General features: G+C 37.9%; 1 long non-coding RNA gene across 1 annotated transcript; it reads right to left on the bottom strand.

The window, feature by feature from the left end:
• Positions 1-67,378: 67,378 nt before the first annotated feature.
• Positions 67,379-141,297, bottom strand: LOC147911992 (uncharacterized). The gene is made up of 4 exons (XR_015550461.1): positions 141,067-141,297; positions 136,267-136,370; positions 124,986-125,096; positions 67,379-67,435 (listed from the first exon to the last, which is right to left on the bottom strand). It is a non-coding gene; the product is annotated as an uncharacterized LOC147911992 (long non-coding RNA).
• Between the last annotated feature and the right edge of the window lie 2,882 nt (positions 141,298-144,179).

Genomic DNA, 144,179 nt, shown 5'->3' with positions numbered 1-144,179 from the left:
CTTGAGCTGTAACAGTGATTGTTCAGCCTTCATCATCTTTTACAATTATCTCTTTTCCTTAAGATCTGAGCATGACATTTTGTTTTTTAAAAGTTACTGGGTGCAGTGAGTAATTTTGTCCTCTGGAAATATCTATTGAGATGCTGCTTGAAATCATTTTATGACAGATTTTTAAAAGGAGTACTTAAAAATGTTAAGTTCCTTCCTTCTTTTCCTCCTTCCTCCTTCTTCCTCTTCTCCCTTTCTCTCTCTCCCTCCCTCTCCCTCCCCCTTTTCTAGTCCAAACATTTATTGAGCACCTACCAGGTGCCAGAGTTAAAAGGTTATAAAGTCTGACAAGATCCCACATCTCATAGAGCTTTATATTATAAAGCACGTGAGTGAGTGGAGTGTGTGTGTGTGTGTGTGTGTGTGTGTGTGTGGTAGAGTGTTTACAGAAATAAACAAGCAAATCAAGAATAAACAAAAATATCCATTTTAAATACTTATGATGAAGAGAAAATAGGGTGATATGATAGAAAGAAATTAGTGGGTGTATTCCTTAGGTTGGGTGAACAGAAAAGGTCTTTCCATAAGGTGTTAAGCTGGGACAAGAAAGGCCTAGCCATGCAAAGATCTTGTGGGAGAGAATTGCAAGCAAAGAAAATAGTTAATGCAAAGCTTCTGAGGTGAGTGAACTTGGTGGGTTTGAGGAAGAGAAGTGACGGCATTATGACTGACTGTGGTGGGGGAAGGGAAGGGAGTACGGGGACAAGATTATAGATATGGGCAAGGGCTAAATCATATGGGGCCTTGTAAGCCATACTAAAGAGTTGCTAATTTATTCTTAATACAGTGGATAGCAATTAGATGGTTTTAAGCAGAAAAATGACAATGATCTGATTCATTATTATAAAAAAGGTTACGGGGTAGTATATATAGATGTACTTATTATATTAATCTTTTTTGTTTTATGTTATGAAATATTTCACATTTTAAAGATAATTCTTGTTACTGTGTGCAAAATTAATTGTTAGAGGGCAATAATGGAGGTAGGGGGATGAGATAGGAGGCCATTGTATAATTTCAGGTGATAGATAAAGGTGGCTATAACTAGGGTAGTAGCAGGTGTGAGGGAGAGAAGTAGACAAATTCAGGATGTGTTCTGAAGGTTGAGTTTATAAATCTGGCTGATGGATTGAATATGGAGCATGAGAGAAAAAATAGGAATCAAAGATCTGTTTTGCTTGAGAAATTGGTTTAGAAGGTGCTTCCATTTACTGAGATGGGGAAAACTGGGAGAACACAGGTTTTGGTAGTGTTAGGGTGATCAAAAATTCTCTTATGTCCATCTTAAGCATGAGATTCCTATCAGATTTTCCAGTGGAGTTGTCAGGATTGGATATAATAGGCAGAAGATGGGGGTCTGGGATCATCAGCTTATCAATGGTTTTTAAGGCCATGGATGGGGTGAGATCATCCAGCTAGAGTTCAGACAGAGAAGAGAAAGGGATCCAGGAGTGAGCCATAGAACACTCCAATATAGAAGTCAAAGAGAAGAGGAGAAACCAGCAGAGGAGATTGGCCAGTAAGATAGAAGGATAATCAAGAGAGTGTGAAGCTGAGAAAACCAAGAGAAGAAAATATTTCAAGTTGGAGGGAATAGTCAACTTTGTCTAAAGCAGCAGTTTCTAAACATTTTTGTGCCATAACACCTTTTGTAGGATGTTAAGGTCTATGGAACACTTCTCAGGAAAACATTTTTAAGTGCACAAAATAAAACACATAGGATTACAGAGGGAACCAATTATGTTGAAGTAGAGTTGTCAAAATATTAAAAAACAAACTTAATAGTAATATATGTCTTTTTAAACATATTCTATAACTAGATCTAGTGGTGAGTTAATAACTATTGTAATCTCTAGGTAGTGATGTGCAGAGACGATATTTTGAGATACGTGCAACATCTTCAATGTAATGTGTAAGATGTAACATGAAAATGTAATAAGATGTAATACAAAAATATCTGTGATTTTGTGACAAAGTCACAGGTACAGCTAAATATTACTGTGGTTTGTTGACTATGTTTAAAACTCAAGGAAATGCTGGGGCCGGCCCCATGGCTTAGCGGTTAAGTGCGCGCGCTCCGCTACTGGTGGCTCGGGTTCGGATCCCGGGCATGCACCGATGCACTGCTTGTCCGGCCATGCTGAGGCGGCGTCCCACATACAGCAACTAGCAGGATGTGCAACTACGACATACAACTATCTACTGGGGCTTTGGGGAGAAAAAGGGGGAAAAAAAAAGGAGGAGGATTAGCAATAGATATTAGCTCAGGGCCGGTCTTCCTCAGCAAAAAGAGGAGGACTGGCATCAATGTTAGCTCAGGGCTGATCTTACTCACAAAAAAAAAAACCTCAAGGAAATGCTAAGTTTGTTAGTGATTAGTCAAAATAAAAACATATTTTTTCCATGCAAGTTCACAGGCTCTCTGATTTCAAAACCACTTGTCTAAAGTTAAAAGATAAATCTTCAGAAATAGCACTCAGTGGTGTGGCTTCTTCTAAATAGTGATTTATTTTGCTATACTTGTTTAATCTCGAGCAAAACCCTGAGGCTTGTCAATGTTCTATCGCACTGTTAGAAAAATGACATTAAAAGGGCATAGGAGCAATGACAGAGGAAGTGGGTGGAGGGGGGAGGGGAATGCTGAATATTCTTTTCTCTAGTTACTTATGTTGAAGAGCATTAATATTCATAAAGATGTCTAATATTAAAACAGATTTGGAATTGAATTCATTAGGGCAGAAAATGTTTAAGTCTGCCTCTACTCCCATTATTTGATATTCAGAATACTTTAAAGGGAAGAAGGATAGACATTTGTATAAAGGTTCTTCCTTTGTTCTTTTGTTCTTTCTATTGCCTCCTTCAAGGTTCTAGAATACCTATTATATTGCTCTCTCCTTCTAATTACATACTGATATACAAAATATAGGTAACTTGGGGTCTTTAAAATACGATGCCCAATTTATGAGTGTACTGTTAATTTTGGAATGTCAAAGGTAGGTGCTCAAAAAATATTTGTCAACTGCTGCATAGAAATGATTTACTCACTCCCCAACTCTACCGTGTACTTCGTCACTAATGTAGTGTTCTAAAAGTCTGAACATTTACACCTGTATCCAACATATCACCAATTCCATGATGAACGGTCCGTCCTATTCATTTTTCGTGTGTTATACTATACTGCAGTTGTTGGCAAACTATGGCTTGTGGCCTGTTTTTGTACAGCCAGCAAGCTAAGAGCACTTTTTACATTTTTAAAGCATTGTAAAGACAAAACAAAACAAACAAACAAACAAACCAAGAAGAATATGCAACTGAGACCTTATGTGGCCTGTGAAATCTAAACTATTTACTAGTTGGCCCTTTATAAAAAAAGTTTGCTGATCCTTGCATAGTAGCTCAAGTGTATGTGCGTACACACGTATGCCTAGGAAACTTTCTCAGCCCCCTTCATTAGATAATAGATTTTGTCCCCTTGACAACTGGCGTGGACAAGTGATCAGACTTGGCCAATCCTAGTATGTCATTGTCCTAACAACTATGATTGGTGTAAGAGGTAAGCATGTGAAACCAGCAGGGGCCATCGGGGTCCTTCCCATAGAATTGATATGTACATGTTGGGAAAAGGCTCCTCTTTTTGCTAGGGTTGCTAAGCTGCGATGGGATAAGCCTGGTTATGCTGGTAGACATCATGGAACAGCTTCTGCAATAGGAGGGAATGGAGCCAATGTGCAGAGGGAAGTGGGCCTGATAGGCGGAGAGTAAGAGGGCACAGACCAAGGCGTTTGAGCCCTGATGCTTGAGGCCAGATCTACTCCTCTCCCTCCGCATTATCTGAGTCAGCCATTTCCCTTTGTTGTTTAAGCTCATTTGAGTTGCAGTTCTACCACTTGTAAGCAAAATACCTCTTTGTAATTCAAATACTTCGCAGCTCTTCCAGAAGTTCAACAAGAAACCCAACTTTTTCTTTCTTGCTTAATTGGAAAGCTGCAATAATAATGTATACAGCTACCAATTACTAAGCACTCTCAATGTTCTAAGAACAGGGCTGGTTGTTTTACAACATTATGACGTAGTATTATTAGTGCCACGTTACAGAGGAGGGAACTAAACTCCGAGAGTTTAAGTAATTTGATTAAGATTGCACAGTTAAGTAGGTGTCAAAGCTGACATACCAGCCCCATTCTTCGTGACTCCAAAGTTCAGGTAAATTTTATTGTGGTCATGGGATTTAAGTGATCTGACGAAATAGGACCTTGCCATGCTCTTCCCTCTGAACATAGCAGGACAACAGTCAATATCTATTTCCTCCTTGACATCTTAGAGTTTAAATGGAGTGACATTATTTTCTCACTGCATATAAATATAAAAATTTTAAATACATGTTAACAACTTGACCATTATTGCTTTGGGGACTCAAAACATCATAAGGAAGTATAAAATGTACTGTGCTCCATTATTTGGCTGAGAAATACATGCTTTTGAAAATGTAGGGATGATTTCTAACTAGCTGTCTTAGCTCAGATTCTCTAGAGCCTGTGGCAAGGATTAAATACTGATACTTTATTGGGGAGGTACAAACCCAGGAAGTGAGAGTGAGGACAAAGGAGGTAGGGCAGGGAGGAAGTGAAGCAAGGTGATGTGCGACAGTGTTTCACATTGAGTCACAGAGACAAAGCAGATCGCTTGGCAGATGTGTCCACTAAGTCAGGATGTCTATGGATGTCTGTGCACAGGCTATGTGGATAAATTGTGCCTCCAAATATTCATGGGGGGGAGGATAGAGAGAGAATTTATGTGCCATGCCCCCTCCCATCTCCTGTTTCCCATTGGTTAGAGTTTGTCCCAAAGAGAGGGAACTCCCCTACACTTCTAGGTTGTATCATCCTGAGCCTTTGGTATCCAAGAAGATGCTCCATCCCATGCACTGTGGAGTGGTATTCCATCCTAATTCAGTGAAGGATGAGTCACATACACCAGGCAAGTGGCTGGTCACCTGGCTTAATGGCAGAAGCCAAGGCAATGCATCCAGCATTCCTGAGTCAAGTAACTGATTGATCCCAGATGGCAGAACCATACAGGCCTGAGGGGAGTTGATGGGCCACAGAAGTGGCTGAAGCATAGCAAGCATCTGTGGACCCAGGTGGCAATAGTACAGAGAGATTGTAAGTATACCCCAAAATGTGATGTCATATAATCATTGAATAACTACCGTAAATCATATATCATCAAGTTGTAATATATTATGTGAAAAGATCATGAACTTCTTAAGGAAATGAGTGCTAGCTCACTTTGCATATGCAATAAGATAAGCAACTCAAATTCGGTCTTGATCAGATATTAAAGATTTTTTTCTTCAATTCCAACAGAAATGATTTATCTAAGTCTGAACGTTTACTAAAGCTTAATTTATGTTGATGTACTGGACTGGTATTTTTTTCAATTTTAATGTAGTGAACTGTTACGAATTAGATCTTCCACCATGGAAACAGCAGCTTCCAATTCTTGAAGACAGTCAATAAATGGTTATTTAAGTAGTGGTTCATCTATCAGTATAGATTGGATTCAGGGAATGTTTATGTATAGTCATCTCTCCACTGCTAACATGGTTGACAATTACAGAACTCTCTATTTTCCATCTCTGGCTTCTCACAAGGACACCCATAAGACATCCACAGTGTCACATTGGCTTGGCTCTTTGTATCTGTAAAGTCGAAAAAGTCATTGACTGTTTCAAATAACAAAAGTATATTCTCCCTCACAGTCTCAGAGGTGAAATCTGAAAAGTGAAACATTTACAAAGGCACAATTTGATCTTTCACATGAAGGAGTGTAAAGTTGATAATACAGCCGGGAATGCACTCTTATTGTTTTTATTTGCCCCTTCCGGAGTGTTCTTCCAGCTCAGCTGTTGTGGGCATCCCAGATGCTCCCTGAGCAGGGAATTTAAATGACTCCACAACAGATTGTTTTCAGACTGAATTGTGAGTAACAACTCTTGGGAATTTTAGTTCATAGCAAATAAATGGTATTTCTTTAGGGTCAAGAAAAAAATCACCACGTTCACTTTTTAGAATATTTTCATGTCTCTTATAAATCAAAGTTGGACCAAAATGGTTTAGGATTATTTTCTGAGAAAACATGTTTTTGTGGACTCTTGGTCTATAGTCTTGATGATCCCTGTGGAGTCTGACATTTATAGCAGTATTTTGCCCACTGAAAAAGCAGCCAGTGTCTGGTCTCTTGATGACTGAAAACTCACAGCCGTTTGTCTGTCCTTAAAGACTGTTGGGGTGGGGCAAGGTGAGCAGAAGGCAATGAGATGTAGTATGTATCCCTATCTTAAAATCAATCTAGCTAGGTCTCCCTTCAAAAATCTCTTTTAGATTTTTTTAAAAGGTTGCGCTCTAAAGTAATGCTAACAGTCTTCTTCACAAAGCACTGTCATTGCCTCCTCCTACCATAAACCCTCATTTAGTGAACCCAAATGCTGGGAACTGCTTTGGCCTGGACTTATAAGATAAAGAGGCCAATGCCAGGAAACCAATTGAAGTCGGGGATTTAGTTAATAAAACAACTTCCAGGGGATGGTCCCAGCTCAGATCCATTAAGGCTGATTGTTCACGTGCTTTTTCACCTCTCCATCTCCATCTGAAGTATAGTCACCATCACTATACAGCCTTCAGTTGATAAAGAGTAACTCAGACTTACTAAGGTGAAAAAGGAGGAAAATAAGTTTTAAAAGTTAAACTGCAAATGGTGAAATAAAGTGGATTTTCGGATAAATCTTTAATTGTTTTCTGCAGACACTCTACTCCCAGAGCGTTTTAGTTAATCAAAGTCTTATTAGTATTAATAACCATATGCTTTGTTTGTGATATTCTACTTGTTAAAATTTTCCACTATCACGGACGAGGTCAACCTTCTGATTGGCAAAACATTACCAATATTCCTTCGTGGCAGAGTGTTGACGTTCAGCCTCCTAGAAGCTCTCGTCAAAACACATTACCCTGCTTTTAAGCCCCAAATTATGGCCAGTACTGCCATTAGTGAAGGAATGATGATGTTATTACTTACATTCTAAAGGAAAAAATATACAAAAAATGGGAGAAAACAAAAGACATTGCTTATTTTTATTTGTTTATTTATTTTTTGGAGCACAAAATGAAGGAAGAATGAATTACCAGATAGTTCTTGCCTTTGCTGTGGCAATTTTGCCCCACCGTTTGGTATTAACATTCACGAAGAGATATCTATAATTCTCTGGAGCCCAGGAACAATATCCCTTCTCATTCAGGTAATCCATCACTGTGAAGGGTGGGCAGATAATAGGAATGTATGTTTCATTTATCGCTCGCTGCCAGTAGGGGGAATGACAGTCATATTGAAACTCTTTAATATCTTGCTTGACATGTAGGAGTGGGTTGATTATTTGCCCAGATTCCCATTCTGCCCAGGGCGTGGTCAGCATCCATCTTTTCTGAGATGGAGAGCACAAGAATGGGAGTGCCCATTTGAGCTGTCTTGAGTTGGAGCCAAAACAAATCTGTCTAGATCTGTGGTTATCAAGTGATGTATGTAAATGAGGTGGAAGGGTGAATAGATAGGGACCTAGGTTGTATATTAGTGTCTCTGACATGGGGAATGTTGTATATTTTGCAAAATCACCACCACCACCAGAGGTGGAAAATACTAATCAAGTTTGAGTAGGTATTGTTACTGGAAAAAAATAGTTTTCTTCATTGAAGTTCTAGTAGTAACAAAACATGGGACATTCAGGAGTATCCCCCTTCTCCCCACAACACAACTGATATGCTATATTGCAGACTAGAGAGATTGTGTTTTCATTCAACGACATGCCCAGAGTTCTAGTATTTCATACATTGTAGGAGTTGGGAAATTATACCCTGAATGATTAAAGTTAGAAATGTAATTACAGGGTCTCTGAATTATTGTAGATCTTGTCACATGATGAAACTTGAGAAAGTGGTCTCTCCTTACCACTTCTTTTTATTTGCCTCTTTTCTCTCCCACTCATTTCTTGATATTCTCTGACTACAGTGTCATCACACCATTGGAAACTAGCTTTAACCATGTGGTTGTAGAAGAAATCCTTGGCAGTTAAGGAAGTGGAGGCTCAGTGAGGTGAAGTGGCCTTTCCAAGGTGACTCAGTTAATAAGCGTCCGAACTGGGATTCAACCTTAGTTCTGTTTACCTTCTAGGCACCATGATTTTTCTGCTTCCCTATACTGCTGCCAGAGGATATTTATATGATTTATACTAAAAAAAGTCGTCATCTATGAATTAATTAAGGTGTTTAGTAAACATGTATTGAAGAGCTGTTTGTCTTATTCTAAGCACTGAGGATAAGATGAATAAGATATGGTTTTCCTGAGGTTTGGAAAACCACCTTCTAGCTAGGGCATCATCACCAATGACTAAAACACACAGTAATATCATAAAGAGTTATAGGACCACTGAGGATGGAGCCTCTATCTCTTCCTGTGGAGGCTTCACAGAGTTGGTGACCTTTAAAATTGGCCTTGAAAAATATGTAGAAATTTGTGGTGAAATGAGTCTTTGCATTTAACTATCTGGTGTGACCGTGGGCAAGCCAATTAAATTTTCTGATTCTTAGTTCCCTCTCTCTCAAGATTGTTATGAAGATGAAATGGGATTTGGAAGTACTTTGAAAACTTTCAGATGCTATTCTAAGAAGTATTTTCAAAAACTATGGCTTATTAGGATAGGAGGTGAGGCCTGACCCATTAGAAAAAAAGGATGCAGAAACTTTCTAGAAAAACACCAGGCTTTGATGTTATTATTTGGAAAATTCATAGTCCCCAGTGCAGCTGATATGGGTAATTGCCAATTTTCTATTACATATAGATAGGCCTCTATGTGTTTGTTTATTGTTGTTATTATCTACTACATAGAGACAGAGATTGGATTGGTGGTTACCAGAAGGGAAGGGGGGAGGGAGGAGGGCGAAAGGGATAATTCGACACATGTGTGTGGTGATGGGTTGTAATTAGTATTTGGGTGGTGAACATGATGTAATCTATGCAGAAATAGAAGTATAATGATGTACGCCTGAAATTTATACAATGTTATAAACCAATGTTACTGCAATAAACAAAAAATTAAAAAAATAAAAATAAAAAAATAAAAACGTATAGATAGGCCTCTAAGTCACACTCAGATAATTTCTGTGAAAATCACCCAGCAATCAGGGATGGACATCTATACTAACACGGAGTGGTTAAGGGCACACCTTATGAATAATTTCAGGCATCAGCTATAGGGAAAGGGCTTTGCTTTGGGCCTAACTCATAGAATGTACATTTTTCAGGGTAAACTCAAATATGCCGTTTTCACCTTCTCTTGATCACCCAGGATAATTGATAGGTAGTAATAAAAGAGCAGAAAAGTGTCCCTGGGCCACATGAGTCAAGGATGTCATGGCCGAGAGAATGTTTTAATAATGGAAAAATGCAAAGATGATGGGAGCTGAAGTGGGCTGTTTTGTAATCTCCATGTAATAGAACATAATAATTTAAAAGCTAACCTTTCATAAATCATGGGCAGTGTCCAAACTTATCCTTTTCATGTTTGATAAATCAAATAATAAAGGAAAATACTGTATCAGGTTATATAAGTGTGTGTGTGTGTGTGTGTGTGTGTGTGTGTGTGTTTAGTTCACTTAGTTATTTATAGTATAGAAACATGTGCCTTTCTTCCAGAGGACTTCTTTTTATGTGTAAGCCTTGCATAATGTTAGCTTGTTTATGGTGAAGGACAAGCCCTGTGTCAGTTAGCTATTGCTGCATAACAAACCACTCCAAAACTTAGTGGCTTAAAACAACAGCTATTTATTACCGTTCATGAATCTACAGGTTGGCTGAATGACTTTTCTGAACTAAGCTGCGCTTCTGTGGGACTTAGTTATGCTTCTGTGGTCAGCTGTGTGCCAGCTCCGAAAAAGTTGAGGTTATTTTGATGTCTACAAGGGAGATTAAAAGAGATATATATGCTAGGGTTGTATTTTTTCCATTTTGGGGAGGAGCCAATTTCACTTTATATAAATCAGATGATATAATGAGCGTGGTTAAATTTCTTATTAAAAGAAGGTACAAAAGCAGGCATTTTCTTTGCTTACATACCCCATCAGTGGACTGGATCACAGCCTATGTAGACTATTTTGAGAAGCTTCATCCTGACAAACACCGTTATGAGATTGCCACACTGATCTACTTTTAGGTTAAGTATCGCTTTTGTTATTGTTATTGTTTGGTCTCCTGTAGAAGGCAGTGCCTTTGAGAGAGCTTGAAAACTTCAGTGATTGTCAGTCATCAATGCTTTAGGGTATGTGCACCCTGGGAAACCTGGTGGGGAAAGGGGGGCACTGAAAGGTTAAGGGGCCACAAAAAAGGAAGGTAAAGATGAAATTCAATATGATCTCATGGTTTTGCCCTAGGACAGACCCTTAATAGGCCCAATCTACTCCTGCCAGCCAGCCTTAGACTAGTCCTGTTATAGAATTCAAGTTAAGAGGGTAGTTAGGATGTTTAATGAGACAAATTGGATGGATGTGATGGAGACTGGTGGAGAAAACATCATAGGTAGCAGGATCCTGGAGGAAAGCAAACACTGGTTAATGCCACAGCTAGAGCACTGTGCTCTGGGAACATTTGCAATTCTATTTCCTTTCCTCTTCCTTTGAAAGGGAATTGTACATTTAATGGGATAGGCTTGAGTATTATAGAGAAAAAAGGAAATGGCTGCTTCTTATAACCTCCTACCAAATCCCTCTGATTGTAATTTAGTTTCATAATTATATTAAATCAGGTTGTAATCCCTTAAAAACTCAGCACCCTTTACCTACTAATAGTGCAATCAGTCTAAATGCCATTTATAGTTAGTCTAGAGCAGAAAACAATATTTAAAACCAATTTTCAGTCTCAATTCATGAAAAAAACCCATCACTCTATCTTATTTAGAATAGACTCATTCGAGTAGATCCAGGCACAATATAAACAAGTGATGGAAAATCCCTAGGAGGTTTTGGCTCATACATTCTGATCAGACATGCTCTGGAAAACACAGACATTCTCAGAAAACTGCAGTCTGCTGAAAATGCCAGGAGACTTCAGGAGACTGGACTCTTCATTAGGACTTGGTATCTTTCATTGTTTTTGCACAGGGAATGGGTCAGCACATTTTATCTGATCGTCTGTATGTCCAACTCTTTTTTTTCTGATCCTGTTTCAAATTGATAAGATCTGAGGGCATAAGAGAAGATAAGAGCATGGGACCAAGGAATGTGGATGTTGCGAAGTGATCCAAATCGTGACCCATGAGAGCTAACTTTTGGTGAGTTGAAAAGGGAGGCTAGGCAGTTTCCTTGGAAGTTAGGCAGTATGTGAATGACAGCTCAGCGTGATAGAGTGGAGTAGTGGAATTCGTAGAGGCTTTGATGCTAGATGGATGTGTTTGAATTTGGCTCTACTATTACAAGCTGTGTGACCTTAGGCAAACTACTTAACCATTCTGAGCTTCAGTTCCCTCATCAGTAAAATGGAGGAAAACATATCTATCTGCAAAGGTTGCCAGGATAGTTAGCTTAGATAATATTACTAAGCATCTGAGACACAGTATTCCTCCTTCTTTTCCTCCATCCCTCCCTTTCTTTCTCTATTTCTTTCATTCAACAAATATTTATAGAGGACTGTACCAGATGCTGTCAGTGCTCTGTCCATATTCCCTTGGATCCCTTTACAATTTTTGTGCACGTGACTCCTGGCCTGTTTTTACTCCCAGAAGCCAGCTTCTGTGTCTATTTATCAAAGGGTTGCCCTTAAGCAGCCAGAGCCTTCTTTGCCTGAAGAACCCAAAGGGCCTGGGAATTTACATCCCCTTGTGGGCATCCCCTAACCAATAATTGATCAGTGGGAAGAAATAATTGCTCTAGTCATCATGCCCCCTAAAAGGGACAACTGAGGTGTGACCTAGATTATCTCCAGAAGTCCCTTGTGGGATTGAGACAAAGTCACCATCCTTGGGAGTTAATGTCACATCTTTGCTTGGTCTCCTTCCCTTCCTACCCCAATTTCCCTAGTCCTCTACAAATTTCCTGGGAATACTTCCTAATAAACCATTTTCACATAAATTGTTATTTCGGGGTTTGCTTTTGGGAAACAGCCCAAGTCGTGCACCTTCCCTTAACTCCATACTGGGCACTAGGAATGCAGCCATGAAAAAGTCAGACATAGTCTTGCTCTCATGGAGCACTTTCATGTACTCCACAATAAAGACTGAATTTTAGATCTTCTGTACAATTCTACACTTCCTCTATAGGGGAAAGAATATAGGCTTGAGAGTTAGAACTTCTGAATCTGTGTCCTGACTTGTTCACGTATTAGCTGTAAAATCTTGGGTAGCTGCATTTGACTTACTGAGTCACTTTTTCCATTCACAATGAATTTACCAATGCCTGCCCTGCCAAACTCACAGGGTTGTTGTAGGGCTGACTAGAGTAGAATATGTACAAGTCTCTAGGCACATAACTCAAAACTTAGTCATTACCTGGAGATACTACGTGAACAATCAACAAGCAAGGCCTTTGAAAAATGAAAGTACCTCATGTCATTTTGTAGAACATGTTACATATTTTATAAGGCACTGCTTTAAAAATTTACTTATGTTTTTATCCCTGCTGAATTAAACAAGCATGATTTGATAGGGTCAGTACAACGTCATAAGCTTGGTGTGGTTAAAATGAAGATCAAGCTGACACATAAAACAGGCAATGCTACAGGTGACAGCAAAATCTAAACACACCTCTTGGAGTTCTGCTAAGTGTAGTGTGGACAAAGAACAGAGTAATGAAGCAAGTCCCTTGAAGAAGCCCTGCCTCTGACATGCCCCCCGCCTTCCACCCAGGGCCGAGGCACTAATAGTTGCCTCATATAACTCCATCTTCTGCTGAACAGTTGCCAATCCTCTTGTCTCCTCTGATCCTGCAGAAAGATTTTCTCTGATGTACTCCATCTTGGTATTAGAGGACCACAGTGAACACTTTTGTAGGAATCCCTGTGCCTTCATGTTATTGCTTCTGGAAGCTAAAGCCTTGAGATGCCTGGGTCAGGTTTTCCAGTTAATTATGTCCACAGACGATTTTTTTTCTTTTTGTGAGGAAGATCAGCCCTGTGCTAGCATCCGATGCCAATCCTCCTCTTTTTTTCTGAGGAAGACTGGCCCTGGGCTAACATCTGTGCCCATCTTCCTCTACTTTATGTGGGATGCCACCACAGCACGGTTTGACAAGCGGTGTGTCGGTGCGCTCCCGGGATCCGAACCTGCGAACCCTGGGCCGCTGCAGCAGAGCGCTCGCACTCAACCGCTGTGCCACCGGGCCGGCCCCAACCCACAGACGATATTGATGGTAAAACCCAAAGCGGTTTAAGCTAAAATGGGACATTCCCTGGAGGGATACAGGACTGTGTCTAAGACCCGAAGGGCAAGACATGCATTCACGCCTCACTAGGGACTGGAAACAGGACCTGGAAAGTCAACATAAGGCAGCTCCCACCCACCTGTACTCATTTCTTTCTTTGGGACCACATAGTTCTTATATCTGCTAAGATCTGTTATTGGCTTCATATTTCTCTCACTCTTCAAGTTAATTCTTCTGCTATACTTATATATGGCACGTTATAGCTGCCTCTAAATGGTGGTCTCAATCAAGTTTACATCAGCTTACAAAATGACTGCCTACAGTTAGTTGTCCCGACCTTTCTATGTCCCAATACCAAACGGTGAAGGACAATTTTTTTCTGCCAATCTGGACTCTAACTTGGTTTCCCTGAGTCCTGTCCCCTTTTGGTCCAGTCAGCTGGGGTCAGTGAGTGGTGAGAGCATAGCACTGACATGGCTTCAGAGTCTCATCTCTCAGGGAGAGAAGGATTGTTAAAGAAGTGGAGCTCAGGGTGGGCACACATTCTAAACCATATTTACTACGGTGATTCAGATGTCTTCCTGGGGTTGCTTGCTATGTTTCTATCACCCACGTCTATCACCCACGTCTATTTAGCTCTCAGGAAAAAAAAAATCACAAACCAAGCAGCCAAAGACAAGTCTGACAGAACCATCTGGACTCTACGAAATTTGACATCATTCTGGCTTGTCTTAAACCCATCTTTCTTTTCAAACCTACAGTCTTTTGACAGTTTGTTCCCAAGCAAGAAGGACTATATTTATATAGGAAAGGGTACTATTTAGGCCTTTTACTAATATAGAATCTGCGATTATTCTGGCATATTTTCAAAGGGATTTAAAAAAATTTATTCCATTAGCTTGTTGGAAAGGGTTATTTTCCCATGAATTCTGCTGGAGCATCCATTTCAGTGAAGAGTAAACAAGCCCACATTGCTGTCGAGTATTTCATCAGCACTGAAATTGGACTTCATTAAAGCTAAAATGGGACTTTAATTTTTACAGTCCGATTCATGTTTTACGGCCAAAGTGAAATAAGATAAAAAGGAGAAAAGAGAGAGAGAGGCTTTTCTGGCTCCAACAGATGTTTCTAGTTTGTGTTTCCTCCTAAAGCCCTCTGGGAGGAAACCCTATTTCTTTCAACTAAGTGGCACTTGCTAGAAGCCACAGGAAGTTATTGTTCAGGACCAGAATGCTTCCTCTTCAAAAGAAGAATCCAATCTGAGAAGACATCAAAATTCTTTTTTTTTTTAATTTTTATTTATTTATTTTTTCCCCCAAAGCCCCAGTAGATAGTTGTATGTTATAGCTGCACATCCTTCTAGTTGCTGTATGTGGGACGCGGCCTCAGCATGGCCGGAGAAGCGGTGCGTCGGTGCACGCCCGGGGATCAAACCCGGCCGCCAGCAGCGGAGCGCGCACTTAACTGCTAAGCCACGGGGCCGGCCCAACACCCAAATTCTTTTATCCTCATAGAAGGAAATCTATAGACCTGGAATCCAGCAGATTTGGTCATTGCAAAGAGCTTGGAAACTTTCAGGTGGGCTGAGATACGATTGGGCTGTGGGAAAGACCACTGAATCAGACACCCACACAGCTCAGTTCTGGAGTGGAGAGACTTCCTTACTCTAAACATATACCAAGGCTTTAAGGTATAGTATCTCCCACCTCAGGCAAAGCTCAAACATGGTGGAAGTTCTTCTTTGTGGCTTCAAAAGGAACGTTCAACTCTGATTATTTTGTCCTAGGCATGGGGACTCTTGCTCTTATTCTCACAGGGGCAGACCTGTGGAGACCAGAGATGAACACAAAATTTTGTGCAACATGTGTCAGAACTAGGCTTTTCCTGCTATAGCTTGCATGGAAGCTGTCATGCTTGTCAGCGAGCTGTTTGAGTAGTGGGCTGGGTCTTTTCCATTAGCCATTCCAGGTCTACTTTCTGTTCTTTTTCCAACCTTCTCTGTCCCAGCAGGCTGACTATTATGGAATGCCTCTATGGGCTCCCTTGCCCTTTGGCTTCTAGTTGGTTTTGGCCAATGAAAGACCCTAGTAAGAGCTACGTTAGCAGGAAGACAATGAGATCAAGGTTTTCATTCCTCCATCTCCCTCCCTGCCCAGTAATTGTGGGTTGGCTTCCTCTGCTGAAGGCTACAACTCCTGTCAGGCGGCCTGTGCCCTTGCCTTTCCAGGCTTAAGAGTGGCAATGGCTCCCTGCTGTGCTATCCCCAGTGTACTGAATTATCTATTGTTAGATTCCCTTAAATAGTCCTTTGTTAAACTCACCCGCATTTGAGTGTGCCTTTCTCTTTCCTGCCAGGATCCTGACTCATAACAAGTAGGGACAGCCCTCACATTCTCTCGTGGGTTCCTCTGCCTAGATCTATTAACCCGCTTCATGGTTAGACTGAAAAAAAAAGTCAAACAATTTTCAGGGAAATTTTGAAGGATGTTCTGCAATAAATATCCTCTACCCCCCACTTCTCTTGTAATTTCTTTATTAGGAGATGAAATCTTTCATTCTATTTAGAGATAAGGTTTTAATTTAAAAGATGCCTGGAAGAGGCATCACATTCAGTAGTTTAAGAATAATTGAGAGGATTAGAGCTAGGTTCTCGACATTGAGAACACAAAGATTGTCTCTGATCTCAAGAAGTTTATAGTATAGGCCAATAACTGACACTAAATTCTTTCTTGACAGTATGTCTTGCTAGAGAAATAGGAAGGCTCTGGGCTTTTGATGACAAAGACAAGCTTAGAGAGAGTAGAATGTGGGGGCAGCTTATAGTTCCAAAGACAGATAAGCTAATTATCTCTCTCACTCTTTTTGTCCCTCCTTTCTTCTAGTATCTTTGGATTCTTTTTAGAACTTGAAGGATCCTCGATGATCTATGTATTCTATATTCCTCCTTAACGGATTGGAAAACTGAGGGCTTCAGAGATTAAGTGGTTTACCCAAGTCATACAACTGGACCCTTCATGAAATTTCATAGCACAACTATTGAAGAATTGGGCTGTGGCTGTGAAGGAAGGGCCAAGAATGTCTGATGATGAAGAGGGAACTGGGCCAGAAAGGCATACATGGGTACTTCTCTGGGTGAGTCAGTGTATAGAGAGGATTTTATGTGAATCTTATTTATGATAAATGATAAGGTAGAGGAAAACAAAGCACTCATGTTTAGTGTCTTGAACAGTATATACTATGTCTTTTTGGAATTGGAAAAATTTTAACATAGGGCTATAAGAATTTAGTTGTTACAGTTTTCCCAGAGCAGTCTTACTGACATGTAAGTGACAGAACTGATATTTCAGATCCTTGCCATGTAGCTCAGCTATGTAGATGTATACAAATTGAATTTTGGTATCTAGCTCCCTTTGGCCACATTGATATGGGCCTCATCAATGAAATATCTTTACAGCAGGCTCTCAACTGCAATTATCCCTTTACTTCTCTATCTAACCTCAATATTCATATTATTGGGGAAAGCTTTGGAGAGACAAGCGAGAAGCCAGCAGCCTTGAGATGGGACTCCCAGTGAAAGCCAAAAGCATGCAAAAGGAACATTCCTACAGTGATGCAACCCCACAGTGGGTGGACAGAAGGTTGGGAGTCAGGCCAGATGAGAGGATGTCTTGGATTAAGGCCACAATGATAAGGGAAGAATGAGGCATGACTTCCAAGTGGTGTGTTTATTGCTTTTAATTTTGGTTAGAGAGATGTCTGTCCAAGAGAGGTGAATTTTAGGAGAAGAAGCCCCATATTATGTATTTTAGTGAGCATTTTGCAGTGTTAAGATCACAACAATCCAGTTGATGAATTTATACCACACATGTTTCTAGATACACACACATATATGTTATTGCTATAGAGTTTTGCCAAACAATTACAAGATACACAGTTTATATGAAATTGTTTAGGTTATAGAACTTATAGGAGCATGACAATTGCTGTCTGAGCTTCCTCCCACTCTTTGGGAGGCTGCTTTGCTGATGACAAAGCAGTAAAACCTCACTGCCTATACCCCAGCCCCCCAGGAGATGTTTTGGGATGGGGTGACCATGGAGGGTGACTTGGAGAAGGATCAGGCAGCTGGGCATTGATTTGACTGGGACATTTTTAGAGGGCACCCACCCTGCAACTTATCAAGGGTTTATGATCCTGTGTAATGAATCATGTACCTACTAGCAGGCAGGACGTCTGGGTTTTCCATGATTTATATAGAAAACCATTAATACTTCCAGGTTGCAACCTACCCCAGCACTTGGCCCACTCCCACAAGGACCCCAGATTGGGAGACAGACCTACACATCCTCCTCCCACCCTGATCTCCCAGCCTTGAGAGATTCTGCCCAAAGGCCCACAACACAACCATTCTGTGCATTCATCACCAGGTGCTGTGACATCCTTAGAAATGCATGATTTTCAACTTTTAAGGCCGTCTCCTTAAATGGGCTCTTAATCTTCATAGTCCTTGGATTGTGACAAGCTTTCAAAGGAAGAAATCCCCAAACCAATGGCTTGAGCATTCTGACTTTTTGAAAGGAGTCCTTAGTTGCAGCCATTAGTTCCCTAGCAGGGAACTGGCAGGCAGCCATCACACCCAGCCCCACGTTCACAGCAAAACGTAGGTTGTCAAGGGGGGACACTCGGGAAACATTGTTCTATGGAGGGCCTGGGATTGCTCTGTGCGTTGTAAAGCCTGATAGAACCTGTAAAATGGACTATGAATGGGTCTGATTCTTGCCTTAAAAAAGTCTTGAGAAACAGATGCTAATGGAGGCATTTATTTCTGAGTAATTTCACAGTCATTGCCATAATTTTCTTCTCTGCTATTACCATTTCATGGCTTTTCTCAGTCCCCACCTTTGGTCAAGTGATTCAATGGTTCCCTGCTACTTGCTGGAAACAAAAATACAATTCTAGAGGCAGTGTCTTTTTCTCCTAATTGACTGGAGGCATCCTTTTCATTGGGTTGGATTTTCTAACTTTTCTTTGTTCTCATTTGTCGCCCCAACTCTGTTGACTCTGTCTCCTAAATTAATCTCTCTGTCCATGTGGATTAGTCTTTCATTGCTAATTCCTCTCCCTACACAACCTCATCTGTTTGAATTTCCTAGTGTCAGTCATTGCTTAGGGAACAGAAGAAATGGAAATGGCCTCTTATGTCTATTTCATTCTCTTCTCTTGTAAGATTATTCTACCAAGGGGGCCTTTTGAGAAGGGGCTTTGGCCTATTCAAAGGCACACAGTATTCACAGACATGTACAAAGTCTGTCCCCGATATTTAATCTTTGAAATTATTCTTTGCATTCAACTCTAGCCAGTGATCTGGAGATTTCTTAGGCCACTTAAAATGAGGCCAGCTCATCCTTGGAATCTGGTCTTTCCCAATGCTCAGAGTTGATATTTCTGTTCAGTTGATTCAGTTTTTTCCATTGAAGTCTCAGCAGGAGCTGAAGTTGCCTTCCCAAGCCTTCTTATGACTCATTGCAACCTTGGGGAAGTCACTACTGTAACATTCCCAAAGGCTGGAGCCCTGGAATCTGCAAAGTCACACAGCAGCCATCCACCTGCACCCTAACCTTCCACGTCATCAGATCTGTTTTCTGTTGAAAAGTCACACTGCAATGTGGAGCCTAACTGTTGTTTTCATCTTTTACAAAGGAAGCCGGAGGAGGCTTGGGTTCTAGTTTCCACTTTGCTGCTGAGGAGCTGGGTGAGCTTGAGCAAGTGGCTGCTCTCTGTCCCTCAGTTTCCTCATCTGTAAAATGAAGTGGTTGGATGAGCGATAAAATTCTATACCGTTTGGAACCATTCTTCCTCCTAAGTTTCTGTGTGGAATTTGTTTTCCTCAGTTATAAAATAGATCGTATTTCTAAACTTTGGTCCTTACTTTATTATTGTCCACTCTTTTTCCTATTATATTAATTTTTTAACTTTTTTTGGTGTGATATCTTCCCATTTAAACTTTTAAAAATATTTTTATTTAGGATTTATTAATATATTACTTTCTGAATATAATAGCATTCAAATTATTTTTAGTACTGGTAAAAATTTTTCAAATTTCCTTCCTTTAGTTGTATTATGGTAGTAAATTTTTATTGCAGTGTAACATACACGTAGAAAAGTACACAAATAATAAGCATAGAGCTCAATGAATTGTCACCGAGTGAACCCTATGTAATCAGAACTCAGATCAAGAAACAACAAGCTTCCTAGAAGCTTCCTTTATTCCCCATTCAATTCACTCATCTCCCCCTCTACAAGGGTAACCACTACGCAGACTTCTAACATTATATATTTGCTTTACCTGTATTTAAACTTTAAATAAATGGAACCATACTATATGTACTGTTTGGGATCTGGCTTCATTCACTCAAGTTTTGAGACTCACGTATGTTATGTGGGGAACTGTAATTTATTTTCAATGCTGTACAGCAATTTAACTTTTCAAATGATTTTCTTAAACTAGCATAGGAATTTCAGCCCTGTGTTCTTATACCATATAAATGCTGATGATGCGTCTCTATGGGGAAAGAGTATATATGCTAGAAATTATAACATTGGAATTGTAAAAGATTTTCTAACTTTTTTTACCTGTGGCCATGGCAACCGTTGGATATGCTGGAGAGCTTGGTGCTTAAAAGGGGCTACTAGACTGTTATAATTCAGAGGATCCCAGAGTCTCCTCATGAACTAAGTAAAAGTAGATTCCAACAAACCTTACTCCGTTTCACTGAGCAAAGTACCTACAACATATAAACTCCACTGCATATTATGTTGTCAATGTTGTTTTGAAAATAGAAATATGTGGAAGCACGTAATCAACAGACAGTGATCAATAGATCAAATAGCACCTGGGGCTCCAGGATGGGGACAGGACCACAATGAAACCCAAGTAACAATGTAGTAGCTGTTTCCTCTGGAAGCAAAAGTCCGAGCTCAAGCTCAATGCATGTACTCAGGGCATTCTGAATTCAAGTTTGAAATCATCCACCATTAGCCATGTCTTTGAAACGATAGTTGGTTGATACTTCTAGGAAAGAGATTACAACACAAATACTTCCTGTTTGTCAAGATAATGTATTCTAGTGAGAGATTAGATGCCATTCTGAGATGGGCATTAACAATACTCATTTGGGGAATTATTCACATGAAAAATCTGAAAGTCCCAAGTAGGAGTATAATCTCCAGCTATTTCTCTTATACCTGTTGACAAAGAGCTGCCCTAGAATTTTTTTAGTGCTTTTTCACTTTTCTGCTAAGGGATAATTGGTTGCTCCTTTCTTCCTTTAGCGTTTTCAGCAATATCCGAAGCGAACCAAAAAGGCAGATGCATTCCCTTTAGATAAAAGAGCTTGGATATTTTCTTCTTTCTTGGTTATGGACAAAGCATTTTCCTTTTACTCATTCTCTTCTACCCATCAGGATTTAGGACGGAGGCAGCATATTTATCTGACATGGAATAAGTGGATAACGCAGAATACTTTTAAAATGTCATATGTTTAAAAGAAATGTCAGCAGTTCCATGTCCTTCAGGGTTCATCTGTCTAGCACTTGAGGCAGACACTTAATGAATCTGTTGAGGCTAATGTGAGTTGGGGCCATCTGTGCCATCAATAAGTGAATGCTGTGGGGTTAGAAGGGGTTTCAACAAGCTGATCTTATTTTTTTTTTTAACAAGTGGACACTGGAAACATGACTGTGGCTTTGGTAGTCTACTGTGGGGCACTATCTGGGAGCTGTGAAGACAGATATGGGGAGAACGATCAATTTATTTGGTAAGAAAAAAAGTGGGACAGAGGAGGGGATACTAGGATTTTGAAAGTTAGTGTTTGGTTCAGTTTAAGGACTAGGTTGCAATCAAATCCTGTGTTTGTGATTATTATAAATAGTCATCTATTCCCCATCTTTTTCCTGTTTCCTTTAATATTTATTTATTCTTTCATTTTATTTACAATTTTTGAAATTTATTTTTAGGTGATAGGCACTATTTTCTACTACTGTTCTTACTAACTAACAATGTTTATTGAATGCTTAGTATATGTCAGGCACTGTTTTATGTGCTTTACATATATTATTCTGTACAATCCTCGAAATAACCTAATGAGATAGGTATTATTATTATATCCAATTTACAGATGAAGAAACTGAGGCTTGGAGATGTTAAGTAACTCGCCCATTATCACCTAGCTAGTAAGTGGTAGAGACAGAGTTGAACACAGGCAATCTTACAACAGAACTAATAGTATTAACTACTAAACTATGTTATTTTATGAGTGTGACTTTTGAGGATTATTTTCAAATGAATGCATATTTAAACTAATTTTAATTTGTATTTTTAATTTTCAGCCTCAAATACATGTTTATGGATTCTATGTATTTATTCATTGCCTTATGTGTCACTGAAAAACCATATCCCAGTTACCGTCCCCCAGACCAAGAATCTAAGAAGTATCATTGTCTGTAAAGCACTTATTAGCCCCTAGTGATATTAAAAAAAAAAAGAAATAGAGCTGTCCTCTGTTGACTAGGGAATTATGACATGTACGACAAACAACATTGAAGTCAATGTGTTAAGTTCAACAAGACGTAGAGATAAAAACGTTATGGGAATTTAGAAAGAAGTAGCATTTAGGTGGAAAATTAAGAGTGGCTAGGAATTTGACATGAAAGGAAATGGGGTTCACTCCATTATATATGGAGGCACGGTTAATTACAGAAAATGGAAAGGCATATGCATAGAGCTGGAATTAATTCATCTGATTAGAATATGGGGTGTGTCAGTGGTGTGCTTGAGCTGGATCGACTCCTACAGGCTAGCTAGAGCCAATTGGTAAATATTCAGAAATTTTTGCGAGCCAGTTTTAGATCTTTGGTAGCTTGAAATTGGTCGTGGTGGGAGTATTAACCATGAAAATTGGCAAATACTAGAAATTACAAATTTGTTTCTTTTTTTTTTTTCTTTTTTTTTTGTGAGGAGATCAGCCCTGTGCTAACATCCGCCAATCCTCCTCTTTTTTTGCCGAGGAAGACAGCCCTGGGCTAACATCCGTGCCCATCCTCCTCTACTTTATATGGGTCGCCGCCACAGCATGGCTCGCCAAAGCAGTGCGTCAGTGCGCGCCCGGGATCCGAACCAGCGAACCCCGGGCCGCCGCAGCGGAGTGCGCGCACCCAACCGCTTGCGCCACCGGGCCGGCCCCTACAAATTTGTATCTTAAACTCTTTAGATGTGGTTTTCCACATCACTGATGTTGTTTTAGAGAGAGCAGATTGAAGAGGTTGGAAAGGTTGTTGAGAGTAGTGTTTGAGTGGCCCTGAATTCCAACCCAAAGTATGTAGGCATTATTCAGTAATTAAGGGTGGTTATGGAAGGTCTTTCAGCAAGACACCAAAGTAACTAGTGAGGGGAATAGTAATACTTAGATGTGATTCATTGACTTCTAGGATCTCAGGTATGAAAGAGACTTTAATGGTCTAAACACACATCTAATGTTAGAATTGTGACTCTGCTTCCATTTTCCCTGAATCCTCCAAGTTCTCTAAATAGTCAGGTGATTTGTTTTTCAAAATATTTCAGTATATGAATGTGTATGGATTTTCTTTGCATATAGGTATTTTCTTTAGGCTAGATGATGGAAAGTAAGTTTGAGCACTAATTTTTTTTAAATTAATTAATTAATTAATTAATTAATTTTTTCCCCCCAAAGCCCCAGTAGATAGTTGTATGTCATAGCTGCACATCCTTCTAGTTGCTGCACGTGGGACACGGCCTCAGCATGGCCAGAGAAGTGGTGTGTCTGTGCGCGCCCGGGATCTGAACCCGGGCCGCCAGCAGCGGAGCACACGCACTTAACCACTAAGCCATGGGGCCAGCCTTGAGCACTAATTTTAAACAAATTTTAAGCAGTAAGGTACAATTGTCTTGCCAATGTTGGTGCCATCTTTCTGCAGATTATTCTAGATTACAAAACAGACTCATACCAGATTTAAAGAAGAAAGGAATTTGTTGTGATGAAGTTCTATTGAAAAACTCAGTGTAAGAAAACTTCAACCTTCAAAATGGATAATCAGGTTATTCACATTTAAAAATAATTTCTTTATGTTACAGGCTTCTCTGAGGTGATTCAAACGTGATTTAACGTTTTATTTATAATGTGTGTGTACAAAGGTTGTTGAAACAAACATTTTGATGTTTTAAGGTGTGCCTGCACTGAAAACTCAGCACACTTTTTCCACTCCATGGGTCTGTGCAATTAATATATTTTACTAAACTGAATCTCATGTATAACAATAACCAACTGGGCTATTTTTGATCATGATCAGATCATGCTTTTTTATATCTATGTTATCAAAAAGATTTACATATGCTTAGCATATCTTGCTTCCTAAATGAAGTGTATGAATATGCTTTAGAACAATTTTTAACAGGATCTTTTAAAAAGTGGTTTAGGTTAATTCTTAGCTAATCAGACATTATATAGTATATTGAAAAGGTGATGGAATTTTCAGTTACAAGATTTGATTTTCTGTCAGTTCCTGGTTGTGTAATCTTAGACAAATAACTGAGTCTCCCTAGGCCTTAGTTTTGTCATTTGTGAAATTGGGATAATAGTTATGCTTGGCTTGCCTTCCTGAGTAGTTGTGAGGATGAAAGAAATAACCTATGAACTCTTTTAAAAATCTACAAATTCTAGTTAATATTAACCAGGAAAGTAAATTATTTGATAGATCCCATTCCAGAAGCATTCTGGTTAACTAGCATTTGATTCCACTCATCTTCCTGTCTCTCCTTTCTCTTAAGGTCTTCCAGTATCATCATATCTCTGAGCAAACCTAATCATTAGCTTTGGAATCATACATAATTTCTTATTCATATTTCCGTATGCTGTATTCTACTCTGCTCCTACATTTCTTATGGTTGTAGTCAGAGAGTTAGTTCTTTCATGCAGTATCTAAATTTGTATGAGTCTGTGAGGGCAAGATAAAGATATGAAAGCAGATGAGAGAGGGCAAAACTCACAGATAAGGAGGCAGAAACAGCAGATGAATGCTACTAAGTATTTCTTTCCTTAAGGTAATAAATGTATTCGATATACCTGTATATGTCAGGCACTAGATTAATCACAAATAAGGTGATAGATACCCTAAGTGTAGCTTGAAAGGCCACTAGTCTATCCTATGAGATTTCTAAAATTTCTTCTATTTAGATCTTGGTGTTTGAGAAGGTGCAATCATCTTAAAGGCTATGTTAGAGTTGATTTGTTTAAGCTACTGATTGAGATTGTACAAGGTTTGTGAGTTGTTAAAACACTATGTTGGTAAGGATAAAGATATGAATTAAAATTTTCAGGCTTTATTCTAAATATAACTACAGACTTTGGTCTCAGTATTGGGAAGCTGCCTCGCAAGTATGTTTCACTGCTATGGAAGAGGCTAAGGTAGGGCAGAAAGGGCACAAAAGTGTGTAGCCAACTTGAGGTTGTATTATAATCTAACTAGGATGGGTCAAGAGTGTTATATTTTCTGTATGTGAAGGAAATTTAAAATAGAACACAGAAGTGATCTTTGAAAAAGCCAGTATAGTAGCTTGATCCTAGGAGAGGAAACTGACAAAGAAAACACTTCAGTTGTCTCAAGTAAGTTCTGGTCCATAGGGAAGGCTGAGAGGTTTAGAGGAAGAAACCCAGAAAGAATTATAGTATTTTAGACCTAGAACATTCCCATTTTTCAAATGAGGGAACTAAGAAAAGTTAAATGGTTTACCTGAAGCTGGTGCCATTGGTGGTATTTTTCCAATTTCAGGTTATGACTTTTCTGTAGAATGTTAGAATTGGTTTCCTTTGTGATTCTTTCTCATGCTTTGTGTCAATGCAGTCCTGATTATCTCTATTTTGGTGTCTTTAGGCTAACTTCTTCTTCTTTTTTTTTTGGCTGGGAAAGGTTTGCCTTGAGCTAACATCTGTTGCCAGTCTTCCTCTCCCACCCCCCCAAAGACCCAGTACATAGTTGTATATTCTAGTTGTAGGTCCTTCTATTTCTTGTATGTGAGCCATGGCCACAGCATGGCTACTGACAGTTGAGTGGTGTGGTTCCACGCCGGGGCCTCTAGTTCCACGAACTAGAGTAATTGGCTAACTTTTTTAAAAAATCCAAGGCAGCTAGAGTTTGTTTGTTTATTTAATAGTTATTTATTGAAGGCCTTATTTATGCCAGGTCCTGTGCTACCCACAGGTAATATAATGGTAAGACATTGTAATGCAAACATAGTGCAGTTATGACCAGTTGTCACAGACAAACCATTTTTCACTGAGAGTATATTCAATTTATATAAACTCGATAGAAACCAATTTTGGGATTACAAAGGGATCCCATCATCTGCAATGTACTATTTCTCCAATTCAAATCACCATAAAAGAAAAAGTATATTATACTGCTCAGTGATGGAGAAAGTCCATTGTTTCCCTTTTTAATTTCTCACTGAGGTTTCCTAAGGGGATAAAGGTGATATTCAGTTTTCAATTTTGTGAATTTATGACCTTGAGGCTTGGATGCAAAATGAATTCATTTTCTGTAGAACTTCCCCAGAGACTAGGTTAGTTCAAGCTTATGTTCCAAATAGATTTGTTTAAAAATCTCAAAACATAACAAAACTGTCCTATTCACAGCCATGCCACCTGACTCCCCCATTCATGCCTGCCTGGGCCAAAAGTAGAGCAAAACAATACAAACACATTTTGTACCCCTAAGTAGCATATTGATGCACACTGTTGAGTCAGAATATTTAAAGTGAAACCGTAATTTGTATATTCAGCCAAGCAGAGCCCTGAAGTGCTTTTATAAGATTGTTGCAAACCTAAAACAGCTTGAAATGTGAAACCTTTTGAAAATGTAAGGGTGAGAGTTAGAAAATTCTGTTATCTTGAAAGAAGCAAAGAAAATGATGAAGACATTAAGTCTTCCAAAACAAAATCTCTCAACTTTCACTTGGTTTTCAACTAGAAAGACTATTGCTTGAAGTATTTTGAAAATATTTTTTTTCCAGAATTTGTGATATTATGATTATCAATGGGCTATATAGTCCCAGATTTCCCATAAGGAGCTCATGGCATTAGAGAGCATTAAACACACCACTTCTGTGTACACCTGGTAATGTCAGGTGCAAGGCTTCTATAGAGAAGCTATTCCAAATCAGGGTTAAGAGGGCTCCTGTTTGGGCCAAATTTTCCCTAGGAATAATAGTGACACTAGGGAATGCTCAGTGAATAACACTGTAAGATTTTTGATCAACATGATTTGCCTTTTGCAGCATATTAATAATCACTTTTCATTAGTAAGACAACTTTTGTATTTATTTTGGTCAGGTGCCTTGAAGTGAGTACAGTTGATGGTATCCCATTGTCCTGTCCAGTGGTGATATTTGCCAGGAGGATGAAGTACTATTGAAGAGCTACTAGCAAGTTGGGCAGCCTAAACATGACATAGTAAGCCTCTTTGAACTATCCTCATGTCATAATAACTCTGCATTTTGTCAAGAGTCACAATCAAGGGTCAGATTAAAAGTAAATGTTTCATATTCCCATAGTTTACAAGAGAGGGAAAGGTGTGGATGCCCTTAGTTTAAAAAATAGTTTACTAGATATTTTCTGATTACAAAATAAACTATAAACAATGAGTACAAAAGAGAAAAATATCCATAATTCTACCATCCAAAGCCAAACATTGTTAACATTTAGTTATATTTCCTTCCACACTTTTTTCTAAGCATATTTTTACCTAATTGAGATTGTCCCATAGATCTAATTTTGTTGTCTGCATTTTTTTGGTTGTTATGAAGATTTAAGTCCATGCCTTCTCCACTGATAAGTTTCTAGAGATTTAGTCATCCTCCTCTTCCTGGTACAGAGAGGGAAACGTCCTTAAAAATGGAGATTTCACTCATAAATATAAATTTCTCTTACAAAAGGGTACTTCTACTTGGTTTTCAGAGATTTTCCCATGTCTGTTGTTTCTCAAAAATAATAAGCCCAAAATAATCCTTATGCCAAAGAGGTATGTTTTGTGGTGACAAGTTCTGATCCCCTTCAGCCCCACCTTGGAAATTTTCCCAAGAAGTTTCACAATTCAGAAGCTAAGTTCATAGATTGCTCCATATCTCACTGAACCAGTCTCTTAATCTTGAGAATAGATCAGTTCAGTTGAACAGTTTGTCTTATTTCATGAGGTGGTGATTCAGGTGGGCTCCCAAAGTTAGGCCTCTATGGTACAAGCAATCATGTATTTAATAAGGCATTTCTATGAAAGCAGAAGAAAAACAAGGTTAATGGTTGGAGCACACTATAAATCCAGTCTGAATCCTGATGGCAGCCAGTTAAGAAGAGATTTCTAGATGTTGGGGTCAAAACATCTAGTTTTGCAGTTTGAATGTCTCTGATGATGTCACCGGGTGTTCAGGTAAACTTTCTGAGTGGCCCACAAAGAAACAGTCATGAAGATTGTCTAAACATGAGCTTTTGTGGTGATTTCTCGGGAGTTTATATCGACTCATTCACATTGAATTTGCAGGGTTTCAGGGAAAAGGGAAGCTTTTGTTCTTAGTGATTCCAAGTCAAAAGGGTGGGAGAAAATTGGAAATGTTAGTTTGGAGAGTTATAGTCAGATATTGGAGGAAACTAGAAGAATTCAGGATTCAGTCCAGTTTACAGGTAAATAAAAAATCTCAAAGACAATCAACAGAACTAGGATCTGATATCCACAAGTGTGTATTATAGTTTCTACTGAAACATAATTTTTCTTCCTACAGTCACCCACATTTCTATCAGAGATAATCAAAGTAAGACTAATTTCTTTGTAAAATAAGTCTAGTCTTAATAAGCTTGGCTTAATTATTTACCTAAGTGCAGCAAGAATAGTGATTGATCATATAGGCTTTCTTAAATCTGCTTTGCTGGAAATTTTCATAAGAAATCTCAGATTGGACTTTTAAAAGCCTCTTGGGGCTGGGAAGCCAAGGACTCATCATCAGATTTTGCCTGTGATACATATAAATTTGGGTAAATTCTTCTCTTCTTGAGGTTTCCAAAATATCCTGAAATTCCTGCACTTGCCAGGAAGTGACCTTCCTTACTCACCTGGTTAGGCTGCTGGGAACCCTGTAAGCAAAGTACCAGGTGGTTTTTCTAAGGGGCTTTGTTGGCTCCATAAAGTCAAACTTAGTTCCTTAAAGCTGTCTGGTCATATCTGAGTCTATGCACATCATTCTCAAATATGACTTTCCAGTCAAAGCCTTGGTAATATAACCAATGTTTCCAATTGTGTCCTGTCACAAGGAGAAGAAATTCTTATTGAACTTATGCAAATAACAATATTGCCATGAAAATAATAACACTCACTAATTGTTTCATCTTTGTTCACCAAGGTATACTTCACCAAATTGCTGTAAGTCATAGATAGCTTAACAGAAAAGATTTCATTAAATCTGAAAAAACAAAACATTAAAGAACCAACAATGTTTTAAAAGGCATAAAAAATTTTATAATCATCCTCATTAGTCCATTCAGTCCTGTGAAACTCTTAACTTGTCAGAGTCCTTTCCATGAATCTCTATGAAGATGAAGCACTTTTGCAAAAATATCACAGTAAAACAATAACTGTCTGTAAATGACAAAAGACCTTAAAATGGCCATGGTTAAAGATCTGATGAAAGATCATTATTGACAAGGAAATTTGGCTATTTCTGAAGCATACATTTTAAGACAATAACTAGAATTACAAGTAATAACATTATACCAGGACATAACAGATTTTAGGAATTTCATACAATTTCTGGAACACTTATAACACATACCTATACAAATACGAATAAAAGAAGGCTTAGTATTACTTCTTTTTTGACAATGCTTCCCATGTAATTTAACATTTCAATTAAGCCTAATTAGTTTAGCATTTCTCTTTTACAAGGAAAGAGAACAAATCTTTTGAGATGTTCCAGTGACCCTTTGGAAAATCCCAGTTACTTCCAGGTCAAAAACACTTCATTTAGAATTTGATTTTGGAAATTTTGTGAAAAATATCAAAAGTTTTGGACACTTGACTAAATAGGATCACAGATCATTATGAAACAATACTTAATTAGCTATTTAACCAAAGTGGCGAAGATTTTAAAGGCAAATACAGAAGGTTACATAGTTGTGAGAAAAACTTAGCTCTTTTAATATTGAGAAGATTCAGTTTTCAAAGTAATCAAAGACCTAACTAAGACAACATGAAGCATAGGAAATTATTTTGGTAAGACACAAATCTTTGATATCTAGGCAGAGTCTCTAAAGGTAGAGAAAAACCTTTCACAATCACTTTATCAAGAGCAGACCAAAAGTCCAAGAAAACTTTTCCTTTTATCAGAAGAAAGAAAATTAAGTTTTAGTTTTAGTTTTATATGGTATCTATTGATATTAAGGCTTATTTTTAAAACCCTTATAATAACAACAACTCAATTTTAGCCAGCTTGACTACACAAGGTAAAATTCTCTCCTCATAACTTCCTATATCCATTTAGTTTGTCCTTTATTCTCCTCTTTCCCATTCTTAAATAACCAGCTTTACTTTAGGACAAAATTACTTTCATTTCCCTTAACAAAAATGCATCTCCATACCTCATACCTTTTCTTAGCCAAAAACACATCCCATTTTCCTTGCACACAGAGTTGTTTCCATTATTATTTCTAGAAGTTTTAATTACATATTAATTAAAATTCATAGAAACCTTAATTTCTAGTAAAAAACTAAGAAGTAAGCAATTGTGAACTGTTATACCAGCATTCTTTAGATTGGCAAACTTATGAATAAATTTCCTAATTCTAGAAACATGACTTTTTGTAGTACAATTTTTCAATGTGGCACAAGACATGTTTACTAACAGACCCAAATATATTTAGTTCCTCTGTAATAAGAAACTAAAAGTAGGTAAACCTATGTTCAGTAATTAATGTTCAATATTTTATCTTGTTTGTAAGTGATCTAGATAATCCATAAATTTCCATCATTTAACTTGACTCATCAAAACTCTAAGGGTAGAAGTTACCAAAAAGATTTAAGAAACTTTTTAAATAGACATACCATAACACATAATTATTGCTAAAATGTTCACCAAAAAACTCTTGTCCCACTTACATCTATCTAAATCACTTGCTTCCAACAATTATGTTTAGATTACTCAGCAAAATTTCACAAGACATTAGATATCTAGCCCTCACCTTAAGTTATTTTTCTCTTGCTGACAAATTTTGTAACAGATAACATGAACTTATGACTAGTAAACTAAGATGGAATAAAAGCTATATGTCTGCAGTATATTTAATGCTGATAACTCTGAAGACAAACCAAGAAACTTAAACAAGCTTTATTTACCAAAAAGATTATCTCAGATTACGTTAACTTGAAAAACATTTGTGGAGTTTTGGAAGACGGTGGTATAGGAGGATCCTGAACTCTACTTCTCCCATGGACCCAATAAATCTTCAACTACCTGAGAGAGATCTGGAAAATGCATAAAAAGAACCTCCACAACAAGGGACAACACTGACAGGGGTGGAAGAGTCAGAAATACAGCCCCACTGTGGGAAAAAACCATACCCTAGCCATGGCACTACACAGCTGGGAGCAATCTCAAAGGTATGGACATTCTGCTGGAGGAGCAGAGGATCTGAGCTCCACATTAGGCTTCTCAGCCCTTATATTCAGCACAACAGAGAGGAGATCCCATAATACCTCACTTTTCTGGGTTTGAAAACCAAGAGGGAATACACCCAGGAAAACTATAGAACTTCAGAGAAAGAAAAACCTGCTCTTAAAAGGCCCATGCACAGATGCACCCAATCTGGAAACCAGCACAAGAACACCAGATAGAAAGGTGCATAGTCCATTGGTAAAAGAGACTCACTTACTAAACTTGGAGTGCATCTTGGAGAGGCAAGGCAGCTGGGCCCCTCCCTCCCAGGGACTGAGATACTAGCAGCAACCATCATTGTGACCTAGATCAATCATGCTGACACAGATGCTGGCCATTGGATTCCTTCCCATAGCCTGTTAGTGCATGGGTCTGTCCTGCCCAATAGAGCACCTGAAGCAATCAAGCATAGCCAGGCAGCATGCAGCTTGCCCCAGGGACTGGCTCTGACCACCAGCAAGCCTGTGGTGAAGTTGTAGGCCTATGGCAGTGGGTGGCGGGGTGTGTGGGCCCACAGCAGACTTGTGCTGCTGGCCATCACAAACAGCCACACAGGGGATTTGCCCTCCCTTCCAGTGCCTGAAGCAATTGTGCACTGCCGTGCTTGGGGCTGGCTCCACCCATCTGCACTCCTGAGGCAGCTGTGTACCACAGGGCAACATAGCCAGATCTGGCCAGAGGCCTGCCCTGCACAAAGGGGATCTGACAACAGCCAAACATTGCAGGGATCTGTACTGGAGGCCTGCAGCTATTGTGAGCCCCCAGCCTAGCAAGTAGCCACACTGGGGGCCTGACTTGCTTAAGAGCAAAACAGCAGTAGTTGTGTGCTATTAGACCTCCCAGCCAGCTATGCTGGGGCTTTCCCCACCCAATAAACTGACCATAGCAGCCATGTGAGGCTGAGCCTTACATCTAGCCAGCCTGGGGCCAGCCTAGCCTACCTGTACACCCACAGTAATAGCAACTCCACCACAACATAACGGCACATGCAGCACACACAGGGGACACTTCTGGAGCATTTGGCATGAGTGACAAGAGGGGAGAACACTGCTGGGCCCCATAAGGCGTCACTTACATAAAGCTACATTTCCAAGATTGGGAGACATAACTGATCTACCTAACACATAGATATAAGCACAGAGAAGTAGGCAAAATGAGGAGACAAAGGAATATATTCCAAATAAGGGAACAGGACAAATCCTCAAAAAAAAAACTAAACAAAACAGATAAACAATCTACCTGATAAAGAGTACAACTAATAGTCATAAGGATGGTCACTGATCTTGGGACAAGAATAGATGAACACAGTGAGAGTTTCAAAAAATAATGGGAAAATGTAAAAAAAAAATCAGACTGAAGAACACAATAATGAAAATTAAAAATTCACTAGAGGGAATCAACAGCAGAGTAGATGACAGAGAAGAATGGATCGGTGATCTGGATGAAAGAGCAGAGGAAATCACCCAAGCTGAATAGAAAAAGAAAAAAGAATTAAAAAGAATGAGGATAGTCTAAGGGACCTCTGGGACAACATCAAGTGTACTAACATCCACATTATAGGTGTCCCAGAAGGAGAAGAGAGAGACAAAGGGGCAGAGAACTTGTTTGAGGAAATAATAGCTAAAAAATTCCCTAACCTGGAGAGGGAAACAGACATGCAGGTCCAGGAAGCACAGAGAGTACCAAACAAGATGAACCCAAAGAGGCCCACACCAAGACAAATTATAATTAAAACATTAAGAATTAAAGATAAAGAGAGAATCCTAAAACTTCAAGAGAAAAGCAGCATTACATGCAAAAGAAAACCCATTAGGCAATCAGCTGACTTCTTAGCAGAAACCCTACAGGCTAAAAGGGAGTTGCATAATATATTCAAAGTGCTGAAAGGAAAAAACCTACAGCCAAGAATACTCTACCCAGGAAGCTTATTATTCAAAATAAAAGGAGAGATAAAGAGTTTTTCTGACAAGCAAAAACAAAAGGAGTTCATCACCACTAAACCAGCCTTATAAGAAATGTTAAAAGGACTTATTTAAGTGGAACAGAAAAGGCCACAATTTCTGTTATAAAAGAAAAAATATCACTGGTAAAGGCAAATATACAGGTAAAGTAGTGAATCAACCACTATAAAGCTAGTATGAAGGTCAAAAGACAAAAGTACTAAACTTATCTATATCTATGATACAAGGTTAAGGGAAACACAAAAATAAAAGAGGTAAAATATGATATCAAAATCATAAAATGTGCATGGGGGAGTAAAAGTGGAGGGCTTCTAGTAAGATGTCAAATTTAAGAGACCATTGACTTAATATAGATTGCTATTTACATAAGTTATTATATACAAACCTCATGGTAATCACAAACCAAAAATAAATACACAAAAAATAAAGAGAAGGGAGCACCCAAACATAACACTAAAGAAAGCCATCAAATCACAAGGAAAGAAAGCAAGAGAAGAAAGCAACAGAGAACTACAAAAACAACCAGAAAAAGGTAACAAAATGTCAATAAGTACATACTTATCAATAGTTAATTTAAATGTAAATGGGCTAAATGCTCCAATCAAAAGACACAGAGTAGCTGACTGGATAATAAAACAAGACCCATATATGTGCTGCATACAAGAGACACACTCAGACCTAAAGACACAAACTGAAAGTAAAAGGATGGAATGGAATGGTGCATTGGATGCAAATGGAAATGAAAAGAAAGCTGGGGTAGCAATACAAATATCAGACTAAATAGACTTTAGAACAAAACTGTAACAAGAGACAAAGTAGGGCACTACATGATGATAAATGGAACAATCCAACAAGAGGACATAACAATTGTAAGTACCTATGCACTGAACATAAGAGCACCTAAATACATAAAGCAAATATTAACAGACATAAAAGGAGAAATTGACAGTAACACAATAATAGTATGGGACTTTAACACTCCACTTACATCAATGGACAGATCATCCAAAGAGAAGATCAATAAGGAAACAATTGCCTTAAATGACACATTAGACCAGATGGACTTAGCAGATATATACAGAACATTCCATCCAAAAACTGCAGAATACACATTCTTTTCCAATGCACATGGAATATTCTCCAGGATAGATCACATATTAGGCCACAAAACAAGTCTCATTACATTTAAGAAGACCGAAATAATACCAAGCACCTTTTCTGACCACAATGGTATGAAACTGGAAATCAACTACAAGAAGAAAACTGGAAAAGTCACAAATATGTGGAGATTAAATAAAATGCTACTGGACAACTATTGGGTCCATGGAGAAATCAAACAAGAAATCAAAAAATACCTGGAGACAAATGAAAATGAAAATATGACATACCAAAATGTATAGAATACAGCAAAAGTGGTACTAAGATGGAAGTTTATAGCAATACAAGCCTATCTTAAGAAACAAGAAAAATCTCAAATAAACAATCTAACAACACTCCTAAAGCAACTAGAAAAAGAGGAACAAACAAAGCCCAAAATCAGTAGAAGGAAGGAAATAATAAAAATCAGAGCACAAATAAGAGAAATAGAGAAAAAAAATAATAGAAAAGATCAATGAAATTGAGAGCTGGTTCTTTGAAAAGGTAAACAAAATTGACAAACCTTTAGCTAGGCTCACCAAGAAAAAAAGAGACAACACTCAAATAAAGTCAGAAATAAAAGAGGAGAAATTACAACAGACACTGCAGAAATACAAATTATTATAAGAGAATACTACAAAAAGCTAAACACCAACAAATTGCATAATCTAGAAGAAATGGATAAATTCCTAGAATCATACAACCCTCCAAAACTGAATCAAGAAGAAATAGAGACTCTGAAAATTCCAATTACTAGTAAGAGGATTGAAATAGTAATCAAAAACCTCCCCAAAACAAAAGTCCAGGATCAGATGGCTTCCCCACTGAATTCTACCAAATGTTCAAAGAAGATTAAATACCTATCCTTCTCAAACTCTTCCAAAAAATTGAAGAGGAGGGGATGCTTCCTAACTCAGTTCATGAGCCAACAATACACTGATACCAAAACCAGACAAGAACAACACAAAAAAAGAAAATTCCAGGCCAATATCACTGATGAACATAGATGCAAAAATCTTCAACCAAGTATCAGCAAATTGACTACAATAATACATTGAAAGCATGATACACCATGATCAAGTGGGATTTATTCCAGGGAGGCAGGAATGGTTTAACATCAACAAATCAACCAATGTGATACACCACAGTAACAAAATGAAGAATAAAAATCACATGATCATCTCAATAGATGCAGAGAAAACATTCAACAAGATACAACATCCATTTATAATAAAAACTCTCAATAAAATGGGTATAGAAGGAAAGTACCTCAACATAATAAAGGCCATATATGACAAAGCTAACATCATACTCAATGGTGAAAAACTGAAAGCCATCCCTTTACAAACAGGAACAAGACAAAGATGTCCACTTTCACCACTCTTATTTAACATAGTATTGGACGTCCTAGCCAGAGCAATCAGGCAAGAAAAAGAAATAAAAGGGATCCAAAGTGGAATGGAAGAAGTAAAACTGTCACTATTTGCAGATGACATGATTTTATATAGAGAAAACCCTAAAGAATCCACCAAAAAACTATTTGAAATAATAAACGAATGCAGTAAAGTTGCAGGATACAAAATCAACATACAAAAATCAGTTGCATTTCTATACACTAACAATGAAATAGCAGAAAGAGAGATCAAAAATACAATCCCATTTACAATTGCAACAAAAAGAATAAAATACCTAGGAATAAATTTAACCAAAGAGGTGAAAAACCTGTACACTGAAAACTATAAAACCTTGTTGAAAGAGATCAAAGAAGACACAAAGAAATGGAAAGACATTCCATGCTCATGGGTTCGAAGAATTAACATAGTTAAGATGTCCAACTTCCTAAAGCATTCTACAGATTCAATGTAATCCTATCAAACTGTCAATGACATTTTTCATGGAAATATAAAAAAGAATCCTAAAATTTATACAGAACAACAAAAGACTCTGAATAGCCAAAGGAATCCTGAGAGAAAAGAACAAAGCTGGAGGTATCACACTTCCTGATTTCAAAATACACTACAAAGCTATAGTAACCAAAACAGCATGGTACTAGCAGAAAAACAGATACACAGATCAATGGAACAGAATCGAGAGCCCAGAAATAATCCCACACATCTATGGACAGCTAATTTTCTACCAGTGCACCAAGAACATGCAACGGAGAAAGGAAAGTCTCTTCGATACATGGTGTTGGGAAAACTGGACAGCCACATGTAAAAGAATGAAAGTAGACCATTACTTTACATCATACACAAAAATTAACTCAAAATGGATTAAAGACTTGAATGTAAGACCTGAAACGATAAAACTTCTAGAAGAAAATATAGGCTGTACACTCTTTGACATCGGTCTTAGCAGCATATTTTCAAGTACCACGTCTGAATGGGCAAGGCAAACAATAGAAAAAATAAACAAATGGGACTACATCAAACTAAAAATCTTCTGCACAGCAAAGGAAACCATCAAAAAAACAAAAAGACAATCTAACAATTGGGAGAAGATATTTGCAAACCATACATCTGATAAGGGCTTAATCTCCAAAATATATAAAGAACTCATACATCTCAACAACAAAAAAACTAACAACCCAATTAAAAAATGGACAAAAGATCTGAACAGACATTTCTCCAAAGAAGATATACAGATGGCCAACAGGCACATGAAAAGACGTTCATCACTAATTATTAGGGAAATGCAAATCAAAACTGGAATGAGATATCACCTCACACCTGTCAGAATGGCTACAATTGGCAAGACAAGAAATAACAAGTGTTGGAGAGGATGTGGAGAAAAGAGAACTGTCATACACCGCTTGTGGGAGTGAAAACTGGTGCAGCCACTATGAAAAACAGTATGGAGATTCCTCAAAAAGTTAAGAATAGAACTACCATAGGATCCATCTATTCCACGGCTGGGTATTTATCCAAAGAACATGAAAACATGAATGTGTGAGGATATATGCATCCCTATGTTCATTGCAGCATTATTCACAATAGCCAAGACTTGGAAGCAACCTAGGTACCCATCAAGGGATGAATGGATGAAGATATGATGTATATATACATATATATATAATACACACACACACACACACACACACACACACACACAATGCAATACTACTCAGCCATAAAAAAGGATGAAATCTTGCCATTTGTGACAACATGGATGGACCTTGAGGGTATTATGCTAAGTGAAATAAGTCAGAGGGAGAAGGTCAAATACTATATGATCTCACCCATAAATAGAAGGTAAAAACAACAAAAAACAAACACAGAGATAGAGATTGGATTGGTGGTTACCAGAGGGGAAGGGGAGAGGGAGGAGGGTGAATGGCATGATTAGGCACATGTGTGTGGTGACGGATTGTTATTATTCTTTGGGTGGCAAACGTGATGTAATCTGCACACAAATTGAAATATAATGATGTAAACCTGAAATTCATATAATGTTATAAACCAATGTTACCTCAATTGAAAAAAAAGAAAGATTGAAAAAAAAAGACTGTGTAATTCTGGCATAAAGATAGACATATATCAATGGAACACATAAATAAACCTATACATCTATGGTTGATTCATTTTTGACAAAGGCACCGAGACCATTGAATGGGGGAACGAATAGTCTTTTCAACAAATGGTGATGGAATGACTGGATATCCACAGGCAGAAGAATGAAGCTGGAGCCCTACTTCACACCATATACAAAAATGAACTCAAAAGATCAAAGACTTAAGTGTAACAACTAAAACTCTAAAAATCTTAGAAGAAAATGTAAATATTTGTGACCTTGAATTAGGCAGCCATTTCTTAGGTATGACATTAAAACTCAAGGAACCAAAGGAAACATAGACAAATTGGACCTCATTAAAATTAAAATCTTTTGTGCTTCAAAGGAGACCATCAAGAAAGTGAAATGACCAAAAGCATCAAAAACAATAAAATTATTTTTTTTTATGAGGAGATCAGCCCTGTGCTAACATCTGCCAATCCTCTTCTTTTGTTGCTGAGGAAGACTGGCCCTGGGCTAACATCCGTGCCCATCCTCCTTCACTTTATATGGGATGCTGCCACAGCATGGCTTGCCAAGCAGTGCCTCGGTGTGCGCCCGGATCTGAACCGGCAAACTCCAGGCCACCGCAGCGGAGCGCGTGCACTTAACTCCTTGCGCTACCAGGCCGGCCCTAAAAACAATAAAATTCTTAGGAATAAATTTAACAAAGGACAATGTTACTGCAATAAAAAAAAAAATTTAACCAAGGAGGTAAAAGATCTGTACACTGAAATGTAAGACATTGATGAAAGAAATTAAAGAAGACACAAATAAGTGGAAAGATGTCTTATGTTCATGAATCAGAAGAATTAATGTTGTTAAAATGTTCATACTACCCACAGCTATCTATAGATTCAATGCATTCCCTATGAAAATTCTAATGGCATATTTTATAGAAATAGAAAAAAAAAATCCTAAAATTCGTGTGGAACCACACAAGACCCCGAATAGCCAAAGCAATCTTGAGAAAGAAGAATAAAGCTGGAGGCATCATACTTCTTGATTTTAAACTAAACTATAATTCCATAGTAATCAAAACAGTATGATACTGGCATAAAAACAGACACATAAAACAATGGAACAGAATCAAGAGCCCAGAAATAAACCCACCCATCCATGGTCAAGGGAGCCAAGAATACTCAATGGGGAAAAAGACAGTCTCTTCAATAAATGGTGCTGAAAAAACTGGATGTCCACATGCAAAAGAATGAAACTGGACCCCTATTCACCACACACAAAAATTAACTCAAAATGGATTAAAGACAAATGTAAGGCCTGAAGCCATGAAACTTCTGAAGAAAACAGGAAAACAGCTCCTTGACATGGGTCTTGGCAATGATTTTTTGGATATGACATCTAAAGTACAAGGAACAAAATAAAAAACAAACAAACAAGTGAGACTTCATCAAACTAAAAAGCTTATGCGTATCAAAAGAAACAGTCAACAAAATGAAAAGTCAACCTACAGAATGGGAGAAATAATTTGCAAACCATCTATCTGACAAGGGGTTAATGTTCAAAATATATAAAGAACTCATATAACTCTATAGAAGAAAACCCCACAAATAATCCAATTAAAAATGGGCAAAGGACCTGAACAGACAGTTTTCCAAAGAAGATCTTCAAATGGCAAACAGGTACATGAGAAGTTCCTCAACATCACTAATCATCAGGGAAACGCAAATCAAAACCACAATGAGCTATCACCTCACATCTGTTAATGGCTATTATCAAAAAGACAAGAGATAAATGCTAGAAAGAATGTGGAGAAAAGGGAACCCTTGTGCACAGTTGGTGGGACTGTAAATTTGTAAGGCTACTATGGAAACAGTATGAAGATTCTTCAAAAAATTAAAAATAGAACTACCATATTATTCAGCAATTCTACTTCTGTGTATACATCTGAAGGGAACAAAATCACCACAGTGAAAAGATATCTGCACTTCCATGTTCATTGCAGCATTATTCACAATAGCCAAGACAGGGAAACAGCCTAAGTGTCTATCAACAGATGAATGGATAAAGGAAATGGGTGAAGGTGGTCAAAGAGCACAAACTTCCAGTTATAAGATGAATGAGTTTTGGGGATCTAATGCACATCACGATGACTATAGTTAACAATATTATATTGTATACTTGAAAGTTGCTAAGAGATTATATCTTAAAACTTCTCACCACACACAAAAAAATAGTAACTATGTGAGGTGATAGAGGTGTTAACTAACCTCATCATGGTAATCATTTTGCAATATATATGTGTATCAAATCATCACATTGTATACCTTAAACTTATACAAAGTTATATGTCAATTATGTCTCAATAAAGCTGGAAAAAAAACAGAAAATGAAAAGAGCCCATAGAGTGAGGGAAAATATTTACAAATTATTTATCTGATAAGGGTCTAGTATCCAGAATATATAAAGAACTCGTTTAACTCAACAATAAAAAGACAAATAATTCACTTTAAAAATGGCAGAGAACTTGAATAGACATTTTTCCAAAGGAAGATATTCAGATGGCAAATAATGGCATGAAAATATGGTCAACATCATTAGTCATTAGGGAAATGCAAATTAAAACTACAATGGGATACCACTTCACACTCATGAGGACAGCTATAATAATAATAATAAAAATAAAAAAACCAGAAAATACGTGTATGGGTGAGGATGTGGAGAAAATGGAACTCTCACTCATTGCTGGTTGAACTGGGAGCAGAGGAACCAGCCATGTATAACTGGGCATCTGACCTACAAAAATGTGAAATAATAAAAATTTGTGTTGTTTAAATAATTAAATTTATGGTAATTTGATATGGTAGCAATAGAAAACGAACACAGTAATACTATATACAACTACCAAGGCTAGGTTATAAAAGGCAAAAAGGCAGTACAATTTTCACCTGCCATGCTCTTTCTCTCTGGACTCATACCTTTGGAACACCGAGCAACCACCTAAGAAGCATGGCTAACCTGAAGCCGCTATGCTGGAGAGAACACATAGGGATAGAGATGTCTGAGCTGTTCCATTCCTAAGCTGTCTGAGTCTTCCAGTTTAGGTGCCAGGCATCTCAAAGAATGCTTTTGATATGGATTTAGCTCCTGCTACTATCAAACTGAGAAATCCCTAGTAAGAACCTCCTAGCTTAGCCCAATCAACCTCCATAACTATGAGATGATGATGATGATGATAAAATGACTTCTGCTTTATGAAACTAAACTTCTGGTGATTCATTACATAGCCATAAAAAAATCCAAACACATTATTACTTTTTTGTCCCGCCGCAAAGAGAGGAGATTAAAAACTTTCTCTGTACAAAGGAAGAAGCTGCTGAATCATAGAGAAGTAGATAGAAAATCATAGAGTGAGGTACTGATATGGGCCTTCACTCTTCATTTCTCTGGTAGGGCTGAGGGAAAAACAGCAAGTACCTGTGGCTCACTTTTCATCTAGAAAAGGGATTGGCAAATTTTTATTTAATGGGCCAGATGGTAAATATTTTAGGCTTCTCATGCTAAGAAGCAAAATCAAGGCTATGATATAGAAACTTATATAAGCATTTAAAATATAACCATTTAGATTTATTGGCTAAATATATATACCACACTTTATATTTTGTCCGAAACAATCGTGTTTCTTTACTTCCAAATATCCCACTGCAGGTAGGCTGCTCTTCAATGGAGGCAGTGTTTTTAAGTTCTGAAATGTGAGTGTATTCTGTAGACAAGGATTGTGTGGGCTGTGATTTTAGCCATTCTGTGTGAGGCCTGCTTCTCTTTGCAGTTGTTTTCTTTGACTTGAAAGTTGCCAGATACCTTGACTCAAATTGAGTAGGAAAATGCTAAATTGAATTTGAAACAGAAATGGTGGATTTTCCCAGTGCTTTCCCATGTCTTTTGCACGTGATGTCATTTCAAGTGTAGTGGAAAGAAAACTAGATTTCAGGTCATGAGATTTGAATATGAGGCACATTCTAGTTGCAGTACCATGAGCATGACAGTTAGTATCTCAGAGCCTCAGTTTCTGTAAGCTGATGGGATTAATATCTGCCTGCTCGTTTAATACAAGTGGTCGAAGTTCAAATGAGATAAAAGAATATGATGTGAATTGCAGCTTCAAAGTGCATGAAGATCAGCACCGGCTGATCGTTATTGATGTGCCTATTACAAAGCATTTGGTCTTCTCATCCTGGCTTCCTCTTCCTTCCTTCCTCCTTCCCTTCCTCCCTCACTCTTTCTCCCTCTCTCCCGTGTTTCAAAATCTTCACTATTCTTTGTTCTGCATGGATCTGTTCTATTTGCTTAACTAATAAATTAATTTTGGTGGCTACTCATTCAATATGCTCTCCTATTGTGATCTGATGTCTCCTGGTAGTGATTTTCTGGAAATCAGGTGCAAAAAATGATGACCTCCGGTGGTACAGATTGTAGATATGTGGCACATGATTGTGGAAGGTATTTTGTATTAGAAGGGCCTTGTGGAGCTTATGTTAGCCTTTTCTCCATACACTTATTAATTCTCAAATAATTAGGAGTACCTGCTCTTCGAGAGGCGCTATGCTTGGTGCTGTAGATACAGTAGTGAATGAGACAGACAAGGTCCCTCCTGCATGGATCTTACATGCTAATGGGGTGTATTAGTTTCCTATTGTTGCTGTAACAAATTACTATAAACTTAGTAGCTTAAAACAACACAAACTTATTATCTTTCAGTTATGGAGGTCAGAAGTCTAAAATGGGTCCACAGAGCTGTGTTCCTTCTGGAGCTCCAGGGAAGAATCTATTTCCTTGCACTTTCCAGCTTCTAGAGGTTGCCTACATGCTATGGCTCATGTCCTCTTTCCTCTATCTTCAAAGCCAGGAATGTAGCATCTTTAAATCTCTTTCTCTCTGTTCCTCTGCTTTTATCATCACATCACCTTCTGTCTGACCCTGACCCTCCTGCCTCCCTCTTATAGGGACCCTTGTGATGAAACTGGGCTCAACTAGATAATCCAGGATAATCTTCTCAACTCGAGATCCTTAAGTCAATCACATCTGCAAAGTCCCTTTTTTTTATATAAAGTAACATTTACAAGTTCTGGGAATTAGGATGTATACCTCTCTAGGGGGTCATTATGTAGTTTATCACAGGAAGAGAGAGAAAGTAAACAGGTGTACACATAAATAAGATAATTTGAGAGTGCGATTTGTGCTATGAAGGCAATAAATGGGGTAATATGATAGAGCTGCACTGTCCAGTGTGGTAGCCACAAGCTACATGTGACTATTGAGTTCTTTAAATGGGGCTAGTGTGATTGAGGAGCTGAATTTTAAATTTTATTTCATTTTAAATAATTTAAATTCAGGTAGCCACAAATGGCCAGTGGCTACCATATTGGACAGCACAGCTCTAGGCTTTTTAGAGGCCACAGAAGAAAATGTTCCCTCTCTTTATAACTTAGCTTAATTGTATGAAGATCCATGAAAGCAGTCAATTCCCATCGATGGAATGAGGCTAGTTAGGTGAGCAACTAGATATTTTTTCCTGAAGGAGCAAAAGAGAAATGTTCCCTATTTCTATAGCAATCTTTCAGTTCCAACCAGAGAAAATCTCTTCCATTTTGGGGGGTAAGGTAAGAGACTGCTTGTAATTCTTCATTTCCTTCCTCATATATCCACATACTTGCCCTAGCTTCATGGTGAGCTGAGTGTATTTCCTCATCTCTTGACTTTGGGCTTCATCATGTGACCTGTTTTGGCCAATGAAGTGTTAACAACTGTGACATAAGCTCAGGCTTTACACTCGCTTGCATGGTTGGGTTTAGCCTCTTGTGTTCTATGATTGCTGTGAGAACAGTCTATCCTGGGTAGCCATTGGTCCAAGGAAAATGTAGATACATGTGGGAATGGAGCTGAATCCAGTCTAGAGACTGACGCCTTGAGACTGGAGTCCATTCCAGCCCAGCCAAGGTACAGCCAATCTGTAGGTCTGTTTTAAGACACAGAATTTTGGGTCAATTTGTTACTCACCATTATTGTAGCATAGCTGACTAATACAAGGGGGAAATGTAAGAAGGATTTCTACTTTCTTGGAGGACTTTGCACATTATTGAGAGAAGCTAAATTAGCTTCCATAATTCTTCTGAGCTCCCTCCGGATTTTACATTTAATGCTGGGGAGACCAGACAGGGATTATTTGCTTTCAAGGCAGTTTATTTTAGTAGTTTTAAGAATAGGGAGACCTTCAAAGTCTATGGATTTGTGTAACAGAAACTGCACAGCTCAGTGAGCAAGGCAGCTGAACAGAACCCTTTGCTTTAACAAGGTCTATTTCTGGATTAAATGATGCAACATTCTTTTTCTTGAACTCATCATCTCTCAAGCTTTGTTACCAGGAAAACAAGGAAAATATCACTAGCTAGCCTTCCTTCCAAAGTAAATGTGATGAAAATCAAAGATGGGAAAGACTTTTAAAAGCCCACACTACTTTAAATACGTGGCTTTTCTTTCAGTAGCTAGAGTCGCTAAAAGTAAACCTGGTGATGCCTCTCAAATGGACATTCTCTTCTTAGTGACTGAAGGCAAGCTTAGCCACCTCTCCTGTTGTTTCTCTGCATGGCCAAAGTTGAGTGAATTTTTCTCCCTGTGATTTTGTTTGCCTCCTGAGCATTAATGATGCTGGAATAGTATTGTACTGTCCCCCCAGGTGCATCGATTTTCCTGCTTGAATTGATGTAGTCCCACAAAGAGAACACCTCACTGTTATTATCCTTTTGGATGCTCTATTCGCTGGCTCAGCCACTCTACTCAGCTTAATCAAAAGTAGGCTGTGACTATGGAAGAAAATGCAGCTTTAGAGATGTGGGAAACTTCCTGAGCATGAAGCATGAGAATAGGCATCTACTCAAAGATTAAGGGAACCAGATTTCCAAAATTTAATGTAGCAATTGATGAAATTATCAACGGAACAGAAAACTATAGACGGCAAGATTTTGAATTCTACTTGCTTAAGTATATGCAGGAAAAATAACTTGTTATATGGTGGAATCAGGTAACAGAGGTCAAAAGTCGTGATTATTGCCTATATTTTCTCTATTTTGGATGACAATATTTATTCTGAGGAAGCCATTAAATTGGGACAATTACCAATATCCACACAGGGAAGTTTGGCTTATTCCTCTGTGCTCCTGTTGCGGTTGCTCAGTTAAATCATATTATCCCTATTTGTGGTGTGTGTCCAGAAACTTCTCCCTAGGCCAGAGGTCAGCCAGGCTATCATAGTCCTTTGGGTCCAGGACTAATGGAGCAATTCTTTTTCCTGAAGCTTCAGCAGGGCTGAAAACAAGGAGGATGCATAGCTGAGTTGAATAGGAGGTTGAGTCTGGTAAGACAGAGAGGTCAAATCAAAGTAGATGGTTAAAGCCAAAAGGCCAAAAGCAAATAGTGGCAGAGATTTGGTGCCAGGGAAAAGATAAATCCACTTCAAGAAAGCAGGGCATTATCTCAGGCAAGTTTTGAAACAAGTACTGTTGTCAGGAGTTGGCCACCTATGTGCCTGTAGGAGTCTATTAGCAGAAGAAGCCAGATGTAAAGGACAGAGATGGGACCTATCCTCCAAGTCTGTCTCTCCCACAAGCCTGAGAGCCCCCTGAGGAAGCTCTTATCTAATTCCTCTAGTGTTTATCATATATTAACTAAATAAATAAATTTTGGCACCATGAAAAAATAACTATCTAGATTAAGCAGATATATGATATTTTTGTTAATATAACTATTCAAGTAAGTCAAGCTATACAAAGAGACTGTTGGGTTAAGTGCGTAAATTTTCGTTTATATAATTAGTTGCAATTTGTGTAACGGAAGAACAGAAAATACAGAATTAAAAAGGTGAAATGCAGTTTCTAAAGGAACAAAGCTGGTCACAGCCAGGGTTTTCTGGTAGCAAACTAAGTACATGTTTTCAAAAAGGCTACAGTGATTGGAGTTAGTAAAAATTGTGGCTCCTACTACTGTGAAAAGAAGATGAACTTAAAATGTACCCTTTAGGTTCTTTTTAGAGAGAAACACCTTGAAAGGAGAAAACACTATATAAGTGCCAAGTCTTATTATTATCATCACTGAAATGAATACCTCCAAGCCACAGAAAAACATGTTCATAAAAGAAGTCTGCTTTGGAGACAGGCTGGTGAGGAAAGTTCATTTGAGATATTCCATGCACAAGCTGCCTGCATTTAGTGCCATCTCCCCCAAATCCCAAATTACTACTCTTACCACTGTTTGTAGTAAAACTTTCAGGTAAATAAAGAGCACAGCAGGAAGAAAATGTTAAATGCTCATACAGTGGTCTAATGATAACAATCCCAGAGCATTATTTACTTTCACGGTAAATCATAGTGTGAAAATAACAATATACATTCCCATTACTGACCACTGTCACCAATCACCATGGAACATTGGCTCTTTTTATCTTTCCCTACAATTGCAGAAAGCCTGAAATAAATCTTCCACACACAAATGTCAGGTCTATTTGGCCTTCAGCTTTTCTAGAACTGTCCAAGTTCTCATGCCCATACTCATCTATACATTCCTAATATGTTTATACACACACACATCTACAACAGGGGTTGGCAAACTACAACCTGTGGTCCAAATGTAGTCCAAAAATTCCCAAATGTCCACTATCTGTTTTTGTATGTCTCATGAGCTAAGACTGGTTTTTACATTTTTAAATAGTTGAAAAAAAGTCCAAAGAAGGACAATATTTCATAAGTGAAAATTGTATGAAATTTAAATATCGATGCCCATAAATAAAGTTTTATTGGAACACAGTAATGCTCATGAATTTACTTATCATCTATGGCTGCTTTCACACTACAACAGAGGTGAGTGACTGTGACAGAGAACCTATGACCCACAAAACCAAAAATAGTTACTCTCTGGCTCTTTACAGAAAACTTTTACCAACCCGTGATCTAGAGCACACTAGGTGCTCCTTTTTAAAAATTACTTTTTTCTTGGAGTATAATGTATAAGCAAAGCAAGTATAAGTATAAGTAAATATAAGTGAAGTATGAGTATAATGTTTTGTTGAGTATAATACTGCAATATAGAGTACAAAATCTATGAAATTTACATATGCATTCATATGAGTGACCACCACTCAGATAAAAATCAAAAAAATCTCCAGCACCCCAGAAGGCTCCTTCCCAGTCAACACTCCCTCCCAAAGTTATCTATTTTTCTAAAGGCAATCACCATGAATTGATTCTGCCTATTTTTGAAATTTATATAGAGTAATATGTATTTTTTGGTGTGGTTTGTTTTATTTAACATTATGTCTGTGAAGTTCACTCATATTGTTGCATGTGGCAATAGTTTGTTCTGTTGTATGAATATACTACAATTTATTTATATATTATATTCCTGTTGGATACTGGGTAGTTTTCAATTTTTGAATACTGTGACTACAGCTGCTATGAACATTCTTGTGCATATATTTGGTGAACATATACATTCAATTCTCTTGAGTACATGCCTAAAATGGAATTTCTGGGATGCTGATCCTTTTTCAAAAAGTAGAACTCCAGTTTGATATGAGCAAGATACATTTGGTGGGACTTTTGAAAAGTATGAAGCAAAAATATTTTTAGTTTTGGAGATGCATACTAAAGTATTAAGGGAGTAAATTCTGGGATATTATTTAGAAGGCTATAGCAAAGGAGAAGATAAAAGGGAGTAGATTTTTAAAATGACAAAATATTTATTGTGATTGCAACTATATGATAGGTCCATTAAGGTTCATTGTACTCTCTATTCTTTAGTGCATTTGGAAACTTTTCCAATAATAATTAGAAAAAAGATGAAACAGGTTGAAGTAAATAATGAAGCATGCTACTATGACCCAATCAGAATGCTAGGCATTGAGGAAAGTTTCAACTTCTACAGGTGTGATTAGAGCTGCATTTTCTAGCACGTGAAGAAAAAGTTCCAAACGTGTCTCAATTATTATGAAAATAATTGCAAATATCTAGAATAAGATGTGAGGACAAAGATAAAACTAAATGTATGAAATTCCACATCTGGAAATTGCTAGGCATATATTCTTAGGCAAAGTGTTTACCTTTGTCTGTAAAATGGGAATTCTTTTTTTTTTTGTGAGGAAGATCAGCCCTGAGCTAACATCTGTTGCCAATCCTCCTCTTTTTGCTGAGGAAGATTGGCCCTGGGCTACATCCATGCCCATCTTCCTCTACTTTATATGGGACACTGCCACAGCATGGCTTGACAAGTGGTGCGTCGGTGCACGCCCGGGATCCGAACCTGCGAACCCTGGGCCGCCAAAGCAGAGCATGCGCACTTAACTGCTATGCCACCAGGCTGTCCCCAAGTAAAATGGAAATTCTTGAACCCGGAGTTACTAAGAAGATTATGAGACAAAACATATATAAACCTTTGTTTACCACCCATCACATAGGAGTACTCAATAAATGTTGTTTAACCTGTGTCTATCATGCATAGACTGAGGGGAGTTCAACTTCTGGCAATGTTAACAAGTCTCTCACTGAGAACACCTACAAAATCTGAACAAAATATTTAAAAGCTCTATTTGAAGGCATAAGGGAGCTACCAAGGTGCTAGGATTAGATTAGTGGCACTAAGATCCTATAGAGAAGAAAAGTCAGAGAAGTCAGCCTGGCATTTGGCACTGATTTATACCTCAAGGCGTGTGACCATTCCAAAAGCAGTGGCTGAGAGGCTAATAAATGGGACAGAGTTTTCAAGACACTCAGAGGCATCCTGGGATGAAAATTAGAGTTCAAGACCACCAAGAGGGAGGAGTCCTACATATACTCCAGGATTTCTGTTAGAACTCTAAAGGGACCTAAATATATAAAGCAAACATCAACAGACCTAAAGGGAGAAATAGATGGCAATACAATAATAATAGGGGACTTTAATATCCCACTTACACCAATGGATAGATCATCCAGACAGAAAATCAATAATGAAACGTCGGCCTTAAATAACATGTCAGACCAGATGGACTTAATAGATATATACAGAATATTCCATCCAAAATCAACAGCATATGCATTCTTCTCAAGTGAACATAGAACATGCTCTAGGATAGCTTATATGTTAGGACACAAAACAACTATTAATAAATTTAAGAATATTGAATTCATATCAAACATCTTCTGCAACCACAATGGTATGAAACTAGAAATCAATTACAAGAAGAAAACTGGAAGTGACAAATATGCAAGGATTAAACAACATGCTATTGAACAACCAATGGGTAAACAAAGAAATCAAAAGAGAAATAAAAAAATACCTCGAGACAAATTAAAATGGAAATACAACATACCAAAACTTTTGGGATGCAGCAAAGCAGTTCTAAAAGGGAAGTTCATAGCGATAAATGCCAATCTCAAGAAACAAACAAAAAAAATCTCAAACAACCTAACTTTATATGTCAAGGAAATAGAAAAAGAAGAACAAACAAAGCCCAAAGTTAGTAGAAGGAAGGAAAAAACAAGGATCAGGGCAGAAATAAATGAATAGAGACTATAAAGAAAATAGAAAAGATCAATGAAACCAAGAGCTGGTTCTGTGAAAAGATAAACAAAATTGACAAAATTTTAGCTAGACTCACCAACAAAAAAATAGAGGGGACTCAAATAATTAAAATCAGAAATGAAAGAGGAAACATAATAACTGATATCACAGAAATATGAAGGATCATAAAAAACCACTATGAACAATTATACACCAACAAATTAGTCAAGCTAGAAGAAATGGATAAATTCCTAGAAGTATACAACTTTCCAGGACTGAATTATGAAGAAATAGAAAATATGAGCAGACTGATTACTTGTAAGGAGATTGAATCAGTAATCAAAAATCTCCCAACAAACAAAAGTCCAGGACCAGATGGCTTCACTGGTGAATTCTACCAAACATTCAAAGAAGAATTAATACCATACCTTCTAAAACTCTGTCAAAGAATAGTACAGGAGGGAATGCTTCCAAACTCATTTTATGAGGCCAGCATTACCCTAATACCAAAAGAAGACAAAGACACGGCAAGAAAAGAAAATTGCAGGGCAGTATCCCTGATGAACATCCATGCTAAAATCCTCAACAAAATATTTGCAAACTATTTTCAATAATACATTAAAAGGATCAAACACCATGATCAAGTGAGATTTATTCCAGGGATGCAAGAATGGTTTAACATCCACAAATCAATGTGATACACCACATTAACAAAAGGCAGGATAAAAATCATGTGATCATCTCAATAGATGCAGCAAAAATCTTTGACAAAATTCAACATCCGTTTAGGATAAAAACTCACAATAAAGTGGGTATAAAGGGAATGGGCTTCAATGTAATAAAGGCCATGTATTACAAGCCCATAGCTGACATCATACTTAATGATGAATAGCTGAAAGCTTTTCCTCTAAGATCAGGAACAAGACAAGGATGCTCACTCTTGCCACTTTCATTCAACACTGTATTGGAAGTCCTAGCCAGAGCAATTAAGCAAGAAAAAGAAATATAATGCATCCAAATTGGAAAGTAAAACTGTCACTATTTGCAGATGGCATATTATATATAGAAAACCCTAAAGACTCCACCAAAAAACTGTTAGAACTAATAAACAAATTCAGTAAAGTTGCTAGATACAAAATCAATATACAGAAATACGTTGCATTTCTATACACTAAAAACAAACTATCAGAAAGAGAAATAAAGAAAACAATCCCATTTATCATTGCATCAAAAAGAATAAAATACCTCAGAATAAATTTAACCAAGGAGTTAAAAGACCTGTACACTGAAAACTATAAGACATTGATGGAAGAAATTGAAGAAGACACAAATAGATGGAAAGATATTTCATGCTTATGGATTAGAAGAATCAATATTGTTAAAATGCCCATACTACCCAAAGCAATCTACAGATTCAATGCACTCCCTATCAAAATTCCAATGGCTGGGGCTGGCCCGGTGGCATAGTGGTTAAGTTTGCATGTTCCACTTCAGCACCCCAGGGTTCACCGGTTGGGATCCTGGGCATGGACCTACCCACTGCTTGTCAGGCCATGCTGAGGTGGCAACTAGAAGGATATACGACTATGACATACAACTGTCTACTGGGGCTTTGGGGAGAAAAAAGGAAAAAAGGAGGAAGATTGGCAACAGATGTTAGCTCAGGGCCAATCTTCCTCAAAAAGAAAAAAATCCTAAAATAAAAAAAAATTCCAATGGCATTTTTCAAAGAAATAGAACAAACAATCCTAAAATTTATATGGAACGACAAAAAAAAAAATAAAACAACACAAAACCCCAAATAGCCAAAACAATCTTGAGGAAGAAGAACAAAGCTGGAGGCATTCACGCTACCTGATTTCAAACTACATTACAAAGCTATAGTAATCAAAACAGTGTGGTATTGGCTTAAAAACAGACAGATAGATCAATGGAACAGAATAGAGAGCTCAAAAATAAACCCATGCCTATATGGTCAATTAATTTATGACCAAAGGAGCCAAGAATATACAACGGGGATAGGGCAATCTCTTCAATAAATGGTGCTGGGAAAGCTGGCACATGCAAAAGAATGAAAGTAGACCACTATCTTACACAATACACAAAAATTAACTCAAAATGGATTAAAGACTTGAATGTAAACCCTGAAACCATAAAACTCCTAGAAGAAAACATAGGCGATAAGCTCCTTGACATTGATCTTGGCGATGAGTTTTTGAATCTGACATCAAAAGCGAAAATCAATAAGTGGGACTACATCATACTAAAAAGCTTCTGCATAGCAAAGGAAACTATCAACAAAATGAAAAGGAAACCTAGGGTATGGGAGAAAATATTTGCAAATCATATATCTGATAAGGGGCTAATCTCCAAAATATATAAAGAATTCATACAACTCAATAGCAAGGAAAACAAGCCATTGGATTAAAAAACGAGCAGAAGATCTGAATAGAAATTTTTCCAAAGAAGACAAACAGAGGGCCAACAGGTACATGAAAAGATGCTTTACACCATTAATCATCAGGGAAATGCAAATCAAAACCACAATGAGATATTACCTCACACTTGCTAGAATGGCTATTATCAAAAAGATAAGAAATAACAAGTGTTGGTGAGGATGTGGAGAAAAGGGAATCCTTGTGCACTGTTGGTCGGAATGTAAATTGGTGCAGTCACTATGAAAAACGGTATGGATGTTCCTCAAAAATTAAAAATAGAACTACCTTATGATCCAGCAATTCCCCTTCTGGTTATTTATCCAAACAAAATGAAAACAATAACTTGAAAATATATATGCACCCCCATGTTCATTGCAGATTTACAATAGCCAAGACATCGAAACAACCTAAGCGTCCATTGATGGATAAATGGATAAAGAAAATGTGGTCTATAAATAAAAGGGAATATTATTCAGCCAAAATAAAGAATCAAATCTTGCCATTTGTGACAACATGGATTGACCTTGAGGGCATTATGCTAAGTGAAATAAGTCAGACAGAGAAAGACAAGTATTGTATGATCTCTCTTATATTTATCTTATATGTGGAATCTAACAACAACAAAAAAACCCCAAAAACAAAAACCAAGCTGATAGGTACAGAAAACAGATTGGTGGCTGCCAAAGGCAGGGCATGGGAAAAATAGGTGAACTGTTTTGTTTTTGTTTTTTAGTTTAAATTTAAAAATGACAACCTAAGAGAAAAACAGGCAAGAGAATTACATAGGCACTTTATAAAATATGATATCCAAATGGTAAACTAACTTTGAAAAGGCAAACTAAACATCTAAAGATCTACCAGAATGACTAAAAATTTAAAAACTCTGAAAATATCTAACATAAGCAAGAATATGGAGCGAGGGGAATATTTGTACACTGCTGGTGGGAGATTTAGTTGACTCAATGACTAATCTGAATGATTTTAAAAAGCTCATTTGAAAGGCTTGTCCTGCAAGAAAGGGCTCAGTTGGTAGAGCTTTGCTCTTCAAAACTTTGTCAACGTTTACCAAAGTTCAACACATGCATATTTCATGACCCAGAAACTTCACTCTTAGGCATGTAACCAATAGAAATGTATACATATTTATACCAGACATGTTCAGAAATGATTATAGCAGCTATATTTGAAATGACTAAGAACTGTAAAAAAAAACACACCACCAAACATGCATCAATTATAGAATGGGTTAATAATGTCCAAAAGAAGCCAGTCACTAAAGAATAGATTCTGTGTGATTGCACTTTCCTCAAGTTCAAGAACAAGCAAAACTAATCTATGTTCTTGGAATTCAGGATGGTGGTTACATTTGGGGGATAAATGGGTCTTGATTGAGAGGAGGCATGATGGTGGCTTTTTGGAGGCTGATTAATTTGCTTTCTTGATATGAGTGATAGTTACTTGGGTGTGCTCACTTTGTGATAATTCATTGAGCTGTATATTTGTGATTTTGCATATATGTTATACTTCAATGAAAAGTTAATAAATAACTTAGTTTCTTAGAAAATGAAGAAGGCAAACTAAATAACCATGCGTATTCTATCATGCATTCTTTTTCTGCAATCACAGTGGTATTCATGTTTTTCTATACTTATGTACTAGTAAATTGGTATGTCCTAGTGATAAAACATCTCAAAATAGGTTGAAGTGAATAGACTTAAAAGATGATATTTTTTATTGTGGTGAAAAAACACTTAAGATTTACCCTCTTAACAAATTTTTAAGCACGTGGCACAGTATTGTTAAATACAGGGACAATGTTGTATAGCAGATCTCTAGAACATATTCATCTTGCATAACTGAAACTTTATACCCATTGAACAGCAACTCCCCATTTCCCCTCCTCTAGCTCCTGGCACCCACCATTCTATTTTCTGCTTCTATGAGCTTGACTATTTTAGATACCTCATGTAAGTGGAATCACGCAGTATTTATCCTTCTGTAACTGGCTTATTTCACCTAGCATATGTCTTCAAGGTTCATCCATGTTGTTGCATCTGATGGGATTTCCTTCATTTTTAATGCTGAATAATGTTCCATTGTATGTATATACCACATTTTCTTTATCCATTCATCTGTCAATGGATATTTAGGTTGCTTCCACATCTTGCCTATTGTGAATAATGCTACAATAAACATGGGAGTCCACATATTTCTTCAAGATCCTGCTTTCAATACTTTTGAATGAATGCCCAGAAGTGGGATTGCTGGATCATATGGTAGTTCTATTTTTAATTTTTTGAGGAACCTCCATACTGTTTTCCATAGTAGCTGCACCAATTCACATTCCCACCAACAGTGCACAAGGTTTCCAATTTCTCCACATCCTTTCCAACACTTGTTATTTTTTGATAATGGTCATCCTAACAGGCATCAAGTGATATCTCTTTGTGGTTTTTATTTGCATTTCCCTACCTGCTGGCCATTTGTACGCCTCCTTTGGAGAAATGTTTATTCAGTTCCTTTACCCATTTTTTAATCTAGTTATTTATTTAATTTTGCTCTTGAGTTGTAGGAGTGCCTTATATATTTTGGATATTAACCTCTTATCAGATAGGTGGTTTGCAAGTATTTTTCCCATTCTGTAGGTTGCCTTTTCACTCTGTTGATTGTTTCCTTAATAATATTTGTTTAATGTGTAAAAATGACAACACTAAATTAGTTTAATTTGCATTTAGCTTTCTTGCAGTTAAACACAGAACTAATTTTCATCTGATGATTCATAGCTGTGAAGAGTTCCTTTCACAGATTGGATGTGTAATTTAGTTTTTCTATTTTCTGTGGATGCATTTGACTGCTTTATCTTCTTTAGAAGTTCCAGCTCAGATATGTTTGGACAGTTCAATGCATTTCTGACTGAGACACAACACGACCTAATTTGACAAAGAATTCTAAAGCTCAAAATGGGAAAAAACTGATCTGTAATATCCACCTTCATTATAGACCCTTTTTTGCTACTTGGGCCAAATCACTGAACATTTTCTGAATTTTGGATTTCCAATTTCTAATTTTATGGTAGTTTTTTGACTTTTTTCCCCCCAGTCTTTGTGGTCTATTCCAGGTGAAGCAATTTCTTCTGGTGGGATTAGCATATCTCTTTCTTTTTAATGCTGAAGACTTACATTACTATATTTGCACTTTTGGTTATAGAGTTTAATAATAAATATTAAGTGTTATTTATTCTGGGCTCACTAGAACCAGTCAAATGTTTCTGGGCCTGCATGGTCACATCTTTGCTTGAATCATTTATATATAATTATATTGCTTTCGAGAAAAATAGGAGATGCAATTGGTGAAGCTGTTAAAATGACTGTAATTAAAGTAATACATGAGAAAAGGATCCAATTTTGTGGATAGTTGTTTATTCTGCATTTTACCTTTCAAAACAATTAAATTGTTATACACTTATATGCTCACAGGGAATATTTGCAATATAATTTTAAACTCGGGCAAATTAGTATTTTATATCAACCCATTAGAGAAATAAGCAATGAACCTAATCCCCCTCCATTAGGTTGAGGCAAATGCTGGTCTCAGGAGATGGCTATCCTTTTATTTTCTCTAATAAATAAGAAAATATGGGAGAACTTCCCACCATCATTCTCAGGCCTGTGAGGTTACTAGGATTGGTAGTTTAAAGGGCCATACTTTTTTTTTTTTATTGTGGTAACGTTGGTTTATAACATTGTATAAATTTCAGGTGTACATCATTATACTTCTATTTCTGCATAGATTACATCACGTTCTCATGTTCACCACCCAAATACTAATTGCAATCCATCACCACCCACATGTGCCTAATCATCCCTTTCGCCCTCCTCCCTCCTCTCTTCCCCTCTGGCCATACTTTGTCTTGAGCTTCTCTTACCCATTCAGGTACTTATTGATGATGACTTAAGCTATACTGTAACCTTGCTCCAACCTCAGTCCATTCCCCACTCTACCTTGATTTTAGGAAATTGCTTTGCCATGGAAGTATGCGTATTTGGGTGTCTGGGTAGATGTGATACTTCTGCCATTTTTCAATTTAATGAAAATCCACAATGAAATTACATTCTAAATGTCTTTCAAAAAGTTTGGATAATTATTCATTACTCAATTTGAGTAGCTCAGTAGCCTTTAGTTTTCATCTAATTGGTAATGACCTTCAGCCAACTTCCTTCTCTCTCAAATTCCCTAATCACATTTCATAGCAGTACCATCAGACGATCCCAGAAAACCACATGCCGAGATGCCAAGGAAATCCATGCAGGCTTGAAACACTTAAAGAGAACTGGAGTGGACAAGAAAAAGAAAAACCATCCAACCTCTTCAAGTTTATAAAATGTAATATCTGGCAATGCATCTCATTAGCTTTTCCAAAAGAGTTTTTCAAACTATTTTCTGAAAATAACACAGACTTTATATTTCCAGAAAATCCAAGTTTGGCATGACTTTGCATTGTTTAATATCATTTCAGAATAGTCACAAAGCTCTGTTTTAAACACATTTCTTCATCTATTTTGTGTGTGTGTGTGTATGAGGAAAATAAGCCCCGTGCTAACATCTGCCAATCCTCCTCTTTTTTTTTTTTTCCGAGGAAGATCAGCCCTGAGCTAACATCCATGCCAATCCTCCTCTTTTTGCTGAGGAAGATTGGCTCTGAGCTAACATCTATTGCCAATCCTCCTCCTTTTTTTCCCCAAAGCCCCAGCAGATAGTTGTATGTCATAGTTGCACATCCTTCTAGTTGCTGTATGTGGGACACCGCCTCAGCATGGCAGGACAAGCAGTACATCCATGCGCGCCCGGGATCCGAGCCTGGGCCCCCAGTAGCGGAGTGCGTGCACTTAACCGCTAAGCCATGGGGCCGGCCCCAATCCTCCTCTTTTTTTTTTTTGCTGAGGAAGACTGGCCCTGGGCTAACATCCGTGCCCATCTTCCTCCACTCTATATGGGACGCCGCCACAGCATGGCTTGCCAAGCAGTGCCTTGGTGCGCACCCGGGATCCGAACCGGTGAACCCTGGGCCGCGGCAGTGGAGCATGCGCACTTAACTGCTTGCGCCACCGGGCCGGCCCCCATTTCTTCATCTTTAAATGAACCTGGTATTATTTTTCCAATGAGATCAATTAATGTAGATAGTAACATAATCAAGGGCTATGTCAATCACTATGGAAACGTTGGAAAAGTAACTTGAAGAGAGCAATATTCCTCAGAAATAAATGCAACATTTTGAGAGAATCAGTGGGGTTCCAGCGCTTTACTGTCATGAAGCCAAGTCACCAGACCAAATGTGGAAACAATGTAATCAAGCACCTAAATGATTTATCTCTACACTGGGTGCTTGGTTTAATGAAGCTGAAACTACTTGCCTAGCCACCTGAGTGTTTCATATTTCATGGGTTGTTATGGAATCGTGTAGACACTAACTATACGACTCTAAGATCTATTTTTATTCAATAAGAATTATGCATAGTATTGTACATGCCTTGAATTTATATAACTCTATCATGGCATTTTACAAGAGGAGATGATTTAAAACGTGCCATCTGACTTGCAAGTAAAAAGAGCATCTCTAAAATGATACCAGTTACTGAAAATATAGCAGCAGACAACTTGTTTCTGGGAAACAAAAGAATGATTTGGAAAAATCTCATTTGAAAGGCTTGTCCTACAAGAAAGGGCTCAGTTGGTAGAGCTTTGCTCTTTGTATTAGCCCTTCCCCTTACTATCTCTTCCTGCTACTGCCCTACCCAGGGTAGGAGTGTTCAGGCAAGTTTAAAGAATGAGAAAGTACTGACACACAATGAAGCGTTTTCTTGGAGCATTTGAATCCATTCTGAGTTGGCCTAAGACTGACCCAAAGAAAGGGAGAGAAAGCAAGAGAGAAAAGCATCATCCTAAAAAGAAACAAAATCAACACAGTCTGATCAAAATGGAAATGCACCTAAAAAACTTCATCTAAAATGAAAACATGATTGCAAAAGTGTACAGATGTGAGTGAATGTGTTATTTTACTACCTTGTGCTTTATGATTTTAGTGTCAGTTCTATTTTTGTTCAGTTTTCAAGAGCTGCATATTTAAGAATTTCCTCAATCTGAGACAAGAAGGATTAAGGATAGTTATTAAGTATAGTTACGAAGAGATAAGCTCTTCAGAGAGTAAAGAACATTTTTTAAAAGTTTATCTTCTGGATGCACAAGAGTATTTTTTTCCCGAAGTCTTTGTGGTTTCAGGGTAGACCAAACAGTGTCGACAACTTATAAATGATTCTACCAACCGTGGGCCTTCCTTCACCTCTTAGCTGGACTATAATTAACAGTTTAAAAATCGGCCTGAGTATGAAATAGTTGTCTAGTATTATTGCCTCTGCACATTTTGATCAGCTGCCAGCTGAGAAACCTTTGGGGAAAAACTTTATAAGCTTATCTCTTGGTTCATTAGGGTTACTGGGGAAAGAAAGAAAAGACAGTCTTCAAGTTGCTGCTAATTAAAATGATTGCCAAGGCTCCTCTCCAAGGACCACTCTTTCAGTTATAAAGTGCATGTGTAAATGAAGCACCCCAGGCCATCAGCAAATTGACAAAAGCAAGTCAGAACCAGTGAGGCTCTGTTTAAACTGAGCTAGCATACAACAGGCTTGGCTGGAAAAAAAGGTGAAGGAATCTATTAGGGTTCTGTAGATTTTCTTGTATGAGCAGCTGTTTTGAAGAATATTGGAAAAATATTGGTTTCTTTCCTTTTTTTAAGGGCAGTTATTGGAACTTGGATTTCACTTTTATGATGCAAAATTCTGACCACCACTTTAATTTTTCATTTAGAGGGCTTCATGTTGATATTTTAGAGAATAATAGTGCCATCAGAGATGCTGTCAGTGTCCCATTCATGCACCAAGGGCATCTTACTACAAGCACCTGTGTCTCTCTGCCAGAGGGCAGTCTCCAGCCACAGGAGCTTGCTCAAGCTGTGCATAGAGCAGGCCCACTCTGGGGACTTTTGCCCCCTTGGAGCAGCCATCCATCCATAAATGACAACCGGAATTGGTAGATAAATACCATGAACCTCCTTGGCTCTTGGGTAGGACAGCTCTGAGGCATCTTCTCCACTGTCTCCTGAAAGTTCCTAGTGGGATTATGCCCCAGTTGCCTTCAGTGGGAACCTGTTCATTATGCAGCCTGTACTGGGGCTTCCTTGCCTTGTCTATCCTATTTCCTCATTTCCCTCTCTATAGTTGCTGGGACCACCTCCCAAAAAAACTATTTGCACCAAAATCCTTGTGTCAGGGTTTGGTTTTGGGCGAACCCAACCTAAGACAAGCACCATTGCTGATAGAGGTATAGAGATAGTCCAGTTTGTATGGATCCAAATAAGTCTCACCTCTGATTTTATTTATTGATGTCCTTACCTTCCTTAATCATAACCCAAAAGGAAACCCCAGAGACTATGAGAATTTTTGCAATAGCTCAACAATGCACAGAATTATCACATCTCTGATGCTTAAATGTTTATAAATGTTTACAAGAATTGTTAAACCAATCTGAATTTTAAAAGAACTCACTTGCAAGCATATCATCTCACTTGAGATATTTTGATACCGTCACAGGGATTTCTGGGAAGTTGTTATGTTAGATAATTATTAATTGGAAACATGATTAGTTCACTGGAACTCAACATTGCTCTAGTCAATGTCTCCATGACATCTTTCAGTTGAAAATGAAAAACTTGGGTTTAAATCTAGAATATTTAGTATATTCACCCCCAATTTTACATATATTTAACTATTTGGGGAATTATCATTTTTTTTTTCTGTTTCAACCAGATGTTTGTCATGGCATTTTCAATACTGGGCTTTGATAAATCATTAAACAATGTTTACGAGGCTCTTTCCTCAACACTCCTGAATCTTTTAAACATGCATGTGTTCTGTTGACAAGCATAGTAAAGTACTAAACAGAAACTTTAAAGGGTGCAAAGTCAAGCTACATCTCTCATTCCCTAAATTTTGTCCTGATTATCTGGATGCCAGAAGAAAATGTGCTCTTTTTAGCCCATACCATTCAATTGTTCAAGTTACTTTAATGTGCCTATATATGTAAACCAGGTAAAGGAAACAGATTGAATTCAGTCAACTCACAGGTTATTTACAAAATACCTGATCAGTGACCCATTTACTAAACAGTTGCAGCTGGTCAGAGAAAAGTGTAGATGAAATCTATACCATAGACTTAGACCACCAGTATTTGAATGAGCTTTGTTCCATATCGTAGTTGCAGATTTTACACTCAATTTAGCCAAACATCTTAAAAATGCATTATTTTGGTCACCGTTATGAAAAACCTTATACTCTTGAAGCAATTCAGTAGATGTCCCTCAGTACTTTATGGTCTACGGTTCTAGTTTTGTTCTTTGGTTTATTTGACATTCTCCAAAACTCTCTCATTCTATTACATCTGGAGTGTTGACCTCAAGACACAATGACTGTAGTCACCAGAAAATGAGAAAATGAGAAATGGGAAAAATGAGAGTGAGTCTAGTTTTTTTGTCACTTAGCTTTTTCTGTGTAGCCTGGAATGCTATATTTAAAAAGATGGGACGAAGTCAAGATGGCGGCATAGGCAGACTCTGAACTCACATCCTCCCGTGGACACAGCCAATTTACAACTACTCGTGGAAAAATTACCCCTGAAACAGAACTGGAAACTGGATAAGAAGAACTCCTGCAACAAAGGACAATCCTAATTGAGGTGGAAGAGGCAGAAACTCCCTTCAGCAGAGGAAAAACGGCGCCTTCACAAGCTGCAGCACCTCACGGCCGCCTGGGAGCAGCCCAAAGGTATGCAGCACTCCCTGGAGGAGCGTGGCCCTGAGCCGGGAAGCGGCCCCGCTGTGGGCATTTTGTGGACCCAGCACAATCGAGACAAATGGCATAATATCTGACTTTGCCTGCTACTAAAACATTGGGGAGTACCCCCAGAAAAGCTGGTTCAGAAAGAAATAAAAACCGGCTCTTAAAGGGCCCATGCACAAATTCACCCGTTTCAGAAAGCAACCTAAAATCACCAGAAAGAAAGGTGCACAGTGCTTTCGTGAAAAGAGACTCACCTAATAGGCCCTGAGTGGATCTCGGTGAGAGGTGAGACCTCTCCAGGGACTGGGACATTGGCGGCGGCCATTGTTGTGGCCTGGTGTGGGCGTGCTGAAACAGACACCATTGGAGTTCTCCCTGAGGCCTGCTAGCCTAGGGTCTGCCCCACCTGATAGAGCACTGATTTAATCCAGCTCAGCCAGGGCAGGCAGCCCACCCTAGAGACTGGCCCCACCCAACTTGTGGGCCTGCATAGAGTGGTGACTGGATTCTCTGCAGCCTGGCAACTGAGCTGACTTCAGTGGGGCAGGGCGTGCACAAGGAGCGGGTGGAGAGTGTGGGGTGGTTGTGGAGTGTGTGGGGCTCCCACTGAGGAGACACTGGGTCTGCTTCAGTATGTCAGAGTGCGGACATGGGGCAGGACTGTGCTGACTGTGTGTGTGGACCTATGGGCAGCAGGGCTTGTCAGCTGCAGAAGACTTGTGCTTCTCAAAGACCCACATAGGGGGTTTGCCCCACCTTCCAAAGCCTGAAACAATTGGGTGCTCCTGTGCCTGAGGCCAGCACCACACAGCTGCAATCCTCAGATAGCTGACAAGAGATCTAAAGGCTGGAGGCTTATAGCATTTTTAAGGCCCTGAGCCTAACAACCTGCCACGCTGGAGGCCTAGTCATTTAAAAGAAATACTGAAACACAAATGTGGTATTAGAACTTGCAGCAAACTGTGCTAGGGCTCCCCACACCCAATAAAGAGACTGAAGGGCCCACAGCAACTACAAGCAGCTGAGCATTACAACAGCTGGCCAGGGGCATAACTCGGCCTCCCTGGGCGCCTACAGGGAGAGCAAACAGGCCACAACAGAAGGACACACATAGCCCACATAAAGGTCACCAATGGAACAGTGAGAACTGAGGGAAGCACACTGCAGGCCTCCTAAGGCATCACTTACATAAGGTCACCTATCCAAGAGCAGGAGACGTAGCTGACCTACCTAATACACAACACAAGCACAGGGAAAGAGGCAAAATGAGGTGGCAAAGGAATACATTCCAAGTAAGGGAACAGGACAAAACCCCAGAAAACGAACTAAGTGAAACAGAAATGAGCAACCTACCTGACAGAGAGTTCAAACAAAGAGTGTTAAGGATGCTTACTGATCTGGGGAGAATAATAGATGACTTCAGTGAGAATGTCAACAAAGAAATGGAAGATATAAAAAAGAACCAATCAGAAATGAAGAATACAATACTGGAAATGAAAAATTCACTAGAGGGACTCAAAAGCAGAGTAGAGCATAGAGAAGAACAGATCTGCGAGCTGGACAAAAGACTAGAAGAAATTACCCAAGCTGAACAGGTAAAAGAGAAAAGAATTAAAAAGAGTGAGGACAGTCTAAGGAACCTCTGGGACAACATCAAGCGCTCTAACATTCGTGTTAGGTGTCTTGTAAGGAGAAGAGCGAGACAAAGGGGTTGAGAAACTATTTCAAGAAATAATAGATGAAAACTTCCCTAACCTAAGGAAGGAAACAGACATCCTGGTACAGGAAGCACAGAGCCCCAAACAAGATAAACCCAAAGAGCCCCACACCAAGACACCTCATAATCAAAATGTCCAGAATTAAAGATAAACAGAGAATCCTAAAAGCCGCAAGAGAAAGTCAAGTTACATACAAAGTAAACCCCATAAGGCTATCAGCTGACTTCTCAGCAGAAACCTTACAGGCTACAAGAGAGTGGCATGATATATTTAAAGTGCTAAAAGGAAAAAACTAACAGCCAAGAATACTCTACCCAGCAAGGTTTTCATTCAAAAAGGAAGGAGAGAACAAAATTTCCCAGACAAGCAAAAATTAAAGGAGTTTGTCACCAAGAAACCAGTGCTACAAGAAATGTTAAAGGGACTGATTTAAGGGGAAAAGAGAAGACCACAAATAGGAAAACTTATCTATTTCCATGATAAGAGGGTAATGGATAAAAATGCACAAAAAAGAGGTTAGATATGAAATCAACACCATAAAAGGAAGGAGGAGGGGAGTTAAAGAGTAGAGCTTTCAGAGAGAGGTCAAACTAAAGAGACCATCAATTCTGTATAGAAGAAGAAAGGAACAGAGAAGGACTACTAAAAGACGGAGAAAAAAAGTTAAAAAATGGCAATAAGTACATACATATCAATAGGTACTTTAAACGTCAATGGACTAAATGCCCCAAGTCAAAGGCATAGGGTGGCTGATGGGATAAAAATAAAAAAGACCCATATATATGCTGCATACAAAAGACACACTTCAGACCTAAAGAAACTCACAAACTGAAAGTGAAGGGATGGAAAAAGATACTCCACGCAAATGACAATGAAAAGAAAGCTGGAGTGGCAGTACTCATATCAGACAAAATAGACTTCAAAACAAAAACTGTAAAAGGAGACAAAGAGGGCCGGCCCCATGGCTTAGTGGCTAAGTGTGTGCGCTTGGCTGCTGGCGGCCCGGGTTTGATCCCGGGCGCACACTGAGGCACCGCCTCTCTGGCCATGCTGAGGCCACATCCCACATACAGCAACTAGAAGGATGTACAACTATGACGTACAACTATCTACTGGGGCTTTGGGGGAAAAATAAAAAAAATTTAAAAAAAGAAAGAAAATAAAGAGACAAAGAAGGGCACTATATAATGATCAAAGGAACAATCCAACAAGAGTACAGAACACTTGTAAATATCTACGCACCCAATGTAGGTGCACCTAAATATATAAAGCAATTATTAACAGACATAAAAAGAGAAATAGACAGTAACACAATAATAGTAGGGGACTTGAACACTCCACTTACACCAACGGATAGATCATCCAAACAGAAGATCAATAAGGAAACATTGGCCTTAAATGACACACTAGAACAGATGGACCTAGTAGATATATACAGAGCATTCCAGCCAAAAACCAAAGAATACACGTTCTTTTCAAATGCACATGGAACATTCTCCAGGATTGATCACATATTAGGCCACAAAACAAGTCTCCATAAATTTAAGAAGACTGAAATAATACCAAGCATCTTTTCTGACCACAACGATATGAAACTAGAAATCAACTATAGGAAGAAAATCAGAAAATCCACATATACGTGGAGATTAAACAAAATGTTACTGAAGAACAATTGGGTCAACGAAGAAATCAAAGGAGAAATCAAAAAACACCTGGAAACAAATGAAAATGAAAATATGACATGCCAGAATTTATGGGATGTGGCAAAAGCGGTTCTAAGAGGGAAGTTTATAGCAATACAGGCCTATCTCGACAAACAAGAAAAATCTCAAATAAACAATCTAACAATGCACCTAAAGGAACTGAAAAAAGAAGAACAAACAAAGCCCCAAATCAGTACAAGAAGGGAAATAATAAAAAGCAGAGCAGAAATAAATGAAATAGAGACCAAAAAAACAATAGAAAAAATTAATAAAACCAAGAGCTGGTTCTTTGAAAAGATAAACAAAATTGACAAACCTTTAGCTAGACTCACCAAGAAAATAAAAGAGAAGGCACAAGTAAGTAAAATCAGAAATGAAAGAGGAGAAATTACAACAGACACCTCAGAAATACAAAAGATTATAAGAGAATACTATGAAAAGCTATATGCCAACCAATTCAACAATCTGGAAGTGGGATTTATTCCAGGGATGCAGGGATGGTTCAACATTTGCAAATCAATCAACGTGATACACCACATTAATCAAATGAGGATTGAAAATCACAGGATCATCTCAATAGATGCAGAGAAAGCATTTGACAAGATACAGCATCCATTTATGATAAAACCTCTGAATAAAATGGGGATAGAAGGAAAGTACCTCAACATAATAAAGGCCATATATGACAAACCCACAGCTAATATCATTCTCAATGGTGAAAAACTGAAACCTATCCCTCTAAGAACAGGAACCAGACAGGATGTGCACTCTCACCACTCCTATTTAACATATTACTGGAAGTCCTAGGCAGAGCAATCAGGCAAGATAAAAAAATAAAAGGGATCCAAACTGGAAAGGAAGAAGTGAAACTCTCACTATTTGCAGATGACATGATTTTATATATAGAAAACCCTAAAGAATCCACAAGAAAACGTTTAGAAGTAATAAACGAATATGGTAAAGTTGAAGGATACAAAATCAACATACAAAAATCAGTTGCATTTCTATATACTAACAACGAAGTAGCAGAAAGAAAAATTAAGAATAGCATCCCATTTACAATTCCAACAAAAAGAATAAAATACCTAGGAATAAACTTAACCAAAGAGGTGAAAGATCTGTACACGGAAAACTATAAAACATTGCTGAAAGAAACTGAAGAAGGCACAAAGAAATGGAAAGATATTCCGTGCTCTTGGATTGGAAGAATTAACATAGTTAAGATGTCCATACTTCCTAAAGCCATCTATAGATTCAATGCAATCCCTATCAAAGTTCCAACAACATTTTTCACAGAAATAGAACAAAGAATCCTAAAATTTATTTGGAACAACAAAAGACCCCAAATAAGTAAAGGAATCCTGAGAAAAAAGAAGAAAGCTGGAGGTATCACACTCCCTGATTTCAAAATATACTACAAAGCTATAGTAACCAAAACAGCATGGTACTTGTACAAAAACAGACACACAGATCAATGGAACAGAATCAAAAGCCCAGAAATAAACCCACACATCTATGGACAGCTAATCTTTGACAAAGGAGCCAAGAACATACAATGGAGAAAAGAAAGTCTCTTCAACAAATGGTGTTGGGAAAACTGGATAGCCACATCCAAAAAAATTAAAGTAGACCCTTACCTTACACCATACACAAAAATTAACTCCAAATGGATTAAAGACTTGAATGTGAGACCTGAAACTATGAAACTTCTAGAAGAAAACATAGTCAGTACGCTCTTCGACATCGGTCTTAGCAACATATTTTCTAGCACCATGTCTGACCCGGCAAGAGAAACAATAGAAAAAATAAACAAATGGGACTGCATCAAACTAAAAAGCTTCTGCACAGCAAAGGAAACCATCAACAAAACGAAAAGACAACCTAACAATTGGGAGAAGATATTTGCAAACCATACTTCTGATAAGGGCTTAATCTCCAAAATATACGAAGAACTGATGCATCTCAACAACAAAAAACCTAACAACCCAATTAAAAAATGGGCAAAAGACCTGAACAGACATTTCTCCAAAGAAGCTATACAGATGGCCAACAGACACATGAAAAGATGTTCAAAATCATTAACTATCAGGGAAATGCAAATCAAAACTACAATGAGATATCACCTCACGCCCGTCAGAATGGCTATAATTAACAAGACAGGAAACAACATGTGTTGGAGAGGATGTGGAGAGAAGGGAACTCTCATACACTGCTGGTGGGTGTGCAAACTGGTGCAGCCACTATGGAAAACAGTATGGAGATTCCTCAAAAAATCAAGGATAGAACTACCATATGATCCAGCTATTCCACTGCTGGGTATTTATCCAAAGAACTTGAAAACACCAATGCGTAACGATACATGCACCCCTGTGTTCATTGCAGCGTTATTCACAATAGCCAAGACTTGGAAGCAACCTAAGTGCCCATCAAGGGACGAATGGATAAAGAACATGTTGTATATATACACAATGGAATACTACTCAGCCATAAGAAACGATGAAATCCAGCCATTTGTGACAACATGGATGGACCTTGAGGGTATTATGCAAAGTGAAATAAGTCAGAGGGAGAAGGTCAAATACCACATGATTTCCTTCATTAAGTAGTAGATAATAACAACAATAAACAAACACATATAGACAGAGATTGGATTGGTGGCTACCAGAGGGGAAGGGGGGCGGGAGGAGGGTGAAAGGGATAATTCGGCCCATGTGTGTGGTGATGGGTTGTAATCAGTATTTGGGTGGTGAACATGATGTAATCTATGCAGAAATAAAAGTATAATGATGTACACCTGAAATTTATACAATGTTATAAACCAATGTTACTGCAATAAACTAACAAACAAAAAAAATGATGGACTAAGAAAAGGGAAACTAGAAAGTAAAGATCAGATTTTGCCCTGCTTTTCCTTTGAAAGTGTTTGACTATTGCTGAACTCCTGGCATCTTTATCAGGTTTTCACTAAAGCTAATAAGCATAAATAAGGATATCAAGCCTGGTTATAAACCATGTATTTCATATTCTTCATTTACGTTGACTAAGATTGAGTTCAAATTGCATTCTGTGGTGTTTTGAGGCCTCTTCATAAGGCATATGCCTCTAGGAGGTGAAGGAACACAGGCTATTTCTATGGCTGCTGCTGCTATGGTCACATTGCTTACCTGTTTATTACCCTTTTCCTCTGCTTCTCCTCAGCACTTGCTCCTATCATTCTGGAAAATCTGGATGCTGTGAATTAGATGGAATCAAAGTATTATAAATTGGCAAAAATCCAAATAGAAAGAAAGATATTTTAGGAAGAGACATGTAATAGAGTATGTCATCTAGAATAGAAAACATTTTATTGATGTAATAGAGGAAAGACTAATGAAATTTGTGGATTAGGCAAAGCTGAGAGGAATCCCAAATTCTTTAGAAGTCAAGACTGAAACAAAATGAGATCTTGAAAAATGAGATAAGTCATCCTGGCTTCAAAAAAGACAATGATAAAATACTAAATAATAATAATACAGGGCCGGCCCCGTGGCTTAGCGGTTGGGTGTGCGCGCTCCACTGCTGGCGGCCCGGGTTCGGATCCCGGGCGCGCACGGACGCACCGCTTCTCCGGCCATGCTGAGGCGGCGTCCCACGTGCAGCCGCTAGAAGGATGTGCAGCTGTGACATACAACTATCTACTGGGGCTTTGGGGGGAAAGAAAATTAATAAATAAATAAATAATCTTTAAATAATAATACAAAACCTTACACAGAATTTGAGAGAGTTGTTTTAAGGAAGGAAATTTAAAAATTCAGATAAAATAGAAAATAAATGTTAAGAAAAGAGTCTACAATGCCACTCAACTCAAATGTGAGAAAATATATTAAAGCAAAACTAACATTGTGAACATATTATTGAAGTAAGTTTGTATTGATAATTGGAAAATCACTAGCTTTGAAGTCAGAAGAAGGGTTCAAATCTTGGCTTCTCCATTTGCTAGCTGTGTGACTCTAGATAAATTATTTATCCTCCTTTAGCCTTATTTTCTTAAGCTATAAAATTGGGATAATACCATTTGTTTTACAAGGATTTCATAATAGTTAAATGAGATCATGTAAATCAGTGGTTCTCAGAGGCAATTTTGCTCCCCAGGGGACATTTGGCAATGTTTGGAGACACTTTTGCTTGTCACAACTCAGGGTGCTATTGGCATCTAGTGGGTCAAGGCCAGGGATGCTGCTCAACATCTTACAGTGCACAGGACAGCCCCTCACAACAAAGAATTATCTGACCCAAAGTGTCGGTAGTGCTGAGGTTGAGAAACCCTGGTAAAGTGCATAGCTCACCACCTGATATATAGTAAATATGGAGTAAATTGTAGGTACTAATTATTGCTACCTAAATAAGAATTAGAAAACTAACTTAATTTGATGAGAAGAGACAAAGGAATAAAGTTGTAGGATTAAGTTGAGAAAAACATGCTGAAAGTGAACCTGGTTATAATCATCGAAGGCCTTTGTGGGACAAACTAAAATGCTCATTCCAAACTTTTTATTTTAGACACTAAAAATAAAAGGTAAAAGTTTAAGCAATTAAAAGTGATAAGACCATTAAAAAAATCCTATTGCTAGGGTTATGAGAGGCCCTTGGAAAATTTTACCCTATACAAACAAATAAGACTGGATTAAACACATTTCAGGGTATTAAAGCTATTAAGATTACTAGACTGTGAAATATGCTGCCAAGGAAGTGCCAGATCCACCATCTCTTGAGACGCTTAAAACTCAACTAACAAAACACTACAAAGTATATTTCTGGGAAAAGGGAACTAGCACAGAAGGGGATCAAGTTACTAATTCAAGAGGTCTTTTTATTTTCCTTCTGATATTTGTGTTTCAGCAGCTACTTTTAAAATGGTAGGAGGCAAAATGTCAAATTGGAAACAAGCTTCATGGGATCAAGCCATAAAATCAGTTACTTGATCAGTTTGGCAAAGACCATGGAAACTGGCAAAAGCTTATCTATTACACACAAAAAATTAAGGCTGTTAATGAGGAAGAGATATCATAATCTATCAAATTAGCTTTAGCATCTACAAAGTAGACAGCTGACTTTGAGCAAAAAAAGAAAAATTCTTTAGACATTAACAAAACAACCTGAAAATGGTTACAAATAAGATAATGATAAAATTTATTGTAATAATTTTTAATTTGAATGCCTATCATATCCTAGTTGCAGTTTCTTTACTTCACAAATGGAGTAAGAGCTCACAAATCTTTGAAAATATTTAAGGATATAATCTTTGGGAAGAACTTTGTGAACTGTAAAGTAATAGAGCACATACAGATTATTATTATTTCTATTTAATAGAAAGTCATTTGGCAAGCATCATCTCAACTGATTAAAACAAAACAAAATGTACGCAAATTCACAAGGTAGGCAGAACATAGAAAATGTAGTCAAGTCAGGCTAAGTGACTTGCTGAAGGACACTTGATATGTTTACAAGGCAGAGCTGGATTGACAATATTAGTTTTTTGCCTCTTTGACAAATGGATTAGTGCTCTTTCTGCTGCTTCGACCCCCGCCCCAACTGCCCGCAGCCTCACTTTCAAATGAGTACTGATGAAAGGGCAATGCTTAAGGCTTGTATTATACAGGCATCTAAATGTTTCACTAGATCTTAACCTCCCAGTTCATGATTGTATCCCTACATGCAGCAGTTGGGCATTTAATAAATATGCTGAATTAATGAATAAAGTTTGAGCTTTTACCAAAGAGATTCAATGGATAGACCATCGAAGTTTAGATGAAATGGATATATTTTCTTAAGAATCTCCATTAGCCAAGACAATCTCTGTTGCAGGTTACGTTAAGTCTCTTCAAATTAGCAACTATGAATTGTCAACACTTAATTGACTAAATTAAGAAGTATAATATGGGAAAGTGTTTTGAAGTAGAAGAAATTCCAATAATTGGTTTCATTTTCATCACCATTAGCTGAAAGCTAGAATATGTTAGTTAAAAGAGAATATTTATGAACACACGATGGAGATGACAAGGGGGAACACCCTAGCAATTTTCCACTGTTGGAAAAGTTGTCTTGTAAAGAGGCATTAGGTTTACTCTATGTGGTCCAAGAGGGCAGCACTAGAGCCAAATGATAAAAATTACAGGAAGTTTATATGAGTAAGAACTGTCCCAAAGTGGGAATGGCTTCCTTTGGAAGAAATGGATCACCTCATTTTTGGAAGTGTTCAAACGGTGGATGGACAATCACTCACTGGTAAAGCTGTGCAAAATCCAGAAATTGAGTGGAAGTGGGGCTTAAACTAAAAAATTTCATCTCTGAGATTCTATTATCCTGATGGATAAATGGATATAAATTTGTGAAATTGCTTCCCAGCTCTTTACCTCGAAAACTAATAGTAGCCAACAAAAGTTGTTCTTAAAGAAAATTGCAGGGGCTGGCCCAGTGGCGCAGCAGTTAACGTCGCGTGCTCTGCTTCGCTGGCCTGAGGTTGGCTGGTTCGGATCCTGGGTGTGGACCTACTCACCGTTTATCAAGCCATGCTGAGGCAGTGGCCCACGTAGAAGAACTAGAAAGACCTACAACTAGGATATACAACTATGTACTGGGGGCTTTGGGGAGAAAAAAGTAAAAGAGGAAGATTGGCAACAGATGTTAGCTCAGGGCCAATCTTCCTCAAAAAAAAAAAAACAACACAAACACAGATGATAAGCAGTGATTTAAAAAAAAAAACAAGAAAATTGCTTACACTACGTTATCAATGGGTCGCACTTTATCAAAACAGTGCAGTCAAAATGCACTCATGTTTAGCCAGACTTTTCCTACTTGGGCACATAGTTTCTAATTGTAAGTAAGATAGATGGGGTACTGAAATCTAAACAGCACCAGTAATGGCTTCTAATTATTTTGTTGTAAAAACATAAGCATTCTTTCTCTTTTAATGGCTGCGTTTTCCTGCTGTTTGCAACTGAAACAGCTTCTTTCAGAAACTGTGAGAAATATTTTCTAGGTAATCATTTGGCTAGCCCCAAATGAGCAATTTATGTGAGATATGCTAAATAACATTATTAAAACTCAATGGTACTGCCCAGTCACAGGAAAAGTGACTGTGGAATACGCTGCAATTTAACTCTCTCTGCAGGATCATGGGTGTAATCTCACTGTTGGAGAGATTGCTGACTTCCCAAACATACTTGCAAATCACTGAGTGACCAAAGGAGTGATAAATTCAGTCAAATTAAAATGTAAACACAAAGTGGGAGACGCTAGGGAGGGTTATAAGTGACTTTTGTTCCAAAGTCATTTTTTCAAATAGTATCAGTGGATTTGTTAAAATGGCCAGTCATGGTTTCCACTCCAAATGTTCTGATTCAGTAACTCTGGGATAAGGCACAGAAATCTATATTTTTAACAAGCAACATGGGGGAATCCAAAGCAAGTGGCACACAGACTATATTTTGAGAAACACTGGTAATTCTTCTGTATATTACACCTTAGTTTCCCCCTAGATTATGAGTTATAACACAGTTGTTTTCCATGTGGAGGGGTTTTTATTTAGAATTATATTCCTTAGGACACTTAAACATAATTCTATAACCCTTCCTTTGGAGTCAATCATTATTTTTATATCCATTTGTTAGAGGAGAAAACAGACACAGAGAATTAATCTCTATGTTCTATAGGTCTCCAAAAGAACAGAATTACCTCTGCTTAGCAAGTAAGTTATACTTTTGTGAAACCCTGTCCACTATAACTTTCTGTGAAGATGGAAATGTTTTTTGCTATTCAATATGGTATCTGATAGCCACGTGTAGTTATTGAGCATGTGAAATATGGCTAGTGTGACAGAAGAACTAAATTTCTAATTTTAGTTAATTTAAACTTATAGAGGCCCATGCGGCTAGTAGCTACTGTTTGGGGGCATCACAGCTCTAGATATGCCTTCTGGGAGGTGCATTTCTGGGAATAAACCTTTAGAAGTGTTCCTAAGACAATGGGAAGAATGGCAAACACATTAGGAAGATGTTGGGGGCAGATGTAGCGCATCTGGAAATGTTTCTTTTTCTGCCCACCAGACACTGGCCATTTGCCCAGTTATTTTGTTGGGCTAAGCTACCACGCTCTCAACTACCTTATATAATAAAACAGATGACTTTAGCTTCTCTCTGACTAAATTTAATCTGTTTTCCTGTGTTCTCTTTTCTTACAGATGCTGACATTTTTGTAGTGAATTACCTTTAATATACACTTACTGAATGCACACATCCTCACAGCTGCAAAAATTAAAATATATTCCATTACAGTTTCGGTGACATCTCTCTTAGCAGTAGATCTTGTAAGTTCCATTTCCCAAGTAATACTGCTTTTGATCACTTTCTCAGTTCTTCAAATGACATATTCTTTGGTAATGAAATGTCTTAGTAAGGCAGGTTTAAGAGAGAAGAGGGAAACCAGATGCTGAATCATAATCTAAGAAGAGAGTAAAAATGAAAAAAATCAAAAAGAGATGGAAAAAGGTAGTGTGAGTTTATAATTAACCTATAAAAATGTTACTAATTTTTATCCCACTTTTTTCTTGAAAGACTTTAGTCTTTATTCTCTCCTTGTTTCCCATCCCACATAAAATCACACCATGGCAAGTTTTTCAAGCCTAACTGTTAGCAGCCCTGGCTGAATATTAGAATCACCTGGGAGCATTGAAAAACTACTGATGACCACACTCCACTCCTGGAAGTTCTGATTTAACTGGTTTGGGGAGGGGCCCTGGCATAGCATGTTTTAATATTTCTGTATTTTAGAAACCACAGGATTTTAGAAGAGGAGGGGGATTAGAGATCAATGAGTCAAGTCCTCTTATTTTGTAGATAAGGTAAATGAGGTCCAGAGAAGGGCGGTGACTGGCCCAAGCTCACGCAGTTATTTGTGCTTGAGTTTAGGCCAGAGCCAAGGGTCTGAGTCCTTGTATAATTCTACTTCTAGAACAGCACACTGCCTCCACTGGTGTGTTTCCAAGCCATGGGTTCAATCTACCTTTATTTTGACATGTTTCCTACTAGTTTTACTCTTCATAAGCCCCTTTGGCTTTCTCTGTGGTATCTACTTCAAATATTCTTAGGTTATATTATGCAGTTGTACTGATTAGACAGATGAAGGGATTGTTATAATTACCTTTGGGCAGCTTATCTCTACTTAGACTATCATAAATGAGTAGGGATATATTTGGTTAGAGCAGTGGTTCTCAACTCCAGCTGCATGTTAGACTCATCTGAGGGATTTTTAAAAATACTGATGCCTGGGTTCCATCTACATTAAATCAGTATCTCTGTAGATGGGCCCTTGGCATTTTTAAAAGTTCCCCAGGAGATTCTAATGTGCAGCCAAGTTTGAGAACCTCTGGATCAGAGGAAGATGTCAAGGGACATAAATAGTTACACTGATTACATCCCCATTGTCATTTCCTCCGGCTAATTTAGTACTAATCTGCCATGTTGCCTTTACCAAGGCCTCACAAGTTAGGCAGTTGCCATGGTTACCACAAATGCAAGGTCATGGTTGGGAATACAGAAAATCAATATGTCCTTCACAGCAAAATGTGAGCTATGCTGAACTTATATATCCAGTGACTTTTTTTCCAGTAGCTTTGAAAGGACTGCTTTATATTTGGTTTTGTTCTAGAAGTATTGTTCAGACTCAGGGGCCAAACCTAGGAAATTATTTGTAATTCTCTTTTGAAAAGTGTTTTTTTAAGAAAAATACTTTAGAGAGTGATGTCACCAAGATGGTGACATAGGTCATTCCTGACTTCACTCCCTCTCACAAGAAGAACAACTAACAACTATTCATGGACAAGACACCACTGAGAGAATCCTAGAACATGGGAGTAAGGCTGAAGCACCCCCTCCTTCATTACAGAGACCAAGATAGACTGCATTAGATGTGTAAGAGAAGTGGCTACAGACTGACCACATTACTCCTGCCCCAGGCCAATGCAGCATCATGCTGAGAGGTCTCCCTTGAGCCTATGCTTTCTGCAGTTGAGAAAGAAAGCCCAGGGGTAACATCCAGCACCTCCAACATTGTGGGTTGCTTTGTGGGAGCCCCTACTCTGGTTTCACCCCACAGGGATTGCAGGGGAATCTGTGGGGCTCAACTACTGGAAATCTGATTGTGACAGAGGAGTGGAGAGGGTCTTACAACAACCATCACTTAGATCTTGGCAGAATGAGTTCATACCTGCAGAGCCCAAGTAGTAGTCCCATCCAGTGGCTTTGCTCATCTGTAGAACTAAATCGGTGGTGTAGGCTGACCTGGGAACTCAGCAGGGTTCAGGTCTGCCTGATTCAGGCCCTCAAAGGAGGAGTATTACGGGGCTGTAGAGCCTGGTATGCACACACCCAGGCTGAAGAGCTGAGTCATAGCCCCACCCACTGTGAAGTGTGGTCCCCAGCCCCATCTGACAGGAAGGGCTGGCAAGAACACCTAGAAGCTGCATAACCTAGCAATGCTCGAGCTGAGAGGTGGACATGCAGAGCTGATAACTCTCAGAGCAAAGCTAGTGGCCCTGTTTGGCCAGGGAACTTGGTTCATGGATTGGCTTGAGTCAAGACCATAAAGAAAGAGCCTTAGCAGCCTTGGAGCTGCACCTGGGCAGGGAAACTAATTTGCAGCCTCTCTTATTGCTGAATATAGCCTTCAGTCCACCTGACCAGGGGACCTTACCAGAGCACATGGGAAGCTGTATAGCCCATACAACAGCCCTGCTTACAGTGGCACTTGAACAGATTGCATAGCCTGTGGCTTTCCCTGTCTTCAGAGAAAAACTGGTAGCCTCACCTAACGAGGATATTCAGTGCACACTCTTGCCAGATTCAGGTCCCCAAACAATGAGCTATGGAGGCTCTGGGTCTCATCCTGTTGCCCCATGAAGATAGGGAAGCTAATTCATAGCCCTACTTATTGATGAGTATAATACCCAGTCCCAACTGTCTAGTAAGCCTGACCAGAGAATCCAGGCAACCATGCAGCCCATCCTACACCCTCACTTGAGCAGGGAATCAAGCCAGAAGTCCTATCCAGCTATTCTCAGCCAGTGACACACCCCCCAGCCCCCAAGCTCAGAGCTTAAACAGTTCCCTTGCCCAAATATAGACCCTAATAGCAGGCCCCACCTGCCCAAGGACATTACCAGCAGACACATCCAGAAACCCAAACTTAGCTAATTAGTGAAGAACTGTCTCTGCCACAGCGAAACTGCAAAGTCTGGAAGAGGAGACCATTTGCTCAAATGTGCAGATACCAACATAAGGAATGAAGGATCATGAAAAATCAGACAAATATGACACCACCAAAGGAAACTAATAAAGCTTTAATAACTGAACCTAAAAAAATGGAGATCTATGAACTGTCAGACAAAGAATTCAGAACAATCCTCTTAAAAAAGTTTAGTGAACTACAAGAACACACACACAGACAACTAAACAAAATTAGGAAAACAACACATGAACAAAATGAGAAGTTCAACCAAAAAAAATAGAAACCATCCAAAAAAACCCAAACAGAGATCCTAGAGCCGAAAAATACAATAATGGGGCTGAAGAATTCAATAAAGAGCTTCAAAAGCAGACTCAGCCATGCAGAAGAATCAGTGACCTAGAAGATAGGGCATTTGAAATTATCCAGCCAGAGGAGCAAAAAGAAAAAGAATGAAAAAAAAATGAAGAAAGCCTATGGGACTTATGGGAGACAAAGAAAAGAAATAATATCTACATTATGGGAATGCCAGAAGGAGAAGAGAAAGAAAAGGGACAGAAAGTTTATTTAAAGAAATAATGGCTGAAAACTTCCCAAACCTGGGGAAAGAAATAGACATCCAGATCCATGAGGCCCAAAGGATCCCAAATAGATTGAACCTGAATAGAACTACATCAAGACACATTATAATTAAATTGTCAAAAGTCAAAGAAAAAGAAAGAATTTTAAAAGCACTAAGAGAAAAGAGAGAAGTTACATACAATGGAACCTCCATAAGACTATCATTGGATTTCTCAACAGAAGCTTTTCAAGCCAGAAGAGAATGGGGTGACATATTCAAAATATTGAAAGAAAAAACTGTCAACAAAGAATACTATACCTGGCAAAGCTGTCCTTCAGAAGTGAAGGAGGGATAAAGACTTTCCTGGACAAAGAAAAGCTGAGGGAATTCATCACCACTAGAAATGCCTTACAAGAAATGCTAAAGAGAGTTCTTCAAGTGGAAATAAAAGGATGCTAATTAACATCATAAAAACATAAGAAGGTAGTGTAAAACTCACTGGTAATGGTAACTATATAGTCAAAGATAAATTCTGTAATATGGTAATGGTGGTGCATAATTCATTTTCAACTCTAGTTTAAAAGTTAAAAACAAACATTAAAAATAACCATAACTACAATAATTTGTTATTCATTACACCATATAAAAATAAGTAAATTATAACATCAATGACCTAAAATGTGAGGGGGAGAAGAAGGAAAAGTGTAAGGCTTAGGAATTCTACTGAAGTTAAATCGTTATTAGTTTAAAATAGGGTGTTATAATTTTAAGATATTTTATACAAGACTCATGGCAACCACAAGGGAAAATCCTGTAGTAGTTACATAAAAGAACATGATAAAGAAATCAAACCATACTGATACCACAAGATATCAAAGGACAAAAAAGTCAGCAGGATAAGAAACAAGGAAAAATGGATCGACAAAACAAACAGAAAACAATTTACAAAATGGCAATAGTAAGTTCTTAATAATTACTTTAAATGTAACTGAATTAAATTCTCCAATCAAAAGAGATAGAATGGCTGAATGGATTAAAAAAAAAACAACAAGATCAAATTATATGCTTCCTAACAGAGACTCACTTTAGCCTTAAAGCCACACATAGACTGAGTGAAGGGATGGAAAAAGATATTTCAAGCAAATCGCAACCAAAAAAAAAAAGTGGGATAGCTATACTTGTATCATACAAAATAGACGTTAAACTAAAAATGGTAAAAAGACACAAAGAAGGTTATTATATAATGATAAAGGGGTCAATACATCAAGAAGACATAATTGTAAATATTTTTTTGCCCAACATTGGAGCACCTAAATATATAAAGCAAAAACTAACAGAGCTAAAAGGAGAAATAAACAGCAATATAATAATAGTTGGGGACTTTAATATCCCACTCTCAATGATGGATAGATCATCCAGACAGAGAATCAATAAGGAAACAGCAGATTTGAACAAGACTAAAGACCCATAGGACCTAACAGACACGTACAGAACATTCTATCTGACAACAGAGAATACACATTCTTCTCAAGTACACATGGAACATTCTCTAGGATGGACCATATGTTAGGCCACAAAACAAGTCTTAGCAAATTCAAGAAGATTGAGATCATGTCGAGTATCTCCTCTGACCACAATGGTATGAAACTAGAAATCAATACCAAGAAGAAAACTGGAAAATTCATGAATACATGGAAATTAAACACACTCTCCTGAAAAACCAATGGATCAAAGAAGAAATAAAAGGGAAATCTAAAAGTTTCTTGAGATACTCAAGTCAAGATGGCAGCGTAGGCAGACTCTGAACTCACATCCTCCTGTGGACACAGCCAATTTACAACTACTCGTGGAAAAATTACCTCTGAAACAGAACTGAAAACTGGATAAGAGGAACTCCTGCAACAAAGGACAAGCCTAATTGAGGTGGAAGAGGCAGAAACTCCCTTCTGGAGAGAAAAAACGCTGCCTTCACAAGCCGCCAGCTTCACGGCTACTGGGGAGCAGCCCAAAGGTACACAGCCTCCCTGGAGGAGCGGGACCCTGAGCCTGGAGTGTTCCCGTTGTGGGCATTTTGTGGACCAAGCACACTCAAGACGAGTGGCATAATATCTGACTTTGCCTGCTACTAAAACATTGGGGAGAACCCCCAGAAAAGCTGGTTCACAAAGAAATTAAAACCGGCTCTTAAAGGGCCCATGCACAAACTCACCCGTTTCAGAAAGCAACCTAAAATCACCAGAAAGAAAGGTGCACAGTGCTTGGGTGAAAAGAGACTCACCTGATAGGCCCTGAACTCTCCAGGGACTAGGACATTGGCGGTGGCCATTGTTGTGTCCTGGTGTGGGCATGCTGACACAGATGCCATTGGAGTTCTCCCTGGGGCCTGCTAGCCCAGGTGGGCCCCACCCACTAAAGCACCCATTTAATCCAGCTCAGCCAGGGCAGGCAGCCCACCCTAGAGACTGGCCCCACCTAACAACAAGCCCTCAGGCAACTTGTGGGCCTGAATAGAGTGCTGACTGGATTCTCTGCAGCCTGGCAACTGAGCCGACTTCAGTGGGGCAGGGCGTGCACAAGGAGCGGGTGGAGAGTGTGGGGCGGTGGTGGAGTGTGTGGGGCTCCCGAAGTGGAAAGACTGGGTCCACTTCAGGAGGTCAGGGTGTGCACACAGGGCAGCACTGTGTTGATTGTGTGTGTAGACCTGTGGGTGGCAGGGCTTGTCAGCTGCAGAAGACTTGTGCTTCTCAAAGACCCACATAGGGGGTTTGCCTCAACTTCCAAAGCCTGAAACAATTGGGTGCTCCCATGCCTGAGGCCAGCCCCACCCAGCTGCAATCCTCAGAGAGCTGACAAGAGATACAAAGGCTGGAGGCTTATAGCAATTGTAAGCCCCTGAGCCTAACAACCTGTCACACTGGGGGCCTACTCACTTAAAAGAAATACTGCAACACAAATGTGGTATTAGAACTTACAGCCAACTGTGCTGGGGCTCCCCACACCCAATAAAGAGACTGAAGGGCCCACACCAACTACAAGCAGCTGAGCATTACAACAGCTGGCCAGGAGCATAACTGGGCCTCCCTTAGCAACTACAGGGAGAGCAAACAGGCCACAACAGAAGGACACACGTAACCCATAGATGATATGATTTTATACATAGAAAACCCTAAAGAATCCACCAGAAAACTTTTTGAAGTAATAAACGAATACAGTAAAGTTGCAGGATACAAAATCAACATACAAAAATCAGTTGCATTTCTCTACACTAACAACGAGGCAGCAGAAAGAGAAATTAAGAATACAATCCCATTTACAATTGCAACAAAAAGAATAAAATACCTAGGAATAAACTGAACCAAAGTGGGGAAAGATCTATACACAGAAAACTATAAAACATTGCTGAAAGATATTGAAGAAGACACAAAGAAATGGAAAGATATTCCATGGTCTTGGATCGGAAGAATTAACATAGTTAAGATGACCATACTTCCTAAAGCAATCTATAGATTCAATGCAATCCCTATCAAAGTTCCAACAACATTTTTCACAGAAATAGAACTAAGAATCCTAAAATTTATATGGAACAACAAAAGACCCCGAATAGCTAAAGGAGTCCTGAGAAAAAAGAACAAAGCTGGAGGTATCACACTCCCTGATTTCAAAATATACTACAAAGCTATAGTAACCAAAATAGCATGGTACTGGCACAAAAACAGACACACAGATCAATGGAATGGAATCGAAAGCCCAGAAACAAACCCATACATCTATGGACAGCTACTCTTCGACAAAGGAGCCAAGAACATACAACGGAGAAAAGAAACTCTCTTCAACAAATGGTGTTGGGAAAACTGGACAGCCACATGCAAAAAAAAAAAAAGAAAATAGACCCTTACCTTACACCATACACAAAAATTAACTCAAAATGTTTAAAGACTTGAATGTAAGACCTGAAACTATGAAACTTCTAGAAGAAAACATAGGCAGTACACTCTTCCACATCGGTCTTAGCAACACATTTTCAAGAACCATGTCTGACCGGGCAAGAGAAACAACAGAAAAAATAAACAAATGGGACTACATCAAACTAAAAAGCTTCTGCACTGCAAAGGAAACCATCAACAAAATCAAAAGACAACCTAACAATTGGGAGAAGATATTTGCAAACCATACATCTGATAAGGGCTTAATCTCCAAAATATTTAAAGAACTCATGCATCTCAACAACAAAAAACCTAACAACCCAATTAAAAAATGGGCAAGAGCCCTGAACAGGCATTTGTCCAAAGAAGATATACAGATGGCCAACAGGCACATGAAAAGATGTTCAACATCATTATCTATCAGGGAAATGCAAATCAAAACTACAATGAGATATCACCTCACGCCCATCAGAATGGCTATAATTAACAAGACAGGAAACAACAAGTTTTGGAGAGGTTGTGGAGAGAAGGGAACTCTCATACACTGCTGGTGGGAGTGCAAACTGGTGCAGCCACTATGGAAAACAGTATGGAGATTCCTCAAAAAATCAAGGATAGATCTACCATATGCTCCAGCTATTCCACTGCTGGGTATTTATCCAAAGAACTTGAAAACACCAATGCATAAAGATACATGCACCCCTGTGTTCATTGCAGCGTTATTCACAATAGCCAAGACGTGGAAGCAACCTAAGTGCCTATCAAGGGACGAATGGATAAAGAAGATGTGGTATATATACACAATGGAATACTACTCAGCCATAAGAAACGATGAAATCCAGCATTTGTGACAACATGGATGGTCATTGGGGTATTATGCAAAATGAAATAAGTCAGAGGGAGAAGTTCAAATACCGTATGATTTCCTTCATTAAGTAGTAGATAATAACAACAATAAACGAACACATAGCGATAAAGATTGGATTGGTGGTTACCAGAGGGGAAGGGGGTAGGGAGGAGGGCAAAAGGGATAATTCGGCCCATGTGTGTGGTGATGGGCTGTAATTAGTATTTGGGTGGTGAACATGATGTAATCTATGCAGAAATAGAAGTATAATGATGTACACCTGAAATTTATACAATGTTATAAACCAATGTTACTACAATAAACAAAAAATTAAAAAGAAAAAAAGAAAGTAGTTGAAAGAATATTGGAAAATTAAAGAGTAGGTGTATTAAAAAAATTAAATAAATCAAATATCTTGATACAATCAAAAATGGAAACACAACATACCAAAACTTAATGGGATGCAGCAAAAGCAGTTCTAAGAGTGAAATTCATAGCAATAAACACCTACCTTAAGAAGCGAGAAAAAAATAATGTAAAATTAACAATGTAAATCTCAAATAAACAGTGTAAATCTATGTCTTAAAGAACTAGAAATAGAAGAACAAACTGAGCCCAAAGTTAGCATAAGAAAGGAAATAATAAAGATTAGGGCAGAAATAAATGATATAGAGAACAGAAAAACAATACAAAAGATTACCAAACTAACAGTTGTTTCTTTGAAAAGATAAACAAAACTGAAACTTTTATCTGGACTAACCAAGGAAAAAAGAGAAGACCCAAATCAACAAAATTATATACGTAAAAGAAGACATTATAAATGATACCACAGAAATACAAAGGATCATAAGCAGCTACTGTGAACAACTATATGCCAACAAACTGGACAACCTAGAAAAAATGGATAAATTCTCAGAAACATACAAACTACCAAGCTGAATCAGGAAGAAATAGAAAGCTTGAATAGTCCGATTACTAGTAAGGAGATTTAAAATGTAATCAAAAATATCCCCGTGAAGAAAAGTCCAGGACCAGATGGCTTCACTGATGAATTTTACCACACATTTAAACAAGAATTGACACCAATCCTTCTTAAATTCTTCCAAAAAATCAAAGAGGATAGAATACTCCCAAAGTCATTTTATGAGACCAGCATTACCCTGATACCAAAGCCAGAAAAGGACATTACCAGAAAAGATAACCACAGACCAATATCCCAGATGAATATAGATGCAAAAATTCTCAATAAAATACTGGCAAACCGAATTCAGCAGCACATTAAAAGGATCATTCACCATGATAGTGAGATTTATACCTGGGATGCAAGGATAGTTCAACATGTGCAAATCAATCAATGTGACACATAACATTAATAGAATGAAAGAAAAAATCCTATGATCATTTCAATAGATGAAGGAAAAGCATTTGACAAAATTAAACATCCATTAATGATAAAAACTCTTAACAAATTATGTTAAACTAAACATAATAAAGGCCATATATGATAAGCCCACAGCTAATATCATATTCAATGATGAAAGGTTGAAATCTTTTCCTCTAAGATCAGGAACAAGAACAAGACAAAGGTGCCCACTCTCACCACTCCTATTCAACATAGTACTGAAAGTCGTTGCCAGAGCAATGAATCAAGAAAAAGAAATAAAAGACATCTTGTGATGAGAAAACAACTATTTAGAGTTGCTGCCTAGGCATTTTACAGTATGACAACCCTGCTCACACCCAGAATCTGGACATTTAGATAAGAACCTGAGCTTAGGATTTCAGCCCCAAGTTCCCACTTTGCTTTTCCCAGGGCACCTTACACCACTCACAAAAATTTACTTGAAATGGATTAAAGGCTTAAATGTAAGGCCTGAAACCATGAAACTCCTAGAAAAAAACATAGGAAAAAAGCTTCTTGATTTGGGTCTTGGTGATGATTTTTGTATATGACACCTAAGGCACAAGGAACAAATCAAAAATAAGCAAGTGAGACTACATCAAATTAAAAAGCTTCTGCACAGCAAAAGAAACCTTCAACAAAATGAAGTCAACATTTGAAATGGGGAAAAATATTTGCTAATCATATATCTGATAACTGGCTAATATCCAAAATACATAAAGAACTTATACAACTCAATAGCAAAAAAAACCAAACAATCCAATTAAAAAAATGGGCAAACGACCTGAACAGTTTTCCAAAGAAGATATACAAATAGCCAACACGTACATGAAAAGATGCTCAACATCACTAGTCATTAGGCAATGCGAATCCAGACCACAATGAGATATCACCTCATGCCTGTTAGAATGGCCATCATCAAAAAGACAAAACGTAACAAATGCTGGTGAGGATGTGGGGAAAAGGAAACCCTTGTGCACTGTTGGTGGGATTGTAAACTGGTGCAGCCACTATGGAAAACAGTTATGGAGGATCCTCAAAAATTAAAAGTAGAACTACCATATGATCCAGCAATTCCACATCTGGGAATATATCTGAAGGAAATGAAAACACTAACTTGAAAAGATATCTGCACCCTCACGTTTATAGAAGCATCATATACGATAGCCAAGACATGGAAGCAACCTAAGTGCCCATCAATGGATGAATGGATTAAGAAATTGTGGTATATATATAGAGAGAGAGAGAGAGAGAGAAAGAGAGAGAGAGATATAATGATAGATATAGATATAATAATCTATATATATAATAGAATATTTTTCAGCCATAAAAAACAAGGAAATCTTGACGTTGCAACATGGATGGACCTTGAGGGCACTGCTAACTGAAATAAGTCAGACAGAGAAAGAAAAATACTGTATGATCTCACTTATATGTGGAATCTAAATATAAAAACAAATTCATAAAACAGAGATCAGATTTGTAGCTATCCAGAGGCAGGGGGTGGGGTGAGGGTTAATTGGTACAAACTTCCAGTTACAAGATACATAAGTACTGGGGATGTAATGTACGACATGATAACTATAGTTAACACTGCCATATGATATATATGAAAGTTGTTAAGCATGTAAATCCTAAGGGATCTCATGAAAAGGAAAAATATATATATATTTTTTAAATTGTATCTATATGAGATGATAGATGCTAAATAAACTTATTGTAGTAATCATTTCATAATACATGTAAGTCAAACCATTATGCTATGCACCTTAAACTTATACAGTGATGTATGTCAATTATATCACAGTATAACTGGGGGAAAAAAAGAAAAATACTTTAATGAGACTTTGATGAATGTATTTTATGTAAAATGAGCTGGTTCAAGATGGAGCACAATAATCAGGAGGAAGATCCTGAAGAAAGAGAGGTGGAAAAGGAAAAAAAGGGAGGGAAAGAGACGAAGAAAATGAGAAGGAAAGATGAGTAAAGAAAGGGAGGGAAAGACAAAAAACTACATATGATACTTCGAACTCTTACCAAGTGCATGTGGTTGTGCTAAACAACTAACAAGCATTATCCCATTCAATCCTAAAACAACCCTAGAGTTAGATTTTATTATATTTGTCATTGTTTATTTGCAGAGACTAATCCTCAGAGAAATCAACTTGCTCTAAGTTAGCTGATTAGTAAGAAGTAAAGCAGATATTTGTTTCACGTGTTTTACATCTGTTACCCTCAGAAAATGCAAGAGAGGTGTGGGTAGGTGTCATTAATTGCCCCAGTTCTTTACTGTCCCCTTCCTATATTCATGCCCTTTGACATATTACTTTGCAGCTCCTCCTCCTAAATAGTTGAATCATATTTCCTCACCCTTTGACTTGGATTTGGCCATATGACTTGCTTTGGCCAACAGAATGAGAAGGAAGTGATGGTGTGCCAGTTCCAATTCTAGGCCTTAGAAGGCCCTTTGTGCCTCTGCCATTGTCAGAAAGAAGCCATACCCTGGCTAGCTCAGTGGTCTAAGGAGGATGAGAACCATTTGGAGCCAATTCAGAGACCTACAGTGCGAAGTGTAGCTACCCTAGACACTATATCCTTAGTCAAACTCCAGCTGACTTGTTGACCTGCAGACATGTGAGATTGCTCAGTTGAGTTCAGCAAGCCAACTAACCCAACTACAGATGTGTGATTTGTGAGTGAGCCCAGTGGGGGTGAGTAGAGCTGCAGATCAAAAGTTAATCAAATACTAATTGTGTATATACCACTGAGATTTTGTGATTGTTTTTTATGCCCACTGGCTCATATTACAGGATAAAAGGGAGCCAATACCATTGTATTCTTGAACACGTGGACACATAAGAGTCCACAAGGGCCAGTCTACATGTGCTGAAGACCAACACCTCTACAACATGACTGGTGGAAGGGAAAAAAACACCCTGTTACTTACTTATCCCAGTCACACAATTCCAAGTAGTATTCAGTCACAGAGATATTTCCTTCCTCCATGGTGTCTGATCCCTAGTGCAGTACCTATTAGAAAGGACATAGAGTCAGAGAGAGAAGCCAAAGAGACCTTTACAGTCATAAGGTTGATCTGTGGCTTCAGGAACGTTATTCTGAAATATTCTATGGCTTGAAGGTGCAGAAATGTCCAATGGGCTTTCTCTTCTTTGTGAAGATGTCACATATTGCTGAATCTTTGCTCCCCTGAGCGCCATTCTGAACAGGTCTTTAGGGACTAGAGCCCCAGAACAGTGGTGTTTCTCAAGGTTGGATAGGAAAGAAAAGTGAGGTGGGAAAGAGCAATAAAGGGAGAAAGTTTTGATAATACACATGCTTACCCTATCAGGATTGCCGGTGATGAAGCGATATGAGTATTTTGTAAAATAAAATCACCCAACATGCTCTGATATTTCTAATATGAGTTCCCAGTTGAGAAAGACTTTACAAAGAGAAGTTTTAAACTTTTTGTCTATGCCCTTCTTTATTACTTGTTTCCACTCACCAGAGGAAAAAGAATTCCATGATAACCAAGAATTATAGGGAAACAAAATAAACAATTTGTAGTAAAATTGTTGTTGGCAACATATGAGTCACTTATTATTAGCTTTCCAGAAAAATATATGGGTTTTTAAACATGATTTTTAGGGTCCCTGTACATTTTTGAAGTTTATGAATCCAGCTGCTTAAAAAATGAGGAAATGACTAATTCATATTTGAACTTTAATACATACACATCTTAACATCTACTTATTGGAAAATTATACATCAAAAATATTGTTGATGCAAATATGTATCCCTTCTCACTGTAAGGTGAAAAAACAACCATTCCCAAGCTAAATTAATAATGATGAATCTAAATTGACAGTATTTATAATTAAAATGCAGGAATTAGAGTAACTGAAAACCACAATCAGATGAAGACAACACTGATGATCAACTGATGATCTGACTGATGATCAACTCACTGATTACAAATTGCCCTTTCTGGAATTTTGTGGCATTCCAGCTGCATATATACTTAGCATCATGTGCAGCAGTCAGATTTTTTAGTAGAGTATGAATGAAAATCTTTAGTAAACTCTAGTAATATGCTAGAAAAAATAAAGTTGGGTCTGGATTATTTTATTGTAAGAAAGCAAGGATGCTTTCAAAAGTTCTGGGGTAGTATTAAAAGGAGCCAACCTAAAGGGACTCCCAGTGGTCAAATTGTGGCAACGGAGTGTGAAAAGAAAATAATAATTATAGTCAGTGGTGCTTCTGAGTATGAGATCTATTATCAACAGAGCAATTAATATTAACAAGTATGATCATAAGATTTTCTGCTGCAATGCAGCGACCTTCTACTTGGAAAATATTCAAACATTAGATGATATTTTGTGCACTATCACAAATATTAATTGCTTGTGACAAGGCATTCAATTCATGGCTGCAAGAATAGGTGCTACTGGGCTACAGCCTGGAGACTGGACACACTTCAAGATTCAGCAGAAAGGACATCACTTCAATTACATTGGATGGGGTCATACCAAGTCTTTCCAACCACAGATCCAATGACATAGTTTCGTACTCTCCAGTCCTAAATCTTTGTTTCCCCTGTGAGATGCCTGCCATACTCACTAAAAGCTCCTTGCTCTTAGTTTCATGTGTCATTTCCAGCCATAAAAATAAATTTGTATTTCTTTTCTTTTTTTTTCTTGACAAATTTTAATTCATGTAATCATAAAATTCTTTTCAACATGTATACCACCCCGTTCACTGGGGATATTATTACATTTCAAATTCTAAATAATTATACTCTATTGCCATGAATCTTTATTCAGCTTCTATCTTCAAACAAAAAGATGTTATTTTTGTAGCTTATAGAATATTCCTTCAATTTTTGTTCATCAATAATCACATAAATGTAATCTTCACTTTGAATGTAGCTTCAATTTATATGTCAAATATTGTTACTTTACATAATATAATTTGAACTTTAATTTTAGAACTACTGACAAACTGAACGGAAATAGTGAAATCACCTTCTGATTTATGGTTAGTTTCTCATGTCAGAAGCAAAGTAAGGCTTTCAGGTTTTGTTTTGTTTTTCCCTTCCAGTTTATCTGTGATATTACCTGGCTAATAACTACTTTTATGTGCAATCTTATTTTTTTTTTGTTTATTGCAGTATCTTTGGTTTATAACATTGTAGAAATTTCAGGTGTACATCATTATACTTCTATTTCTGCATGGATTACATCATGTTCTCATGTTCACCCTCCAAACACTAATTACAATCCATCACCACACACATGTGCCGAATTATCCCTTTCGCCCTCCTCCCCCTCTACTTCCCCTCTGGTAACTACCAATCCAAAAACTGTCTCAGTGTGTTTGTTTGTTGTTGTTATTATCGACTACTTAATGAGTGAGCTCATACGGTATTTGACCTTATCCCTCTGACATATTTAGCTTAGTATAATACCCTAAATGTCCATCCATGTTGTCACAAATGCTGGATTTCATCGTTTCTTATGGCTGAGTAGTATTCCATTGTGTATATATACCACAGCTTCCTTATCCATTCAACTCTTGATGGGCACTTAGGTTGCTTCCAGGTCTTGGCTATTGTGAATAACGCTGCAATGAACACAGGGGTGCATGTATCTTTATGCATTGGTGTTTTCAAGTTCTTTGGATAAATACCCAGCAGTGGAATAGCTGGATCATATGATAGTCCTATCCTTGATTTTTTGAGGAATCTCCATACTGTTTTCCACAGTGGCTGCACCAGTTTGCACTCCCACCAGCAGTGTATGAGAGTTCCCTTCTCTCCACATCCTCTCCAACACATGTTGTTTCCTGTCTTGTTAATTATAGCCATTCTGACGGGCGTGAGGTGATATCTCCTTGTAGTTTTGATTTGCATTTCCCTGATAGTTAATGATGTTGAACATGTTTTCCTGTGCCTGTTGGCCATCTGTATGTATATCTTCTTTGGAGAACTGTCTGTTCAGGTCTTTTGCCCGTTTTTTAATTGTGTTGTTAGTTTTTTTGTTGTTGAGAAGCATGAGTTCTTTAAATATTTTGGAGATTAAGCCCTTATCAGATGTATGGTTTGCAAATATCTTCTCCCAATTGTTAGGTTGTCTTTTTGTTTTGTTGATGATTTCCCTTGCTGTGCAGAAGCCTTTTAGTTTGATATAGTCCCATTTGTTTATTTTTTCTGTTGTTTCTCTTGCCTGGTCAGACGTGATGTTTGAAAAGATGTTGCTAAGACCGATGTCCAAGAGCGTACTGCCTATGTTTTCTTCTAGAAGTTTCATAGTTTCAGGTCTTACATTCAAGTCTTTAAACATTTTGAGTTAATTTTTGTGTATGGTGTAAGGTAAGGGTCTATTTTCTTTTGTTTGCATGTGGCTATCCAGTTTTCCCAACACCATTTGTTGAAGAGACTTTCTTTTCTCCATTGTATGTTCTTGGCTCCTTTGTCAAAGATTAGCTGTCCATAGATGTGTGGGTTTATTTCTGGGCTTTTGATTCCATTCCATTGATCTGTGTGTTTGTTTTTCTGCCAGTACCATGCTGTTTTGGTTACTATAGCTTTGTAGTATATTTTGAAATCAGGGAGTGTGATACCTCCAGCTTTCTTCTTTTTCCTCAGGATTCCTTTAGCTATTCGGGGTCTTTTGTTGTTCCATATAAATTTTAGGATTCTTTGTTCTATTTCCGTGAAAAATGTTGTTGGAACTTTGATAGGGATTGCATTGAATCTATAGATTGCTTTAGGAAGTATGGACATCTTAACTATGTTAATTCTTTCAAACCAAGAGCACGGAATATCTTTCCATTTCTTTGCGTCGTCTTCAATATCTTTCAGCAATGTTTTATAGTTTTCCGTGTACAGCTCTTTCACCTCTTTGGTTAAGTTTATTCCTAGGTATTTTATTCTTTTTGTTGCAATTGTAAATGGGATTGTATTCTTAATTTCTCTTTCTGCTGCCTCGTTGTTAGTGTAGAGAAATGCAACTGATTTTTGTATGTTGATTTTGTATCCTGCAACTTTACTGTATTAGTTTATTACTTCAAAAAGTTTTTTTGTGGATTCTTAGGGTTTTCTATATATAAAATCATGTCATCTGCAAATAGTGAGAGTTTCACTTCTTCCTTTCCAGTTTGGATCCCTTTTATTTCTTTTTCTTGCCTCATTGCTCTGGCTAGGACTAACAATACCATGTTAAATAGGAGTGGTGAGAGTGGGCATCCTTGTCTGGTTCCTGTTCTTAGAGGGATAGCTTTCAGTTTTTCACCATTGAGGATGATATTAGCTGTGGGTTTGTCATATATGGCCTTTATTATGTTGAAGTACTTTCCTTCTATCCCCATTTTATTCAGAGTTTTTATAATAAATGGATGCTGTATCTTGTCAAATGCTTTCTCTGCATCTATTGAGATGATCATGTGATTTTTAATCCTCATTTGATTAATGTGGTGTATCACGTTGATTGATTTGCGAATGTTGAACCATCCCTGCATCCCTGGAATAAATCCCACTTGATCATGGTGTATAATCTTTTTAATGTATTCTATGTGATTTGCTAATATTTTGTTGGGGATTTTTGCATCGATGTTCATCAGTGATATTGGCCTGTAATTTTCTTTTTTTGTGTTGTCCTTGTCTGCTTTTGGTATCAGGGTAATGTCGGCTTCATAGAATGAGTTAGGGAGCTTCCCCCTCTCCTCAATTTTTTGAAAGAGTTTCAGAAGTATAGGTATTAATTCTTCTTTAAATGTTTGGTAGAATTCAGCAGGGAAACCATCTGGTCCTTGACTTTTATGTTTGGGGAGGTTTTGATTACAGTTTTGATCTCTTTACTGGTGATTGGTTTATTCAAATTCTCTACTTCTTCTTGATACAGTTTTGGAAGGTCGTATGATTCTAAGAATTTATCCATTTCTTTCAGATTGTCGAATTTGTTCACATATAGCTTTTCATAGTATTCTCTTATAATCTTTTGTATTTCTGAGGTGTCTGCTGTAATTTCTCCTCTTTTATTTTTTATTTTACTTATTCGAGCCTTCTCTCTTTTTTTCTTGGTGAGTCTAGCTAAAGGTTTGTGAATTTTGTTTATCTTTTCAAAGAACGAGCTCTTGGTTTTTTTAAGTTTTTCTATTGCTTTTTAGTCTTTATTTCATTAATTTCTGCTCCGATTTTCATTTCCCTTCTTCTACTGATTTTGGGCTTTGTTTGTGCTTCTTTTTCCAGTTCCTTTAGGTGCATTGTTAGATTGTTTATTTGAGATTTTTCTTGTTTGTTGAGATAGGCCTGTATTGCTATAAACTTCCCTCTTAGAACCGCTTTTGCCACATCCCATAAATTCTGGCATGTCATATTTTCATTTTCATTTGTTTCCAGGTATTTTTTGATTTCTCCTTTGATTTCTTCATTGACCCAAATTGTTGTTCAGTGGCATTTTGTTTAATCTCCACGTATTTGTGGCTTTTCTGATTTTCTTCCTATAGTTGATTTCTAGTTTCATATCGTTGTGGTCAGAAAAGATGCTTGGTATTATTTCAATCTTCTTAAATTTATGGAGACTTGCTTTGTGGCCTAATATGTGATAAATCCTGGAGAATGTTCCATGTGCATTTGAAAAGAATGTGTATTCTTTGGTTTTTGGCTGGAATGTTCTGTATATATCTGCTAGGTCCATCTGTTCAAGTGTGTCATTTAAGGCCAATGTTTCCTTATAGATCTTCTGTTTGGATGATCTATCCGTTGGTGTAAGTGGAGTGTTAAAGTCCCCTACTATTATTGTGTTACTATCTATTTCTCTTTTTATGTCCGTTAATAATTGCTTTATATATTATGCTATGTGTATCTACGCACTCCTACGTTGGGTGCGTAGATAATTCACAGTGTTATACCCTCTTGTTGGATTGTTCCCTTGATCATTATGTAATACCCTTCTTTGTCTCTTCTTACAGATTTTGTTTTAAAGACCATTTTTTCTGATATGAGTATTGCTACCCCAGTTTTCTTTTCATTGCCATTTGCATGGAGTATCTTTTTCCATCCCTTCACTTTCAGTTTGTGAGTGTCTTTAGGTCTGAAGTGTGTCTCTTGTATGCAGCATATATATGGGTCTTGTTTTTTTATTCAATCAGCCACCCTATGCCTTTTAATTGGAGCATTTAGTCCATTGACGTTTAAAGTAGCTATTGATAAGTATGTACTTACTGCCATTGTTTAACTTTTTTTTTCTCAGTGTTTTAGCAGTCCTTCTCTGTTCCTTTCTTCTTCTATACAGAATTGATGGTCTCTTTAGTTTGACCTCTGTCTGAAAGCTCTACTCTTTAACTCCCCTCCTCCCTCCTTTTATGTTTTTGATTTCATATCTAACCTCTTTTTTGTGCATTTGTATCCATTACCCTCTTATCATGGAAATAGATAATTTTTCCTATTTGTGGTCTTCTCTTTTCCCCTTAAATCAGTCCCTTTAACATTTCTTGTAGCACTGGTTTCTTGGTGACAAACTCCTTTAATTTTTGCTTGTCTGGGAAATTTTTGTTCTCTCCTTCCTTTTTGAATGAAAACCTTGCTGGGTAGAGTATTCTTGGCTGTTAGTTTTTTCCTTTTAGCACTTTAAATATATCATGCCACTCTTTTCTAGCCTGTAAGGTTTCTGCTGAGAAGTCAGCTGATAGCCGTATGGGGTTTCATTTGTATGTAACTTGTCTTTCTCTTGCGGCTTTTAGGATTCTCTCTTTATCTTTAATTCTGGACATTTTGATTATGATGTGTCTTGGTGTGGGCCTCTTTGGGTTTATCTTGTTTGGTGCTGTCTATGCTTCCTGTACCTGGATGTCTGTTTGCTTCCTTAGGTTAGGGAAGTTTTCACCTATTATTTAATCAAATAGATTCTCTGCCCCTTTGTCTCACTCTTCTCCTTCTGGGACACGTATAACATGGATGTTAGTGTGCTTGATGTTGTCCCCGAGGTCCCTTAGACTGTCCTCACTCTTTTTAATTCTTTTTTTCTTTTACCTGTACAGCTTGGGTAATTTCTTCTAGTCTTTTGTCCAGCTCGCAGATCCATTCTTCTGTATCCTCTACTCTGCTTGTGAGTCTCTCTAGTGAATTTTTCATTTCCAGTATTATATTCTTCATTTCTGATTGGTTCTTTTTTATATCTTCCATTTCTTTGTTGACATTCTCACTGAGTTCATCTATTCTTCTCCCCAGATCAGTGAGCATCCTTAACACTCTTTGTTTGAACTCTCTGTCACATAGGTTGCTCATTTGTGTTTCACTTAGTTCCTTTTCTGCGGTTTTGTCTTGTTCCCTTTCTTGGAATGTATTCCTTTGCCTCCTGATTTTGCCTCTTTCCCTGTGCTTGTGTCTGTGTATTAGGTCAGCTACGTCTCCTGCTCTTGGATAGGTGACCTTACATAAGTGATACCTTAGGAGGCCTGCAGTGTGCTTCCCTCAGTTCTCAATGTTCCAGGAGTGACCCCTATATGGGCTACCTGTGTCCGTCTGTTGTGGAGTGTTTGCTCTACCTGTAGGCGCCCAGGGAGGCTGAGTTATGCTCCTGGCCAGCTGTTGTAATGCTCAGCTGCTTGTAGTTGTTGTGAGCCCTTCAGTCCCTTTATCCGGTGTGGGAAGCCCCAGTACAGTTGGCTGCAAGTTCTAATACCACATTTGTGTTTCAGTATTTCTTTACGTGAGTTGGACCCCAGTGTGGCAGGTTGTTAGGCTCAGGGGCTTACAATTGCTATAAGCCTCCAGCCTTTACGTCTCTTGTCAGCTCTCTGAGGATTGCAGCTGGGTGGTTTTGGCCTCAGGCATGGGAACACCCAATTGTTTCAGGCTTTGGAAGGTGGGGCAAACCCCTATGTGGGTCTTTGAGAAGCACAAGTCTTCTGCAGCTGACAAGCCCTGCCGCCTACAGGCCCACAGACACAGTCAACAGATTCCTGCTCCGTGTGTGCGTCCCGAACTCCTGAAATGGACCCAGTCTCTCCATGGCAGGAGCCCCAACTCTTTACCCGCTCCTTGTGCACACCCTGCCCCACTGAAGTGGGCTCAGTCACCAGGCTGCAGAGAATCCAGTCACTAATCTATTTAGGCCCAGAAGTTGCCTGAGGGCTTGTTGTTGGGTGAGGCCAGTCCCTAGGGTGGGCTGCCTGCCCTTGCTGAGCTGGATTAAATCGTTGCTCTAGTGGGTGGGGCAGACCCTGGGCTAGCATGCCCCAGGGAGAATTCCAATGCCATCTGTGTCAGCATGCCCACACCAGGCCACAACAATGGCCGCCGCCAATGTCCCAGTCCCTGAGAGGTCTCACCTCTCACTGCAATGCACTCAGAGTCTATCAGGTGAGTCTCTTTTCAGCAAATAAGTGTACACCTTTCTTTCTGGTGATTTTAGGTTGCTTTCTGAAATGGGTGAGTTTGCGCATCATCCCTTTAAGAGCTGGTTTTAATTTCTTTGTGAACCAGCTTTTCTGGGAGTACTCTCCAATGTTTTAGTAGCAGACAAAGTCAGATATTATGCCACTCATCTCAACTGTGCTGGGTCCACAAAATGCCCACAGCGGGAGCGCTCCCCAGCTCAGGGCCCCGCTCCTCCAGGGAGGGCTGTGTACCTTTGGGCTGCTCCCTGGTGGCCGTGAAGCGCTGCAGCTTGTGAAGGTGGCATTTTTTCTCTCCAGAAGGGAGTTTCTGCCTCTTCCATCTCAATTTGGATTGTCCTTTGTTGGAGGAGTTCCTCTTATTCAGTTTTCAGTTCTGTCTCAGGGATAATTTTTCCATGAGTAGTTGTAAATTGGCTGTGTCCGCAGGAGGAGGTGAGTTCAGAGTCTGCCTATGCCGCCATCTTGACTTCTCTCCTGTATTTATTTTCTACAGGACCTAAATTTATACTTTAGAATGCCCACCTTTTAGATTGAAACTATTAAGATTATAAACATCGATGTTTTCTTGCCTTCTGAGAGCAACAAATCCATAAGAAAACTGTACTTCCTTGAACCCACCCCTAAAATCACCAAACAGAAGCCTATATCCTATAACAAGTTCCTTCTGACACCCTTTTACCAAGATGCCTCATGGTTTCTGTCTTCTCTCAGTACATCCTCATGATGTACTATCTTTCTCATTACAATGAGCCAATAAGCCCAACATTGTTCAACTATAGGTGTGTTCCTGATGGTCTTGGCTCAAGGGCATTGATATCACAAGTAATATTTGACCTGGACCTCTTCAAAACAAAATCAAGGGTTACAGCTTTAAAGTATAGACTATATGTTAAGTATCTTCTGTGGAGAGAAGGAGAGAGAGAGAGAGAGAGAGAGATGAAATAATAACCACTAAAGTAATCAAACCTAAAAAATCACACTGATAGTTACAATACTATGTTGATCTTCCTGTATTTGCTAATATAATTACTATCTTTCAATTCTAAGGTAAAGCAATTTTGCCATTCCAGGGTGCAGCTAAATGTAAAAGAAAGAGTAACATCAAAATGATATACCTTTTTTCTACTTATTATTCATTATCCAAATGACTCTAAATATTGAGTATGTGCCCTTAATAATCAGAACTCTAAAAGAGCAAAAGGTGCTTTAATGGAAAAATATTTATGCGTACATTTCAAAGAGTGCAGAAGGTATCCATGGTTTGATACCTGCAGATACAGTGTAGAAGCAAATTTAAAGAAAGATGGTACTTAAAAGCCACAAGTGGGGCGTGCGGAAATGATCCCTTTGAGAAAAAAACTTGAAAATGGAAACAAGTTTCTATTTAATAAGAGAATCACCTTTAATGAGAGAAAACAAAACAAAACAAACCTAATCATTTTGACCTAAAATATAGAACTTCGATTATTTGGGATCTACAAATCACTGACTGTGATGTTAAGTTGCATTTATAATCTGCTGAACTAAGAAATACCTTTGAATAGGTAACTAATTGGGATGAAGCAAATGTCTTAAGTAAGATTAGACTGCACTCTATCTGTCTTAATTGGCAAACTTCTTTGTTAAGCTTTTCTTCTTTTGTTTGTAAAGAGATTCTCTTGTTGTCAAATTGTTTTATAATAAAAGCCTGTTTTACCTATCTGACCTTCAAACATGCAGCATAGTGTGGACATCACAGTTAGTGAAAAAAAGTTTAAATAATTTTCAGTTTCACTGGTGAATTATACCAAACATTTGAAGAAGAATTAACACCAATCTTCCTCAAACTCTTTGAAAATATCAAGGAGGAGGGAACACATCCAAACTCATACTATGAGGCCAACAGTACCTTGATACCAAAACCAGATAAGAATACCACAAGAAAAGAAAACTATAGAACAATATCCCTGATGAATATAGATGTAAAAATTCTCAAAAAATTATTAGCAAACCAAATTCAAGAATGCATTAAAAGGACTTCACACCATGACCAAGTGGGATTTATCCGTGGGGTGCAGGGATGATCCAACATACGCAAATCAATAAATGTAATACATCACCTCAATAAAATGAAAGATAAAAATCACATGATCATCCCAATAGATGCAGAAAAAGCATTTGACAAAATACAACATCCTTTCATGTTAAAACCCTTAACAGATTGGGTATAGAAGGAACATACCTCAAAATAATAAAGGCCATATATGACAAACCCACAGTTAACATTATACACAATGGAGAAAATTTGAAATCTTTTCCTCTAAGGTCAGGAACAAGAGAAGGACGCCTACTCTCACCACTCTTATTTAATATAGTACTGAAGTCCTAACTAGAGCAATTGAGCAAGACAAAGAAATAAAAGGCATCCAAATTGAAAAGGAAGAAGTGAAATTGTTGCTATTTGCTGATATGATTTTATATATAGAATATCCAAAAGAGTCAACCAAAACACTGTTGGAACTAATTAACGATTTCAGTAAAGTCCTAGGATACAAAATCGACACACAGAAATCAGTTACCTTGCTTTACACTAATGATGAAACATGTGCAAAAGAAATAAAACTACCCCATTCGTAATTGCATCAAAAACAATAAAATACTTAGGAATAAATTTAACCAAGTAAGTGAAAGATCTGTATGACAAAAGCTATAAGACTTTGCAGAAAGAAATTGAAGAAGACACAAACAAATGGAAAGACATCCTGCATTCATGGATTAGAAGAATTAATATTGTTACAATGTCCATACCACCCAGAGCCGTGTACAGATTCAACACAACCCCCATGACAATACCAAAGGCATTCTTCACAGAAATAGAAGAAACAATCCTGGAGTTTGTGTGGAACCACAAAAGATCCCAAATAGCCAAAGCAATCCTGAGAAAAAAGAACAAAGCATGAGGTATCATGCTTGCTGATTTCAAACTATACCACAAATCCAGAGTAATAAAAACAGTATGGTACTGGCACAAAAAAGACACATAGACCAATGGAACAGAATAGAAATCCCAGAATTAAATCCCAGCATATATAGTCAACTAATATTTGACAACGGAGTCAAGAACACCCAATGGAGAAAGGATAGTTTCTTCAACAAATGGTGCTGGGAAAAATGGAGAAACACATACAGAACAATGAAATTGGATCCCTATGTCACAGTACTCACATAAATTAACTCAAAATGGATCAAAGACTTAAAGATAATACCTGACACCATAAAACTCCTAGAAGAAAACAGAAGAAGCTCCTTGACATTGGTCTTGGCAATGACTTTTTGGATATGATGCCAAAAGCACAAACAACAAGAGCAAAAATCAACAAATGGGGCTGTATCAAATTCAAAAGCTTCTGCACAGCAAAAGAAACAATTAAAATGAAAAGACAACCCACAGAATGAGAGAAAATTTTTGTAAATCATGTATTGGATAGAGGGTTAATATCCAAAATATACAAAGAACTCATAAAACTTAAAAAAAAAAATAAAGCAATCAATCCAATCAAAAAATAGGCAGAAGAACTAAATAGACATTTTTCCAAAGAGGACATTAAAATGGTCAACAGGCACATGAAAAGATGTTCAACATCACTAGTCACTAGGGAAATGCAAACCAAACCACAATGTGATATCACCTCACATCTGTTAGAATGGCTATTATTAAAAAAACAATAAGAAGTGTTGGAGAGGATGTGGAGAAAAAGGGAAGCCTCATACACTGCTGGTGGGAATGCAATCCATCCAAAAGCAGGAGAATACACATTCTTCTCAAATGCACATGGAACATTTTCCAGGATAGATCACATGTTAGGCCACAGATCAAGTCTCAATAAATCTAAGAAGACTGAAATCATGTCAAGCAGCTTTTCCAACCACAATAGTATGAAACTAGAAATCAATTATAAGAAGAAAATTGGAAAAATCACAAATATGTGAGGATTAAACAACATGCCACTGAATAACCAATGGGTCAACAAAGAAATCAAAGGGGAAATTACAGAAGAAATCAAAAAATACCTTGGGGAAAATAAAAATGAAAATACAACAATCCAAATTCAATGGGATGCAGCAAAAGCAGTTCTAAGAGGAAAGTTCACAGCAATAAATGCTGACCTCAAGAAACAAGAAAAAGTCTCAAATAAACAACTTAACTCTACCACTCTAGGAACTAGAAAACAAGAAAAAACAAATCCCAAAGTTAGTATAAGGAGGAAATAACAAAGATCAGAGTGGAAATAAATGAATAGAGACTAAAAAGAAAATATCATTGAAACCAAGAGCTGGTTCTTTGAAAAGATAAACAAAATTGACAAACTTTTAGCTAGACTCACAAAGAAAAAAAGAGAGGACTCAAATAACTCAAATCAGAAATGAAAGAGGAGACATTACAATTGATACCACAGAAATACAAAGGATCATAAAAGAATATTATAAACAATTATATGCCACAAATTGGACAACCTAGAAGAAATGGATAAATTCTAGAAACAAGCAACCTCCAAGAATGAATCATGAAGAAATAGAAAATATGGATAGACTAATTATTTGTAAGGAGATTGAATTAGTAATAAAAACCTCCCAACAAACAAAAGTCCAGGACCAGATGGCTTTACTGGTGAATTCTACCAAACATTCAAAGAAGAATTAATACAAATCCTTCTCAAGCTCTTTCAAAAATTAGAAGAGGAAGGAACACTTCCAAACTTATTTCATGAGGCCACCATTATCCTGATACCTAAACCAGACAAGGACACCACAAGAAAAGAAAATTACAGGCCAATACCCCTGATGAAAAGGGATGCAAAAATCCTCAACAAAATATTTGCAAACTGAATTCAACAATACACTAAAAGGATCATACACCATGATCAAGTAGGATTTATTTCAGAGATGCAGGGATGGTTCAATGTCCACAGATCACTCAATGTGACACATCACATTAAGAAATTGAAGGATAAAAATCCTACAATCAGCTCAGTAGACATAGAAAAAGCTTTTGACAAAATTCAACATCCATTTATGATAAAAACTCTCAACAAAGTCAGCATAGAGGAAAGATACCTCAACATAGTAAAGGTCATATATGACAAGCCCACAGCTAACATCATACTTAATGGTGAAAAGCTGAAAGCTTTTCCTCTAAGATCAGGAACAAGACAAGGATGCCTACTCCTGCTACTTTTATTCAACATAGTATTGGAAGTCCTACCCAGAGCAATTCCATGAGAAAAACAATTAAAAGGCATCCAAATTTGAAAGGAAGAAGTAAAATTATCACTATTTGCAGATGACATGATATTATATATAGAAAACCCCAAAGAATCCACCAAAAAACCTTTAGAATAGATGAATTCAGTAAAGTTGTAGGATACAAATCAATATACAGAAATATGTTGCATTTCTACACACTAAAAACAAACTTTCAGAAAGAGCAATTAATAAAACAATCCCATTTACAATTGCATAAAAAAGAATAAAATAACAAAACCATAACAAATAAAATAACAAAATAAGATAATAAATTTAACCAAGAAAGTGAAAAACCTGTACACTGAAACCTATAAGACATTGATGGAAGAAATTGAAGATGACACATATAAATGGAAAGATATTCTGTGCACACAATTGGAACAATTAATAGAGACTAAATGCCCATACTACCCAAAGCAATCTACAGATTGAATGCAATCCCAATCAAAATTCCAATGGCACTTTTCACAGAAATAGAACAAACAATCTTAAAATTTGTATCGAACCACAAAAGACCCGAATAGCCAAAGCAATCTTGAGAAAGAAGAACAAAGCTGGAGGCATCATGCTTCCTGATTTCAAACTATGTTACAAAGCTATGGTAATCAAAACAGTATGGTATTGGCATAAAAACAGACAAATAGATCAATGGAACAGAATCGAGAACCCAGGAATAAACCCAAGCAATATTTGACAAGTAATATTTGACAAGGGAGCCAAGCATACTCAATGGACAAAATACAGTCTCTTCAATAAATGGTGCCGGGAAAATTGGATATTCACATGTAAAAGAATGAAACTAGACTCCTCTTACACCATTCACAGAAATTAACTTGAAATGGATTAATACTTAAATGTAAGACTTAAAACCTCAAAACTCCTAGGAGAAAACATAGGAAAACATGATTTTTTTGGATATGATGCCTAAAGCACAGCAACAAAGTAAAAAATAAACAAGTGAGACTACATCAAACTAAAAAGCTTCTATGCAGCGAAAGAAATAATCAACAAACTGAAAAGACAACCTATGAATGGGAAAAAATACCTGCAAACCATGTATCTGATATAGAGTTGATATCCAAAATATATAAATAACTCATACAATTCAATAGCAAAAACAACAAATAATCCAATTTAAAGATGGACAAACGACCTGAATAGATAGCTTTCCAAAGAAGATATAGAAAATGGCCAATAGATACATGAAAAGATTCTTGACATCACTAGTCATTAGGGAAATGCCAATCAAAACCAGAATGGGATATCACCTCTTGCCTGTTAGAATGGCCATTCATCAAGATAAGAAATACCAAATATTAGTGAGATTGTGGAATAAAGGAAATCCTGTGCCCTGTTGGTGGGATTGTAAACTGGTGCAGCCACTACGGAAAACAGTATGGAGGATCCTTAAAAATAGAACTACCATATGATCCAGCAATTCCACTTCTAGGTATTTATCTGAAGGAAATGAAAACACTAACTCAAAAAGATATCTGCACCCCCATGTTCATTGCAGCATTATTTACAATAATCAAGACATGAAAACAACCTAAATGGCCATCCATGGATGAATGGATAAAGAAATTGTGGTATATATACACAATGGGATGTTATTCAGCTATAAAAAACGAGGAAATTCTGCCATTTGTGACAACATGGATGAAGCTTGAGGGCATTATGCTAAATGAAATGTCAGACAGAGAAAGACAAATAAAAAAAGCTCATAAATACAGAGAACAGATTGGTGGTTGCCAGAGGCGGCGGCTGGGGTGGGGAGGGTGCCGAGAAATGGTGAAGGGGGTCAAAAGGTACAAACTGCCAATTATAAAATAAATAAGTCACGGAGATGTAATGTACAGCATGGTGACTATAGTTAATATTGTACTGTATATTTTAAAGTTGCTAAGAGCAGATCTTAAAAGTCCTTATCACAAGAAAAAACAATTTTGTAATTAAATATGGTGACAGATGTTAGCTAGACTTAGTGTGGTGATCATTTTGCAACGTATATAAATACCAAATCATTATGTTGTACACCTGAAACTAATATAATGTTATATGTCAATTATATTTCAATAAAAAAAATTTGAATTCTTATTTTTGCAAATTCTTAAAAAATAAGCACATGTGAAGCTATAAATTTACCTAAGTATTGTTTTACTTGTCTTTCACGGGTGTTACTATGGAGGATTTACACTGACATTTTGTATATATTTATAGTTTTTTTGTTCTGATTTTGTCTTAATTCAGACATGACTCAAGAGTGCATACTTTAGTTTCCAAATATGTGAGTCTTTTTTGTGACTACATTTTTTTTAATTCAAATTAAGTGACTTATGGTCAGAGAATTTTTTTTGTTTTATATCACTTGGGGGGTATTTCTTTTTTTTTTAATTTTTTGTTTATTGCAGTAACATTGGTTTATAACATTGTATAAATTTCAAGTGTACATCATTATACTTCTATTTCTGCATAGACTACATCATGTTCACCACCCAAATACTAATTACAACCCATCACCACACATTTCTTTTGGCTTCAAATGTTCAATGTGTTTTGGAAGTAATTTATAATAAAGTTTAAAACTTGATCCAAAATAGATATTTAGAGTCCATGCAGGGTTCTAAATATATATTTTAGATCAAGTTTTGAATTTTTATTCAAGTATTTTATGTGTTTACTCATTTTATTATCTCCAACTATCACTTACTGGTAATGTTAAATATCCTGATATGACTGTAGATTTATTTTGCTTCATATTCTATTAAGAATTTCTGTGTGTTTTTAGTCAGGGGGAGGGGGATATTAGCTCAATGCCGAGGTATTGAATCTGAACTAGATCATGTATTCTTTCAAGAGATACAGAAATGAAAGCTTCAGAAATAAAAACCTCATCAATCCTATAGAAATCATGAATTCTATCAGGTAAAAAGAGAAGTTAGTGTTCCATCTTGGACCCTGATTGTTATAGTTGGAAAGGATCTTACAGATGATTATATTTCCAGTTATATGCTAATTGCTCTGATTTGAATTATTGCTCCCACAAATGAACGATAGATTCAAACCTTGGCAGTTTGACTTATTTTTTGCAGATATTGAGACAAAGAAATATTTTCCTTCGGAACTACAAAATTACTATTTTTATTAGTTTAAAAGAACCTTAAAGAAACTTTTAAATAAAAATACTTTTTATAATCCATTAATAGAAACCAGAGGAGGAAGGAGAATAAAACAAGCTTATTTGAGAGATTAAGTTAAGATAGGAGAGGGAGGGAAAGTGGGAGAGGAAGGAGAGGAGGGAAGGAGGGAGAGAGAGGGTGGAAGAGGCAAGGAACGCCTAACGGTTCCAGGGTCAAAGTAAAATTTCTGCTCATTTAAACCAGCCTTCTATACCCACCTCTAGTGTATTACAGCCTGCTAATTGATCTTCTGAATGACCCTAGTGAAAATCCTAAATGATCTATGATTTAATTATATTTCCTATACTCAACTTACTAAGATAAGAAAATAAAATATATCATTTTATTCTAAAAGACATTTCAACAACGAGAACTAGAGTAAAGGAGGATTAGATTTAAATTTTAATTAGTAGGAAAATTAGATTAACTAAATCCTCCATTCTTGAGGTACTTGGGTTAATTGAAATTTTACTGCAGTAAATAAAATTCAGACTGAACTTTTACTGAGTAGGAAATTTGTCTTGTTCTTTAATTCAAAGCTTTGAATAAATGCTATTTAGTTTCTGTTTTTAATTTCTTTTAGATACATTTAATACATAGCCATGAAGACTGTTTTTGCTTCATCTTTTTATCAAGTGATTTTGCCCAAGAAATTCCATGTACTTGGTGTTCTGCTAAGATATAAATATATACACATATACATATATAGTTTTTATTTCTACATATATTCAATATTCTTAAACCATGCCCCCAAGTCGAAATCTAAAAGATTTGGTTGAATAGCACCTAGCTTTAGCATTTGTATATGTTACTTAAAACAGTATTTTTCAAAAGAAGTTTTTGCCTCTGAAGGAAAGAATCAAAGAAATAATGACAAATGAAATGTAAAATAAAATATCTTGTAGACTGAGTTAAAAAATTAAAAAGTATTCTTGTTTTATCATTTACCTTCAAAAAGTGTTTAAGTGTTTCCTTTTCAGAGCTACAGATGGTCTTTGCCATTTAGCATCCTCATCCCTGTTAGAAGCAGCCAATTAATATCATATCCCTATTCTTCTAATCAAGGCTGCCCTATTAGTGCTCTGTTGAATGAACTGTTGCTGATTAACTGAAAATTAGTCAGTGAAGCTAACGATTTTCTCTGCAGACCCTGTGGGCCCATAAAATGTTCGTCTGAATTAAGGACAGTTAATTATGGTGTATGATTTGCCAGTAGACTGAAGTTACTGAGTCAGTGTGAGGAGTCCAGGCTGGGGGCGGTTGATTTGATGCAGGCTGGCAGATCTCTCTTTCAAAGTTTGCTGTTTTCCTCTTAGCTCACGTCTCTTCCAGGCATTTCCAGGAGATGGTGCCTGGCAGCTCTTTCACTCAGCTTACAAGAAAATCTCCCCAGCATATCACGCGGGGAAGAACAAAATAAAAGTCTTTCAGCGCTGGTAATGTATTCTTTGGTAAGCAGCAGAATTTATGGTGGTTGACACAAATCATAATTTTAATATACTTTTAAGCTGCTGAAACACATTGAAATCAACATGGAGATGATGTATATGAGTATATGCTACCCAGCTTATGCTGCATCTGTGACAGTATAATGAACAGATATGAAAAAGATGCCTTTCTAGATTGTTGGTCCTTGAGCACCCAGCAGAAAGAAAAGAAGTTTGGGACAAATTTTTGAGTAAAAGCAATAAGAAGACTCCCCAAATTAGTAAGACAAAACAGTGGATATATAGTGAAATGTCAACAAGAGAAAATGCAAACATACTGATGAGATATGGGAGTTCAATTACCTCTTTCTGAAGATCTCAAACTACAGTTTTATACATGGTATTGTTTTGTAGTCACGTCATTTTGGTACTTCAGTTCTTAAACCCAGTGAATAGAATTTAAGATGGATTTGCCTTTTGATATAAGGTGTGAGGACTGGCATACATAAAATATTTCTATTTTAGATCTATTTATCATATTTCAAAATAAAGACTATCTAGCATTTTCCCACATACACTACTTATGTGCATGGTTAAACAAGAGGGAAATAATAATTCATGTAATTCTAAAATCAATAATCTTTTGTTAAAGGAACCTCTGTTGTCTTCCATTACCATGTACTGAACCTGCCTTTTCTAGATATAGATGATCCTAGGGCCCTACTGAAGTTTTCTATAAGACTTTCTCCCTTCAGTTTAAATTTTAGTTCAGCATCTTATGTGAAAAAGATTGTCTGCTTATAGATGTAAGGGTGTAACATCAGAACCTTGTTTTGAGCTGAGGAATTAATATTAAATGAAATTTATCCACTTAAAAAAAGACCATTGGTGAGAGAACCAACCAACAAATGTTCATTTTTTTTTTCTTTTGAAAAGATTTATTCAAGTGAGGAACATGGAAACTCAGAATTGGTTGCAGGTGTGAGTGAACCAGAAATTAGGTGAACCGAAAAAATAAGTTCAAGATCCCCTTAAATGTAATATCTTTAATGATATGTAGAGATAATCACTGAGATCGTGTAATGAACAAGAACATTAAAAAAGAAATAGCAGAGAAATTTGCTGAAATGTTTGCTTCAGGCTTTACAAAGGTAAATGTTGTGAGGCATGAAAGAATGATTGAATTAAGCAGGATTTCAATCAACCCAGCTTGGTTCAAGCCCTGGCTTCACCACCAATGGTCTGTGTATTTTGGCTGAGTCATATCTTCTCTGTGTCGCATGAAAGCATTGGCCAAAGTTTGTGGGGTCTGGTGTGGCCAAATCTGCTTACCAATAAGCTAGAGAGGCAGAACACTTGGGCATCACTACTGTCTGGTTTACCCTCTTCCCCCCAGTACTCAAAGTTATAATTTTATACGCTATCCTTGTTCTTAGGCAACTAATCCCAGCATAGGTGTTAAATGATCAGGTATTATCTCCAAACCTTCATGAGACTTTCTTTTTAGCAACTATTATGTGCCAGGAATTGACCTTTCTACAGCTAAACAAATTAGTTTTGGCTAATAAGTTTGGGTCAATAAGGTTTAATATGAGAGTTGAGGAAGAGAGAGAGGATACCTCATTTCATAGTCTTGCCCCTCTCTTAATCTCCTTCATGCAGAAACAGCTGTCTGGGTAATAGTTTTAAGGTAACTCCATCCCTCTCTTATTTATTAAGAATGACTACAAATTGACTTTGGGCACTACCTTTAAAAAAACTCATAATCCCTAAAAAATCCAGCTATTTTGAATGAAAAGTCTTTTTGTATTATGTGTTTTACTTCTGGTCATTGTTCCTGGAGGAAGATGTAAAAAAATGGAAAAATTCAAGAGAGTGGCAATTAAAATGATCGAGGGGCTTCCATAACATATTGGAGTCAAGTAACAGTCTTCAAAAGAATCATCAGATCTATATATTCCTCCACACTTAAAGTGAGTTTTTTTTTTTTTGATGAGGAAGATTGGTCCTGAGCTAACATCTGTGCCCATCTTCCTCTATTTTTTTGTTTGTGGGACACCACCTCAGCGTGGCCTGATTAGCGGTGTGTAGGTCCAGGCCCAGTCTCTGAACAACGGAACCCAGGACACGGGAGCGGAACACAGGAACTTAACCACTACACCACCGGGCTGGCCCCTTAAAGTGAGTTTTTAAAGTCAGCATTTGTACCTGAAAATTATTTCTTAAAGAGGATTTTTACATACATAATCTTTCAACAGCCTTGAGAAAGACATCAGGACAAATATTATCTGGATTTTATAGATGAAAAAATGGAGGTCTAAGAGATGCTATGACTTGGTCTAATTCTGATGGCCATTGGTAACTGGAAGTACCCAGCCTTGAAATCTGTCATACTCATTCCACTCTTCCAAACTGACTGAACTTCTATCTCCCCATTCCGTCTTGACAGAGAATAGCCAGAATTATTTTTCCTGGTCTCTGCCCTCTCTCTAAACATATTTTCCTTTTGACCTGCAATTGATGGTGTATACTTCAATCTCCTTATTGTCTTGTTTCTAATCATTTCAAATGATATAGACATATCTAGTATTACTATATTTACCTTATTTGATTTTGAGATTGGGGATCCTCAGAGAAAGAGGGCTATTTTTATGTGCTTTGCTCAAAAAAATTGTATTAAAATAAATCAAATTATCCTTTTGCTACTGGTCTAGGAGGATTTCAGAGAGGATTTAAGGGGCTGATGAGAGATCAGCAAGCTCTGGCCCATGGGCCAAATATGCTTGCTGCCTGTTTTTGTAAACAAAGTTTTATTGGAACGAAGCCACACTCAGTCCTTTATGTATTGTCCATGCCTGCTTTTGTATCACAACGGCAGAGTTGGGTAGTTATAACAGAGACTGTATGGCCTATAAAGCCTCAAATATTTACTATCTGGCCTTTTATAGAAAAAGTTTGCCAACTCCAGGCCTATATAATTAATTACATAGAGAGTCAGTCCCTAAAAAGTGACTAAGGAACAAGCAATGTGGAGTGGATTGTCCTCTGTTTCTTTCTAGGATTTTGATACCTCAGGAGCTGTTGTTATTTCAGAGAGAAAGACTATTTTTTGGTACTTATGGCAAGGGAATAGGAGGTAGAGAGAGGGAATTGAAAGAGAATTTGATGAAATTACACATAGCACTTCAGAAGAGGAATTATATTTGGAGAGTTAGTCTTCAACAATCAATCAAGGGAATGAGAGAGAGAATTGCATGAGGTAAAGGTGTGAACTGGGGTGGAGCATCTACAAGTGTTTGTGACAAGCTGATTGGTACCCATTATAATACACAGTGAATATACTGATACCAAACAAAATTCAAACTTGTTTAAGTTTAAAAATCATTTAAATTATTAGAATTTATTTTTCTTTGCTTTCAGCAAGGAAAAAGTATCAGGTTTTCTTTACTACTTGAATAAATTCTGAATCTTGGGACATGGATTCAGCTTAAGTAGAAATTACTTTTTGATCAGATGTTTGCACAAATTATTGTACATCAACTATTATAAAAACAAACTTTTACTATCTCATTTTTTGAGATTTATAGAGGTGACTTTCCTTTTCTTTGGAGATGATAAAAGGTGTGCCGACTGGCACTGCTGTTTAATTATAGATGACTAGCTGTGAGGAACGTGGAGATGATTTCAGCCATTTAAACCTCAAGGCAATCTCCCGATGTGACCTAAAAGGTGTGCATTTTATTTATGTAGCTATTTAACCTACTCACCCAGATTTCTATTGCACTTAGAAATTCCCAAGTGAAGTGTCTACAATTATGTTATAAAGGACTTGAAATAATATTCCCTTCCTTCTCATTCTCACTCCCAGGAAATTTTTGCCTAAAAAGCTGCATTTGGGAAATATTGCATGGAAGGCATCATAGTATAGGGGAAAGAGAACAGACTTTAGACTGAGATATACTTGGAAGGCCATTTGAAAGGTCACCATGTGTTCAGGGAACTGCAAATGGCTCACCATGCCTGGATGGCAGAGTGCATGTTGAGTGTGGACAGTGACATGTCTGTGGAGATGGTTGGGAGCCAGATAATGAAGGATGCTGTGTTCTGTGCTAAGGAGTAGGGACAGTTCTCAAGGTAATATGGATCCCCTGAAGGGTTTTAAGACAAGAATATAACACAATTAAATTTACAATGTTGAAAAATACTCTGGCAACAGGGTAGATGATGAACTGAAATGGAGAGAGAGAGAGTGAGGGTAGGTAGATATTTGAAGGGCTGGCACAGGAATTGAGATTTTCAAGGAATGAGGAGGTCTAAAACTGGGAGTGTGTCTGTGAGGGTAGGGGCCTGAATTATTTAGGAGATATTTGTGTGGCTTAACTGATATAACTTAATTTTAACAGAGATAAGGGTGAGGAAAGGGTCAATTTAGGGGCTGAGTGATTATAATAGGAAAATTAAGAAGGAGAACAAACATTAATGCCTATCTTACTTACTACTGCATGCCCAGAATCTAGGCCTGCCAAGCAGAGTGTTCCCGTGATTTGAGTCAGACAGTAGGAGACGATAAAAAATAAAATAGAAGTAAAGAAAATAAGGAAACAGTTGGGTGATAATGACAGATGATGGCAAGAGAGACGACAGCACGTCCATAAAGATAATATACATAGTCACAAATACAGTTGCCAAGTGCCAGCAAAAATAACTGAGACAGCATTGCCTCCAAAGGCAGTGGGCCATCTCCAGATAACTTTGCCTATATGGAGCTTCCTTGTGTAAGAAGAATATCTGCCTGGATTCCCCAGAACTAAGATTCTCAGACTAAGGTTTTAGCACGCATTTAGGAGGTGATCACCAGCAGGGAGTAGAGAGGTGACAAAGAAAAACGAAAGCAACCAATACAGAATGTATTAATGAGTGGTTACCATGTGGGCAACCGGGGGCTCAATCCATGCCTCAGCATCGTCTCCTATGAGGGGGAAAGAAGGTATTTGTCCACCAATTCTAGTTTGTCACTGGTTAAGGGGTTTACCAATGACAACTTCCCGGCCCTTCCAACCAGCTCTATGCATGAGCTAAGCAGAGAAATCCCTGAAACCAAGAGTTGTGGTTGCGGGAACTATGAATGCCAAAGGGATATGAGCAAGGTTCTGACAGAGCCTACTGCATATAGATACGCCCTAACACGGGCAGTACACCCATTGTACCTGTGCTTTGGGTTTGAGAGAGTAGAATCTTACTTAAAATCACACAAGTTATTTACTTCAATGAAGAAGATTTTCTACCTTTTTGGAACCTAACCAAGTATATATATATACATATACTGGGATTTAGAACATTCAAACCCCCAGGCTGTCTCCAATATATATTGATGATTTATAACATTAGTAAATGGTGATCTATGGTGATATAAGCTTTTGAGCAAATGCTGAAACTGTAGAGACAGGTATGAAAACTCAAATGTAAACATTAAAATTGACTCAGATATGCCTGGAGAGAGAACACATTCTATGTTCTGAAAAATTACCATTTCCTAAAATGAAACTACTAAGATCTGTGATTTTTGCATAATGAAAGTATTTAATTATTGATTTTGAAAAAAATAGACCAATGCACAAGATGCCTAAAACATAGTAAGGCAGCACTCCCAACTCTCTGCTATTCTGAAATTGGATATAAGAAATTAAACTGAAATATGAGTCAAAATAGAACAAAGTTATGAAGAGTCATATAAAATGGGAGAATTGGATTAACTGCTGAGTAACCTGGAAATGAAAAATGGAGGACTAAGGTCGATTTCGGATAATCCACTGATGGATTTTTCTAGTTTTAGTATTTTACTTTCTTTACCTCTCCTGGTTCCCTCTTTAAATGCAAAGATACTGGAAATGGGTTAGTGAAGAAGTCATTCGTACCAGGGTTTGCTATCTTGAAGGTCCAGCTCTGCCACTCGCTGGCTATGTAACCTCAGACAAGTTACTTAACCTCTTTCTACCTCAGTTTCCTCATTTGAAAAAAATGGTGATGATAATAGTATTTACCTCATAGGCAGGTTGTGAAGAATAATAAATTAGCATATGTAAATTACTTAGACTGCCTGACGCATAATAACAAGTACATATGTGTTTGTTAACGTTAATATTAAGCATATATACCTCTCTTTTGGGTGAAGAGCAAATTGTCACAGCTTATGGAATTTGACGGCCATATTTACACAAGAAGTGTATCAGAGTATTGTTTTTAATGATTTTTAACATTCAAAAGAATTGACATAGGAAAACGATTCTTTAGCATTCCAGAGGCAAAACTAAGACCAACGGTGGAAGTTATAGTTCTGACACAAGGAAGAAGTTTTAGTCGTTAGAGCTGTCAAACAATGAAATGGGTTGTCTTTGAAGTCCTGCATTTGCTGACATGAGAGGTATAGTACACTGGATGATTGCTTATTAGTGATGCTGGAGAGGGAGCTTGTGCAACAGAGAAAAGATATAAATAAATGTTCTTTCAGATTTTTCTAATTTTGAAAGTCAGTGATTTCACAATTTGTCTCTCAACTCTCTTTCCATGCTTCTATCTTACTATTTCCTTATGCAAATCCTCTGCCCTAGACACACAAGCATACTCATAAACACTCAACAAGTTTTATGCTTTCTCACCATTTGTGTTTTCTGCCATTCTCTCCAGATTTTCTGGAGAATTTTCTTAACAGAATAGGCATTTTAAGCATTTTAAAAGTATAAATCTTATTAAAAGTTATAGAGCATATGGTATATTAAAGCTTAATTTCTATGTATAAGATAATTAGGACTTGCTTTTTTCATAGCCATGTTATGCTTGATCCTGAAATATTTAAATAAAATATGAAGGCTGAAAAGATAAATCACCACCTCACCCATACAAACTCATTTCGAAAGGAATAAGTAAGTCTGAGCTACTTATATTTAAAGTAGTAAAAATCTCTAATCTTTCAGATTTTTAATTTGTATTACAGTTTGCCTCTAAAAATATTTATACTTCAACATTAAAATTAAATAAGGTAAATGAAAGGGTGTCTTTATACTATGTTTCATCAAAAATATATCTGTTAATACTTCCTTTGAAGGAAAAGATTTCAGGGGAAAGAAAGCAAGGGAATGAGCTGCCAGCCATTAGTTGGTCCGGTAGTTTCATATATTTTTGGTCAGAATGCTTTATTTAAACCAAAGCTTACTAGGAAGCATAATATGACAACTTGGAGCTGCTTTAATTGGGGAGGTGGTGGGAGAAGACTGACTGGAAGGCTAAGAGTGTAATGGGAGTGCTCTTTGAAGCTGTGCCAAACAAGGGGACAATACCTTTTTCCCCTGAGAATCAGGACCATTTTCCTGGCCCAAAGGCAGTATGAGCTTGCTCTCATAGATTTTCAGAATGGCAAATGGGAAGTTTTGTGTGTTTATATGAGCTAAATAAGTATTTGGAACAGGCTTTGTGTATTATACTGTCTTTTCCTGACACAATTTGAGAACCTACATTGGCTTCTCCATGTGGATTTAGAAACCCAAAAAATATGCCCTGCCATCTTGATTTCCTAGTGTTTTACATAAAATCTTATATCTTTTTCCTTTTTCCAATTGTTTATTACACAGAACCTTAGGTATTCCTGGGGAAAAAGTATTAGTGCTAAAACATGCATTTTTCTATCATAAGTAATAAAATAGACCATAGATCTTTCCCTTTTTCCGTAAGATTCCAAAAGAAAAACATTTAGAAAATAGAGACTGTAATTGAAGAATTCTACTGAGCATACATGATATAAAATTATATAATACTTGGGCAGGAGTATGTTGTTTTGAGATCATTGTCAGGTTACAATTTTTCTGTTATTTCAGGGTGAAAAAGATGAGTTGCTATGGTTTCTTGCTCTGCTCAAATTGGGTTTCATTTGGTCACATTAATATTTGTACAGCTATTTTTTCGTTACTGATATAAGACTACTAATCTCCCCTGACAGGTTTTATGAATTCACATATGTTCTCAGAAACTTTTTCTGGTGCATTAATAATGTTTGACAAAGCACATGCTTTCAGTATAATTATTTACTGAAATGCTCCTTTTCTACAGCCCCCTCTCATATTGCTTACCTAGATGATTCATTAAAAATAATTTAGATGTGTAGAGACTATGCATGAATGCAGTATAGTCCCAGAGGTGTAAGGTATATAGTAGAACCTCTTCATTACCCAAGGACTACCTTGATGCCTCCGTCTCTAACTCATGGGAAGGGTAGGGACCTTGTACAGACATTTAGAGCCTCCTTTTACTCATGGCTTGAACACAACACATTACAATGTATTTAGCCTGGAAACCTTCATAACACAACTCAACAGGAAACAAGTAGTTTGGTTCCACACTAAAAAACAAACAAAAAACTCTACTGCTTTATCTAAATGATTAATAAATTCAGTCCTTTCTTAAAAATTTTAAAACATTTTGTTATATTTATGTAACAATACAATCATTTCCTATTTGGGATAATAAAAATCTCTATTGATTCATTATATGAATTTGTTTGAATAAGAAAATCAATTACCAGTACCAAATTAATTTTAATTCCTATAGAACATCATGTATAGAATTATAGAGGATGGAAATCACAAAGAAAAAATGCTTTACCCTTTTTTTTCCCCGCCTCACAGCACATTCTGCTTTAATGATATTATTGAAGGAATAAAATATATGGATTTTTTTCTAGTATCAAGTAAGCTTTTAAAATACATACAAAAATATATGTGATAAATACATGCTGACTTTTTAATGAGTGTGTTTTAAAAATTTAGTTTTTAAGTGTATTTATGTTGCTGTAATATATCCTCTTAAATAAGTAAAATAATGCGTATTGTAACAAAATATTTTGTCAAAACTTTCAACAGTTAGTATATAAATTTTAACATAACTCACTCAAAAAACATGAGATTTAGATTTCATGCTCAACTTATCAGAATGAAAGATATTCAAAATAGAGATGGGTGGGCCCTATAACTTCTACTCAATGGCTATGTCTATATAATTGTGAATTAAAACAAAGAAGATACAAAGGCTAGAACAGAAATTGGTTCTTAGTCATTATCTACAGTTATAACAAATTAGGACATTCAGATGATTTTTGCAGTGTCCCTCCTTTGGAAACCAGGCATTCATAGTGTCCCAATGACTCAGAATGGAGGTGTACAGAGGAGAAAAGAAGAAAGCATTACTGTAATAGAATACAATTTGTCAACTTATAACCACACCTGAACCCCATTACCCTTGCACTATAGCCATGATCCACCTCAGCCTTCTCCCTGTCACTGTTGCCCTCAGTGCTAATTTGAACAGATTTTACTTCTTTGGGATACAGTGGTGAGCAGGGAACACAATGAATCACTGTGATGTGTTATGAGTTTTCCTAGGAAGGGCACCAGGACTCTCTTTGAGTGTAACAAATCTTATGTTGAGTGTATCTCACTTTGCATGCACACACACTGCCATAATTTAACATGTTGCAAATTTCTCAACCTGATATAATTTCCCATTTGTTATTTAGGTTGCCTCCACCTCATGACAAAGATTTGGAGAAGGTTTGAAGACTTTATTCAAGATCTTAGCTGTTTATAAATGTCTTCCATTTTAGGCTATTTGAAAGGGAAGCAAGCGCAGTTCTGAAAAACTCTTCAATTATAAGTTTGGTCAAACCAACCATAAATATAAAGAAATGGCTTCATCTGAGTAACTGACACTTTCAAGACTTGACCAATTGTGGTGTTATATAAATTATATCATTGATTAGTCAGATCAAAAGTTATGGCAGGAGAAATCCTAGCGCATTTTTGCCATTGAGTTTGCATTTACCTACAAATACAAAACCATGGTGTATAGTTCCACCCTTTTTATAGCTTTATAATTTTGGCTCTTGTCTCTCTGTTGGATGAGGACCAGGTACATTGGTATAGCTTGATAAAGCCTAATATTGAAAATAATTTAAAACCTCAAAGTCAATGTCACCTTACCTATTTCACCTGCCTAATGACTTCCTCTCTTTTCATATATCCCAAACAGATATGGATTCACATTACTGGGAAGAAGAAACTCTCCCTATGTTTACACGATGCAGTAATTTTTGCCCTTCTAATTAACCAGCATGAGTCAAATGTTTAAAAGGTTTCTTTTGAAACCATGCCTTCAATTAACATTCACAGTTTCTAAATTAATTGTTGCTGACCTTAACATGCAGGTTGTCTTAAAGACATGTTTCAAATAGAAAAAAAAAGATAATTTTATTCAGAGAAATCTACTAACTATCTATGTTTCATAAGTCTTTGGTCATTGCTTTTCTTGTTTCACTGCATAGAGAGTCCTAGAATTTGGAGCACTGCTTCATTACATCTCTGGATAAAAGTCCTACAAACGACCTTGAACACAATCCCCATATTTCTCCAATATCAAAATTAATAGTGACTCATTAACATCACAGTTTGCAAAATCCATACCATTTCATGTATCATATAACCTGGATTCTCCTGCAGAAAAATAGTGGCATACTGAATTTCAGAATATTCTTATACTACTTTCTTTTCAAAAATGGAATCATTATAATTATTAAAGGAACCCAAATGCAGGTGGTTTATATTGAAAATCAAAGTAAGGAACTCCCAGTGGGAAATATTTTCCAACTCACTTTAAGAATTAGTGGAACTGTCTTCTTTCTTTAAGAAATCATAACTCTGTGGAGACTCAAAGATAGAATGTAGCCACATCTTACAATGAGGAAGAAAAGCTTTTTTTATTGTTGTTAAGTTTTCTTTTATTGTGAAATTTTTGTTGTACATTATTGTTTGTCAGTCACCATATAAGTGCATCCCTCCAGAAAAGCTTTTTTAATAGATAAAAAGCAACATCGTCTATGATACGTATAGCCAGGGACTTAAAGCATCATCTATGAACTACCAATTTGTGATGTGAATAACTTTATCATCTGCAAAGCCCTATTATTCAACATCTTGTTGCCCATGGTGCTGAAGCTAATGCTCTTCTAGGAGCAACCTAGAGATCCAGCATCAAATCACTGATGCACAGGCGAGCTGCCAGCATAAGCCAAGTGGCTCACCTTGAAACTTTAGTCCTGTATGTCTGACTCTGCTTCGTGAACTCCCTTATTCTGTGAACTGTTCTTCTGTCCTCAGTGGTGGAATCCTGATTATGTTCATTTTTTTTCTCCCTATGTCAACAAGGATTCTGTGCTCCCTATATTTATTGGATGTTAACCCAATCCTATAATTTAAAATGTTACTGCTTGAGCTTGAAAGAATCAGCACTAAAATTCTAAAGTCCATCTTGTTCAATCTTTTTTTTTTGACAGGGAAAAAAGCTGTACCCCAGAGAATGAGTCTTTCCCAAGTTCATGCAGCTAATTAGAGATACAGTTGGCATTTTTACAGTAAAATTACACATATTGGTGTCCCAATTCTATATTTGGGCCTTCTCCTCTTGTTAATGAATTTTAATTGTCATCCAGATGAATTAATCGTATTACAGCTATTTAGAGGGAAGAGTGAAAGCTTTTCTCCACGTCCTTCTTAGACACATATTCACTCTACACTACATGCTGGGGACTTATAAAGCATGCATCCCTTAAAGGGGCAAATAGAGACAAGCTAGATATGTGACAATATCAGAGAAATATTTCCGTACATAACCATCCATGGACATGTTATTCAGACTGCATCAAGTGAAAATAAATTTCAGAAGAGACTGATTTAGAGGGCCAGAGTGGTGGTGAGCACAATACAAATTTTAATCCAGGGGGAGTGCAACTTGGAGGCTGGTTAGAACAATTAGCAAGGTCTACTAAAGTAGTTGTTCACAAACAGCTTAAAATATCAGCAAACTTCCCCATAAAAATAACATTGAAAAAATGCCTACACACTAATTTTATGATGGAAGAACAGGTTTTCTTTTCTAATATGTTCTGGTTTAGAGAATTTACTGCATTTTCTTCCTTTTCATTGAAGATGAGAAAACTGTAACTTATCTTCTTGCTGACTAAACAAGCCATGAAAAATTTTATAGACAGTTTATAGATAGGCTCTGACTCACAGATTATAACCATAACTGCCAAGAATGCATTTGCAGTTCCTAGATTTCTCAAAATTCCTGCTCTAACCCACCTACCATGCAGATTCCTCTAGTATTCCATGTTATTTCTGCACTGAAAAATCAATATAGTTGTTGTATATTAGAGTATTTCTTCAGTAATCATTCACTCCCTCCCCTCCCTGCTTTACAGGAGGAGTATACTTCCATGCCCCCTTGATGTTGGACTTGACCACGTGATTTGCTTTAGCCAATGTTATGTTGGCACCTCTGACTGTGTGCTGCTTCCAGACTATGGCTTCAGAGGCACTGCTTGTTTTGCTCTCTTCTCTGCGAGCTTTTGACTTCTGTCACTTTAAGAAGAACATGCGCAGGTAGCCCTCTGGTACAAACATGACAGACAAGTGAACCAGGTCTGAATCAAACCCATGGCCTGGAGCCAAGCCCAGCTGAGCTCAGCCTACATCAGGCAGACTACAGCTGAACCACAGAGAAATCAATTCTTATCGTAAACCACTGAAATTTGTTGTTAGTGGCAACAAATTGTTATTGTTAGTTGACAATAGTTATTACATGTTATTCTATTTGTTGCGTTGCAAATCTTTGCTGGTTTTCCATTTGTATATATTTTGCCTTCCCAACCAGACTGGAAGACACTTGTGCAGTTTGATACATGTTTTTAACTTTTTTGGTCCCCCCAAAACGCACACCACTGTAACTACTCAATATATTCTAGTTTCAGAAGCCAATGTTTTCCTTGTACTGCACATTGGACTAAGTCTTCACCACACCACTGATACCTCTCAGCGACAAATGTTGCATTTCAGCAGCAATCTCAGAATATGTTTTAGAAGCACAGGGGCTCAGAAACTCAACAGGATAATCAGCAGAATTGAGCAAATGGAGAATCCTTTATATGGGGGCACTGCTGGCATTTTAAAACACTTTTCCATTCATGGTAGAACAACTTTTGTACATAACCGAAAAGGCCATTTTTCTCAAGGCAAAATAGCTGATTTTAGCAGCACAAGGCCTGAAAAACCCTTTATGGAGAGAGCACTGTTTTCCCATTGGGTTTCTCCATGAACCTGTTATTTAGAGCTACCCCAAGGCTAAGGGCTGATATATTTACTATTACTGTTCACAGAAAGGCAGAGATTAAGCAGGGCAGACTGCAAGGTGCAAGGTGATCTTTACCTGTGCTCAGTCCAGCCTTTCCCACACATTTACAGTAAGACACACAGTCCTGGAATTTATTCTGTCCTCCCTGAGGTAGGAAGGTCAAGGATCTATGACTGAAGGAAACTAAGGTGTGTGATGGGTGAGCGAGAAACAGGGAGCAAGTGAGGAGAGATGGCATTTGCATACAGGTGAGCTCTGTAGGTCACAGCAGGTAGCAAATTCAAACACAGAGCCAGGGCCAGAGCACTGAGTCCAACTAATGCTGGGCGAGTTCCCTGCCTGAAACACAGTGTTCTTTCTCCACGCCTCCCTCACCCCCCCAAATCTGAACTGAAGTTTCTATTTCTAGTTAATTTTCAATGCCTGGGCAAAAAATCAGGGGGAAACAATCTATAATTACTTACTTTGACAGATAATCTAATCTTTGCCATTTTCATTGTATGTCAACCCAAAATGTAAGGCAATAATATATACCAATGGATACATGTCACACACTGTTCATGTCATCAGAACAGGTTTATTGAGGTGGATTTTCTTTATGAAATTAACACCTCTGGTATTTATTCATCTAACTGAGAAATGGCTTAACATTACCAAGTAACACCAATTCTACTACGGGTTGATAGGCATTTAAAGCATTAAAGATCATTTTAAAAAATGTATTAAGGGAGAGGGTAAAGAAACTGCAGCAACTCCCAAATTGTATCTATCAGTGGCAGCAGATAGTGCTTAGCCAGTCTATTGAAAAGATTTAATTACATCTCTTTCTTACCTTGAATGTCGGAGTCATTTTGACAGACTGCTTAGAGCAATGGTTGTCTAAGGAACAAACTCTTCCTGCAGCTGGTGAAGCGAGTCCCCCTAACAGTAAGACTTATTAATAGCAAATTAATGATTGTCAAATCTAGGGTTCAACGATGACAAAGCTCTGTTGGAATGTACCATATTCTTTCTGTGTGACATTTTTAGCCTTAAATGTTTGCCTGTTCTGTTCCTTGAAATCTTGACATGTAAAATCTTGATTATGTCATCATGGGAGCACTCCTAGTTAAGATATCTGCAACCTGCTTAAAGAGGAAAGAAAGATTGAGAAAATAAAATAAATAACCTGATTTGTTTTCGGTGCTATTCCTAACTTACCCAATGTTAGCAAGATGTTTTCCCTCTGCAAAAGAGCTAAACAAACTAGCACAGATTCTCCAGGGCTTGAAACAAAAATTAGAACAAATCCTAAGGAATTTAGCTTACAGACAGGTAAAGTTTTAATTAAAGAAATTAAAACCTCTGGTATTTGACAATATTTTAGTTCTTGGCTTTTCACAGCCATTTGTCATGCTGGCCTCAAGATACTGTTAGGGTTAGATTGTTTCAGGATATTTTGCAGGTTATGGAAAATATTTGCCTGTTGTTGGGAAGTTTGTACAAGATTGAGAACATTTGTCCCTTTTCTAGAATCCTATTATTCTAGAAATATGAAGTCTTTTACTTGCCATTCCTCCCATGGGCACTTGGCCTCAGTTTGTTGAAGAAAGAGGCATCACAGCTTCTTTTCCATTCGAGTTTTTTCAAGCTCAGGAATGAGGGGAAGTCTGAAGAATGTTTGTGGCTAGGCTGGCAATCAATGGAAAACGTGTTACGGTTTTACGACAAATCAAGTAGCACAGATTTGCTTTGTGTTTGGAAGTTAATCTACACTCTCTAAAAATGCTCCAAAAGCCAGTTAAAGCAATTGAAGTAAAATACTTTGCTGGAACCCCCTAGAGAGAACACACTGCTATGTCATACAACTCTCACAAATGAGTGGGAGAGATTGTCTTAAACCTTAAACCGTGTGTTTTAAAACACATGCCAATTGCTCTGATTCTTGCCATTAACAACTTCAGAATTAGCTTACAGATGGTAATCTCCACAGAGCAGTGACTTTTGTGTGGGAAACTCAGGGAAGAAAAGTAGCTTTAATTTTTTTTCTTTTGCAGCTGAACACAAGTGAACTGGGAACCTCAGCACCATGTAGGAAGAAAATACAACCATATTTGTGAAAGTGTATGCCTGGCGTTAATAATTCAGAGAAAGTGATAAATAGTCAAGCGTTTGAGAGAGGCTGGAAATAAACTTTGCAAGTACAAAAGCTGAAAGGTAAAGCGTTGAAAATTTCCTTAGCCATTTAAAAATTTATATAAACCAGTAGTTTCAAATCAACATTTGGTGTCCAAATTCTAATGCCTCCATTTTTCTGCCTAATTCCAAACAATAGTCCTGGATATAAAACTGGAATAGGCCCCAAATATTAGAAATTGAGATAGAAAAATAATGTAGCTGTTATTTTAAAGCTGAGTCAATAAATAATCCCTAAAATATTAGTCATTTGTTTGTACATTACCAAAAAACACCCTAACAGTGAGGACTGCTGTATATCTTCCCATTGTTTTGAGTGGTACAGTGTTTTACAGATGATTCTGCCCAGAAATAAGGGAGAAGAGAAAGATCATACAAAAAAAGACTAGGATGGCCAGAAAGATATGCCCTGTCACCTTTCAACAGTGGGTGAGAGGTGAGGTAGATAATTCCAACTAGAGACGGATCCCCAAATCATTTTTACTTGGCTTGGAAGTACATTGCAGACTGTTTAAAATTTTATGCAACGTGAGGGTGACATTGGAGGGAACCAAACATCTCAGAAAGGAAAATAATTAACAGGAATTAAATATCTGCTGTCATTACCCCCAGTGGCAGATAACCCATCCAAAAATATTTAGAGGTCAACTCGTTTACGCTATTATGCCCCAGTATCATTCATTGAGTATCTCCCCCCACCCAAATGTGAAGGAATGTGGCTTTCTCTGACTATGAAAACTAATTCTAGGAAAGATTTTCATCACAATAATGCTTAGGAAGCACGGAGATAGACAAATGTTGGGTCACATCTTATCTCAGAAAAATCCGGTGCTTTAAATTATAGTGCTGGAAATTCCGGCACCTTAAGTTTCACATAAGAAATTTCCATGGAGAGAGTCCTTCTTTGACCACTTTTGAAATGAAATGAGCCCATTTCACCCACCTTCTCAGTAAGGGTATGTCTAGGCTAATATTTAAATGACTTTTATTCCTCTTTAGTTTCTGGACAGGCACACAACTCTTGGTATCACTCAGAAGGGCTCTATTTTCAAAATCTTTAGAACCTGAAGTCACTTCTCCCTAGAGACTTCTCTTTCCCCACTGCTTTCACTTCCTTTTCACTTCTTCGCAGATAGTTCTTCAAACATCTCCCCCCACTTCAACCAGATGGCCTGGCTATGAGCATGTCCTTGATTAGAGCTCCTCAGCTCTTTTCCATGGCCAGTGGGATCAAGTACAAACTTCTTAACAAGACAGGCAAAGCTCTTCACTGATCTCTCCCCAGCAACCTCTATATTCTCATCTCCTTCCTCCTATTAAGTTATATTACTCACAACTTGTTTATGCTAAACGCTGTTGCTAATCTTCCCAAAGCATATCTCACTCTTTATAGTAACATGTTAAAAAGTATTCTTTTTTCCTTATTGCCTATCAAATGGAGACTGACCTCTTAGCCTTGGCATTCAAGGTCCTCCATATCAATTCCAGGATTTCATCACCCTACAATGGGAAGATTAGTAAATAGTTCCAAATAAAGGCTATGTGGGGCCAGAATTTCTTAGGTGACTCATAACTCTGAATTTGGAAATCAAGGGCAGGGAGGAGACCACAGGAGGGATCAAGCGAGCTGTGAGAAGGAAAAGGAGGGCTCAGAGCAGGGAACCTGATGGGACTGACACTCCAAATGTTTTTACACATATATCTCATGCATACTTTGTGACATAGACATTTTTACACTGAATAAACCAAGGCTGGGAAAGTTTAAGTAACTCCTCCAGAATCACAAAGCTTACAAATGACAGAGGCAGGTTTCAATGTGAGGCGTCTTTCAATCCAGAGCCCCATTTATTTTCAATGCACAAAGCTGCCATCTTGTATTTATTTTCACATTGAATGTTTCTTCGATCACACTCCTACTTATATTTCCAGGTCCAGACAAAATTCACAAAGACTTCTTTGAATTGCCCAACAATATATGGTCATTTATTCCTTGGAGAACTATCTGCAAAGATAGATGGAAACATTCTACATCTTTGTTGTCCGGTATGGTAGCCACTAGCCACATGTGGCTATTGAGCTTTTCAATTATACCTAGTGAGACTGAGGAAATGAATTTTAAAATTTATTAAAATTTAATTACATGAACTAGCCACATGTGGCTGGTGGATCTGTAGCTCTAGATCTCTGCTATTCAAAAGTGGTCAATCAGCATTGGCATCACCTGGGAGTTTATGAGATCTGTTGAATCTGAGGTCCCATCTCAGACCTGCTAAATCAGAACGTCTAACAACCTCTCCAGGTGATTCATCTGCACATTAAAGTATGATAAACACTGCTCTGGAGCATTCGTTAGCAATTGCTGTGCCTTTAGTCTTAAAAAAATCATATTTTGTATCAAGTTTTATAATACAGGTACCAGGAGGGAAGGAAACATCCTATTCAGACAGCTAAATAACTATTTGTTGAATTGAACATAGCATGTGTACTTAAAGAATCTATCCAGTGTTCCTTCCAGCCACGCTTTCCTGCTTGCTAGGGAACCAAGGGCACTCTTGGTCATCTTCCCTTCCATGTGGCTGAGCCCTGGAAGCCCTTCAGGTCACTTGTCTGCTGGCTCGGTTATGGGCTCCTCTAGATGGCTTTCAAGCTAGGGAAACCAGAGGCCTTTCAGCCACAATATGACCCTTGCAATGTGGACCCATGGAATCTTTTGCCCACATGCCATCTATTCTTTCAAGGTCCAGGATGTCTTCTGGCTACCATCCTGCCTCAGTGCTGGCTATACAGTCTCATGTGGGACTCTACCTGCATTCTCGCAAAGGAAACTTGGGAGTCTTTGCCTACGTCAGCCTGATGATAGCCTGGGAAATCTTGGTCCCCTCTAGCCACTGTCAGTGCCTCGCACTGGCACCCCGAGGGTCCTTCCAGGTGCCTTCTGGGCACCAGCCTGCTGTAGTTGGGTTCCAGATTCCTTCAGGCCACTAGCCTTCTGATTTGTGAATAACTGAGTGAACTTTAGGCCACCTTCCCTCCATGACATTGGCCTCACGAATCATCAGTCACTAGCTTGCCCTCCCCCTGGGATCCTTTGGGCCACAAGCCTGCCCACATGCTGGGGAAATGTGGCTCCTTTTGCTCACGGTATTATCACCCTAGTGCACCTGGAGAACCGGTCCCAGCACTATCCTGAACACGTGCTATGGTTGTGATTGTTCTTCTTGCCATGGGCTTTCCCTTTGCTGTGGAATGGAGAGCACTTTAAGCCCCTTCCCTTGGAGAGCACTCTTGCACCAGGGGCCTATCTAGTCACTACCCTCTCCACTTTTCTGGGATTCTTTGGTCCACAAATCTGCTTTTGTGCTGGAAAACTATGGATCCTTTCACTCACCATAGTTTCCTCAAGGTGGTGCACAGGTGGTACCTTCCAGGCACACGTGCTGGAGTTCCAGTGGTCCTTTAGACCTCCAGCTTCCCCCTTGCTAGGGAAATGGAAAATTTTTCATCCACCTTCCCTCCAGTGCCTAACCATATGATAGGGTTCTGGGGATACTTTAGGCTATAAGCCTGCTGGTGTTCTGGGGAAATATGGCACTTTTCGCCCACCATAATACCTTGATGATGGTACCTCGCATAATTTTCCTGGCATCAGCTCGCCCTAGTGCTAAGGTTCCAGTATGCTTTAGGCCAGTATACTTCAGGCTTCCATTTTGCTGGGGGAACCGAGAGCACTTTCAGTCACCTTCCCTGCAGTGCGGTGATTCTCGGAAGGGGCTATATGGTCATTAGCCTATCCACCTGGTGAGATTGAGGGGTTCCATTTGGCCACAAGTTTGCCTGCGTGCTGTGGAACTATGTTTGCTGTAGGCTACCATAGTATCCTTTCACTGATACTTCCAAATAACCAGCCGGGTACCATCCTGTCCTCATGCTAGAGTTCCCGTGGTCCTTAAGGTCACCTTCCTTCCCTCTGCTGAGGAAAGGGGTGAACTTTCAGCTACCTTCCCTACACCACACTGATTCTCTGAGGGCCCATCTGGTCGCTAGTCCACACTCGGGGATTTGTGAGATCTTTTGGGCTACAAGCTTGCCTGTTTGCTGGGGAACTGTGGCTCCCTCTGGTTACATCATTTCCTTACGATGGTGCCCTGGGGCAACAGTCTGGGCACTAGCCTGCCCATGTGCTACGGTTCCTAATGTCCTTCAGGCCATCAACCTTCCCTATTGCTGGAGAATCCAGATCACTTTGGGCTACCTTCCTTGCAGTGCAATGATGCCCATATGCCACTCTGGTTAGTAATTTGCCCTCCCTGAGCTTTTGGGTATCTTTTGAGTCACAAGCCTGCCCTTGTGCTAAAGAAGTGTGCCTCCTTTTGTCCACCATCCTATCCTCACCTTGGTCCCCTTGGAGAACCTTCTAGGCACCAACCTGAAGAAGTGTTATCCTACCAGTTGTTTTTCTAGCCATCCCATTCCCCTTAGCTGCAGAAAGGAGAGTGCTTTAGGCCACCTCCCCTATAGATCGCTGATACCCAAGCGGCCCATGTGGTCACTAGCCTGCCCACCTGGCATTCCTGGAATCCTTCGTACCCCAAGCCTGCTTTCGTGCTGGGAAACTATGGCTGCTTTCGCTCACTGTCGTTTCCTTGAGGTGGTGCACTGGTAGTATCTACTGGGCACCAGCATACACACATGGTAGGATTCCTGTGGTCCTTGAAGCCATCAGCTTCCCCCTTGACAGGGAAATAGAAAAGCTTTTGTCTACTTTCCTCACAGCACACTGAAGCCCTGTGGGCCTATTAGTCACCAAACTACCTATATGGTGAGGTTGTGGGGATACTTTAGGCCACATGCCTGCTAGTGTTCTGGGATAATATGGCTCCTCTCGGCCACCATAGTTCCTCGAGACCGGTGCCTTGTGTAACTTTCCTTGTGCTAGCCCCTAAGGCTAGGGTTCCAGTATACATTCTTTGGGCCGTAAGCCTTCCGCCTTGCTGGGGAGCCAAGAGCACCTTCACCTTCCCTGCAGCGTGTTGATTTCCTGTGAGTGTGGAGCGGGAAGAGACATCCAATCATCAGCCTACCCACCACCTGAGGGTTAGGAGATATCTGTGCCCACAAGCTTCCCCTCATGCTGGGAAAACCTGACTCCTATCGGTGACCATCCTGTTCGCCCACTGGTGCCTCCAGAGAACCATTGCCTGCAACCATGCTAGGGTTCCTTTAGTTTTAACATTTACTTGTCTTATCCCTTGCTGGAGAAATGAGTGAACTTTTGGCCACCTACCCTGCAGCAAGCTGATGCTTGGGAGCTGGGGATCCATCTGGTTACTAGCCTACCCTTCTCCTGGGATTCCTTGGGCCACAAGCCTGCCTACATGCTGGGAAACTGTGGTCCCTCTCACCTAGAGTCTTACCTCGCCTTGGTCCCCCTGGAGAACCTTGTGACCACCAGCCCTCCTATGTGCTGTTTCCAGTTGTCCTTCCAGCCATCAGTCTTCACTCTCACTGGTGAACTGAGATCACTTTTGGCTACCTTCCCTGCAGCGCACAGATGCCCTGAGTGCCCATCTGGCCACTGGCCTGCCTGCCCTCTGAGTTTTCTGGGATATTTTGGGTCACAAGCCTATCTGTGAGATATAAAACTGTAGTTCATTTTTCCCATAGTCATATCTGCACACTGGTGCCTTTGGGGGAAACTTTTGTACCAGCCTGTGGACATGCTATGGTTCTGGTTGATCTTCTGGCCTTCTCCTTTGCTGCAGAACTGAGAGCACTTTAGGTCACCTTCCCTGCATAGCGCTGATGCCCTGGAGGCCCCATCTGGTCACTAGCCTGGCTGCCCCTGGGATTCCTGAGATCCTTAGGGACACAAGACTGCCTGCATGGTGGGGAACTGAGGCTCCTTTTGTTTACATCTTTTCCTCCTGTGATGCCCCGGGGGGACCCTCCAAACCTCACCTGCCCAGTGAGCTGCCCAGCTATGGTTCTGGAATCCTCAGGCCACCTGCCTTCCTCCTTGTTGGAGAACCAAAGGTACTTCGGGCCATTTTCCTTTAGATGCAGTGGTGCCCTGGTGACCCTTTGGTTTTCTTACCTGCTCTGTGCCATGTACTGCGGTTCCCCTGTTCCTTCTGACCATCAGGCTTCCCCCTTGCTGGGGAATGAAGAACACTTTCAGCCATCTTTCCTGTAGCATGCCGACGCCCTGTAAAATTTTACCGAGAATGTAAAATGGTGTAGCCACTGTCAAAAACAGTTTGGAAGTTCCTCAAAACGTTAAGCATAAGGTTACCGTATGATTTAGCAATTCTGCTCTTAGGTATATACCCAAGAGAACTGAAAACATGTCCACAAATAAAACTTGCACACATTACTTACTATAGGCCAAAAGTGGAAATGACCCAAATGAAAACAACTGATGAATGAATGAACAAAATATAGTGTTAGCCATACAATGGATATTATTCAGCCATCAAAAGGAATGAAATACTGACACATGCTACATCATGGATGAACCTTGGAGACTTTATGCTAAGTGAAAGAATCCAGACACAAAAGAACAAATATTGTATAATTCCATTTATGGTAAAGTCCAGAAAAGGCAAATCTATACAGACAGACAGTGGAATAGTAATTGCTAGGGCATGAGGGGAGGGGAGAATTTGGAGATATAAAATTTCTTTTAGAGGTGATGGGAATATTCTGGAATTAGATAGTGGTGATGGTTGCCAACATTGTGAATATCCAAAAAACCCCACTCAATTGTACAGTTTAAAATGGTTAAAATGGTGAAGTTTATCTTGTTTGGATTTTTATCATAATAAAAAATAAAAATATATGTTTATTCCAAGGTCCCAGCTGAGAAATCTGATGTTGTAAATAGCTTTCTAAGTGATTTTAATGGAGATATTCCATGGACTAGTGTTTGAGAGTCAGAGTGAAAAACTATGGATCCTAGGATAATTGTTTGCAACTTACTTTCTAAAAAGAAAAATTGCTACTTACCAAGGGCACACAAGTCACTTTTTCAAAGATGTGAGTGAAACATAATGATTTTCACAAGATCATTATGGAATTCTTTTTTAAGAGGATTTTATAGAATTGAACTCCTCACGGTGCCAGGGATCCCTGTGGAACAGTGTGCAGTGCAGTCCACTGATGCGCTCCCAGTGACCACCTGGCAAAGCAATATTGGATGCGTGCTCTTTGTGTGCAGGACTAAAATCAATCCTACCGTAGTTTCTTCCCTGATGAGAAACTAAATGAAGCACTAATGGAATAAAGCAGGAGAAAGCCAAAAGAGAACAGGGTTAATGAATACCTTTGCAAATCCTCCTCTACAACCCTGGGCTTGGCCTCTGAGCATCAACTCTTCCAAAAGTGCTCATTCTGAGAGATTACTTCAAAGTCATAGCTGTAATCAGATAATGAGATCGTGCAACTGAAGTTCCCATGGTTTATGTCAACAAAAGAGGTGTTATCCCTGCAACTTCAATTGCCAAAGGGACTGCATTTGGATTATAAAATAAACATTCCTGAATTATCAGTATAAGAAAATGGACTCAAGTACTGGCTAAATCTGTTAATATATTAATACATGGTTAAAGTAAATTTACAGCAAGTAAAATTATGTTTTTATTCCCCCATTTTATTTCATTTGATAGGACAAAAAAATGGTTCTCCAATTGTTTCACTTGTCATATTGTTTTAAGCCCTATTTTGTTGATCTTTAGTACCCATGTATTGTGGCCCAATTTTTCTCTTAATTTATTTGGGTATTTATAGAATGCTTAATGTGTCCTCAGCTTTGGGGATATGAAGACAAAAACAAAACAAAACAACCAAAAAAATAATTCCTGTTTCCAATAAACTGCCACAGAGTAATAGGAAAGCATGGAAGGTGGTGGCGAATTAAGAGATGGGATCGTTTACTTTTCCACTTTTAGAGAAATTTCTCAATAATGTTGTTTTTATAAACCTTGGTTTTGAGATAGTAGTTTTAAAATGTATATTCTAAAGTTTAAAACACTTTCTTGCCACTGCTTCCCACTCCACCCAGATTGTATGGACAGGTCTATGTGGGTACTGCAGAGAGGAGTCTGTTTCTGTCCTAAAAATGGATTTAGTGCTCTCTCTCTCTCTTTTTGGCTGCAGGAGCAGCAAGGGGATAGGCAGAAACCTATTTTCAATAATTTTACCTAAGTTTCCCATTTTTTAGCTGGTCTTTCTATTTGCCAGCCATAGTTATGCTAATCACTGTAATTTTAGGGAATGCAACCTCTTAGGCCTATGGTGAGAAAAATGCTGCAAAAAAATTGTCCTTTGATGTTTAATAAGGCCACCACCCATTTTTTCTTATGGATTTTCTCCCCTCAAGACTAGTTATGCAGTAGCACAAGGTTCTCTGCCTCTTTGCAGAGAATACCCAAAACCAATACTGCACATTAACTAACACCTTAAAGAAGATACTAACATAGAGACTATTAACAATACAATACAAGAATAACCTACTATAGTAAAGCAAGGCTTATCTTAGGAATGCAGAAATATAAGGACATGCCTTAATATAATTATGTCGATAATATAATAACTGCAGTAAGGCATTTGCTAAAATTGAACATTTAAAGATATTTCTTAAAAGGAATGGAAGGCTTTCCCATTAATATATATATAATTAATAGTCCTTATCATAAACCTGTCATCATTATTGTCAATAGCAGATCTCTAGAGGAAGTCACTGTAAACTCAGGAACAATAACAACAAACATATACATTGATTGTTTTTATATAGTAGCATTTTGGAAACTTTTATTAATGTAGTAAGTCATGTAAAAGAAATAGGAGTAAAAGAAAATAATACACAAAATTATTATTTTGAGATGACTTGATTATACTCCTAGAAATCCAAGGAATTCAGCTAAAAATAACAATCTCTAGCCTTAATGAAATCTTAATCATAGTAACAGTATATGATAAATACTCAGAAGTCAATAGTACTCTGTGCATTCATTATAAAGAGAAATAAAACATAATTTTAAAAAGATCCATTCAATAGAAATATAATGCCTTTAAAAGCAGAAGGAATAAACACAAGAAAAGATGTGTAGACGTTGAATAAATAAAACTGCAAAATTTTATTGGTACACTGGAAAGAGGACCCAAATAAATGGAAAATTGTGACATATTACCAGAAGGAAAGACCAAATATTTTCTCATTGTTCTCTCCAAATTATGTTTTAGATTACCTGGAATTCAATTCTTAATCTTAAATGATTTTTTTTCTGGAAATTGACAATTTTATTCTGGAGTTTAACTTTGAGAACAAATAGCTAACCTTTGTAAAGATACATTTGGAAATATTAATCTTCACAAAGGGGTGCAGAGCTCCAGAAATGGTAATTACCTGGGTAAATATAGACGATTTTAAAATTTAAATCACAATTTAAATTTTTATTTAAATCTTTTAAAAAGTAAATTAACTATTTTTCATAGAATTTCCATATAATCCAGCAACTCCACTTCTAGGTATATACCCAAAAGAATTTAAAGTAGAAACTCAGATATCTGTACACCAATGTTCATAGCAGCATTATTCACAATAGCCAAAAGTTGGGAACAACCCAAATGTCCATTGTCAGGTGAGTGGATGGACAACATATGGTATATCCATATAATGGAGTATTATTCAACCTTAAAGAGGAACCAAATTCTGATTCATGTTACAACATGGATGAATCTTAAAGACATTATGCTAAGTGAAATAAGCCAGACACAAAAAAAGACAAATATTGTATGATTCCACTTATATGAGGAATCTAGAGTAGTCAAATTCATAGAGACGGAAAGCAGAATAGTGGTTGCCAGGAGCTGGGGAGTGGGGCAATGGAAAGTTATTGTTTAATGGGTACAGAGTTTCAGTTTGGGATGATAAAAAATTTCTGGAGTTGGATAGTGGTGATTATTGCACAACAATGTGAATGTACTTAATGCCACTGAATTGTACACTTAAAAATGGTTAAGACATTATCTACTACTTAATGAAGGAAATCATACGGTATTTGACCTTCTCCCTCTGACTTATTTCACTTTGCATTATACCCTCAATGTCCATCCCTGTTGTTACAAATGGCTGGATTTCATCGTTTCTTATGGCTGAGTAGTATTCCATTGTGTATATATACCACAGCTTCTTTATCCATTCGTCCCTTGATGGGCACTTAGGTTGCTTCCAAGTCTTGGCTATTGTGAATAACGCTGCAATGAACACAGGGGTGCATGTACCTTTACAAATTGGTGTAATTAGTATTTTGGTGGTGAACATGATGCAATCTATGCAGAAATAGAAGTACAATGATGTACACCTGAAATTTTTACGTCATAAACCAATGTTACTGCAGTAAACAAAAAATTAAAAAAAAATGGTTAAGATAGTAAATTTGATGTTATGCATATTTTACCACAATAAAAAGATAATTAACTGTTTGAAAAATAATAACACACATGCAGACCTGGAGGGGATAAATATAAGTATACTATGGTAAGATTTCTACTATATGTGCAGTTGTATACAGTTATATGTGAGTGGTAGACAGTTGAAAGTAAACAGATAAGTTAAAGATCTATACTATAAACCCTACAGCAATCACTAAAATAAGAAAACAGAGTTACAAGCTAATAATCTAACAAAGGAGATAAATTGGAATAAGAAATATTCAATTAATCCAAAAAAAAATAGAAAAAGGAAAAAGAGAACAAAGAATAGTTTGGAAAAATAGAAAACAAATAGTAAGATCATAGGCTTCAATCTAACCATATCAATAATTATTTTAAATTTAAAAGTTTTAATTGCTCCAAATAAAAGAGATTGTTAGAGTGGATAAAAATTCAAAAGTCCACAGGAAACTTACTGTAAATATAGATACAGAAAGGTTAAGTAAAAGAATGGAAAAGTATACCATGCTAATGCTACTCCAATAAAACTTGAGTGGCTATATTAATATCAAATATTTCAGAGGAAAGAATTTTATCATGGAAAATAATGATTATTTCATAATGGTAACAGGGTCAGTTCATCAAGAGAACATTATCATTCTAAACTTTTATATATAGATGGCAAATAAGCAGATGAAAAGATGCTCAACATCATTAATTATCAGGGAGATGCAAATTAAAGCCACAGTGAGATATCATTACACACTCACTAAGAATGGCTAAAATTAAAAAGACTGATCATACTATGTGTTAGTGAGGATGTGGATGAACTGGAACTCACACTGCTGATGGGAATATAATATGAGACAACCGCTTTGGAAAAGAGTTTGACAGTTTCTTAAAAAGTTAAACACACACTAATGATATGATTCAGCCATTCCACCCTTAAATATTTAGCTAGGAGAAGTGAAAGCATATGTCCATACAAATACTCGTACATGAATGTTCATAACAGCTTTATTTGTAATGGCCAAAAACACGAAATGAACCAAATGTCCATCGACAGAAGAATGCATAAACAATTTGGGGTATGCCCATCCAGTGGAATGCTACTCAGCAATAAAATGAATGAACTATTGATACACACTACAGCACGGATGAATCTCAAAATACTTATGCTGAGTGAAATAAGCCAGACCAAAAGGGTACATTCTGTATGATTACATGTATACAGAATTCCGAAAAATACAATCTATAGTGGTTGGTGGTTGCCTGGGGATGAGAGGAAGGGGCTGTGAAGGGCAAGAGGGACAAGAGGGAGAGAATGCAAAAGAGCACAAGGAAACTTTTAGGGGGAGATGGATATCTTCAGTATTTTGATTATGGTGGTGGTACATTTTTAAGTAGGTGCATTTATTGTATGTCAACTATACCTCAATAAAGCTATTAAAATATATAGAAATATTGTATATAAATATAAATAATCATTTTATATCTTTAAGATGTGTTGGAGAGGATGTGGAGAGAAGGGAACTCTCATACACTGCTGGTGGGAGTGCAAACTGGTGCAGCCACTATGGAAAACAGTGTGGAGAGTCCTCAAAAAATCAAGGATAGAACTACCATATGATCCAGCCATCCCACTGCTGGGTATTTATCCAAAGAACTTGAAAACACCAATGCATAAAGATACATGCACCCCTGTGTTCATTGCAGCATTATTCACAATAGCCAAGACTTGGAAGCAACCTAAGTGCCCATCAAGGGACGAATGGATAAAGAGGATGTGGTATATATACACAATGGAATACTACTCAGCCATAAGAAATCCAGCCATTTGTGACAACATGGATGGACATTGAGGGTATTATGCAAAGTGAAATAAGTCAGAGGGAGAAGGTCAAATACTGTATGATTTCCTTCATTAAGTAGTAGATAATAACAACAATAAACAAACACATAGAGACAGAGATTGGATTGGTGGTTACCAGAGGGGAAGGGGGGAAGGAGGAGGGCGAAAGGGATAATTCGGCACATGTGTGTGGTGATGGGTTGCAATTAGTATTTGAGTGGTGAACATGATGTAATCTATACAGAAATAGAAGTATAATGATGTACACCTGAAATTTATACAATGTTATAAACCAATGTTACTGCAATAAACAAAAAATTTAAAAAAAAAAGATAGGAAAAGAAGGATAGTCAAATAAAATTGAGATAATTCATTAGCAAATGGACAATAAAATGAACATATACGTCACACTAAATATTAATGAAAAGTTTTATATAAATAAGCTCCTAATATAAATAAAGAAACAAAATCTAACAAACATAGAATGGAAAGAAATTGAATTGAATTAATCATTTATCAAAAATTTTGCAGAGGATGCTGACTTTCTAAGTATAAGAGAGATAGAAATAGTCACAAAGAAAAATATGGACAAATAATTCTGTATATTATATACAAAAGAAAATAAGCCATCTGGGAAAAATATTTGTAGCAAAAATGCCTGAGGGTGAACATCTCTAATCTATAAAGGGTACAAACAAATGGATCAATTCTAAGATCAACAAATAAACAGGAAAAAGATGTGAACAGACAATTCACAAAAGAGAAAATTCAAAAAGTAAATGTTCAATAAAAAAGTGGTAACATTTTTCACTCACTTAATTAGTAAAGCCTTAAAACTGAATGCTGGTAAGTATATGTTAAATCTGATACCCCTCTATATTAGTGCTGCTTTGAATATTACTATAAACATTATAGAATGTAACAGCTTTAGTTTTTAAGAACTATAAAAGTATTCAAATCTTTCGGTATAGTAATTTTCCTTCTGGGACTAATAATCCCAGAAATAATCCAAATTCTGGAAAATTCTTATGCATTAATATATTTTTCAAATAACAATGAAAATTAAAAACAGCCCAAGAGGTAAAATAGGAGACTTGCTAATTAAATTAGGGTATAACTGCTCACTGGCATATTTTATAGGCATTAAAGAAAACACAGACACTATATAGCAATATGGAAAGGCATATAATGCTAGGTTTTAAAAGCATGATATTAAATTTTATGCACTCTATGGTTAAAATAATGTAAATATTTTAATGCACTAAATGCAAAAGATAAATATAAAACTGATAGCAGTAGATTGGTAGCTGATTTTTCTATTTTTTTAACTTTAGTGTTCTTACATTATTTTTATATTTAAAAATTAAAAACAGTTCATGACAAACTATTTTACAGTAAGTGAGATATAAATACCAAGAATCTTTGAAAAACATTTATGGGTAAGTAGCAAGATAAACATGAGAGCTTTTAGTGTGCAAGGTGAGCATTTTGGGGTTAATTTTCTGGAACTCGTTTTCTTCCTAGGTACATTGATCTCTAAAGGCCCTCTACATCTCAGATTTTATGATTCTCAGTGCTCCATCAATACTAATTAAGTTAAACTGAGTTTCCACTGATTTTCTTTGTCTATTTCTGGACTACAAAATGCTAAACCAATCAGTTTATACAAATGGATCCAACTGATCACTTCAGTGAAAAAAATCAAAGTGCTAATTGTGCATTATATTGCTTCAAAGAAAGCTAAATGGATCTTGTTCTTTAAGGGATTCTTTCACTCTGGTTAAACCTTGGGGTGAGGTATAGGTACTGATGAGGATCTGGCTGTTCCTAAAAGATTAAAAATGAACTCTTTGGATCTTTCAGAGCCACCCTTCATTGCAAATCACACTGATTAGTAATCCTATTATAACTCTGGAGGGCTCAGATGCAAAGAATTATAAGAGCTTTGCTTAGTGTACTCCTTATTAACCCTCAGAATGGCTTTCTTCGACCTTCCTTTCCAAAATAGCCAACCCTCTGGTATAACGCCACATCTCATAATCTTATTTTATTTTTTCACAGCACTTATTACTATATGAAGTTATTTTATTAATTTGTTCACTCTTTTATTTATCTTTACTCACAAGATCTTATCTGTCTCATTGACTGAAATATCCCCTGGGTCAAGAACCCTACATAGTACATAGAAGGTGTTCAATTAATAATTGTTGAATGAATGAATGAATGAATTTGACACCAGTAACGGTGAAGAACCAGCCATAACAGAGCTGAATGAATGAACGAATTTGACACCAGTAATGGTAAGGAACCAGCCATAATATGCTGAATGGGAATGATTCAGTAACCTACCATCCAGGACAAGATGAAGGTCAGGCAAGACTCACTCAAGACTGGACTTGGGACCAAAGAGGGAAGCCCGATGCGATGAAAAAATCCCAATCCTCATTGTGGAAAATGGTTGGCGTCAGGGTAGTCAACGAGATGGTCTGGTGCATAATGAGAAATCTATATTATTCTGTGATCAAGCAGTAGGGTGAAGAGGTCAGGTAATTTGATGATCACAATTCTTGGGTTCATTTTGGAAGCTCTCAGGAACCACCAAAACTTAGAGGTAGGTGAGGGTTGGCATCTCTCCTACAACTTGGTAATAAAAGAAAGTCTCAGACCAAATCCTGCTACACACACAGACATTTATTAACAAGCAGGCAATAAGAGCCATATAATCCCAAACTAAAGAAATCCTAGAATTCTGTTCTTTCTGGTGCTCCATAAGTAACTTGCATAAAATGTTCACCTGAGACAAATACATACTATTGTAGTGGCGGGATTGACTTAGCATCCACTATAAAGAGGTGATCAGGAATCTTCCAGAACAACAACTGGGTTCTGGGTTTAGGGTGAAACATGTACCAAAACTAATGGTAAATGTCAAGGGCTTGCTAGATTCTCATACCTTGTTTACTCAAAGATGGGTAGTATCTTTAAGTTATTTTAGCCAATAAACACATCTTGAATACCACCAATTTCACCTATGAGAGCCCAATTCTAACATCTCTTAAGCCTAATTAGAAAGCTATAAATTTCACCAATGAAAATCCAGTTCTACCATTGATTATGCTAATTAGCAAAACTTTTAGTGTTGATGGGAGATAAATATAGTGGAGACATTTGTAGTAGCCATCCTTGGAATGGTCTTTCTTATTAATTGTTACCTCACCATTCCTGGGATATGGACTCCTGATTAGGATCACTGATCGCTCCTAAGGGTAGATGAAAACTGACACATTTGCGTCAGGCAGTCCATGCTGAAGTATTTTACAGACATCATAAATGGTATTTCTGTTCATAACCAGGAGGGCCTTAACTAGTGAGCTAGGGGTATAGTAAGGAAGCATACTGGAGGAAATGCTGAAAGATTTAAGGCCATAAGAACCAAGCAGGGATCCAAGACAGGCAACAATTTCATGTCAGGGCAGAAATCTAGCCAGGTGACGGAGCAGTCCATAGAGGGGGCACTAGTATGAGTGGGTCCTACCTAGAAAAGGGAAAAAAAAGGCAGAGGTGACACATTAAATCAAGAGCAACATGGATAAGCAAGACTTCTCTCCTGGGGCATAAAATCTTTACTCTGTTCTTGGCACTGGAGAGCCTGAAGAGTCCTGGAAGTCAACAATTGTGTGAAACCACGATTTAATTGCAAGTCTCACTGCCTTATGGGGGGAATGAAGAGAAACGATAAGGTCTGAAGTTCCTCGAGCCTGTGTGTATGTGTACAGGAATATACTCTTATCTGGAGTCCAAGTTACCAATCATATTTCATTGTAATTCTTTTCCTTTGTAATGCTATATAATTTATTTTATCAATTTAAAAGCATTCTGAGATGTGTCCACAAGCTGCCAAAAGATTTCATAGCATAAAAAATGTTAAGAACTCCTGGATATGTGTGTGTGTGTGTGTGTGTGTGTGTGTGTGTATGTGTGTGTTGGAAGACCTTTATGAGGACTCGGAAGTTGAGTGAAGCTAAACCTATAGGCAGGGTAGGGGTGGTCATCAGAAGACCCATCAATATGGAACAGGGGGAGATGAAGCAGGTGTTGGAGTATGAGGCAGGAGACAGTCTCACCATTTATATCCAAATTAAATCAGGTAAAATTTAATCATAAGGAGAAAAGCTGCCATAAAAGGCTAACATCCATTAATGGAGATGTATAGAAGAGGATGGATTGTATATATATGAACCCCATCTAACAAAGCAGCTCATCCTCTTCTTTTAGAGTTCACATCCCAAAACTGTGTCTTAGAAGCTGACTTATAGACATAGATTCAAGTGTAAGTAGTTTATTTAGGGTGCGATGCCAGGAGACACAGTAGTAGAATGGGGAAGTGAAACAAAGAGTGGAATACAATACAACAATAAAGTTGTATTATTATTATTGTGGGCAACTGGAGCTTAATCTCACGAGGACCTCAGAGTTATCCCACCTGAGGAACAAGGGCACTGAGATATTTATTAACCAACTTCTGTCAGTCACTGGTCAAAGGCTATTCTTGTAGGGAGGCATTTATTTCTTGGCATTTCTGGCCTCATGTTTGTATGGGGGAGTAGAAGTGCTGAGGAGTTTAAGGCAAGAGAAAGCCCAAGGACAAAGATAGGCAGATGCTGGCAGTTGGCAGGGCACTGAAATATATGGGCTGAGGGGATACGAGTGTGCTGGTGGGGGTGAGGGGATCTGCCATACTTGATAAGTAACAGTTGCAATTAACTACATAATAGGGTATCTGAAGTCAGATTAACAGGGAATTCAGGTTTTTCGTGCCCTCTCTCCTTGTTTCAGCTTTCTTAACCATTACTGTGATCCTCCTCTTTGGTGGCAAAGAAAAAAAGGAGGTAGAGAGTCAAAAATTTATTCTCCAAAATGATTTTTGTAGTTCCGAGTCTGAGCAGTATATCCTTGGCTGTTACCAGAAGTAAACATTGAGGCTGTCCCCAAAGACAGCAGCACTATTTGTCTTCATTACCAGTGGGGGTATAGTGTGAGTGGAATTAATTGAAGGTTGAACATTTAAGGCACTTAGAGAGCCACTTCTTACCAGTGAGAGGAGGGAGAATCTTCTATTCAGCTCAAAGCTCACACTGTTCTCCATCCTCTTGGATGACTCAGGAGAATGGACCTTTTCAAAGGCATTAATGGGGCCTGTGGAAAGAAAAATGGTTTTAAAAGCATGATGAAATTAAAAAGAAAACAAAACAAAACTCCTGGCATCTGTTCCCTGAAACATCATCCAACTCCTACAATAAGTGCATCAAGCACAGCGTTTCACTTGGGAATGCTCGTGGTCCTGGCATTCTTCCCTTCTTGAAACTAGAAAGAACCATCTCTATGCCTAGGTCATTGAATAATATAGTTTACGTTGCTACTACTGACATTGATTTTTGCCCTGACCACAAAGTGTTGTGAGAAAGAGCCAGATTTCTGTGAAAAGCCACAAAGACTTGAATTTTGGAAGGGGCAAGTTTCTCTTTTCTTTAAAGGATACTTTATTATTATTCCTCAAACTGCTCTTTTCTGGGCAAGTGCATGAAGCCTAGAAAACATTTTAAAGCCGTAATTAGAGAGGGCTAGTCCATGCTAAATGGACTATGATAAGACTCTTGCTGTAGCTGGGCCTCCAAAGTTTTAATCAGGTCAGAAGAAAAGGAATTAACCCTTTATAATCTGAAAATTGGGTTTTGAAATTGATTTTTGCCTTTAAAATTTTTGTCTTCAAGACTATACAGAAAAGTCTTTAGAACCCATTATGGGCTCAGAAGTAAGGTTTCTTGTGAATGTGTGTGTCTATGCATTTCTATTGACCTCTTTCCAGTCAAGAATCACTAGGGAGAAAAACATTTTAACTAGAAATGGCAGTGATGATTCACAAATGCAAATAGAGATTTTTTTCTCACTAAGTAATTGAAATATTTTTATAGTAATCACTGAAACTCTTCTTTCGGATCTAGAGGTCAGAGTTGACCTGCTATTATTCCTTAATCTAATGCATCTCTGTAGGAAAGTACCTAGTATTTTCATAGGGTCTTTGCTTTGAAATGATGAGAAGACTTGCCATTTTGAAGAAGAAAAGTCACTGACAATTTATTGGAGATGAGATAGGCTTCATTTATCTGGGTGATGATGCCAAAATGAAGAGAAGTCACTTGGTAACTGAGAATAAGTTTGCTTATCTGTAACATGATGGCTTCTCTGAGGTCCTTTCCTCCATTACAACCAGCGTTCTGTCTGTATCATGTACCTTTGCATTTATCTCCTGGTGTATAGGCTAGTCAGAGGAGAAAGGGAGGCTCTGAGAAAGAAGAAGAGAAATGAAAGTAGAAATGAGGAATATTTTACTCCCTTCTTCTGGAAAGTGTTTTGTTAGCTCAGCTCTGATTTACAGTAAAAAAAGGGAAGCTAGTCTACTTCATTATTTCTTTTACACCCAAGAAGGCTGTATAAACATTGTTTCTCAGGCTTATAAAGGACAATGAAGAGAAAAATGTCTCTATTGCTATCTCATTTCCCTCAACGGCTGAAATATTTTCTCTAGGACTCCAGACCAGCATACGAATGGGAAGTTAAGAAGAAGAAGTATTTGGATTGGGGTACCAGCAACTTTGCTGCAGGGACTAGACATGCAGGGACATGCCTCTCCTTTCCCTCATTTCCTCAAAAAGTAGAGGGCTGGACATTGAAGACCAAAATACCAGTGTACTGCATTAGCATGGTAATGATTCAGCTGATTGGGCCAACACATGTTTCTTCCAATAGACTAGGAAGGTACTTTTGGTTTCAGGCCTACTAGTTAAACCATTTTCTCTTTTTATTAACTCTATGTCATAAGATTCTATGCAAAGGTCCTTAAATTAGTTGCACATAAACACAAATGCCTCTTTAACATGGATTTCTTACTTACAAGTAAAATTTTGGTGGGTATAAGCCCACAGATTGTTTTGAAAGAGTTACATAAAGGGAATTGGGCACAGCTGAGAGTTGCTCACTACTTCAACAACAGAGAGACTATTAGTCAACTTTTATCATATTTTCAGAACCCCCAGAGAAATGTAATTTTAAATATTGGGTCCTTAATGAAGACCAAGTTATTCAATATTAAAACTCAACACAGTTGAAAATAGTACCGCATTAAGGTTTTAAAACTGTCAGCCTTGATTCTTTTTAATTTGAATTGGATTTTTTTCAGTATATTAGCTATATATTATGCAAACAACCTTATCATTAATATTCACTCAATATGATGCCTCTCATGTAACCAGATGCTAGCAGAGCAGTATCTCTGTAGAACTGAACACTCTCTGAATTAAGAAAATTGTCCATAATGAGTCTAGCTACATTGCAGATAAAATGTATCCCCACCTCACATGGCCTTAGCATTTACAGGAAAATTCATTAAATTAGCCCAAGAAAGAAAGACAAAAGGGCACATTTCTCTTCATTGATGGAAATCATAGATTTTTTTTTTAAACTGAGCCTCTAGTTGCCAGGGATGGATGGGATCCCACTTTCTAAACGTCTATACATCGGAGACAGAATTGATAGTCTTATTAGTCTGTCCTTTGTGTACTTAAAACATCCCAAGTCTCTGGTGCTAAAAGATTTATACATCATTTTATATTTATAACTCATTTCTATTCATTACTCTTCAGAGTGGCTCCAAGAAGGCTGTTCTGGTACTGGCCCCAGGTTTCAGAGAGGACAATAGCTGCTGAGAGATGATGTGATGGGATGGAAGCCTACAAATCCCAGTAGTAGGATTATAACTGAGTTTTTATTGTCTCTTAGAATATGTGATCAGAAGTGAAAGAGAAGGTTTGGAGATTCAGAGAATTTTTCTCAGATTGGATAAATTCCCCCAAACCTTGGTAGCTAGCACCTTATCCACTATTGCTAGATCCTTAGAAGGCTACACTTGCCCTTAGAGGTCTCCTTGGGGCTATGTGTTGTGGCTACTAAATTAGGGGAATAGGTAGAGGGAGATGGTTGCTATTTACCAAGCCTGAACTTTCTCTCCATATCATCATTCTCTGACACCATATATTTAAAGATGGAAAGAAAAGGTCAATGTAATAATATAATGTTAAGAGTTATCCATCAGTAAACAAAATGTAACTGTGTGATTTTCATCCACTCTTAAGTAAGAAGAAACAAGTGGGCACTATGTTACACTGATTATTCTAAAACTTACTATGCTGGAAATTTCACAGCAAAGGAAAAAACCATCACCACTTCTTTGTGTAAGAATGGCTTTGCTCCCATGTATGTGCTCTTGGGAGCAATACACCATGAAATTGTCTTGGAATTGTTTTTAAAAATATTTTTTATGAAGATACTTTTCTGTAAAGTTTTTTTAAAAATTTAATTGTGGTAAAATACACATAACAAAAAATTTACTATTTTAACCGTTTTTAAGTGTACAGTTCAGTAGTGTCAAGTAAATTCACGTTGTTGTGCAACGAATCTCCAGAACTCTTCCTCTTGGAAAACTGAAACTCTATACCCATTAAACACTAACTCCCCATTCCCATCTCCTCCCAGCCCCTGACAACCACCATTCTATTTTCTTTTTCTATGAATTTGACTACTCTATGTACTTCATATAAGTGGAATCATGCAGTATTTGTTTTTTTGTGACTGACATTTCACTGAGCATAATGTCCTTAAGTTTCATTCATGGTGTAACGTGTCAGAATTTCCTTACTTTTTAAGGCTGAAAAATAATCCATTGTATGTTTATCCCACATTTTGTGTATCCATTCATCTATAAATGGACAGTTGGGTTACTTCTACCTTTTGGCTATTGTAAATAATACTGTTATGAACAAGGATGTACAAATATCTCTTCAAGACTCTGCTTTCAATTGTTTTGGGTATATACTCAGGAGTGGAATTGCTGGATCATATGGTAATTCCATTTTTAGTTTTTTGAGAAACTGCAATACTGTTTTCCATAGTGGCTGTACCATTTTACATTCCTACCAACAGTGCACAAGGGTTCCAATTTCTCCACACCCTCACTAATATTTGTTATTTACTGTTTTTTTGGATAGTAGTCACTCTAATGGGTGTGAGGTGGTCTCTCATTGTGGTTTTGATTTGCATTTCCCTAATGATTAGTTATGTTGAGCATCTTTTCATGTGCTTGTTGGATTTTGTATATCTTCTTTGGAGAAATATCTATTCTAGTCCTTTGCCTGTTGTAAAAAAGTCCTTTGTTGTTGTTGAATTGAGTTGAGTTTTGTGAAGTTTTAAAGTAAAAGTATCCCATGATCAAAAAGTTTGGAAAACTCTGATTGTTTTATCACCTTCTTTAAGATTTGCAGTACCTGAGGGGTGTAGGTCAAGATGGCGGCGTAGGCAGACTCTGAACTCACCTCCTCCCGTGGACACAGCCAATTTACAACTACTCGTGGAAAAATTACCCCTGAAACAGAACTGAAAACTGGATAAGAGGAACTCCTGCAACAACGGACAATCCTAACTGGGGTAGAAGAGGCAGAGACCCCCTTCCGGAGAGGAAAAACGCTGCCTTCACAAGACGCCAGCTTTATGGCCGCCGGGAGCAGCTCACAGGTACGCACCCTCCCTGGAGGCACGGGGTCCTGAGCCGGGGAGCGCCCCCGCTGTGGGCATTTTGTGGACCCAGCACAATCGACACCAGCGGCATAATATCTGACTGTGCCTGCTACTAAAGCACTGGGGAGTACCCCCAGAAAACCCAGTTCACAAAGAAACTAAAACTGGCTCTTAAAGGGCACGCGCACAAACTCACCCGTTCCAGAAAGCATCCTAAAATCACCAGAAAGAAAGGTGCACAGTGCTTTCGTGAAAAGAGACTCACCTAATAGGCCCTGAGTGCATCTCGGTGAGGGGTGAGACCTCTCCAGGGACTGGGACATTGGCGGCGGCCATTGTTGTGGCCTGGTGTGAGCATGCTGACACAGACGCCATTGGAGTTCTCCCTGAGGCCTGCTAGCCCAGGGTCTGCTCCACCCACTAGAGCACCGATTTAATCAAGCTCAGCCAGGGCAGGCAGCCCACCCTAGAGACTGGCCCCACCCAACAACAAGCCCTCAGGCAACGTGTGGGCCTGCATAGATTGGTGACTGGATTCTCTGTGGCCTGGCAACTGAGCCGACTTGAGCGGGCAGGGTGTGCACAAGGAGCGGGTGGAGAGTGTGGGGCTGTGGCGGAGTGTGTGGGGCTCCCGCCATGGTGAGACTGGGTCCGCTTGGGGAGGTCGGGGCGCTCACAGGGGGCAGGACTGTATTGACTGTGTGTGTGGACCTGTGGGCAACAGGGCTTGTCAGCTGCAGAAGACTTGTGCTTCTCAAAGACCCACATAGGAGGTTTGCCCCACCTTCCAAAGCCTGAAACAATTGGGTGCTCCTGTGCCTGAGGGCAGCCCCACCCAGCTGCAATCCTCAGAGAGCTGACAAGAGACCTAATAGGCTAGAGGCTTACAGCAATTGTAAGGCCCTGAGCCTAACAACCTGCCACACTGGGGGCCTACTCAGTTAAAAGAAATACTGCAACACAAATGTGGTATTAGAACTTACAGCCAACTGTACTGGGGCTCCCCACACCTGATAAAGAGACTGAAGGGCCCACAACAACTACAAGCAGCTGAGCATTACAACAGCTGGCCAGGAGCATAACTCAGCCTCCCTGGGCGCCTATAGGGAGAGCTAACAGGCCACAATAGAAGGTCACACGTAGCCCACATAGGGGCCACCCCAGGAACATTGAGAACTGAGGGAAGCACACTGGAAGCCTCCTAAGGCATCACTTACATAAGGTCACCTCTCCAAGAGCAGGAGACGTAGCTGACCTATCTAATACATAGACACAAGCACAGAGAAAGAGGCAAAATGAGGAGGCAAAAGAATACATTCCAAGTAAGGGAACAGGACAAAACCCCAGAAAAGGAACTAAGTGAAACAGAAATGAGCAACCTACCCGACAGAGAGTTCAAACTAAGAGTGTTAAGGATGCTCACTGATCTGGGGAGAAGAATAGATGAACTCAGTGAGAATGTCAACAAAGAAATGGAAGATATAAAAAAGAACCAATCAGAAATGATGAATACAATACTGGAAATGAAAAATTCATTAGGGGGACTCAAAAGCAGAGTAGAGGATACAGAAGAACGGATCTGTGAGCTGGAAGAAAGACTAGAAGAAATTACCCAAGGTGAACAGGTAAAAGAGAAAAGAATTAAAAAGAGTGAGGACAGTCTAAGGGACCTCTGGGACAACATCAAGCGCACTAACATCCGTGTTATAGGTGTCCCGGAAGGAGAAGAGCGAGACAAGGGGGCAGAGAATCTATTTCAAGAAATAATAGATGAAAACTTCCCTAACCTAAGGAAGGAAACAGACATCCAGGTACAGGAATCACAGAGAGCCCCAAACAAGATAAACCCAAAGAGGCCCACACCAAGACACATCATAATCAAAATGTCCAGAATTAAAGATAAAGAGAAAATCCTAAAAGCCGCAAGAGAATGTCAAGTTACATACAAAGGAAACCCCATAAGGCTATCAGCTGACTTCTCAGCAGAAACCTTACAGGCTAGAAGAGAATGACAGGATATATTTAAAGTGCTAAAAGGAAAAACCTTACAGCCAGGAATACTCTACCTAGCAAGGTTATCATTCAAAATGGAAGGAGAGAGCAAAATTTTCCCAGATAAGCAAAAATTAAAGGAGTTTGTCACCAAGAAACCAGTGCTACAAGAAATGTTAAAGGGATTGATTTAAGGGGAAAAGAAAAGACCACAAATAGGAAAAATTATATATTTCCATGATTAGAACATAATGGATACAAATGCACAAAAAAGAGGTTAGATATGAAATCAAAAACATAAAAGGAGGGAGGAGGTGAGTTAAAGAGTACAGCTTCAGACAGAGGTCAAACTAAAGTGACCATCAATTCTGTATAGAAGAAGTAAGGAACAGAGAAGGACTACTTAAACACTGAGAAAAAAAAAAAGTTAAAAAATAACAGTAAGTACATACTTATCAATAGCTACTTTAAATGTCAATGGACTAAATATACCAATTAAAAGGCATAGGGTGGCTGACTGGATAAAAAAAACAAGACTCATGTATATGCTGCATACAAGAGACACACTTCAGACCTAAAGACACTCACAAACTGAAAGTGAAGGGATGGAAAAAGATACTCCACGCAAATGGCAATGAAAAGAAAGCTGGGGTAGCAGTACTCATATCAGACAAAATAGACTTTAAAACAAAAACTGTAAAAAGAGACAAAGAAGGGCATTACATAATGTTCAAGGGAACAATCCAACAAGAAGATAGAACACTTGTAAATATCTACACACCCAATGTAGGTGCACCTAAATATATAAAGCAATTATTAACAGACATAAAAAGAGAAATAGACAGTAACACAATAATAGTAGGGGACTTGAACACTCCACTTACAGCAATGGATAGATCATCCAAAAAGAAGATCAATAAGGAAACATTGGCCTTAAATGACACACTAGAACAGATGGACCTAGTAGATATATACAGAGCATTCCATCCAAAAACCGAAGAATCCACGTTCTTTTCAAATGCACATGGAACATTCTCCAGGATTGATCACATATTAGGCCACAAAACAAGTGTCCATAAATTTAAGAAGATTGAAATAATACCAAGCATCTTTTCTGACCACAACGGTATGAAACTAGAAATCAACTATAGGAAGAAAATCAGAAAAGCCACAAATACATGGAGATTATACAAAATGCTACTGAACAATGACTGGGTTAACGAAGAAATCAAAGAAGAAAACAAAAAATTCCTGGAGACAAATGAAAATGAAAATACGACATGCCAGAATTTATGGGATACAGCAAAAGTGGTTCTAAGATGGAAGTTTATAGCAATACAGGCCTATCTCAACAAACAAGAAAAATCGCAAATAAACAATCTAACA

Source organism: Ceratotherium simum, chromosome X (genome assembly GCF_057802395.1).
Source record: "Ceratotherium simum simum isolate JZ-2026a chromosome X, ASM5780239v1, whole genome shotgun sequence".
Classification (NCBI taxonomy): domain Eukaryota; kingdom Metazoa; phylum Chordata; class Mammalia; order Perissodactyla; family Rhinocerotidae; genus Ceratotherium; species Ceratotherium simum.
Note: the sequence above shows the minus strand (reverse complement) of the source record. Positions and strands in the feature narration are given on the sequence as shown.